At 37.9% G+C, this 144,179-nt stretch overlaps 1 protein-coding gene and 1 long non-coding RNA gene across 3 annotated transcripts; both read right to left on the bottom strand.

The window, feature by feature from the left end:
- Positions 1–16,521: 16,521 nt before the first annotated feature.
- On the bottom strand, positions 16,522–17,040 carry LOC131049163 (uncharacterized). Its single transcript, XM_057983199.2, has one exon. The coding sequence runs from the start codon at positions 17,038–17,040 to the stop codon at positions 16,522–16,524; it is 519 nt and encodes a 172-aa protein (XP_057839182.2).
- A 43,548-nt stretch (positions 17,041–60,588) lies between these two features.
- Positions 60,589–122,508, bottom strand: LOC131048479 (uncharacterized). 2 transcript variants are annotated; one of them, XR_009358601.1, is made up of 5 exons: positions 122,278–122,508; positions 121,904–122,011; positions 121,554–121,720; positions 60,943–61,012; positions 60,589–60,820 (listed from the first exon to the last, which is right to left on the bottom strand). It is a non-coding gene; the product is annotated as an uncharacterized LOC131048479 (long non-coding RNA). The 2 variants fall into 2 exon arrangements; XR_009358600.1 differs by having other exon boundaries at positions 121,904–122,505.
- Positions 122,509–144,179: the final 21,671 nt, after the last annotated feature.

Below are 144,179 nucleotides of genomic sequence, written 5' to 3'. Positions count from 1 at the left end.
GGTCTTTTTTGAGGTTGATGTCATGTATAAATATATGTAATATCTTTTGTAATTGAGTTTGGTATGGAAAGGTGATGTGTATGGATAAGAATAAAATGCATGAGAAAATAATGTATTAATCTTTCAAAGGTAGAGAAGATTGAAGAAGTTGTGCTTAGCCAGAACTGTAACCAAGCATTTGGAGATGTTATTCTATTAGTTCATGATCTTCCGGATGTAATTCGAATGTGTTTGTAAGATAGTGAGTCTTCCCTGGGTTGTAGCCCTTTCTTGTTTTTGAGCAGTGAGCTGTAGGCAATGTGTCTGAATGCATGTGCATTCCCCATTGTAATATCTCATATACTTTTAACAGTGTATCATCATATTGTGGGTAGGTTCCCACCATGGTTTTTCCCTTGACTAGTTTTTCCATGTCAAAAATCTTTGTGCTATGTGTGTTCAAATTGTGTTCTTAATTTATGCTATCATGCTTGATAATCAGATTTGAGGATAAGTTTAATTTGTGCAAGTTTGTGAGACATTTGATTCACCCCCCTCCCTCTAAGTTTTTTGTTTGTAATCAGTTCTATTCAATCGATTGGTATCAGAGCATGTTCCTTTGGAGAAGCTTAACCGCTTGAGGTGATCCGGGATGGCATCTTATAAGAAGAACAGTCCAAAATTTCATGGAACTAACTACTCTCTTTGGAAGAGCCACATGGAGTGTCATCTAAGATGCATTGGCAAACCTTACTAGACTATTAATAAGATCAAGTATACTATTCCTCCAAATGGAACTTCAACTCCAGATGAGATAAAGGAGGTTGAATACAATATTAGGGCTAAGCAAGCATTGTTGAGTGCCTTGACAGATTCTGAGATGACTAATGTTATGGAATTGCAAATTGGTCATGAGATCTAGAAGAAGTTGGAAACTTTGTATGAAGGTGAGAACTATGTGAATATTGCTAATTTGCAGAGCTTAAAAGGAAAATATGAGATGTTGAGGATGGGAGAAGATGAGAACATTACTTCTTTTATGCAGAAGGTGAATGAACTTCCGATGGAAAGTTGGAAGAATCAAAGATTGTTGTTGAAGTGCTTTGATCCTTGCCTACATCCTACAAACAAAAAGATATTGTTATTGAGGAGATCCAAACCATTGCAGATGTGACCAGAGACATGTTGATTGCTAAGTTATCAGCATTTGAATTAAGTGAGTTTGGTGACTCCCTTCCTAAGGTAGAATCTACATTCAAAGCCACTGTTTCTGGAAAGGATAAGTAGAGATATGATTCGGGATAAAGTTCTTCAAGAAGGATATCAAGATATGGGAAAGAGATGAAGAGATGGAAGAAGAAGAGCGAGATCTTGAGGAGATTGAAGTACTGACTGTCAGGAGATCACCTAAAGGAGCTCGTAAGTATGAAGGGAAGTTACCTCTTAAATATTTTTCATGTAATAAGATAGGTCATTTTGCCTCAATATGTCCTGAAAGAGTTCCTAAGAAAACCTACAAGCCTAAAGTTTAGAAAAAATGTTATTATATTTCTAATGAAGGTGTTTTAGATGATGAATCATACAAGAGAAATACAAGTGATAATGAAATGGTGTTTATTGCTATCAAGGAAAATGATCCAATACCTACTGATTCTACTAGTTGCATGATGTGGAAAGAGATTTGGTTTGACGGGTTGAAGAGAAATGTGAATGGGTGATAGACAATAGATTCTCTTATCATATGACAGGTGATAAGAGTAAGTTTGTGAGCTTGGAAAAGTATGAAGGTGGACTTGTGAAATTTGGAGATGATAAAGTTGGTATAATCTGTGGAAGAGGTTCTATTTCTCTTGATGGTAAGCACAATACTAATGATGTCTTGTATGTGGAAGGCCTAAAGCATAATCTTTTGAATGTCAGATAGATGGTGGACAAGGGTTATGATCTTCAATTCAAGAATGGAAAGTGTAGAATCTTGGGTAGCTCCGAAATAGAGATTGCATCAAGTACAAAGACTAAAGGTAATATCTTTCACTTGAATAGCTCTGGTAAAAGATGTTTGATTTCTCAAGTTGATGAAAGTTGGTTGTGGTATAGGAGGATGTGTTATGTGAATTTTTATAACATTGTTAAGATAAGATCTACTCAGGCTATGAGAGATCTTCTAAAGTTGTTGAAACATGGTAACCCTATGTGCAAACAATGTCAGTTGGGGAAACAAACTAGAATATCTTTCAAGAGTAAGAAGCATTTTTCTAACAGATTTTTAGATCTTGTGCATATCAATTTGTCTGGACCCTCTAGAGCTCAAATCATGCAAGGAGATACATATTTCATGTTGTTGATTGATGATTATTCAAGGATGATGTAGGTTATTTTCTTAAGAGAGAAATCTTAAGCTTTAGAGAAGTTCAAGGTTTTCAAAGTTGTGGTTGAGACAGAAACAGGTCTGAAGCTGAAGTGTTTGAGATCTGATAGAGGTGGAGAATTCATTTCCGATGAGTTTAATGCATACTATGAAGAGCATGGGATAAGAAGACGGTTGTCTACTCCAAGAACCCCTCAACAAAATGGTGTTGTGAAAAGGAAGAATAGAACTATTTAGGAAGCTGCTAGGACAATGATGTTGCAATGAAATGTTTTGCATGTTTATTGGAGAGAAGTTGTGAGTACTGCAGTGTATACTCTTAACCGGGTGCATATTAAAATTGATATCAGTAAGACTCCTTATGAACTATGGTTTGGTCATGCTCCTACTGTTAAATATTTTAGAATTTTTGGAAGTAAATTCTATATCTAAAGAGATGAAGATTTAGGTAAATTTGATGCTAGATGTGATGAAGGAATATTTCTTGGTTCTTCTACTAAAAGAAAGGCCTACCGATGTTATAACAAGAGACTAAGAAAGATAGTTGAGAGTGAAAATGTTAGATTTGATGAAAGCAATGAGAGATAGATCAGATCTTGCAAATATGATTCAGATGATCAGAGTGATAGTGCAAACAAAGGAAAGCAACCGTAGACCTAGAATTAAGTTCAGATTATTCTGATGAATCCAGTAAATCAAGATGAAGGAACTAGTGCAAGTGCAGAAGAGAGAACTCAAGAGCCTGAAAATCAAAAAAATCCTAAGACTCCCAAGTATGTAAGGTTGAATCATTTTGAAAATCAGATTATAGGAGATAGAAATAAAGGTGTTTAGACTAGGAGAAGAATTGCAAAAGATCAGTTTGAGTATTGTTTGATTTCTAAGATTGAACCTAAAAATGTGAATGAAGCTTGTAAAGATGAACATTGGGTAAAAGCAATGGAAGAAGAATTGAATCAGATTGAAAAGAACAATATATGGATTCTTGTTCCCCGACCTGAAGATAAAAATGTAATAGGAACTAAATGGGTCTTTCAAAATAAATTGAATGAGCAAGGTGAAGTTGTTAGGAAAAAACCTAGACTTGTTTGTAAAGGATATTCTCAAATGGAAGGTGTTGATTTTGAGGAGACTTTTGCTCCGGTGGCAAGGATTGAAGTTGTTAGACTATTTCTTATGTATGCTACTTACAAGGATTTTAAAGTATATCAGATGGATGTCAAGTCCATATTCCTAAATGGTGAATTGGAAGAAGAGGTATACGTAGAGAAACTAGATGGATTTCTATTGACTGATCAAAAGGATATGGTGTGCTAGTTGAAGAAAGCATTGCATGGATTGAAGAAAATGCCTAGAGCATGGTATGTTAGATTGCATAAGTATCTATTGAATCTTGGATTTAAAATAGGTACTGCTGATAGTAAATTGTATTTCATATTCTAATTGTTGAAGTTTTTGTCGATGACCGAAAGAGTACTAGTGGTGGTGCATTTTTCTTAGGTAAAAAGTTGGTTTCATAGATGAGTAAAAAACATAATTGAATTTCTCTATCTACTACAAAGGAAGAATATATTGTTGTTGCTAACAATTGTACTCAGCTAGTGTGGATGAAGCAGATGTTGAAGGATATCAGAGTAGTGTGCGATGAGCCTATTGCTATTTACTATGAAAATTCAAGTGCAAGTAACATTTCTAAGAATCTGGTGTTGCATTCCAAGACTAAGCATATATCAATCAAGTTTCACTTTCTGAGAGACAAGATAAATGAGAAGGAAGTTAGAGTTTAGTATGTGCCTACAAAGGAACAGATTGCAGATATTTTCATGAATCCTTTTCCTAAGGATACTTTTGAGTATCTCAGAGGGAAGCTAGGGGTGATTGTTCCTCTTGATCATAGTTGAGATGCATTGGTATGCATTAGTCCGGTGCATTTCACAATCATATCTTGTGATATGGATTGATGAGTGGAGGTTGCTACTCAGGGGGAGTAGTCAGTGAGTCAGTTTTGAGTTTTGTGGTGCAAATATGTGTTTTTTTCATTGATGTCAAAGGGGGAGAGATTCATGTGAAAAAATATGTAATAATCTAAGGGTGAGAGAATATGTGTAAGAGGGAGGGAGTTATTTTGAGAGAGTTGTTGATTTCTTTGTCACTGATTGTTTTTCACATCATATGTTGCCATCAATGCAAAAGAGGAGATTGTATGATGTTTGAGGAGATTGTTGAAAATATGTGCTTTGATCATATTTGAGAGATGTGTTGTCATTGATGTCAACATATTTCTTTGTATGTGACAGTGTTGTAGTGGAGGTCAGTGAGCTGATTTTTTCATCATGTTCATGATCAGAGTTTGTAGATTAAAGGGTTTGTAGAGGTTTGTGTATAGATGATTCACTATAATTTTCAATGGTTTGCATGAAGGTTTGAGTGAGTTATGGTTATCTATGTTTTTGTTGGTTTTCCAGTTGTTCAGTTGTGCCAGAGTGTCAGTAATTTGATCTGCATTGCTCCACATTGTAATATCTTGATTTGGAGATTTGGAGGAATGTTCAGGAGGTTGATGTGTGTCTTCAATTCAAGTGGTTTGTGGTTTAGTGCTCCGCAAGTGATTTTTCTAGGTTGACAACCGTTGTAGTTAGTGTTCTTGAAGTTCAGTATAATGATGATATGATTCTAGTAATTTCAGTTGTTGCGGATGTTGCAGTGGTAATTCATGATGCTTGTGGATGTTTCTAGATTGTGTTCCTTTTGTGTTGGTTCTCTGCATTGATCGTTGTGCATGTAATTGATGATTTTCTCTGATGTGTTTGTGTTCTTCATTGTTTTGGCTGACCAGATGCTTGTAGTTTGTTGCGGATGTTTGATGCATAATTCTTAGAGGTGTTTCACATTTGAGGTGTTTGATATGGGTTCGTGCTATTTCTTAGCCAACATTGCTTGGTCCACATATGATTTTGTAGCATGTATGGTTAAATTTTGTAATTAGGTGATGTGGGTTGAGCTAACCTTGTTGATCTTTTTCAAGGTTGATGTCATGTATAAATATATGTAATATCTTTTGTAATTGAGTGTGGTATTGAGAGGTGATGTGTAGGATGAGAATAAAATGCATGATAAAATAATGTATTAATCTTTCAGAGGCAAAGAAGAGTGAAGAAAAAGTTGTGGTTAACCGGAACTATAACCAAGAATTAGGAGATGTTATTCTATCAATTCATGATCTTCTAGATGTAATCTGAATGTATTTGTAAGATGGTGATTCTTCCCTAGGTTGTAGCCCTTTCTTATTTTTGAGTAATGAGCTCTAGGCAGTGTGCCTGAATGCATGTGCATTCCCCATTGTAATGTTTCATATACTTCTAACAGAGTATCATCATATTGTGGGTAGGTCCCCACCATGGTTTTTCCCTTGACCAAGTTTTCCACGTAAAAAATATTGGTGTTATGTGTGTTCATATTATAATTTTTATTTATATTATCATGTTTAATAATCAAATCTGAGAATAAGTTTAATTTGTGAAAGTTTGTGAGACAACTGATTCACCCCACCCCTCTCTCAGTTGTCTGCCTAGAATCGGACTTATTTAATCAAAAGCAATAAAGACTAATGAAGACAATGAAATCCTGAGAGAAAAGGTGAAGACACTAGAGGAACAATTATATGCAGGACCTACATATAGACCTCTCGGTATGCTTGAGTACTTGTGAACGGGAAAAATGATTCCCTAGGGTCATCCAAGGAATGAAGACTACAAGAGTTTTTTTCACTTGGGACCTTTACATTCAAAAGAGGATGGGGAATTCACTAGATCTTGTCATAAATTATATCAAGACTAAATGCTGAGGGAATTTGGATTGAAGGGGGTTTCGTCTTTTGTTAGTTGAAGTGCTAAAATAAGGTAAAATCTTAAAAAATGAAGGTAAAAGCATGAAAACGGTGAACTACAGTCACAAGATTTTCACATGCACCTCGGATTAAGTAATTTAAGTGGAATCAGACCTACACCCAAAAACTACTCAAAAATTATTGGGACCATGGCGCATCACAACGGTCCTCCAAACTTTTTGCATACCAAAGGGAGATGATTTGTCGCTATGAATGAAGCCTAATCTGAAGAGTTGATGCAGGAGCACCGGAGTAGTTCAACCAGTTGGAGCAATTCGAAGTGGAATTGCTTGGAGATTGTTGTGTTTCTTCCTATTGAGAATTTAGCATTGTGGATTTTGGTTTATCACCTAGAGATAATTGTCTTAATTATATTCGGGATTCATGGCATTTGGATTTGATTCCAGTGAGATATCAATTCTGATATTATCTCGGTGTTGGTGTGTTCTTACCGGTTGGTCTTGTAGTGTGTAAAGCGAAGCTAAATTGGGTTGCGGAAGGTTTCCATAACTTTTGGATCATTGGGAGATGTTGTCTTGGGCTTGAATGATGTTCTTGGAAGGCCACATGTAGTTCTAAGAATTATTAGAGGTGTTCTTGGTGATTTGGGCCAACATATTATTGTTTGCATGTTTCATCATGAACCGGTTGATCTTTAGCTGACTTGATCGAGTTGTTGTTGCTTGCGGATGGTATAAAGAGGAAGTTTGGAGATTCATTTAGGGACACAGAGGTCCGAAGAGGAAGATATTGAGAATAGATGTAGTTTCTAGAGAAATTCTGGTCTGATGGGATTGAAGTTCGGAGAGACTAAGGTCCGGATTAGTGCAGAACAGTGTCGATTGTTACCGGAGACTAGTTTGGTGAGCAGATGATCTGCAGATCATAGATTTGATTTCTAAGAATTTTTTTATAATCCTGAACTGCGGTCGAGCATGTGTAAAGCCTGAGGGCCTATGTAATTTTATTAAACTATTATAAGGAATGATCTTTTCTGTTTTCTCGGTTATATCTTGCGTTTTGTGAACCAGTTACCAGTATCTTTCATGTTGATTGTGTTATTAGCTGCAAGGTTGCGTTGTCCTTCATTGGATCTCCCTACCTTGTCTGTTCGAATCCAAGTTCAACTACCTGTGAGGCCAACTCCCGCAAGAAGGAACAAACACACCTGATGGAAAGTGGCACTACCACTCGACCATGTGGCTCAAAAAGAACCACCCCACCATGCTAGGAGATAGAAATAAGACCTGTATACGGTGAAAATGGAAACAACAATGATAATATTGAAAGACTAAATAGATTCAACCACAAAACCCTAGCCTAACAACAAAAAAGATCCACCATAACATATGAAGATTACCTAAGATAATGCAAATCAAATGAAATCACAAAGATTATACCATCACATGTCCAATAGGGTTTGGATCTCCATTCTTCCTATCTCCATTGATCTTGCTTGATATATTTACTCTCAGATTTTATATGTGCACAAGAGCTCAACAAAGAACGGAAATGTGGTTGCAAGTTCGAAAGTGTAGTCGAGGCTGAATGCATAGTGAGTTAGTCAAGGTTTGATAATGAAGGAAGCATCTCCTTATATAGAAGACACTATAAGAAATGGAGGGATAAGATTGAGAGGTGTAAAAGATAAATGGTCAGCTATGATTAGAGGGTAGGTAGAGGAAATAAGAAAATATTGAGAGGGGTAGGTAGTGTATGAATTAAGAGATGAATGACATGTTTCATGGGTAGAAAAGGCTAATAAATTAATTAAATAAATAAAGATTTATTTAATTAATAGAAGAAGTGGGATCAATTAAATAAATAAGATATTTATTTAATTTAGGAAAAGGATAATTTAAATAAATAAATGTATTTATTTAAATGAGAAATAAGGCTAGAAGAGGATAAATGAATTAATTAAATAAATAAAGATTTATTTAATTAATAGAAGAATTAGGCTTAGATAATTAATTAAATAAAAATATTTATTTAATTAGACATGACAATTTTAGGTGTCTACAAGACCCACTAGCAACCTACAAGGTATGCACACATATAGTCGAAACACGACATCATAAAAACTCACAAGAAGCATAAACTCATAGAACATGACTCCACAACAAAACTCAGGTGATACCAACAAGACTATACACTAGTGACCATAAAGGAAGAGTGTCATCACATAGTTTGGTATGGTTATCCTAGAAGGCCTCCATAGGTCCTAGTCCCCATCCTGGATTATCCTGGTAACCTCTCCCGAACCTCCAGACGCATTCAAGTCTCAAATAGACCCAAAAAATCCTTTCGTGAGGACAAGGTTGTTGGTTTTCGATTCCAGACCTTCTCACTGCATCTTGAGTCGGTCCTAGCACTCAACCATGAGTGAGTTATAATTATCTTACTTAATGTTTCATCTACCAAACCCCCTAATGTATTATTAGGTTATCACTTACTTATACAACTTTTGAGGGGTTATCCTTCTAACCTCTTTGGGTGTGGCCCCCACTCGAAAGTCACTCTCCCTTAAGACACTAAACAAAAATGTCCCAACGCACTCCAAAACAAAGGTACCAAATGAAGTTACACAACCGAGTTCAAGACACTAGAAAACACTTGGCCATACAATCCCTTGCACGTAGGTTAAAACAACTGACAAAACTCAACCAAGTGACACGATCGACCAATGAAAAAGACCACATGAAAACGTCTAATTTCATTAAACCAAGGACTTGCAGTTTCCAAATTGAATGCGAAAACAATAAGAATAATACAGACACCTTCGCTAATCTAGAATAACAATTCATTTTTCTCTTTCATACAAAACACAAAATTGACCAAGGTTTCTAATTTTTCTACATTTCCAAAATAATCCATTTAATAATAACCATTTTAATCACATTTTCCATAACTCAATTATATATATATATATATATATAACCTATATTCCTTTTTTCAAAATAAAATACCCATTTTTTTTCAAAAAAAATAGCCCTTTTTTTTTCCTCTTTTCCAAAACTATATTTTTTTTTTACCATATAAAAATATATACCTAAATACATATACATATACATATATATGTATACATATACATATACATATATATGTATACATATATATATGTACATATATATGTATACATATATATATATATATGTATATATATATATATATATAATTTAATTAAATTAAATAATATAAAAAAACAAAGGAAAATTTTCTTTTAAAAAAAATTGAACCTTAACATTGTTGTCACGCAGCCCTCAAAAGGAGGTGGTAGCTTGGGGGCCACGACGTGGTCCCCCACCCACAGCCAAGGTTGTGGTGGGCGGCCAAGTTGTGGCTACCCAGCCATGGTGCCCCCCATGGGTACATGCTGGCCCATGGCCCACCACAATACCCCAATTTAAAAAATAATAATATTTTTTTTTAATAATTTTTTTTTATAAAAACCCCAATTTAATAAAATATATGCACAAGTAGTTTATTTTACCAGTCACAACAAAATTCCCAAAACAATATTTTTCAAGCCACAATAAAAAAACCTAGACTATATTTAATTTTTTTTAAACAATAATTTTAAAAATCAAACCCCAACAAAATTTCATATCCAATTTTTTTTAAACAATAGGGTATATGGTTATTTTTGTTTCCAATTTCTTTCAACAAACAGAAATTTCCTATTTCCCCAATTTTCCCAGGTTTGCCCAAACTTAAAATATTTTGGAAAAGCATTAACAGCATATAAAACCCAGAGACATGTGGCTTTAAAGATCATACAAAAATCTACATGTGTAGAATCATTCGAGAGAGTAACTCAACAAAACTCTTTCAACATAAAATGATATTAACCATTCATCCAACAGATAACAAGTCTCAAAACATAGTTTAATCCGCGGAGTCTCACAGCAAATATCATAGAAGTTATTGAACTTGAAAACAACATAGAAGTTAATATATTAAGCTTCAAATAAAACAATCACAAAGGCCATAGGCACAATCTGACATGTCTATCATTCACCAAATTAAATCAACATAAAGGCTTCTTTAATGAGTCAGAGCCTAAAATCTCTGTAAAAGTTTGAACCCTTCAAAGCAAGCAAAAGAAAACATAAATAGAGCCCTCGACTCCTAACTGATAGCTCGTAGCATCAGCAACATCCTAGCAACTACTTCTGACAAGAAAACTTGATGTGGCAAACTACGAGATACTACGCAACAAAACAACCCTCGAAGTTGTTATCTCAACCACGTAATGGCGATTTCTGCACCCACCCAACAAGAAAATCGCAAGGCAAACTGCATCCTAGTTCATGAACTACCATGGATGACACACGGTGGATTGGGGGATATCTGAAGTCAAGCGTAGATTGAGAAACAAATAATGCAACGCGGGGACACCAAGTGTCTTCAACTTTACACAATGGATGGTGGGAACGAGAATCTTATATCGATATAAAAACCCGAGCCACGCAAAAACTCCACGTTCTCTCAACTTTGAGCGAGAAAAGCGAGCAACTTGAGGCAATGCCGAGACACCACTTGGCGTGCATGCTGACGAATGGGAAAATGGTTGAAAATCAAAAGAAATAGCTGCCACTTGATCAAAATACCACCTATGAGCAATCTCAAAATAATATTAACATTTTTTGGTGACTAAATAGGGAATTCTGCCTGCGGAATGCTAGAACTCAAAATTGTTGGTTCAAAGACCAGACTTCATGCTAGAACGGGGTGAAGCAGATCAAAGACATGTTGCAATGGGAACCATTCCTCTTCGAAGGGTAACACTTGCGCTTCTAGATTCTGGTAGTGTTGATCTAAAAAAATTACTTCATCAAATGGCAAGATCATTAATTCATCATGGACCAGTTTCAAGAGCACATAGAGTTGGACCAGGGGGTGCAGGAGATGCTCGACCTCTTCTGTCGAAATTAGATTGCTCAAGTGCTATAGGAAGGTCTTATCTTGCTATAATTTCTCTATCTCATTCAACACTTGTTCAATCCCTAACACAAAACCATTTGCGGGAAAAGGATAAGGCAGCCCCAGGGAAACAAACCTCTCTATGTGTTGCTTGATATCTGGAACCGAAATCTATAAAGGCTCAAGCACTGCTGATACATGCACGATTACCTTGTGCTGGTTAATAAAGACATTAGTCTTCCTGATTAATTGCTTGCGATTTGTAATTCCTTTTTCTCTCAACTCTTCATCTTGAGCAGCATATAGCATCTGAATTAAGCTATGGGCTAAAGGAGCTTAGGACCAATAAAAAGCATAGAGTTGTTAATGAGAGCGCCCGCTTTAGCATAGAGGGACTGCGCTTCTCCTAGAAATCTCAGCACGGGTTGTAGTGAAGGGCAATACTGCTTAATCCTTTCCAAGGGGGGAGGAAGGTTTGACAACCGTGAGACTTCCTCATCTTTTGCTCTTACCTCATATTGCAACTCCCTGCACTTATCTTGTTCATGGACCACCTAACTTTCTAGAGCGAGGATTTTGGCGTTTCCATATTGTATAGCTTGTTGAAGTTGTGACATGCGATCTCACTCTTGCTGCAACAAACCTTCCATATCTAGGAATTTCTTCTCAACTTGCTCCTTACTACTCCTTTTTTCATGCACATTTGTCTCAAAACCTTTCTCTTTCCTCTGAAAGCGTGACCTATGCATCACTCAGTTGTCGAGCATATTCTTCTTTTAGGGGGATCTCCTTAGGCAGTTGTGTATGAACTTGGGTAGCATCTCTAGAAGCTGCTTTTAGTTGTTGTATTTCTTTCTCCTTCTCAAGAAATTATTTCAAGGCCACATTCCTTGTTACCTCTTATCCTTTTAACTGAGAACTCACATTTTTCAAGGCAGACTACAACTTTCATTTTTTAGAGTTAGCCTGTGTCAACAATCCCTGCAAGCAATTGATTTCAGCATTCCTAGATTTGTCTTCTCTTCTCTATTGGTCCAAAGATTCTTAGAGACTTGCATTCTTTGCTCGCATTTTCTCTAGGCGACGACTCTTTTTGATGAAATTTGAAGACACGACCTTCGCAATTTCTTCCATCATTTCAACTTTGTCAGATGTTGTAGCATTCAGGAGATTGACTCTGACAGCATGCAAGGTGTGATTGGTGGGTCTCAGTTGGGCCTCTGTCCTGTCTACCTTGGGGAACATGGTCACAAAGAAAAGACTATCCTTTTCCTCACTGAAATGTGTTTGTATGTGCGGACAGGCTAGCCTAGCACCATCTTTCTCTTTTCTCTTACCGTTCCTACCAATACGTGCAGTCTTGGAATAGGTAACCTATTGTTGATAAGCATCTGGGTTTGCAATAGCTTGGCCTACAAATGTTGCACCAAAAGGGATTGCAAAGGGGAATTGGGAAATAGGGTCACCAAAAGAGGTCTGAATGGGGTGTGCAAGCGTGGTTGGAGAAAACAGCAGGACGAAAGGAGAGGCTCCTAAAGAAAATGGATCAGTGGATGCTGCCCCAAAATTTGGGGAAGGAGTGGACTCTCTAAAACCAAGTCTATGCGAGATAGTGGTTGTATCAAGCATCTGTGGGCAAAATGCTACAAGGATAAAATTGTGGGTAGGGAGCGAAATGGAAACCTGTGATGACACAGCTTGAGGGTTGACTAGAACCCCAATGGATGCTAATGTGAGAGCAGTGGGGATTTGAGTAGGCATAGGTGCGAGATGAGGAGCCAAAAAAGATACAGACTAAGTAGGAAGAAAGGGAAAAGAAGGGCATACCTGAACCATAGAAGTCACCGGCCAGTGAGGGACTGAGGGAACCTCTAGGACCCGAGAAGACGAACCTTTCTTTGCATAACCCAGATATTGCTTTTTACTGAAAGGGGAATCAGGCACGTTCTTCTCAACCAATCTCTTGGCAGTTTGGAAACAGGGTCTTTGAATTGAATCGGCGAGAGGAAGAGGAGTATTAGCCTCGGTCTCTTGCTCTTATATACTTATATCTTCTACCTCCTATTGTTGGGCCGCCTCAGGGGATGAGTCACCACATGGGGACTCATCGCCTGTCTCTTCATCTGACTTGTTGTGCTATCGCCATTCAATCTCAAAATGCTCATCAAAAGGAGTGTTCCCTATGTTAGTCCTAGGCTGATTCACTTCCTAACGGAAGATCTAGAAATCCTCCCTCTTTTTCTTAGGCCATGAATCCAATCTCATGGCTTCTAGCATACTCCGGGGAATGGGCTTCATTGGATTGTACTTTTGTGGGATAGAGTAAAAAGTCAACCACGAGGGTCATTTTAAAATGGGAAAATCATTGAGACCCACATAGAGACTTGGGTCATTCACTTGCAGGTTAGTGCATCCTTCCCACACACTCCATGGTTCATGCTTAATTGCACTTTTCCTCTTAGATAGGCACCCATCTAGGTCATAACTCCACATATCATCAATTACTAATAAGCCAAGTTGCACCAACTTGGATGTCAAGTCATTTTCAGCAATGCTTCTCCAAATGAGAGTAATGGGGCCAATAGCTTTGTGGTCCTTTGTTATGCATGTATCATGTTTTCTTGCCCCTGTAGATTTGTCAATCTTCACCAACTGTCATGAAATTTCAAGGGCGAGAGTTATTTTTGTGATGTAGGCAGGTAGGCGGAAAGGCTCTTCAAAGAAGCCATGCACCTGGATAAAGGAAAAGTCACTACCTAGGAACCAGTCACAAGGGGGGCACTCATTATATATCCAATTCATTTGTATCTAAGAAAAGTGGGCAAGAGGCTCCTTGGGGATCAAATCAAGATCTCAAAGGATGGGAGTTAGGAAATAGTCTGAGAACTGGTAGGCATCATAAGAAGCTAGCAAGATGGTTGTCCAGGCCGACACAGTCATTTTGTTTCATGTCTCATCATGGGTAGCCAGTTACATGAATTGGCTAAAGAAAGCCTCATTCTAGTGTAAGAAAAGGTGAGCTAGGACTGAGGCGAACTTGAACTGCCGAAAATGTTGGAATTCAAATAGTTGCTTTACCATCTCTCTGGTTATAAATACAGAGAAATCAAAATGAAATGGCCCTTTCTACTTTCGGCATTTGAACGAGAAGCGCATCATAGGAGCAGTGATCTCCTGGTCATTATCATGACCACATAGCCACGCAAGAGTCGAGGAAATATCCTTGAGGTCATCATGCCTCAAGTCATTGTAGGATAGAGGGAGTCTTGGAGGTCTAGCTGATGGACTTCGATTTAGCATGTCGTGATAGAAAGAGACAATATCTCTTCTAGTGCTCCAATATTCCTCCATGGAACTTTCAGTGAACACCTTTGTTCTGTCAAAAAGGGGACAACACATCATATCTCTCACAGCCTCTAGGATTATAACTACTTTCAAAAAAGAGCCCTGAATTGAAAAATAAATGGGGTCAAACCTGCTAGCACACGCAACCATGAACTTTGGACAGTGCGAGACCATGGGGACCATGAACTAAGGGGTGCCACTATTCCAGAAATTGGTTGTTGTAGATTGCAGCTCATTTATGTGATTTACCATTCTGTCGCAAGTGGCCTCTCTGAGGTTCTTAGGTTATTTGTGAAGTTCGAGCTCAATAAAATTCTCCAGAGAATCTACCACTACAGCTGGGTTGCGGGTGGTCATCTTTGATTTAGCTTTAGTTCTTTGATATTCTGACTTTGGGGGCATGGCGTGAGAGGAATATGAGAGCTCCCCGAATACATCTACCCACAATCTTCCTGAGGGATTTGCTTCCATCTCCATCTTCTGCAAGAGGGCTTTTCTTTTTGACACTTCTAAAGATTTTCGATGCTCGTGGTGTAGAATGAGCAATATGTTGGGCACTTTTGGAGTCCTTCTTCCTTAAATGTGTTGCATACCTATATCTTCATGAAAGAAGGTGTTTAATGACGAGCACTTGTTTGCATGTATGCTAGTTCATTTTCCAGTAGCAATTAATTCTAGAAAAGGATGAGCATCGCCATCTGTGATTCCCAAGAAAATGCCTATTCAGTCCTTCGTTACTTAGAGCCACTTGAGAAATCTCCCCATTAAGGAGAGTATTAGCAGCCAGTGGAGCTTACATGAGTTATAATAGACCTACAGGTGTTATGTCTTAAACACGATGTACCTATATATACGTGTGGCGTCTAAGGATACTGCTTCTCTTTTCGAGATACAGGGTAGGACATACGCAACCTTCAAACCAGACTCCGTCTACTTGCACAAGTTGATGAGGAAAGATAGCTATATCAAAAATCAAGAGCACTAGCTTTTTACTTCATTCATCATCTGGAGCTGAAAATCTACTATAAATATGTCTTTTCAGACATTCTTTTGCACAATTTTTCACTCAACGATGGAGTTTATTGAAGAAATGGATACTCCCGTCAGGCTCACCAGCAGTAAGGCTCAGGTTGCTTTCTTAGGTAATATCTTGGACCAGAGGCTACAAGGGATGACATGACGCAAAAATCCTCTAATTATTGCTGCTATCAAATGGGTTCTTAGGGAGGATTTCATCGACGATGTGAACAAATTCCGTGTAAACACATATATCTGCTCACATTTTGTAGCTTCATTATTAGATGTCAAGATGACTGGTTATCTAACCTCGAAGCTAGCTAAAGCATTTTCTCCCTGGAGTATCTAGCTGGGCTTGAAGACATGGTGGTGTATTACGTCCCTTTTAGAGGCTTGTCTTTGGCCTCAAATTTGCGGTGTTTCATCACCTTTTGTGAGGAAGTGGCCTGGCATCCACTTATAGGTGATCAGAAAACCATGTCACTGTCATCTCATTGCTTCCGAGCAGATCTTGCTATGGAGTTCCTCCTCCGAGTCCATTTGATATTTCCCAATACGGATAGTATTGAATGGTATACTAAGTTCATGGACTACATATTCCTGTGGATCTTGATGCCCCATGTCCAACCAAACTTGGTGCTTGTGTTAATAGCTCAAGAGCCTTGTGATGACTCTGTCTATAAGCGGCTGGAGGGAGATGATGTCGAAGATGAAGATGATGAGTCCAAGTTCCAGATGGATGAGGATGAAGATGAAGAAGATCCTTGAGATAATGTCACCATGTCTTCAGAAAGCTTTGTCTTTTTTCTTCTCAAAACTAGGTCATAGACCTCATGTATATATTGTAACAAGACACCTATAATATAATGATTTTCTTTTTGTTTGATCAAGGTGCATCTTGTGATTCATTTGTCACTTGGTAATACATGAATAAACATAACTAGATAAATAAGGCACACAGAAAAACACTATTTACATTATTGTACATAGGAAAAAGCCGCTAGTGAAAAAGTTTAAGATGGAACCCTTTGACCCGGATTCCGAGAGAATCTCCCTGCATATCCTCGAGATCAAAAGCATTGAAACCTTTGCAATTAATAATGTGGAAGGGTCCCTCCCATAAACCATCAAATTTAGCATGTCGATCGGGCTTGGTTGCCCTCTCATTGTATTTCAAAACAAGGTCACCTTGCTTGAATCCTGAGTCAGAACTTTTCTTATTATCAAACCACCACTTGACGGTTTGCTGACGGTTTTGAAGGGATAAAAAAGTCACCTCCCTTGCTTCCTCTAGTTCCCTGATTTTTGCCAATCTCGCCTCCATGGGACCATTTTCTGCCTCCTCGATAGATTTGAGTAATTGTAAGGCGGGGATCTCCAAAGACATGGGGAATAATGTGTCCTTGTCATAGACCGGCTTGTATGAAGAGTTCTTTAGGATCTGTTTGGGCGTTATCCGGTCTGCCCACAATGCGCTTCTCAAGTGGTGATGCCACTCCCTTTTGTTCTCAGAGCCCATCCTTTTAATGAGTCTTATGAGATTCTTGTTGGTAGACTCAGCTAGGCCATTTCCCTATGGATAGTACTTTTGAGGAGGTCTTTAGGTAGATACCTCTATTGAGAGAGAATTGGGTGACTCGTGAGCCTATTAATGCTCACGCATTGTCCGATATTATGGTCTTTGGCAGACCATATCGGTACACTAAATCTTTGAGAAATGCTAATATTTCGGCCTCTGATGAATTCCTCAGGGGGACAACCTCGAACCATCTAGTGAAGTAGTCAGTAGCAGTTAAGATCCTTGTATTGTCCATATGAGATTGGGGGGTTGATCATCCCTATGAAATCAAGACCCCACTAAGCAAAAGGTTCTTCCACCACTATGGGCCTAAGCGGCATTTCTGCCTTTTTGGCCCTACCACTATAGTAGTGGCATTCCTTGCAATCCCTTACCAAGGTGTGCACATCTTTAAACATAGAGAGCCAGAAGTACCCAACGTGAGTGATCTTAATGATGGTGGTTTATGCTGAAAAGTGACCTCCTGATGAATCATAATGAAATTCATGTAGAATCTTACTAGCTTGGCCCTGGTTCATGTAGCGGAGCACGATTTTGTCAAAATTTATCTTAAAAACTACTCCATCCACCAGGTGGAAGTCATCATTCTACATCCTGTAAAATCTCCTCTTTTTGGGAGGGAGGCCTTTAGGAAAAATCCTAGTCTTCATAAAATGTTTCTGAGTTTCCATCCAACACGCTTTTGTTGGTTTGGAGGTGACCATTACAACTTCCCCTGTAGCAACCTCGACTTCTTGGGGTTCAAGCTCTTGGGCTATGTACTCACACAAACCTTTTTTGCGGATTACCTTGGTGGGTCTGACATCAATGTCATATTCAAGGATTTTGGTAATCCAATTCGCCCTCTTCTCTGTAATATCGCCTCCCATGATATATTCTCTAACTGAAGGGTGGGTGACATACATAGTAGTCTTATTACAGGCGATAAAATGCCTAAACTTTTTTAGGCCTTTGACAATGGCCAAAGCTTTCTTTTCAACAAAATTGTACTTAGCCTAATATTCCTTCAGAGTTTTGGAATGGAAAGCTATGGGGTGTTTACCTCTTTTGTCTGCATCTTTCTGGGTTAGAACCACAACAATGCTATAATGGCTAGAGAAAACATACATTATAAAATCTTTAGACATATCAGGGTTGGATAGCACGGGGGCTGAAGAGATGGAATCTTTGATCTTCTCGAAAGCCTATTTAGCTTCAGGAGTCCATTTAAAATGTTTTTCCTTTTTAAGCATTAGAGTGATAGGCCTCACCATCCTAGCAAAGTCTGAGATAAAGTGGCTAACAAAGTTAACCTTATGTAGTACCCCTACTTGTTTGAACTCATTAGACTCATATTTTATTATTTGTTTTCAGTGGATACATTACCATGAAATGTTATTCAAATTAGTATGACATTATGCTTTATCTAGAGATGAGATGTATAATTTATTTGCAGTATTTTAGTATTTGTGATTTATGGTATTTTATGGATTATTGCTATGTACTGACATTTTACTTTATCTATGCAATGTGTAATTATATGTCGTGTGTTTGCGAGTGTATTGGATGCAAGGGGATGATTTTCCTTCACTCATTTCGGTGAGACAGAGAACATCGCGATTCTCCTTCATCAGTGTGTATGTCGTGTTTTCTATATTGTATATATGCATGTGTGGTTCAGTGATGCAGATTATTGGAGGTACAAGTATTGGGTAGGTATGGGGTATCGTCTCCACCTGGCTTCACAGGTCTAAGCGTACCTTATATTTTCTGATGGAAGTGGAGGAGATAGTAGTTGACCCTATTTTACTTAGTTACACTCATGTGAGTGTCGTCAGTTGGTCGTCTTGTTAGTTTGTTCGGCCTTCGTATTTTGTCGTTTGATCTTTGTATGGGTAATTGCTTGAGTTTTGTTTAATTTGAGTGTTTTAGTGGATTTAATTAATTAATTAATTAAGTTTATGGAATTATCTCATAGTTGTATTGTTTATTCATTGAGATTATAAATTTAGTTAATTAAAAGAAATTATTAAATTAAGTTGCAAGCTGCATGATATTAGAAATATATTTTTATTTAAATGGAAAAATAAATTAGATTAATTATATTTATTATTTCCTAGAATTATAATTAAATAAATGAATAAAAGAATTAATTAGAATTAAAATATTGTTTTAATTCTTTATTTACAAAATTAATTAATTTGCATGAGAAAAGAAAAGAAAGAATAATGATTTTTAATTATTGCATGTTAGCTTATCTTTGTTATAAAATTAGAAAAGAAAATAAAATTGTTTTTATTCTAAATTTAGGTTTTTTGAGAAAAAGCTATTGAACCTAGAATTTTAGTTTAAATAGGGAAATAGGTCTTTATTTTAGATACACGGGAAACAGGTCAGAAAATTTAGGTGGAGAAATTTATTGGAAGCTTTTTGGAAAGATTAGGGCTCTTATACAGATTTCTTCTAGGAAAGCTATACCAGGTTGGATGGCTTCTTTGATTTTTGGTTATTAGAAAATATTTCTATTTTTCTCTGAATGATGTGTGTGTAAATTATTGTCAATTCCAAAACCTCCTTTTGGTGAATTCGAAGTTTTGTTTTAAAATTCATGCTCGATGTGTATTTCTAGTTTATGGGAAGAACTTAATTTGGAGAAAATTAGGAAAAGTATTATGAAAAATTCATCAAGATTTTATGATGCATCGAGAATTGCAAGATTTGTGAGAAAGGGTATTTACCTGAGAAATTATCTTCTCTCATTTGATTTTGTTTTGGCTATGACAGTTTTGTCGATTAATGAAATCTCTGTGAAATAGTTTTATTACCTTAAGAAAATAAGTTTAATTATACAATAAACTTATTTGGGTTAATTAAATATATATATATATATATATATATATATATATATATATGATGATGATGAAGGATTAAATTCTGTGAAAATGAAATTATTGGAAAAATATTGTTTTTATTGAAATTACTGTTAAAAATTTTATTTAAAAAAATATATAAAAATAATAATAATAATAATTAAATTAAATTAAATATATATATATATATATAAAGGTAACTGAGCTACCTACGGTAGCATAAGCTACCGGCGGTAGCGCCTACTACCAACGGTAGCATCTGCTACCAGCGGTAGTAGGCAATACTACAGACGGTAGCAGTGCTACCGAACGGTAGTACTTGCTACCGTGCACAGTGGCAAGGGGCTGTTAGTTTGCTTTTTCATGCGGTACAGTCCGAAAATAGTGTTTTCGATATCTGTGCAGAGTTTTATAAATTGTGTTTTTTTTAATTGACTTTTTAAATATATATATATATATATATACACACACACACATATATATATATATGTATATATATATATATATATTTATGTATGTCTATATATATATATATATATATATATATATATATATATATATATATATATATATATATATATATATATGTATATATATATTTATGTATGTATGTATATATATATATATATACATATATGTATATATATATATATACATATATGTATATATATATACATATATATATATATATATATATATATATATATATATATATATATATATATATAAGTTAATTTTATTTTGATGTTATAATGTTTGGTATTATTTTTATAATACTGTGGAAATTAAATTTTGAATTGATAAACATATATTCTGTAATATAATTAAAAGTAAATTATATATTGGTGTACATAAAAATATATTATGTGAATATAATTTAATCTATAGTTACAATTATATTTTATGAATATAATTAAATTATAGTTTGCGTGTTTTCAGATAAGCTTGTAAAGTCTAAGATTTAGATTTATGCTTGAGAACATTAGGAGATTATTTCATATGTGTTTGATTTAAATCTTTTTGAACAAATGACAACATGGATTTATTTGTATTAATATAGTTGTATTTTCTTATTATCTGAAAAAATCTTTATTTGCAAGTAAATGTATGCTTTTGGCTGCTTTGAGAAAAGATTGCCTGTAATAGGATCTTGTGTAAATGGTGTTCTCAGTCAAGCTTAATTTCATTGCAATTTTGGTTGTGTTGTCATTATGTCATATGTTGTTATATCTCCTTGATCGGGTGATGTTGTATAACCTCATTGATGTGACCCATTGTGTGTTTTGTCAAAATGGTCGATCTTGGGTTAGTGATTTTGTATCCTTCACCTATACTTTTTCAGGATTGGTTATGGTTGTCTATTTCGCCATAGAGTTCTCGTAGAGAGACCCTTCCTGTTAGTGTCCTATGAGAGAGAGTGGCTTTCGAGCAGGGGCCATGCCCGAAGTGGATGACAGGATAACCCGTTGGAAGTCAGTTAAAAAGTGATAACCTAATAATTGATTAGGGGATGGGTAGATTAAATATTAATTAAGATAAATGTACCTCGTGCATAGGTGAGTGCTGGTACAGGGCTCATAATATTATGAGAAGGCTTGGAATGGCAAACTTACCACCTTGTCTTCACGAAAGGATTGGTAGGGTCTGCATGAGACTTAGTTGGAACCGGAGGCTCGGGAGACGTTACCAGGAGAAACCCAGGATGGGGGTCGGGACCTATGGAGGCTATACCATGGTATCCACCATAATACATGCGATGACACTCTTTCCTTAGAGTCACTATTGTTTTGTGAGTTGAGTCACATGGATGTTGAGGAGTCTTGTAGTCCTTTCGTACTTGTCTTACTTCGCTTGCTTGAAGGTTTTCTACTATCTCCTAGCACGATGGGGTGATTCCATTTCAGGATCACATGGTCGGGTGGTAGTGCCACTCCCATCGGATGTTCTAGATTGTATCTTCAGGCGAGGAAAGGCTTCATTGGTGTTTCTTGGTTCGTGGTTTATGTACCAGCTCTTGTTCGAGATCATTGTTCAGTTGAGACCTTGTGGTCATTGTATCAGACTTTTATGTAACCTTGATATTGTAACTTTGTAATCTATGGCATTTTTGGAAGACATGGATATTGTAATATTATGTCAGTGGAATGAGTGTTATTGCTTTGATCTTATGTTTAAATATTTTATGGAAATTGGATATATTGGAATACTTTTATTTCTTCATTATGGAATTTGGATGTATGTGTAGTTTTAAACTTAAGCATTTAATTTATCTAATTAAATGGACAATTGGATTCATTGTGGTGTTAATATAATCTATGAATTAATCTTCTTTGGTAACCCTTAGGAAATCATATGTTAGACTTCTGTTGTGTTATTAAACGTGCAATGGTTTTAGCTAGTGCACTTAGTCTTTAACAAAAAAAATTATTTCACCCTTTAGTTGCCTAGTTGTGTTGTTTTCCTTTAGGGTTCCTGGCGGGGCGTTGCACCTTACCTAGGAAGAATTGAACACCCTTTTTGTTGACAAGAAGAGGGGGCTCCTTTATTGCCTTCACTCAATCTGGATCGATGGAGACTCCTTCTTTTGACACTACGTGCCCTAGTAATTTTCCTTGCGGGACCCCAAAGATGCATTTCTTTGGGTTTAAGGAGACGCCAAACTCTACAAACTTCTAGAATACTAGCTAAAGATGATCGAAGTGATCTTCTTTGTGTTTTGAAAACATGGTCAAGTCATCCAAATATATGAGGATGATTTTGTTAATGAGCTCCTTGAAAGCTAGATCCATAGCTCTTTGAAAAGTTGTACCTGCATTTGAGAACCCAAATGGCTTTTTTTTATAAGCAAATGTTCCCCACTTGGTTGTGAAGGTTGTCTTATGTTGATCTTCTGGCTTCACCAATACTTGGTTGTAACCTAAGAAACCATCCAACATTGAGAACATCTCTAACCCTGCTACCATGCTTAACAACTATTCCATTGGTTGCAAAGGATGATGGTCTTTTAAAGATGCTTGGTTCAGGTCCCGAAAATCTACACAAAGTTGGATATCTCCATTATTTTTCCGAACTAGCACCAAATTAGATACCCATGTACTATGCTTGATGGGATAGATGATCTTTGATTCTATCAATTTCTTCAATTCCTAAGCCATAAGGAACTCAATTTTTAGATTGACAGGTCTCTACTTCTGCCAGACCGGCTTGGCCCCATCAACGAGCTCAATGGTGTGTTGAATGATGCTAGAATTGTACCCTTTCAAATCTTCATATGACCATGCTAGCACGCCCACATATTCATCACAATATTGAGCCATTCTCTCTCAGTCTTTCGAGGGAACTTCCTTTCCGACCTTGAGTATTCTCTCGTTCCCTACTGACATTTCGACGTAGTTTCCCTTATCAACCGTAAGTTTTCACCTATCATTTTTGGCATGATCATGGTCAAACAAATTTTCTAGGGTGATCAATCTGTTTGGGATCTTGTTGGATTTCACTTGAATGATCTGATCCCCGTAAGCTTCCTTTACCTTAGGTTGCAATTGATCAGCAAGCTCTCCTGAGTTTTCAATGAACAAATTGATTTGCTCGTCGCTTTCAAAAACTTGCCAGTGGGTGTCATTGTCAAGAATAGTTGGTCGAATGGTCACACAGACCAACTAGGGATTAGCGAGTAGGTCCACAGCATGATCAAATTGCAATCCAATAGTAGCCATCCAATCAGCGGATGCATTTGTCTTTCAAGGAATCCTCTGGATGTTGAAAGTATCAAATCTTTCAATCAGATCCCATGTCTTATGGCAGTAGGATCTCATACATATGTGTTTGGCACTAGAGATTCCTCGAACCTGGTGTATGATCATCTCAGAATTGCCCAGAACTTTCAACTGCTTTATACCCATCCTTTCTGCCAAGCTTAAGCCTTGGATCAATCCTTCATATTCTTCTTCATTATTGGAGCAAGCAAACTGCAGGCAAAAGACTTTAGAATTTGTTCACTCGAAGGTGAAGTAAGGCAAATCCCAGCCCCTGAACCTACTTTGCATCTTGCACCATCAAAGTGTAAGGTCCAGAGCGTAGAAGAAAACTCTTCTTTGGTCAACAGTTCTTTAGTTAGTTTTGGGATGACCTGATCTTCATCAAAAATACAGTAAGTACTAAGACATGTGGCATGATAGTTGGAGTATGGATCAAAATTTGTGAATTCATTGAGAAAAACCTCCTGCTCTAGTGGAATATCCCCAATCACCTCCTCATCCTCAAGAAGTTCCATCATTTTCCTCTCTTCATTGGAGATGGAGGTATGAGTTGGCTCAAAGTTGAGTATAGCCTGATCCACTATGTGCTCAGTTTGAAGGGGTTCTGAAGGATAAGGTGGGACCAGTCTGGTGATAGGTAACCTCCTATTTTGGCAATGAAGTCTTGAGAAAGGAAAAGGCCAAAAATAGGCGAGATGTCAATAACTACTACTTCTTGAGGCACGGTGACACTAGGACATGCAAACAACGTCAGAGGATGGCTTTTGACTAGACCCACAGTCTAGACCTTATTCTCATCTAGTTGCATAAAACCCCTATTTAAAGGCTCATATTTAATATTCAAAACCTCGGCAATTTACTTAGGCATGACGGTGGTGTTGGCACCAGAATCTATCATAGAATTGTGTAAAATCTTATCTCCTACTATGAGGGTCAAATAGAAAGGATTTGGTTTAGGCTTACCTTCTGCTTGGTATTTAGGGGGTATGGCCTCATTTGTCAACACGGTCGGTGAGCACGATCTTTCTGCGGGAGCCTGAAATCTTTCTTCACTGACTTGTGGAGGATTAGTAGCATTTTCGCCTGTAGTTTTCCCTACCTCAGATAGAGCTTATTTCAATCGACACTTCTTCTCTAGGATACTAAGGAGATCCCATTAGGAGATGTTGGTCGAGGCTTTCTTTAGCTGCTCCACCACGTCCAACATTGACGGCACCAACCTCTTTGTCTCTCTCGGCTTATAAGGGATAAATTCATTTCTCGGGTATGTGGTAGCGACTATGGATTGTTCAGGATCTTTATCTATGGTAAATATCCCCTATGTGCCTATATTCTCTCCCGTGAAGTGCCTTTTTGACCGGAGGTTGTAATTTGATTGCACTTGAGGAGCCCCCGAGCTTGATGTGGTTGTGCCATTTGTGAGCACGGAATCTTCGTCCTCCATCCAAGAGAATAGTGCATGGTCTGAAGCTATCTATGTTTCTTGTTCCATTGACATACCTTGCATCTGGGAAATGAGAGATGCATTGTCCATGCCAGGGGATACATAAACCGAATCATCTGAAGCCACGCCTAGGTTTTGTTGATCTGCAATTTTTGGTTTTAAATTACCTCTTGGATAATTTCTTGGAGTGTGGGTGTTGTTACATGGAAAACATCAAGAATTGGTATCATCTGCTAGATTATTATGTCCCACAGTCAACTCTTTGTTGGTGTTAGGATAGACAGACTGCAAAGGATTGGGTACCAAAACTATCTAGTCGTTTAGCTGACTTGGGGAAGTTTGGTTATTTGCATATTGGTTTTGCTGATATGCGGGTCTATTCCCTTGGAAATTTTGTTGGAAATGGGGTCTAACAGGTGGGAATTGGGACCTTTTCAGATTGACGATTTCATCCAAGAAAGATATCAACAAATTTTTCATATCGCTGAGCTCTGCAACTAGAGATGAGGATGGAGGCGGATTTGCTTGTTGGGGTCCAGGGTACACGTACATAGATTGGGGAGAAGATGTTCTTGGCACGGCTAGTTCAGGGACCTTATTTTATAGCTCAGGAAAGACCAGCATGAGTGGTCGAGGCGCAAGCCTCCCAGCATCGATTAGATTATTTTCTGCTTGGATTGCCAAATCAAACGCATCTGGGAGGGTATTGCCTCCTAGAGATTGAATCATCATGGATATATCAAAGTTTAAGACTTTCAGATAAAAAATGAACCCCATATTCGCAAGTGGATAGGGGGACAATGGTATTCTCTATCAGGTCCTCTAAAATCTCAAATTGAATTTTGTCACTGCTTCTTGAGGGGCTCTCTTTATGATAATCAATTGATGCATTAGGGATGACCTATCAAACTTGTCGAAGAATCTCTAAAAGAAGCAATCACCCAACCTATCCCAATCCGCTATAGAATTCGTACCAAGGGATCTGTACCAATCTAGAGCTTTCCCTTTGAATGAATCCATGAGCAATCTCAAAGCTATAATTTTCTCAGTGATGTTATGGATGGTGCAGACATTAGTCACATCTTGTAGTTGCTCCCCAGGGGTCTTGGGACATTCTCCAGTGAATTTAGGGACAAATTTTAGCGCGGAAAAGGGAATTGGCCCCCATACTGTAGGTAGAATGGGAGGAATGAGAGGGATTTCGTTGTTCCACATCATGAAGTTTCTAGGGGGAATCTGAGCCATTATTATGGGAACAAGCACAAGGAAGGTATGTGGGTTTCAGAAGGAAGTGGTTGCGGGTGAATGGATGCTTACCAGGGGTGGAAGGAGTAAACTGGGATTTAAAGTTGTCTGGCTCCTGGTTATGAGTCTGTGGCTCATAAACTAGCTTAAGTTTTTCCAAAATTACGGTCCCACTAGGCGTGCCCGAAAAAGAACTGTTGACTCTTAATTTTACCTTAAACGCTAACAGCCTTATGGTAAATTTAGTGATCAGGGACCTTTTGCGCAAAACTCACTAAATGACCTTCGGGTTTAAGAAGTCGGCTCTTCATATAATTGGGGAAGAAAAGGGGAAGATGAAAACTTAAAATAAATGATCTACACTACTTAGGCGGTACGCCAAAATATTTTGAAAAAGCATTAACAGCATATAAAACCCAGAGACATGCGGTTTTAAAGCTCATTCAACAATCTACATGCTCAAAATCATTCAAGAGAGTAACTCAAAAAAACTCTTTCAACATCAAATGATATTAACCATTCATCCAATAGATAACAAGTCTCAGAACATAGTTTAATCCGCGAAGTGTTGCAGCAAATATCATAGAAGTTATTGAACTTGAAAACAGCACAGAAGTCAATATATTAAGCTTCAAATAAAATAATCACAAAGGTCATAGGCACAATCTGACATGTCTATCATTCACCAAATTAAATCAACATAAAGGCTTCTTTAATGAGCCAGAGTCTAAAATCTTTCTAAAAGTCTGAACCCTTCAAAGAAAGCAAAAGAAAGCATAAATAGAGCCCTCAACTCCTAACTAATAGCTCGCAGCATCAGCAACATCCTACCAACTGCTTCTAACAAGAAAACCTGGCGTGGAAAACTACAAGATACTACCCAGCAAAACAACCCTCAAAGTTGTTATCTCAACCACATCATGGTGATTCCTACACCCGCCCAACAAAAAAACTACAAGGAAAACCACATCCCGGTTCATGAACTGCCATGGATGACACGCAGTGACTCGGGGGATATCCAAAGTTGAGCGTAGAAAAAGAAACAGATCGTGCAACGTGGGGACACCAAGTGTCTTCAACTTTACACAATGGATGGGGGGGCCAAGAAGCTTATATCAATATAAAAACCTGAGCCACCCGGCAGCTCCGCGCTCTCTCAACTTTGAGCGAGAAAAGTGAGCGACTCGAGGCAACGCCAAGACACCACTTGGTGTGCATGCTGACGAACGGGAAAATGGCCAAAAATCAAAAGAAATAGTTGCCACTTGATCAAAATGCCGCCTATGAGCAATCTTGAAATAATATTAACAACAACATAACCCCCTATAAATCAACAATGATAAATTTAAAAATAACAAACTAACGGGGAAATTAAAAATACACTAATTTAAATTTCTTGCAAACTCAACCCACATCTCAATAGAGAGCTGATTTAAAACCAAAATTTTACCCAGCTAAAAAAATTTAATACATCAACCTAGTAAGCTTTCCAAGAAGATAGAGTTGAAGAAGAGCAAGCCTCAAAACACCAACCAGATTCTTCAACCAATAATTTCTAGTCCAAAACCATACATAGAGGTTTCCAAAATGTTTTTTCCCAAATTACATAATGAAATGTTTTTGGAAAATATTTCGCATATAAAGAATTTTTTCCCCAAAAAATATTTTTTAGGTCACACTTTTAAACTTTTTAAAATAAAAATTGAAATATATCTTTTCTTTTCAAAAGAATGCATTTTTATTTAAATTTTCAAATTAAAAATCATTTCCCTTTTTCTCAAACATGAAAATCAATTAACCATTAAATATACATAAAAATAAAACAACTTTATTTCTTTTTTTTTAAATCAACTAAAAACACATAATATAACATTTCAATATTTAACTCAACAATTTAGTTTTTAACTATTCAAATAAAGCAATTGATTTATCTATTAAAATGTTAAAATACACTTAATCATTTATTTCAAAATTAATTTAGATAAACGTATAACACACAAACAAGAAAGCAAAATAGAAACACGACCCACATACCAACAAAAAGGGATGGTTGACCGACAACTAACACTGCTCAATGATGAGCAAAGCTAAGGGTAAAACTCAAGGCCTTAAGACTATCTCCTCCACTTCCATCGGATTATTTAGCTATGCTCAGGTCTGTGGGACCAAGTGAAGTCAATACCTCGTACTTGCAAATCCTGCATCACCAATTCATGCATACATATATATTCAAACATAGTAGACACACTGGTGAAGGAGAATCGTGACGTTCCATGTCTCACTGAAGTGAGTGAAGGAAAATCATCTCACCGCACCCCATACACTTACAAACATGATAACATATATATAATGCATCTCACGCATAAAATAAATGTGTTAGTCCATGGTCAGTAATCCAATAAAATAACATTTAACCATCAACGAGGAAATAATGTGTAAACAACATACACTGAAACTCAAATAAAAGTATAAAATGTCATAACATAATATCTGAGTAAATTATCACCATATATTGTATCCACTAATATCCATTGAAAAATTCAACTATGGACAAAAAAAGTATCTAAAAAGTCTGATCGAGGGAGGGGTACTACATCTTCCCCCAAAAAACTAGTCTTACTCCTGGAAACCTAAAACAGATAAGGGTATAGCTCTCTCATCTTTGTTGCATCCTCCCATGTAGTTGAGCTCTCATAATTTGGGTCCCATTGGACCCTTACCTGATCGATGGTACGACCCTTGAGGGTCAAACCCTAACACTACAGAATGTGCACGAGCTCCATGGAAAGTTGTATGTCATCGACCTGCAATGCATTCCAATCAAGAACATGGGTCACATGAGGATGATAAATTCTAAGAATAGAAACATGAAAAACATCATGTATATGAGACAGGCTCGGTGGAAAGGCAAGACGATAGGCAACACGTCCTATCCTCTCAAGGATCTCAAAAGGGCCAACAAAATGAGGTGCCACCTTAGAACCATTTACATAATAGATCAGACTCTTTCGCGTACGCACTATCAAGAATACAGGGTCGCCAATAGAAAACTGATGATCCACTCTGTGAGCATTGGCATACTTCTTCTTCCTATCATGTGTTGCTACCAAATGCCCACGAATATGCTCTACCTGCTACTCCATCTCTCAAAGCATATCTGGTCCTATATGCACCCTATCCTCTAACCGATCCCAACTCAAAGGAGTACGGAAAGGACGACCATACAATGCCTAGAAGGGAGACATGCCTTGTGAAGCTATGATATCCATTAGTATAAGAAAACTCCACAAGATAAAGATATTCCTCCCAACGCGACTGCTGGTCCATAACATACATGCAAAAAATGTCCTCCAAAACCTTATTCACACACTCAGTCTGACCATCGATCTCTAGCTGATAAGCTGAACTAAAGTTCAACTGGGTGGCTAAAACATGCAGAAGTGAGGTCCACAATGATATAGTAAAGACAGGATCTCTATCTAGGTGATAAGTTGAACTAAAGTTCAACTGGGTCCCTAAAACATGCAGAAGTGAGGTCCACAATGATGAAGTAAAGACAGGATCTCTATCTGAAATGATTTGCCTAGGAATCCCATGAAGCCTCACCACATCTTCCAAAAAAACTCATGTCACCACTGTTGTTGTATAAGAAGATCGAATAGGATCAAAATGAGCAACTTTGGTCAATTTGTCAACAATGACCATGATGGCATCATGACGATGCAAAGAAACAAGCAAACCAACTATGAAATCCATGGAAATGATGTCCCATTTCCAATCCGATACCAAATTAGGTTGTAAAATCCCTATAAGGTGTTGATGCTCCACCTTTACGCATTGACATTATAAACACTTTGACACAAAATTAGCAATGTCACATTTCATTCCATCCCAATGATATATCTGTCTAAGATCTGCATGCATCTTCTTTACACTAGGATGTGCTGAATAAGGTGCATGATGGGCCTCAGTTATGATCAAAGTATGAAGTCCATCCAATGGAGGTATATAGATCCACCCAAGATGTTGAAGAAGACCATCTTTCTCAAGAATATATCCAGAATATCTACCCTCTAATGGCCTTCCAGTCTTAGTCATGGCTCTAACCTCCTGATACTAGTTATCCTAAGGAAGCATCCCAAGAATTCTCTCTGTCAAATCCACCCCAAGGGACAATGCTGCAACCTCATGTTGTCTACGACTCAAAGCAGTTGCCATTGCATTATCTTTCCCCTGAATATATCGAACCTCAAAATTATACTCGTAGAGGAATTCTTGTTGGCAATTGACACTCAATTGGTTGGTTTCACTATGTTGACATTGATGGCAACATGGTATTGTGTTTTGGCTTCATGTTTTGGTTCTATAGTGTACCGACAGGAACTTCATAGATAATTCACTAGCACGAGCATCAGCAGGACAAAAGAATCTCTTTGGTCACTAGCAATGCAGGTCGACATGGTTTAGTAAAGGTTATCGGTATTGGAGGCCGACATATCCTGGATCCGGCATTGGCAATTGATTTTAATGTTTATGCATTTATGTTATCTGGCCGACATGTAATTTGATATTGTATGTATCTTTTTAAGTCGACATAAGGCATGTAAATTTGTATAGGGTATATAAGTCAGTTTGATAGATCATTTTGAGATAGAGATATGAGATAGGAGATTATAGATATGTGAATGTAATATGATGTGAAATAGTTCAGAGAGATTATGTATGTGAGGAAATTGTTGTAAGGGTTATTCTAGTAAAGGGTTTAGGGATTCAGACCGGAACAGATAGAGCTTAAACTGGAACTGTATTCTGGCATAGAAGATGCTATCTTAGCAGTTCACACTTCTCTGGATTGTAGTCTGGAATTTTATGTAGTCAGTGAGGCTCCTTTTGTGATTGAGCAATGTGCTCTAGGCTGTAAGACCTTCTACAAGTGCAAGCCCCTCATATTTTTTAATATCTCTTCATATGGTCAATGGATTGATATTGTGGGTCACAAATCCCACTGTCTTTTTTCCTCTTTGAGGTTTTCCATGTATAAATCTGTGTGTTATGGTTCTCATTTATGTGATTGGCTTATTGGTTGCTTTACTTTTTTCAATTATTTATGTATCGATATATCAATTGGTGTATGCATATTTTAATATGGATCAAACTTAAGGATAAAATTTAAAGTCAGGATGATGAAGAGAAAGATGCACTTAAGGAACAATGTCAAAAATTGAGTCAAGAGAACATGGTTATGAAGAATGAAATGCAAGTTATAACTATGAGGATGTCTAAGGAAATTGAGGACATAAAGAAAAAGGAAGAAAATCTTGTTGTATCCCTGAAGAACAAATTTGAAGAATGTGGTAGGTTGGTTCATGAAAATGATATGTTGAGAACTAATTTGGTACAATCGTAGATTAATGAGAAAGATCTTGAGAGACAAATGATAATACTAAGAGAAGATTTAACTACTACAAGTGAGTATAAAGAAAAATCCAAGATAAGCTCAGCATAGCTAGATGAGTTATTGAAGAGACAAAGGCAGATTGGAGATTCCAGTGAACTTGGATTTGAGCAAGGATGGAGTTCTAGTACTGCTAATGAACATCAAAACCATAAGGCACCGGTAAGGCAATTTAATTCTTATAAATTCAATGGTAGATGTTTTGTTTGTAATAGATTTGGTCACATGGCTAGGCAATGTAGAAACAGAGCAAATCAGAACCCTGATTTTGCTCCCGATAAATGTTCCAAATGCAATAAGTTTGGTCATAAAATAGAAGATTGCAAAATGAATGTTAAATGTTATGCATGTGGAAAAATTGGACATATGGCTAATCAATGTAGGTCAAGCAATTTCACCAGTTTTAGAAAAACAATTCAAAAGAACAATGTTACATGTTATGCATGTAATGAGGTTGGACATATTGCTAAGTTCTCTAGAAACAGAAATCCACCGGCTAGTAATGGAGGATCAAATGAGAAAGGGAAAGAGAAGGTTAGTTAAATCTAGCAAGATCATACTCAAAGATGGGTTAGGAAGACTTAAGAACAATCATCAGATGGGAATGCACCGATTACTTATCCGGCAGAGGAGGTTTTTCCTGCACCGAAAGGGAGCTCATCCAGTAACTGAGGCAAATGCCTTAGGGGTAGGCAAAATTCATGAAGATGTTGCATATGCCCCCGGAAGAGGTTTTGGAAGATGTTCCAGATATTGGAGATTATTATACGGCATGGATATGTTCTGAGCGAGATCTGATATCTTTCATCGGTAGTCATTTATGTCAATGGAAGATTAGGGTTTTTATCGAAGGTTAAAAGGTCGAATACACTTCATTGTTAATCACCTTGCATTCAGAGTGACTAAGTGCGATCAAAGGCAATTCAGAGCAATCAGATTTATTCTTGAGCGATCTCATCAAGAGCGGTCAAAAGGTATTTATCTTTAAACATGGAAGCGGGATCATCATCTATTCCTATTTTTGTTGCAAACCCGACTGTAGTAGAGGTCAAGGACCGCCCCAAACCAATTTTCAAGTGGTATCCACATGTGGCTTCCCTGGAAGATCAGTTGGAGCATTTTCTCGCATTCCGGAGGGAGTTGACTATGTAGAGGATGTTAGGGCATATATTCACAAAAATTGATGGAGTGATCCACAGATAAAGGGATTATTGATCAATCAATCACAGTTTTACACCGACTAGTCCCAGAGTGTAAGATTGAAAATGAAGTGAGCCCATCCGGCAAGCTTAAGGTAATCACTGATCATATTTCAAAGGATTTTCAATCCTTACAACAAATCTCAAACCAGCAAGCACTAGAAAGATTTACTCAGGCTAAGAGAGTTGCATTTGATCAGGCAATTGAAACTGAGAAGAAAAATATTGAGGAGAAGTTGATCCTAATAGAAAACTCTTTGAAGAAATGTACAAATATATATAGGGTATGTTGTAACACTGAAATACTTACAGCTAATGTGGATAAAAAGATAAAGGAGATTTAGGAGAAAATTACAAATATAGCTAATTCTTTTGACAGATTGATTTCATTGACTACATCAATTGATGGTCAAATTTTGATTTTGGAGAACCAAATTTCTATTTTTGAGAAGGAAAGAGATAAAATAATTAGAAGAGCCAGAAGCCTGAGAGGCTTGGTGAGTCCCCGGTTGGATTCACTCAGTGTACACAAGAAATAATGCATGGATATGGTGGGAAAGCACACACTAGCAGAGGTAAATGAAAAAGAGTCTTTTGCACATTTATTGAGTGGACTTGTATCTATTTTCGACACATTCAAAATGGGTAGGGATACTTATCTGGAGTTATTGGAGAAGGCTTATCCAGAAATTTTGAAGTTGGTTAAGCTTTGGTAAGACATTTTGGGATATTCATTGTACAGTTCTTTTTCATTGACATTCCTTTTAGATTTTTTGATGGCATTGATGTCAAAGGGGGACTAGTAGAGATGTGAAAAAGAATAAAATGAGTTGTATACATTAGGGGGAGTTATGGAATTATGGAGATGTGGAGTATTTTGCATGTTCAACTCAGGGGGAGTAGGGCAGGATGAAACCAGCAAATGAAACCTTGACCATTTTTCACATGAGTGTTGCCATCAATGCCAAAGGGGGAGATTGTTGGAAATTGATACTCAATTGGTTGGTTTCACTATGTTGTCATTGATGGAAACATGGTATTGTGTTTTGGCTTCATTTTTTGGTTCTATAGTGTATCGGCTTCATCGACACCAGCACCAGCAGGACAAAAGAATCTCTTTGGTCACCGGCAATGCAGGCCGACATGGTTTAGTAAAGGTTATCGGTATTGGAGGCTGACATTTCTTGGATCCGGCATCAGAAATTGATTTTAATGTTTATGCATTTAAGTTATCTGGCCGACATGTAATTTGATATTGTATATATCTTTGTAGGCCAACATAAGGCATGTAAATTTGTATAGGGTATATAAGTCAGTTTGATAGATCCTTTTAAGATAGAGACATGAGATAGGATATTATGGATATGTGAATGTAATATGATGTGAAATAGTTTAGAGAGATTATGTATGTGAGGAAATTATTGTAAGGGTTATTCCGGTAAAGGGTTTAGGGATTCAGACCGGAACAAATAGAGATTAAACTGAAACTGTATTCTTCCATTGAAGATGCTATCTTAGCAGTTCACACTTCTCTGGATTGTACTCTAGAATTTTAAGTAGGCAGTGAGGCTCCTTTTGTGATTGAGCAGTGTGCTCTAGGATATAAGCCTTCCTGCAAGTGCAAGCCCCTCATATTTTGTAATATCTCTTCATATGGCCAATGGATTGATATTGTGGGTCACAAATCCCATCGTGGTTTTTCCTCTTTGAGGTTTTCCACGTATAAATCTGTATTATGGTTCTCATTTATGTGATTGGCTTATAAGTTGCTTTTCTTCTTTCAATTCTATATGTACCAGTATACCGGTTGGTGTATGCATTTTTTAATAAGGCTAAAACTTATCATTTTGGTATAACACTAATTCACCCCCCCCGCCTCTCAATGTTATTGGTTTCCAACAATTTCATCCATCTTTGTTGTTGAGCATTCAAGTTCGGCTACGTGCAAATATACTGCAAACTATGGTGATCACTGTGCAACTCAAACTAGTGCCCTAACAAAAAATGTCGCCACCTAACTAAATTATGAACTACAGCTACCAACTCTATGTCATGAACTGGATAATTTAGCTCATGGTTCTTGATTTTGCGAGACTCGTAGGCTACCACATGACCATCCTGCATAAGCACTACTCCTATACCTTCTAAAGAGGCATATGTACAAACCATAAAATCTCTAGATGGATCAGGAACTGCCAAAATCGGTGCACTTACAAGGAGTTCCATCAAAGTATGAAAAGCTACATTGCATTGTTCTGACCAAACAAACTTCTTCCCTTTCCTCTGAAGAGAAGTGATCGGATGACCTATCCGGGAAAAACTCTAAACAAAGCGACAGTAATATCCGGCCAAACCCATAAAACTCTGAACCTTAGAAACATTACTCGGTGCTAGCCAATCTACAATGACTTGGATGTTAGAAGGATCCACGGATACACCTTCTATTGAAACTACATGACCAAGATAGTTCACCTCATATTGGAATAAATCACACTTTGCAAAGTTGTCATAAAGTTGATTCTCCCTCAAGCGTTGCAATACCTGTCACAAGTGACCCAAAATATCATCCAAGAACACAAGGACAAAACGATCAAGGTAGGTGTGGAAAACCCCATTCATGAGGCTCATGAAAATTGAAGGCACATTCATGAACCCAAATGCGGCCACTGTGAACTCATAGTGACCATAACGGGTATGAAAAGTTCCCCTATGAATGTCTGCATCATGAATACACAGGTAATGATACCCACATTTCATATCAATCTTAGAGAACAACTTGGCTCCCTTTACCTAATCAAAGAGATCATCTATACGAGGCAATGGATATTGATTCATGATGGTTATCTTATTCAACTGTCGATATTCAATGCATAACCAAAGAGAACCATCCTTCTTCTTCACGAAGATAACAGGTGCACCCCGAGGAGAAACACCAGGACGAATGAACCCCTTGGCCAACAATTCCTCAATCTACAACTTCAACTCACTCAACTCCTGAGTGGCCATTTGATATGGTGCTCTTGAAATAGGTTATGCTCCAGGAACTAAATCAATGTGAAATTCTATGTCTCACTTCAGAGGCATACCAAGAATGTCAATAGGCAACACATCGACATACTCCCGAAGAAGAGGGTGACTATCAAGAGCAACTTCCCTACTTCTCTTCTCATCCATGTCCTCAAGAGAAACTGCAAAAAGTTGGCACCCCTAACGCATACACTACTTAAGTTGCATAGCGGAGATCATACGAAGTGATATAGGTCTAGGAATACCAACTATCTCAACTTTCTTGCCATGGTCATCTAAACACTCCACTGCCTTCTAACAATGGTCTACAATAGGATTGTGATGCTAACCAATCCATCTCCAACACAACTCCATAAGACCCCAAAGGAATGACTCGAAGATCAACTATGGTAGTAAAGTGTCCTAGGTCCAACTCACATCTAGGAATGAAGGAATCTACGGCCACACGAAAACCAGTAGCCAACTCTACTTTCCACCTATCCGCCTGTCTAGCAGACGCAAGCCCACACCGCTCCATAATGGAAGAAGATATAAAGGAATTAGAAGCACCCGAATCAAACAGTACTAAGATAGATATACCACCCAACACACATGTAGTCTCGATCACGGTGCTCTGGTGCTCTGCTTGGCGGTTATGGGTGAACTCACAACAATGGTTCCCACTTTTGCCACTTTTGACACTGAGATGAACATTTTTAAAATAATCTTGAACTTCTGACAACTATAACTTTTAAAATATTAATAATTTGAAGATGATGTAAATTAGTGATTTGTAGCATTTTGTTTTTAGATTCTCAATATATTTTTTTCAAATTTTTTTGAAGATTTTTTTTAAAAATTTCCATCTCCCTCAAAAAGTAGTTTTTTTACAGCAAACTACATTTTTTAAGAGTGATGTGCCTCCCGAAACACATAACTTTTTTTTTCTATAAATGATAAAAACTCAATTCTTTCAAATTTTGGTTTGTAACATCAATATCCAAGGCTTGTAGTTGGTTTGATAGTGATATGTTGAATATTTTTCATTTTATTAAGTTTTGAAGTCCAACTAGTTATATTTTGGACATAGAGGTATGTTTGAACGCATAACTTGTTTTGTATATATTGAAATTCAATTTTTTTTTTTGTTAGAAAGAAGACATGAATACCAAGGGTATAGATATTTTTCACAATTTCTTTGAATTAGTTTACTATTTTTCCCAATGCACTGAATAGAGAAGTTCATCTTCGGTGAAAAACCTATATTTAGTCAAATTTAAAAAACAAGATCATAATAAACTCGCAATGTAATAAAATTATAGTTTTTGAAAAGCTTTCTTCTAGCACTACCATCCTATATTTTTGGGTTGTCAAAATTATTTCATTTGAGCCTTGGACCAGATGTTTCAAGGCCAAAATTATGCAAAAAGTTGAAGAGTTTGGAGTGGAGAAGCATAGAAAGGGGGTTCGAATGAACCCCCCTACATTCATTTTATAATGGTTAAAAACTAGTTAAAAAGGGGGTTCACTCGAAGGGGGGTTCGAGTGAACCCCAGTGATGTCACAAGTATGATTGAATTGGGGGGTTCGCTCAAACCCCAAAGGGTAGTTCGCTCGAACACCCCTAGTTCATTCAAATCCAAAAAAAAAAAAAATCCCACTCACGAATTTCATTCATGGAAAAAAGTGGGAACCATTATTATGAGTTCACCATTATCGATCACCGCAAAAACTCTGTGGGATCAACCTGCATCCCCAACTATAGGCTCTGATGTTGTCGGTCTCTAACTACCAGTTTGTTATAAATGTTGTGGATAATGTGCAGTTATATGGCCATACTGACCATAGGAGAAACAAGCTCCCCTATCGGGTCCTCTACCTCTAGTCGGCCCACTGGAATGGTGGAAACTTCCCCTACTAGGGGCCTGAGAAGCACTTTGTGAGGACTATCCCGAGAAACTCTATCTAGCCCTCTGCCAGTTTCTGTCCTTTCTAAACTAAGGTTTGCCCCCACACTGACCCTAAAACTGTTTTGGCCTAGACTAAAATTTTTGTTGCTGATGTTGCTGACCACCCTTAGCAGGTGTCTGAAAACTCCTGTATGGTGCAACACCCTGAGACTGATTACCCCTAGTCCCAGATCAACTAAAAGGTGCACTGCCAATCTGTACCCCTCGCTAACCACCATGTGCATGTGAAATATTCTGCTCTACTAGCCTGGCTTTCACCACGAGTAACTCAACTAATGAAGGCTCAAATACTTGTACTCCCCCACTAATGCAGTCAATGAGACCTCACATGAAATGTTATACCAACATCGCCTCATCATTACCAATACTGACATATTATTTGAGCTCATAGAATTTGTGCTCATACTAGTCAGCAGTCATGCCCAACTATCGTAGCTCATGAAACTCATTTGTGTGACATTCTCTCCATTGCACTGAGAGAAATTGAGCTTTGAACCTCTCTAGGAACAACTCCCATGATAGTGTACTAATGTCCACACTGATCCTTTGCTCCTCCAACCTCTACCAAGTAGAAGTGAAATCCCTGAGATGCATAATAGTGCACCTTGCCTTGGTGTTACTACCATACAGATGCATGACGAAACACCTATTCAAGTAAATGAGCCAAGTCTCATCCTCGACTCCAGTACCTGAACCATCAAAAGTGGGAGGACGGGATCTCAACAATCCTTCATAAGACCCATGACAACTGCCTCCTTGTCCATAGCAACCTCTCTCCTCCTTGGAGACCTCTCTCTCTCCACATGATCCTGAAGGTCAGACTCTCCAAACTGAACATTATCCTGCTGCTCGACCTCAGGTCTAGGACCAAGTCGAGCAAATACCTCCTGAAACTTCTATTGCATCTCCTCCCTTTCGAGGACCTGATGTACAATAAGTTGCTCACTATGTTGGCTAGCCTCTATGTGCTCACTCCAATGAACAAACTAAACCTACTCAACACTCTCATGAGTAGGTTGCAGTGAAGGACTCTGACGATCTTCTCTATGGCCATGACCCTTACCTCTACCATGATCATGACCGCGACCACGGCCTTTACCTTTCCCAACCATAATCCTAACAATAACACGAGAAAAAGTTTAAATCTACAGCAAGGATACTAACAAGGGAAACACAAACACTAAGACTTAGCAATAGGTCTAGTTGAATGGGCTTAATTTAAAACCAGAGTACCTAATGTTGAAACTTGGGCTCTAATACCAATTGTAATTGTTGGAATCCAAGAACACTGAAAGGAGGGGTGAATCAGTGTTCTACTGGTAATGTTAATTTTGAACTTATTGCATATTAACCGGTTAACAGTAAATAGAATTAAAGTGCATACACCAAATAACACATAGAAAGGCAACACCATAACACTAATATTTATATGTGGAATACCCTGCAAAGGGAAAAACCTTGGTGGGGCTGATACCCAATATCTATATACTTGATCAAGGTATACAAAAATTACATGAGGAGGTCTGCACATGCAGAAAGGCCAATTGCCTAGAGCTCACTGCTCAAACACAAAATAGGAAGTCTCACTGACTTACAAAGTGTTACAAAGTAATTACAAACTGAAATGAACTTATCAAATGCATCTGACCATGTTGGATAAGTTTCGGTGAATGCTCTAATATCCTTCTTTGTATATCGGTTGTCTGATATTATGTTATGCCCTGTTTAGTTATCGGTTATGGTGTGCAGGTGAAACTACACACAAACGCTTCTAATCATTGACCAAAATGTATACTGATACTCACTGAAACATTTGCAACCAAAAATTTGCATTCCATTCCATATCTGATCTATCGCTGAAATGATCTTCTTATATATCCTTCCAACTTTACCATTTCATCTTCAATGAGAAATATAAACATGTTGGTTGTCGAAACATAATGAAATCCAAACATAAATCTAATGATCATGTCGGCCATCACATGTTACCAAAAAATCCATTAAAGAAATAACCGAGACCAAAATATTTCCTATCTGGGTCCTATCCATTACCGGGTTCCATATACATGTTACCAGGATTAGGACATGTTACCGGGATCAAGACTTAGCCGGGTATGAAGTGAATGTTGGTGTTGGTGCAAAGCAATGTGAATGCCAATTAAGTGCAATGAATGTCAGTTAACCAAACAATGAAACCATTTACCTTGAGATGATGAGTTGCCATCAATAACAGCCCAAAATGCCATTAACTCTTACCGGATGAGTGTCAATTGAGAACAATCTCCCCCTTTGGCATTCATGGCAACACTCATGTGAAAAATTGTCCCATGAGAACAATCTCAGTAAACAGAGAACATCAGGGCAAGTTTGAATCAAACTGGTTGGGCCCATATGTTGTCACTGTTGCATTCGGGTCCGGGGCATATCAGTTGGCTACATCAGAAGGAGAACCGCTTGCAGATCCAATCAACAGCATGCACCTCAAATAGTTTTATACCTAAGCTGTCTAGAGCATCAGGCTCCCCTACATATCAGAAAATACCAAAAACATTCAGAAAATGTCCTGAAGAAATACAAAAACATTCAAAAAAGTAAAGAAAAATCATGCATCCAAACGGTGAACAACCACTCCGATGGCACCTTGGGTAAGTGCGATGGTGAAAACCTGGCAAATAGGCACCACTCGTAAAGACAATGGCTCCAATATCTTTCAGGCTCATTGCGATCACATTCATACATACGCACATCCATCCCAAACCATGGCTTGTTATTTGATCTACAATAAAGAGATAGTACTTCATGCGTCTTGCATCCCGCTTTTTTATAGTCATGTCTAAAACCTGGGGGCAATACCCTTAAAATCTAGTTGATGGAAGTGGATTCTACATTACTTATGATTCATTGGCAAAAACATTCAAAAATGTCTCACAAAATCCAAAAACATTCAAAACTATTCCACAAAATCCAAAAACAACGAAAAACCATCAAAAAACACACAAAAACATGGCAACACTTTGTACATATTCATCCAAGCAGATACAAAACAAACATTGACACAATACTCACATGATGACCATTTGTCAATCAAACCACACAATCAACATCAATAATCAAACTGTCTTCAACAAGGATGCATCCTTCCTTACCAAAACAAAGACAAAAGTGACGTTTTCTTTGAGAAGAAAATTATGTTAAGCTATCAAATACTTGGTTGATTTGTGAGTACAATTGTTCATTTATTTGTATCGGGATCTTTCAGCATTGTTTTGTATCGTCTGGGCATCATTCCCGATGAAGTTCTGGGGCATGTCCTAATGGTGTCTATGTGGGAAGTTCACCAAGCTACGTGATCTTATGCCAAATGCAGTCATAGATCATTACAGCTTGCTGACTACAGCGTATACCTCGACCATATGAGCATGAACCATTACCAAGGATCCTTATTCTTTATTCTTTATGTATATATTGTTTGTTTGCAGGTGCAATGCTCATTCTTTGGTTCCTCCTCATCCAAATTGGATAAAGGTTTTATTTCTTAGTACGGTATGCACTTGTCTCAAGATATGATCAGCCTAAGATCAAGGAGGACGATCCAAGTCATGCATGAAAAGAGATACTCCTTGTCTGTTCCGCAAGCAATACTCTAGTCGACTTGACCCTTATATCAAGTCGTTTGTATTAACTTGCTATATAAAATCCATGTAAGGAATACTCAGGTCATCTTGAATCATTATGTCAAGATGCTTGTATTCTCTTCCAACATTTTAAATCTCAATGATGAAAATAGAGCACTATGGATCATCATTTTATCTCATCTGTTTATATCTTGCATTCCGTTGCATATCACCCATCCACTCATTCATTCATATGTAGGATTTTATATGCAAAAGTGACCATAAAAGCTGGTCTTGGATACAATCACGACTGAGTACTCTGATACATCATCAATGCATCATGCAAAGTCTTAAAAACCTTGCATTCCTCATGATCATATCATCATCACATTTAGGTGCATCTTGCATTAAGTCCATTCATGTCATTTTTAACTTAATATTGCATATAGTTCATTTTTGGACATTAGTTTTCATTAATCATTTACATCATTGATCAATCATAAATAATTAGATTCATTCGTGGGATCAAATTGTCTTTCATTGTTTTTAAATCATTTACTATGCATTCATTTAGTGTCAATTATCCATCATCATTTCATCATCCTTTATCATTTACCATGGCATCCATTCATTTATCTATTCATTAGTGAGAAGGTGCATTCATTCATCCATTATTAACGTATCTTATTAGGCTCATTTTAGGATTCATTTCACATTACATTCATTATCCTCTTTTTTAATTGCATTAAGGTGCAGTTATTAAAACCATAAGTTATAGTATCATCACATTATCATTTTACTTAAAATATATTTAAGCATTTAGAATCATCAACCCATTTGTTTCCAAAACATTGGTTCATACCATTATATATATCCATTATACATATGCATTCATTTAGGCATTATCATATAAACATTTGTACTTTACATTTTGTTTATCCATATTACATTCATCTAAAAACATCTAGATGCATATCCATACATAAATTCATTCATTCAAACATTGCATTAACATCATCTCATAAATTATCATTGCATAGGAAACACCAAAATCCTGTTCATAAATCATCATAAGCATACATCATCATCATGGCATTACATACATAAGACATTATATCAAACAAAACATGCACACATATATAAACCTGCATTCATATGTCAGTCTCCCACAGCATACATCATCATACAAACATGCATATAAGAAACATCTCATCAAATGCATACATATACACAAATCCATCTAAAGCAATAAATCATCATCCTGCATAAACATCCATACATATCAACTGCATATCATCAAAATATGGGATCTCCTCATATATATCATCTCATATATCAGAGTACAATGAAGTCTACAAAATCGGCTACCAAGAGCCATCCAAGATACAGTCCAACAAATAAACAATGATACAATACATATATGCAAAATGCTCTCTCAAATGCCACTATGGCCAGATGTTGTACCACCACCACCATCGCCACCTGCTCTCCCATTGGTGCCTGCACCACATGATCCATCTCTCCATGGAGGCCATCGAACCCCCACTCCCTCCTGCATCCCTTGATCTCTCCCTCCTCAGAGGACACATCACACCACCACTGCTCTGCGCCCTCTGCGATCGCTCTGATTTGGCCTACCGCATCTGAGAATAGCTGAGAGCTCGCTGACTAACTGGCACAACCTGCTCATATAAACCCCACCAGTAGTCTATCTCTGTCTGTGCTCGTCGCATCTCCCTCATCACCTCCCCTGTAGGCCCTTGTGCTCCTACTCCCCTCCGGACTCTCTCCTGTAGCTCAGCCAATCTCTCCACTGCACTATCCCTCTCCCGCAAAACCACCGCCAGCTCTGCCTCCCATGCAAATAGTTGCACATCCCTAACTGCCACCTCCTCCTCCAAATCCTCTATCCGGGTCTGCAAGCGTACTATCATATGATCCCACAGATCTTCAGTGGCTCCCTCCCCGGTATCCATCGCTGCCTCACCTATACCACCCTCTACAGTAGTCCCCTCCCCTCTGTCCATCGGGATCTCCCTCTCCATCCCCCTCCCACTCAGCTGAACTCCTCCCAGTATCAAAGGTCCTTGTGATATCTGTAGCGGCAGTCCACCTCTCCCTCTCCGCTACTCCGCATCCCCAACCCACCACCTCCTCCACCTCCACTACCTCCTCCTCCTCCACCTCCTCCTCCACCCCCTCCTCCATCTCCTCCACCTCCCCTAGGTCCTCGACCTCCTGCTCTCCTCTGTCTCCATCCCCTCTCATCCTCAAAATCTGGTATTGGCTCAGCTGGATCCGATATTCGTAGGATCGGGTGCGCTGCCCGATACTGCGTGTACTCATCTATAACACCTGCATCCACGACCCTCGATCGTATGTCCCATGGTCTCGCCTACAGTGTCCGGAACTTTGCCAGTGCCTGATCATATGGTAGCACTGGACCTCATGCATACCTCTCCCTAATAACCCGAGCATACTCTCCTGATCCGCTGGGCAGTCCCTGCTACCGTCCAAACTGTCTCAGCACTCTCCTGGGCACCTGTCTCTCTACATGGTATGAGGTCCTCACAATGAGGAATCGAGTCATAAAAACATATGGCAGTGCCTCTGCGTCATCATCCCATGGCTCACACTCCAAGAATGGCCGCCATATAACTGCATCTAGATCGTCTAGTGCCCGTCGCCACCACTCTAACTTCCCCAGGTGGGGCTGACTCATCATGCCACTATACATGAACGTGTATGGCTGCTCTACCGCACGGAATCTCAGACTCACCGGTCGAGTCACTTGTAGGTGCTCCCAGGCCCAAATATGCAGCAACGTCATACCTACTGCTAAGGAACCCCTCTCCCGCTAAACCACCTCATAGAGCTCCTGGTACAGGTGCGCCAGCACACATGGCCCCCACGCAAATCGAGTCCCCTCGGTAACCATCATCTCGATCACCTGTCCCCACCCCATGGCCAACCCATGTGATCGTCTATCTGGACAGAGCAGTCCTCCCACGATACCTGATAAGACTGCTGGAAGAGGCTCATATAATGCCGCTATCTCCTCCCAAGCAATCGAGCCATCATCAATGAAAACATCCTCATCAAAAATCATATGCACTGTAAGAGTCCCCCATGATCTGTCATATGTGACCAGCTCCCCTCGAATCGAAATCTGTAGGACGCGCCACACATCCTCTAGGGTCACTGTCATCTCCCCTGTGCCAAATGGAAGGTGCACGTCTCGTTGTGCCACCGCTCTGCTAGTGCTGTGATCAATCCGTGATTCATACAAATCACGGGCATGTGCATCACCTCATATAGTCCAGTCATGGCAATGCAATCAATCTCTGCCTCGGTCAATCAATCCCGCAACCCCTGTGTTGCAGGATGGCGCTCGCGTAACTGCAACACGTCTAGCTTCTCCTGCACATGGACATTCATCAATCACCATCAGTTGTTTTATTTTCAAACTTTCTTAAGTTTAAATCTAGACTATCATCAGATACTTTGATCAAGTATCTTCGGGTCTCAACAGGTAAGCAATCATGGCCACCTAGACTTCAACGGGCATTTATCCTAAACAAATTACCTAAGTCTCATCAGGCAGCTATGGTTCAAAACAACTCCCACTTCACCTCACCATCCACCCATCATTGGCATCAGGAGATTCTCTTCATCCAAACTGGGGCATATCTTTATCCTAAAGAAAAAGCATTATTTTACCATCAAAAGCGCTAGTTCCCCAACAAAAGCACTACAACCCTAACACAAGCGCTCAATCAGCTATCCCATAGCACTCAAACTACAAATGCGCTAGAAAAACTACATGGTAGCGCTAATCAAGCTCAATAGCGCTCAAACAAGCCCTCAATAGCGCTTATTAATCAGTAGTGCCCAAACTTGCATACAATAGCGCTAAAGAAAATCAAAAGCGCTCAAACAAAGGGACAATAGCGCCATTGCGGCACAATAGCGCTAGTTCATGAAGCAAAAGCGCCAAAACCGTAGTTCCAGCGCTCTTGCTCCGACCCGACTTGGACTCAACTAAAAACGTATCAAAAGTGCATAAAAATTAAAATTTCCAATTTGTGTACCGCTGGTCCGTAGTCATCTGGGCGCTGGAACCGTCGAACTCGCTCAAATCTATGCTCTGCAATCGGTATCGGCATCCTAACTGCTTCTCGCTCCTCCAAATGTCCCTATCACAGCTCTGGTTTCACACTGGTCGCGGTCACAAATGATCCTGTTTTCACCCCTTTCACCCTATTTATACCCTTCGTTGTCACCGTAACTTCCCCCCGCTCATCGTCGTGGTCCCCGTGAACTTCCTGAGCCACCCATTTCTCCATTTTTCCCCCATTTTCTTCTATTTTTCACCTGTATAGCTAACTTCTTCTCTTCTAACACCCTGCCAATTTTCATTCTTTTTCGAGAGATCGCCCAATTTTTCAAAAAAAATTCGGCCCATCTCTCAAGGGGGCATACCACCCATTAAATTTACATTTTATGGGGCATTTCTTCACACCAGTTTTTCTTTCTTTGAAACGACGCGATAAACCGCACCATCTCAAAGAGGGGCAAATGTAGTCACACAAATCTGTCCAGCTTAATTAAATAAATATTTGCTATTTATTTGATTAAAAATCCACTAGCCATCAGTTAATTAAATTAATATTTAATTAATTCATCTCCAAACATTCTCCTATTAATTAAATAAATTATTCAATTTATTTTAATTAATTCATTAAATCAAATTCTAATCAATTAAATGAATAAAATCTATTTATTTAATTAAATCCCCCTATTCCTCTTTTAAATAAATTAAATAAAACATTTATTTAAATCATTATCCCTCCCCACTTACACTTTCCTACAAATGCAACTTGCACACATTTATTGAAATAAATGAATTTTTATTTTAATAAAATCTTATTTTCTCTCACCCACCAAATCCACTTGCAAAATCTAATCCCCTTCTAGATTCTTCTAACCCCTTCCTAATTAGCCTAATCCATCCCCTAATTATTGTCACATTCCTAAGCAAAATGGAGTCACTTCTCAAAGACTCCAAAGTCTTTGAAAAGCATTTAATACTTTGTGTGTTCAACAAATTAACCTCCAAAGTCTTCCAAGACCACTAATGGCTCTTACATGACCATTTATGGCTCTTACATAACCATTTATGGTTATTTCAAACTTGTCTCCCCAAACATTTATTGTTTTGACCATATTCATCCATTTCACATTTGCACAAGAGTTTATCCATTGGATAAAAGCTTTATTCTTTGAATAAAGAGTTTATTCATTCAACCAACCTTGACTTTAAACTCCCAAGGTCATGTCAAGCATTAAATGTTTATTCCCTCTCCTCTCAACCTATCTCACATTGACACTTGTCATCCTGGGATTGGGTTGAAAGCCCTCACATGGATTTAAAATCATTCAATCCTGACCCTTGTTGAGATTATTCAATCTCAACCATCCATTGCTCCATTTTTCCTATAAATAGAGCCCATTTCTTCATAATCCAGATCCTAAAAACTTATATGCATTTAACCTATAGGCATTTTAGAGAGCATTCAGCATAGCAAACTCATGTATTGTCATTTTGGTTAAAATAAATCATTTTAGCATCAATAGCTTAATATTAGCTTCTTTATGCCCATTTAGAGCAATATTACAATCTCAATCCTCCATAAGCATCCATAGTGCAAAAAGCTGCTGAGAGCTACACTATTTTGGAACTTGGAGAGGAGAGGAACAAAGGAGAAGGAGCTAAGAACATGTTAAGAGGCATTTGGAGATGCCTCATTATCTTTGTTTCATTAGTTAGATATATTAGCATGATTTTAGTGTCTCTCTTGATATGCCTTTTTAGATTAGTTTTTGATTGACTAACACTAACGATTTTCTGGTTTCTTGTGTTGTTTATCATTGACTAACCTTGTCCATTTTGCAGGGCATCAGCCTAAAATCAAAAGAATTCTGACCCATATCTCAATAGTTTCCTTTCTAATTTCTTCAAATCTTTCCAACATAAGACTGTTTATTTTGTACTTAAGGTTAAATTCTTATGACCCTATTTTATTGATCAAGTCATCCATCTTCAGAGGAGTTATTGTGGGACAAATATTGACCAATTTCGTCTCCTTAATCTGTCGGTCCAAAGACTGAGCGTGTAGCTTTCAGACCTCCCACTTATCATATAACTCCTTAGGCAAATTTTTCTCCAATTCAATCAATGTCTTACTAAAAGAATCAAGATACAAAAGAATAGCTTCTTCAATCTTCTTCTTATCCATCTCATTAAAATTATTAAAGAATGAACAAAGGTTATCTAAATTACCATCATTTATAATCTGATCAATCAAATCTTGAGCGTTCATCTTCTTCTTACCGATTCTTCTTTTTGCTTCTGATTTGGGCTGCTCCTCTGATTTAGGTTTTCTCTTATGTACAATTGTAATCTTTGGCTTCTGGGGAGTCTTCTTTACTGGTTCTTTCTTTTGTTCCTCTTTCTTCTCCCTCACAACTCTAGCAAAAACGCCTTTCTTTTTGGGAACCTCCTCAATTTCTACATCAGACTTTGTTTCTTCAGAAGAAACTGTCATATACTGTCAGGTAACCTTTTGCTTCTTCTTGGGTGGCTTTGTCGGTTTCTCACTACCAGGCTCAGCTGTGGATTCTTCTGATTGTTTGGAAGTTTCTGTAGTAACCAGGACCACATTGGGTGTGGCCTGAGTTGTTTTCGAGCTTCCCTTTCCTCTCTTCTCTTCTGGTTCATTTATTCCTTCCTTTGTTTCCAAAATTTTGACTTTCTGCTCAACCTTAGCCCTTTCATGACCTTCACTTATCAATGTTTATGTTGCTACCTTGGTCATCTTCTTCCGGATTGTCGAAGCTACCTATTCCCAATGAACTTTCAGACCTTTCTCCTAGGCAGTTCCAAACTTTTCTTCCTTCTCATCTACCGGTGCCTACAATAGATGTTGTGCATAGGCATCCAATGTGGCCTCGTCTACCTCGTATCCCATTGGCATTATCCAGATTATTCTAGGATGTACAGCCTCCATCATACATTCATCTTTATTGACCATAAAACAAATTGTATCCTTATACTTCTCTATTATTGATTTGGGGATCTGGGACCTATTCTTCATTTCTTCCTAAAATGTATTGAAAAAGGCCCATAAATTTTCTTTACTTGACTTGTCCCCTTGCCTATCCAAAATTTGTGCAGTTTGTGTTGCTACCGAGCGGTCATAAGCCCACTACATCTTGCCAATACCAGGTATAGTACCCAAAAAGTAAAATACCGAACAGATAAATGAAGGAGCCATATAGGAAGGTATTCTTCTTGTCTTTCTTGATCTTTTGTAGGTTAGTCATGAGTTCTTTCAACATTACACTGCATAGATCATAATGGGCGTCCTCCTTAACCATCTAATGTGCCATCAAAATTATGTTACCGGAGACGGAGTTTAACCAGTTTGACTGATAAACCTTATATCTAATAATCGTCGCTACAAACTTCACATCTATATTCCTAACATCATCTACTCATAAAGAACATCCATCAAAAGTTGTGCCAGTAAGTTTATTGAGCTCTTTGTTAGATAATTAACACCTTGTGTCGGGAATGCCTCCGATTTTGTGTAAATAGGTAACATTTTTTATGACATCCTTTGTGATCTTGTACGGCCAGTCCAACCATATGAACTCTATGTGAATGTGGCTCAAAACATATCGCACCCATTCTTCCTCATCAAAAGTTGGAAAATCCATGAACTATGTAAAACCCTTCCTCTGCATGTGTGCAAATTCTGGTTTGATTTGGTTGTCAGTAATTAGGTTTTGGGTGAAAATGTAGGACAACTCATATCCTCCAAGTTCCTCAATATCGCACTGGATATAAGCCCTAATATCCTCATTATGAAGAGCTCCATGGTAAACCTTTGAAAATGCACCCAATGGCTCATCCAAAAGAGATTTGTACAGATGTTTCTTGAAAATGGGACGAGGGCGATTCTTAATCTCAACCACCAAAACTGTATCGATGTTGGATGAAGATGAAGCCATTATAACCAAACACGAAAACTAGGGTTTTTGCAAACGAAAATACCTTGAAAAGTTGTCGGGAGATCAGATTGCCTTGAAAGAAAGTGCTCGTTCAAATTGCCTTGAACTCTAAAATGCTCTTGAAATTCACTCATCTGAATGCTTGATCGTTGTGTGAAGAAAATAACTTTACTTTTCCCTTTTATCGTCGTTAACCCTAATTTTGTTTTCTCATAAATATTGTCGGTTAGGCTTGATTGGTTCTCATAGTCTATGAGAAGGTTTTGGTAAACAACTGAAATATCCTGAGTACCCATCCGCAATCAAAATTTTCTGACTTTAGACCTAATCCAAGGTATTTACATGATCTTCAATAATTTGCCTACCCCTAAGGTCAAGTGCCTTATTTACTGGTTGTATCTGCTACTGGTGTAGGACCTGATGACTCTACCAGTTGTTATGCCTATGGTGTATCTATTATTCTTACCCATCTCATCTCATGTTTCTTCCTAATGTCTTCCACTTTTGTTTTTCCCTTCTCATGAACATTTTCATTAGTTGTCGGTGGGTTCTTACTTCTACAATATTTAGAAATATGCCCAATCTTGTTGCATGTATAACAGACAATATTGTTCTTCTGAATTTCCTTGTTAACCCCTTGATTTCCTTGATTTCCTTTTGATCTACATTGGTTAGTCATATGTCAAAATCTACTACATGCATGACATCTTACGTTTTCAAGACCGGTGAATGATGCATTATTCTGATTATTCCCATTTTTGCACTGACTAGCCATATGACCATATTTATTGCAAATAAAGCATGTACCATTGAATTTGTAAGCATTAGGTTGTCTTACCGGTGATTTCTGGTTTCATTTGTCATGATTCTACTTATGTCCACATGATTGATCTTGTTGTGCAGTATCGGAGCTTTCTCCTTTTTCATAACCAAGACCTCTTTTGTCATTAGCATCTCTCTGATTCTTCAGCATTTCATCAAGTTTGGTAGAGTTGGCTTGAAATTTGTCCTTGTACTCATTTGCAGTGACCAAATCATCCTTCATGATTATAATTTGTCTTTCAAGTTCTTGTTTATTATTTCAGGACTGGGTCAGCTCAAGTTTCAGCATATCATTCTCATGAGTCAATCTGTTGCATTCCTCAAATCTATCTTTCAACGCTTGAGCTAGGTTTTCTTCATTTTTCTTTCTGTCCTCAATCTCCTTGCACATTCTCATAATTAGGGTTTGCATCTCATTCTTCAAGATAGTTTTCTACTAAGTAAGTTTCTGACAATGATCCTTCATAGTATCTTCCTCATCATTGTTCTGATTTTGCAATTGATCACAAAGTTCCTTTCTCTTAGCCTTGACAATTGAAAGCTTTCCTTGCAATGAAATGATGTGTTCTCTAGCTTGCTTCAGTTCATTTTTTCAGTTTACTATTCTCCGTCTACTCATTATCAAGATCCTCAAGAGCTAGTCGAAGTTCTTGTTGCAGACCGGTTTCCATTGATTCCAAATTCTGAATCTTCCTCATGTAGTTAAACTTCTTCCTGGGAACCAAGCTCTGATACCAATTGTTGGAATCCAAGAATACTAAGAGGGGGGGTGAATCAGTGTTCTACTAGTAATGTTAGTTTTGAACTTATTTCTTATTAACCGGTTAACAGTAAATAAAATTAAAGTGCATACACCAAATAACAAATAGAAAGACAACACCATAACACCAAGATTTATACGTGGAAAACCCTGCAAAGGAAAAAACCATGGTGGAGATGATACCCACGTTATCTATATACTTGATTAGGGTATAAAAATATTATATGAGGAGGTGTGCACATGCAAAAAGGCCAACTTCCTAGAGCTCACTGCTCAAACACAAAATAGGAAGTCTCACTGACTTACAAAGTATTACAAAGTAATTACAAACTTAAATGAACTTATGAAATGCATCTGACCATGCTGGATAAGTTCTGAGGAATGCTTTAATATCCTTCTCTATATACTAGTTGTCTGATATTATATTTTGCCATGTTTTGTTACCGGTTATGTTGTGCACATGAAACTACACACAAATGCTTCTAATCACTGACCAAAATGTATACCAATACTCACTAAACACTCACAACAAAAAATTTGCATTCCATTCCATATTTGATCTATCTCTGAAATGATCTTAAATATCCTTCCAATTTTACCATGATGGCTTCAATAAGAAATATAAACATGTCGGTTGCCGGAACATAATGAAATCAAGAGAGGGTGTGACATGGATCAGTCCGCCCAAGGGATAGATGAAAATCAATTTTGATGGGGCCTCAAAGGGTAACCCGGGTGTCGCAAGATGTGGAGTGATCCTAAGGGATGAATGGGGAATATGCAAAATAATTAAAAGCATTCCCATAGGAAATCAGACTAATCATGTTGCTGAAGCCATGGTGGCTTACCATGGGATGATCCTTGCCAAGGAAGCTAAATGCACTAAAGTGTGGTGTGAAGGAGATTCTTTAAACATAATCAATTGTTTAAACATGAAATTCTCGCCTTCTTGGTCTAATAGTAATGCTATTAAAGCGACTAGGAAAATCAACGATGAATTTGATATGTGTGTTTTTACACATGTGTATAGGGAGGTCAACTCCTGTGCTGATTGGGCAGCCAACCTGGCCTGCCAATCAGGAGACAACGGAGAGTGAAGCTAGTAGATTTAACTTCGAATCGGAGACTGAGGGAGAATCAGAAGATACTAGCAAAAAAGGGAGGAATAGGGCCAAGAAGAGAAGGATTATTGTGGATTCAAAAATGTCAGAATCTGAAACTAAATCTTTTGAGAAAAAATTTGTTAAAAAAAAGAAAGGGAAAGCTGCTGGAAAGCAAATTCAGAGGAAGATCACTAAAAAGGGTAGCAACCCAGATATCAACCACATTCTAGTTGACTCTGAGGAGGAGGCTGAAGAAAACAAGAAGGTTGAGGGTCAGGATAAAGAAGGGGAGGGTAACCCGATGATGGGCAATATCGAGGTTGTGAATACCACAGGTCTACAAAAGGAGGACAAAGGGGATAAAGGTGGCAGAGATGACAATGATATTGTTAAAGCCTTCTGTGAAACCATTGCTACCATGGTAAAGGATATCAACAGTTTGAAAACTGATACGCAAGCTATTGCAAGAGTTACGGTTGGTGACAAGCCCCTGGCTGAACATGTTAAAGAATTGGTTGTCGTTCTACATAATGCAGAAGCTATTGAATTTATGGTTGGAAAAATCATAGCAATGAAAAAAAAGGTCAACAAGATGGGAGATAGAAAGGAAATGGAAAATAAAATGAATGACTTTGGCAGCAGAATTGACAAGTTGGAACTCAACGTTAAGAAGATCGCAGACCAAAATTTCCAAATCCTCAAATCGTCTGTGGACAACATGAACATCCTCATAAATAGGTTTGAAAACAACGCTGAGAAGGATGGTGATAAAGAGAAACCGGACAAGAAGGGTCACGAAAGGAGACCAGAGCTAACACAAAGACCAAGGGCGACATCAAAGGTCGTGAGCTGGAGGAACTGAAGACTTCAGCAAGCAACATGAAACAAATGGTTGTTCATGTTGAAGAAATTATGAATAGTATTTAGGTCTTTGTTGGTGTCCTAGGTTCTGTCTTTTTGTTGTCTCTGTGCTTTCCTTTTGTTGTCTGCTTCGAGTTTTTATGTTATGTTATATTAGCTGATTCCTCTCGGTAGGATCATTTTGTCTTTTTGAAGTGATTAGGCACTTTATCTAGCAGTTCTATTCTCCTGGCTTGTACAAGGTTCGAGTACCTTTCAAATACCTACTTTTACTTAATCAAAACATAATGAAATCCAAACATAAATCTAATTACCATGTCGACCATCACACGTTACCACAAAATCTATGAGAGAAATAATCGGGACCAAACGATTTCCTATCTGGGTCCTATCCATTACCGGGTTCCATATACATGTTACCGAGATTGGTACATGTTACTGGGATCAGGACTTAGCCGGGTATGAAGTGAAGGTTAGTGTTGGTGTAATGCAATGTGAATACCGCTTAAGTGCAATGAATGTCAGTTAACCAAACAATGAAACCGTTTACCCTAAGATGATGAGTTGTCATCAATGACAACCCAAAATACCATTAACTCTTATCGGATGAGTGTCAATTGCCAACATTAATGCCCCTTCAGGAAACCCCGAAGACTTAACAGAACACCTAAAGGATTTCCCAACTTGGTTAACATGATTCAAACTAAACATTGCTTAGCATTAATTAATCCAATTAAGTTGATTAAACATAAAAATATAATTGCATTTAACCAGTAGTATACAATATTATTAACAAGTCTAGGTTTCATTCATGAGGATTTTTCCCATTACATTACATCTGATAATCTAATAGAACATATGCATTTAACATTTAATTTCCATTCATACATTTGTTTTGCATCATAAGATAGTAATGCATTACATTCCACTAAATCACTAAGCCTCAAAAGATCAGATAATGTTTACATTACAATTTACATCTTGCCATGAAGGCATACATATAAAATAATTACAACTGACCATATAAGGTTCACGATACACAAAGATTGACCCAAAATAACAAATAGGATCCAACTGAATAAAAAGATGCTCGAATCCAAGTGCAACTGGAACACCTATGAAGCCAACTCCTGCAAGAAGGAACAAACACACCCGATTGAAAGTAGCACTACCACCCAACCATGTGGCTTAAAAAAACCACCCCACCGTACTAAGAGATACAAATAAGACCCACTAGCAACCTACAAGGTATGCACACATGTGGTCGAAACACAACATCAAAAAAACTCACAAGAAGCATAAAGTCGCAAATCATGACTCCACAACAAAACTCTAATAATACCAACAAGGCTACACATTAGTGACCATAAGGGAAGAGTGTCATCACATAGCTTGGTATGGTTATCCTGGTAGGCCTCCATAGGTTCCGGCCCCCATCTTGGGTTATCCTGGTAAACTCTCCCGAACCCCCAGCCCCATCCAAGTCTCATGTGGACCCAAACAATCCTTTCGTGAGGACAAGGTTGTTGGTTTGCCATTCCAAACCTTCTCATTGCATCTTGAGTTTGTACTAGCACTCAACCATGAGCAAGGTATAATTATCTTAATGTTTCATCTACCCAACCCCCTAACGTATTATTAGGTTATCACTTTCTTATACAATTTTTGAGGGGTTATCCTACTAACCACTTTCGGCGCGGCCCCCACTCGAAAGTCACTCTCCCTTATGACACTAAACAAAAATGTCCCAATGAACTCCAAAACCAAGGTACCAAACGAAGTTACACAACGGAGTTCAAGACACTAGAAAACACTTGGCCATACAAGCCCTTGCACGTAGGTTAAACCAACTGACAAAACTCAATGAAGTGACAAGACCGACCAACGAAAAAGACCACATGAAAATGTCTAATTCCATTAAACCAAGGACTTGCAGTTTCCAAAATGAATGCAAAAACAGTAAGAATAATACAAACCTTCGCTGATCTAGAATAACATTTTATTTTTCTCTTTCATACAAAACACAAAATTGACTAAGGTTTCTAATTTTTCTACGTTTCTGGAATAATCCATAAATAATAATAATCATTTTAATCACATTTGCCATAACTCAAATATATATATATATAAACAAAAATCTATATTTCTTTTTTCAAAATAAAATACCCATTTTTTTCAAACTAAACAGCCCTTTTTATTTTTTTTATTTTTTTTCATTTTTCCAAAACTATAAATTTTTTTACCATATAAAAACACACACACACACACACACACACACAATTTAAATTAATTAAATAAAATAAAAATAATTATTTTTTTTTTTTAAATCGAACCTTAGCATTTTTGCCACACAGCCCTCAAAGGGAGGCGGTGGCTTGGGGGTCACGATGTGGTCCCCCACCCACAGCCAAGGTTGTGATGGGTGGCCACGTCATGTCTACCTAGCCACGGTGCCCCCCCATGACTCCCCACCCATGGGTATGTGGTGACCCATGGCCCACCACGATACCCCAATTAAATTTTCTTTTATATTTTTTTTTTTCAATTTTTTTTTTAATAATAATTTTTTTATAAAAATCCCAATTTAATAAAATATATGCACAGGTAGTTTATTTTACGAGTCACAGCAAAAGTCCCAAAACAATATTTTTCCAACCATAATTAAGAAACCCAGAATTTTAAATTTTTTTTAAACAGTAATTTAAAAATCAAACACTAGCAAAATTTCATATCCAATTTTTTTAAACAACAAGGTATATGGTTATTTTTGTTTCCAATTTCTTTCAACAAACAACAATTTCCTATTTCCCCAATTTTCCCAGGTTTGTCCAAAATTAAAAAATTTGGCAGCATAACCCCCTATAAATCAACAATGGGAAATTTAAAAATAACAAACTAACAGGGAAATTAAAAAATACACTAATTTAAATTTCTTGCAAACTCAACCCACATCTCAACACAGAGCTGATTTAAAACTAAAATTTTACCCAACTAAAAAAAATCAATACACCCACCTAGTAAGCTTTCCAGAAGATAGAGTTGAAGAAGAGCAAGCCTCAAAACACCAACCAAATTCTTCAACCAATCATTTCTACTCCAAAACCATACACAGGTTTCCATAATGTTTTTCCCAAATTGCATAATGAAATGCTTTTGGAAAATATTTCACATATAAAGAATTTTCTCCCCCAAAAATATCTTTTAGGTCGCACTTATAAAGTTTTTAAAATAAAAATTGAAATATGTCTTTTCTTTTCAAAAGAATGCATTTTTATTTAAATTTTCAAATTAAAAATCATTTCTCTTTTTCTCAAACATGAAAATCAATTAACCATTAAATATAAATATAAATAAAACAACTTTATTTATTTTTTTAATCAACTAAAAACACATAATATAACATTTCACTATTTAACTCAACAATTCAATTTTTAACTATTCAAATAAAGCAATTGATTTATCTATTAAAATGTTAAAATACACTTAATCATTTATTTCAAAATTAATTTAGATAAACGCATAACACGTAAACAACAAAGAAAAATAGAAACACGACCCGCATACCAACAAAAAGGGACGGTTGACCAATGACTGACACTGCTTAGTGATGAGCAAGGCTAAGGGTAAAACTCAAGGCCTTAAGACTATCTCCTCCACTTGCATCGGATTATTTAGGAACGCTCAGACTTGTGGGACCAGGTGAAGTCAGTACCTTGTACTTGCAAATCCTGCATCACCAATTCACACATACATATATATATATTCAAACACAGTAGACACACTGGTGAAGGAGAATCATGACGCTCCATGTCTCACTGAAGTGAGTGAAGGAAAATCATCTCGTCACATCCCATACACTTACAAACATGATAACATATACATAACGCATCTCATGCATAAAATAAATGTGTTAGTTCATGGTCAGTAATCTAATAAAATAACATCTAACCATCAATGAAGAAATAATGTGTAAACAACATACACTGAAACTCAAATCAAAGTATAACACATCATAGCATAATATCTGAGTAAAATATCACAATATAATGTATCCACTAATATCCACTGAAAAAGTTAACTATAGACATAATAAATATCTAAAAAGTCTGATTGAGAGAGGCGTACTACATGTGAATGGGTTGGTTGAAAAGAAATTGAGGCAGCTTGAAGACTTGTTCAGATCACTGAGCATTGAGGCAGTACAAGGCTTGCAAGAAGACCATCGAACCTAGGAGCTTAAGCTTGAGGCAGTTGGTAGGTGGAGACTTGCGTAGATCGTTGAATTGAGGCAGGCTGCAAGGTGGTCTGATTGATTCGTCGAAGAGAGGCAATCGAAACCTGTAGTCAGACCATCGAACCCTTGAGGTAGTTGCAAGTACATACTAGCAGATTGTCAAACTAGATCAAGTGATGGGACTCACTTTTCAATTAAGCCCAAGAGTCTAATGTAGGAGCATTAGAGTAGTTCAACCAGTTGGAGCAGTTACCAGTGGAATTGCTTCGAGATTGTTGTGTTTCTTCCTGTTTGAGAATTTAGCGTTGTGGATTTGGGTTTATCACCTAGAGATCATTATCTTAATCATATTTGGGATTCATGGCATTTGGATATCATTCCGGTGAGATATTGATTCTGGTATTGTCTCGGTGTTGGTGTGTTCTTACCGATTGGTCTTGCAGTGTGTAAAACAAAGTTGAATTAGGTTGCGGAAGGTTTCTGTAACTTGTGGATCATTGGGAGATGTTGTTTTGGGCTTGACCAATGTTCTTGGAAGGCCGCACGTAGTTATAAGTGTTATTAGAGGTGTTATTGGTGATTTAGGTCGACATATTATTGTTTGCACATTTCATCATGAACCGGTTGATCTTTACCCGACTTGATCGAGTTGTTATTGCTTGTGGATGGTATAAAGAGGAAGTTTGGAGATTAATTTAGGGAGATAGAGGTCCGCAGAGGAAGAGATTGAAAACAGGTCTGAGGGGGACTAAAGTCTGGAGGGGGACTAAAGTCTAGAGGGACTAAGGTCCGGATCAGTGCAAAGCAATATCGACTGTTACCGGAGGCTGATTTGTTGAGCAGATGATTTGTGGATCATAGTTTTGAGTTATAAGAATTGTTTTGTAATCCTGAGTTGCAGTCCAACATGTGTAATTCCTGAGGGCCTATGCAATATCATTAAACTATTATAAGAAATGATCTTTTCTGTTTTCCCGGTTATATCTTGTGTTTTGTGAACTGGTTACCGATATCTTTCATGTTGATTGTGTTATTGGTTGCAAGGCAGGGTTGTCCTTCATTGGATCTCCCTACCTTGTCTACATCAAGAGTACAGCTATGTACCTATTTTTTGCACACATAAAGAAAGGGAAATCTATTGGAAATAGGGGTTTGCATTAGGTCAAAACCCGTTTTTGGAATTAACCATGAAATTGAAATATATGTAATTGAAATGATTGAAAAGAAAGGATGTCCTTTTGAGGGAGATGTTGAATTATGACTAAAAATTGAATTATGATACCTCCTTGTGAAGTTTTTATTGCCTCCACATGGAATTAAGGTTTAGAAGTCTTCAACAAAATAGGATGAATAATGTATCCTTCAATACTAGAAACTTGACTTGTTGCTCCTAGGTTGAAAGAAGACTAGTGATTCTCAATTGCTTAAATGCTTGAATGTTTGATCTCATGTATGCGTGATATCTTGTGTGTGTGTCAAATGAGAGGGGAAATCATCTTTATATAATTGCCCGTTGGTGAAATTGGCTATTTTTCTTACATGAGCCAACACAGAGAAGGAAATCTCATTCAATTTTGAAATAGGACCGAGGGGTCAAATTGGGCTCAATTTAGGGAGGACTATGGCGTGGTGCCATGGTCCTACCCTATTTTGGAGCAGGAATAAGGTGCCAAATGTGGTGCAATTTGAGTTAGGATGTCATTTGTGATGTGCAAGAGCATAATCAAGTCTTCAATCGAGCCATGGGACGCAAACACTAAGGTGAAGACCCAAATCTTCTGAGGAGATTATAGGATTGAGAAGCGAGTTGGCTTAGGCAAGAATAGAAGCAACCAGATTAAGAAAGGAGGTTGATGTATTGAAATTGCACACTTCAAGGGTAGAAAAGAGGATTAAAATAGAGATAGTGCATTCATTGCTTGAGTTAAGGATCATCGAAATTTTGGATCATGTGGATACAACTTGGGATGAGCATGTAGAATTACTAGCAATTTATCAAGAGCATTTGAAGTGGCAATGATTCTTAGCCCGCTCATTATCTCATATGAGAAAATTGCTTGCAATACTGTAGATCATGTTGATTAAGCCCCTTCCTGAGTATCTAAATAGCATGATAATGAATTTCAAAGCAAATTTGAACTGGTTAAGAAATTTTTCATTATCCACTGGATGTAGACAAGAGGATAGGCGATGAGCTTAGAAGTTTCCAATGCCTAGTTACAAGTCATATGCCAAGTGTGTTTGATAGATAAAAGAGTAAAGTGGGAGGAAAAAAGGTCCTCGGATGTGCACTACCTGAAGAACTGGGAAGCTTACATGGATGCACTATCAAGGATTGTTAATGGAATGGTAAAGGGAGAGATGACAAAGACAGAGATTGAAGATGAAGACTACAAGGGACGCATCAAGAGGCTTCAAGAGTTCAAGCAACATGTATTTAATCACTTCTGATCTTTTATTCCCTCTTTTCTTATACTTACAAGTTTTAAAATTTTAAATTTTCAAATTCTAAGTTTCCTGCCTTTTATTTAGAGCATGTTTCTTCGTTTTCCTCTTCTCGAAAATTATGAGTTGAAAGAGGTGCATTTGTTGATTTCAAAATGGGAAAGTCGTCAATTTTCAACTATTACTCTTTGTTAATGCATATATTCTTGTACAAAGGTCTTCAAGTTTTGAATTTTTGTTTCCCGCCTTTTTTGAAAAGTTGCTTCCATTTTCTTCCTCTCAATGCAATAAGTCAAAAGAAATATATTTCTTGGTTAGATGATAGATCTATGACTAACACATGTACAATTGAGTTAAATAAAATGACTACAAAAAAATTCGAATTGTCTCTTATTTTATTTGTTTACTTATATGAATGGACGTGTCTACAATGGATTAATTTGTCTTCACGATCAATTATGAATTTGTAGTATGAATTGCAGGTTTATTTCAAGGGGAAAAAATTAAATTTTGTAGTTATATTGCAGAAAAGTAGACATAACTTATAGTGATTTTTAAGTAAAGACAACAAATCCATGAGGAAGCTTTTACAACTTGTCAATTTATTTATTATTAAGCAAAGTTGAAATAGGATACAAATTAGGGCTAGACAATTAACATCAACAATCAACTTGTAATGGGACAACCTAATTGGTCTCTTTCAATGTCATAGAAGGCATTGCCTTGATTTTAAATAATGCCAATATAATGTATATCGAGTTGTATAGAGCATGCACCATGCCAAGATATTTGATTGATGACCTTCTAGCACCTTTACATTTAATTTGAAAACCCCATTGACATCATGAATGACATGTGAATTCTCATCAACCCATGTACCTGCACATTTGGATCACCAAGTAAAACCCAAATTTGTATTGAACTTTCATTTAGAAAATATTTTACGTTTTCTCCAATTTCATTTCACTACAAAATATGAATGGCTGGTGAAAGAAACTTACACCAAGAAGTAGGTAGCAACAAATTGGTTGAGTTATCCCAAACATTCGCCATCGAGAATATGTGTTGCACCTGAAGCCAAAAAGTATAAAACCAATATTAGATTTAATAAAGAAAATATTTTTAAACAATCTAACATATCAGATTACATAGTCAACAATAAAGTAGAATGTTTTGAAAATATACCTTGTTCATATTTTTAACAAAATCTGAAAAAAAAATTGTGATCTCTTGGTGCAGGGGCACCTAGCACAAGATGGCCACCATGAGACCAAATTTGTGATAAGTTCATGTTTTTGAGTTTTTGTCATAAATAAGGTCTTGAAAGACCATATTTGATGTAATAAAGGTCATTGAGACCATCAAGAGTTGTGTTGAGTCTTATTAGAGTCACATTGCCAAAAATTGTCACTATAATGCAAATGTCTCAATAGGTCAAATATGATGTTTAATGATACGTAAGGTTCTTTTAGATATATTTGGACCTATTTAAATGAGTTTTGAGTCATGGAGTTTACAAGTTGATTCTAGGATCAAATTTTGACAAAGTTGTTAAATGTCGTCAAAGTTGTCAAGCAACTTTTGCATTTATATGGGTAATTAGGTGTTAGTTGGTAATGCAAGATCAAAATTTGCTTATAACAGTTGGAGAGGGCTCAAAGAACATTTAAATAAGCCTATCCTCGATCAATGTGAAGTTTGATATACTTTTGAAAACAAAACCAATAAAAATCTTGAAGTTCCCTGCACATTTCTTGTAATTCTTAGACGTGACAGTCTGTACTTTGGTGTTTTTCTCTATGATATCTCATTCGTCTGCTTTGCAAACTCATTAGGAATGAAGATTAATTGAAACTACTTTAATTTGATCTTTGTTTCATTCATTTTTATTACGTTTTGACTGAGATATCAAAGTTTTGGTGTAAACTGTCAAAACCCTCACTAGGGTTAACAATGAGCATGTAATAATGTAAATCTCAATTTCTAGTCATTGGAAACCCACAAAATGGGTGGGAACTTATATAATGTCATCTCTTCCATATTTTTGTGTTTTCAAAGTCTCATGAGCATTTTGGAACATGCTAATGTATTGGAAAGTACTTATTTCTGTGTCTCAGTCTGAGAACAACATGGTTTCATGAAGTTTTGGGTTGGAAAGTACTTATTTCTGTGTCTCAGTTTGAGAACATGGTTTCATGAAGTTTTGGGTGGTGAAGGTGCAATATTGGTCCTTGGGAGATCTTGTGAAGGGAGAGAGGGATGTGTGAGGGACCCCTTGGTGTGATCCAAAGGTTATCAAGTTGTAGAACCACAGCAAACAAACAATCTTTTGACCGTCCACACAAAAGCCTTAAGACTATCACAATTTGACAGTGAGTTGTATCGCTGCTCTTTGCAAACTTAGAAGTGAGTTTGATGATTGGGTTAGATGTCAGGGGTGAAGTGGAAGTGTTCTCCAACATAATTACTTGTGTTTGAAGTTCCATGGGTAAGGAATGGTCCAAGTTCATTGACTGTCCAAAATAAATTAAGACTATTACAGTAGGACAGTGCTACAAAAGTGGGTTTCTTTATGTCTATTAGGGCAGAAGGGGGGGTGTAGGTTGGCTTTTGGACGAAGAAGAGAAGAGTCCTCAAGGGTTTTATGAAGGTCTTAGTGATGGTGAGTATTTACTTGGCATTGGGAGTTGCATCCAAGACAACTAGAAGTCCTAATTGAAGATGGTATTAAGTGAGGGTTGGAAAGTTTGGATTGGGGTCTATTTATGTTGTTTTGCCCTACTTGAGTGTATGTCAATGTGTCAAGATAGTATCATGGAGTGGTTGAGAGAGAACAAGAGAGTCCAAACCAAAAGAATATGCATCTCGATCTGAGCTGACATTGGAGAGATGGCTTGCGTCCTTAATGTTGTCATCATGACAAGGAGAGATTCAACAAACAAATGATAAATGTCTAATAGGATGATATCTCGCTCATCAAGACGACACGAATGAACCTACTAAAGAGAATCTAAGGTAGCATTTGGAGAAGCCAAAATCTCTGTCAAACTAGTAGTTGGAGGTGACTGAATAGCTACAAGAACAGCATAAAACTTTTGCATGGGAATATGGGGACATGCAAGGAATAGATCCTCAAGTTTGTACTCATAGGATATATATCAAATAAGATTGTTCACCAATTAGACATCCTCAAAGAAGAGTAAATCTAGCACTTAGAGAAATAGTTAAAAGTGAGCTTCAAAAGTTGCTTGATGCTGGTTTTATTTATCCAATCTCTGACAGTCAATGGGTTTCTCCATTAGTCATTGTCCCCAAGAAAGGTGGAAAATGGAGAGTATGTTGTAGATTACAGAGAATTGAACAGTGCCACTAAAAAAAATCACTTTCCACTACCTTTTGTAGATCAAGTACTAGACTCACTATCTGGCAAAAGATATTTTTCCTTTTTGGATGGTTACAGTGGGTACAATCAGATAAAAATTGCCCCTGAAGATCACGATAAGACCAATTTTACCTGTCCATGGGGAACATTTTCTTATTCGGACTTGCCTTTTGGCCTATGCAATGCGCCAGCAACATTTCAGAGAGCAGTAATTAGTATCTTTGCTAATATATCTCATGAATGTATGGAGATTTACATGGATGATTTCACTACCTATGGAGTCACATTCGAAGAAGCACTGGTGAATTTAGAAAAAGTATTGAAATGGTGTAGAGAGCAAAATTTGTCTCTAAACAGTGAGAAGTGTTTTCTAATGACGAAAGAAGGTATTGTTCTAGGTCATCATGTTTCAAAGAACGGAATTCAAGTCGACCCTGCTAAAATTGAAGTAATTCAGAATTTACAAACTCCTGCAAAACAGAAAGATGTCAGAAGTTTTCTTGGTCATGCAGGGTATTATAGAAAGTTTATAAAAGACTTCAGTAAAATTGTCAGTCCACTTTATGCTTTGTTAACAAAAGATTCCCAATTTGAGTGGACAAAGGCCTGTGAAAAATCCTTCCTACAACTAAAGGACTTGCTTACTAAAGCCCCTGTTCTTCAAGGTCCAAAATGGAATTTGTCTTTTCACATACACGCTGATGCTTCTGACTTTGGCATAGGAGCAGTTCTGAGTCAAAAAGAAAATTCAGTTGAACATGTTATTTACTTTATCAGCAAGAACCTTCAAGGTCCTCAACTCAACTATACTATCACAGAAAAGGAGTTGCTTGCAGTAGTGTATGTTTTAAATAAATTTAGGCATTATGTCACAAGTTATCAAATATTCGTCCATACTGACCATGCAGCAATCAAGTATCTGATGAACAAACCTGCCATCTCTGGTAAGTTGGCACGTTGGCTCCTGTTGTTACAAGAGTTTGACATTACCATAATTGACAAACCAGGGAGAGCTAATGTTGTAGCTGACTTTTTATCAACACTTCAATCAACTGCACCTGTTGAACATAAGATCATTGATGATAGGTTCCCAGATGAACACTTGTTTTCCATCGTTGCACATACACCCTGGTATGCAGACATTGTCAATTATCTAGCAGCAAACAGAATACCAGCCCACTTTTTTCCAAAAGAAAAGAAATTGTTAATAGAGAAAAGTTTTAACTTTTCCTAGATTGCAAATAGTTTGTTTTATACTAGACCTGATCAAGTAATGCGAAGATGTGTAAGAGAAGATGAAACTTATAACATATTGCATTCTTGCCATGATGAACCATGTGGAGGACATTTTGCCGCAAAAAGAACATCAATGAAAGTTCTTACAACAGGGTACTACTGGCCAACATTACATAAGGATGTTGTGGCCTATACAAGAAAATGTGACAAATGCCAGCGTATGGGAAGACCAACTAAATCCGATGAAATGTCACTATATCCGCAGATAATAGTCACCCCTTTTGATAAATGGGGGATGGATTTTGTAGGGCCAATTGATCCACCATCAAATGGAAAGTCACACATTCTAGTTTGCACGAACTATGTAACAAAATGGGTCGAGGTAAAAGCTATGACTCATGCCCGAGATAACAAAGTTGTTGAATTTCTGTATGAACAAATTTTCACAAGATTTGGAGTTCTCAAAGAGCTTGTAACTGATCAAGGAGCTCAATTTACGTCGAATCTGATCACTGCACTAATTAATGACTATAAAATCAAACATAGGAAGTCCAGCCCCTATCACCCTCAAGCCAATGGTCAGGCGGAGGTAACAAGCAGAGAAATTGAGGCGATCCTCACAAAGTGCAGATCCATAGAAAAGATTGGAGCAATAGACTTCCTAAAGCAGTTTGGGCTTACAGAACTACATGGAAAACAACAACTGGGTTTACACCTTTTGAGCTGCTTTATGGGAAAACACCCATGTTACCCATAGAATTTGAACACAAAACTTTGAGGACAGCTCTTAAACTCAATATAGACATATCTGAAGCACAGAAGGACCGTCTCCTGCAGTTAAATGCTTTGGACGAAATGAGAAAAGCCGCCCTGCAACATACAGAAGCAATCCAACAGCAAAGGAAGAAATGGCATGATCAGCACATCAAAACCAAGAAATTTTCTGCTGGAGATTGGGCTCTGTTATATGATTCCAGATATCAAGAAAACCAAGATAAGCTCACAACATGCTGGCTTGGCCCCTATGAAGTTGAAAATGTGTTCGACAATAGAGCTGTACAGCTGGTAACAATAGACCCAGTCCGCTTCAAATTGCTAGTGAATGGCCACCGACTCCGGTTGTACCACAAACCAGTCTCCAAGGAAGAATTCATGCAGCAGTTCGTTCAGGTTCCTCTTGCTACTCTTCCTGCAGCCGAAGGTTTTAGCCTTTCTCCTACAGCGTTACCGTAATTTTCAAAAAAGCATGCCCATAATAAAGGTTTTGTTTTTAAAAAGGAAACCCCTTTTTCTCCATTTTCATTTATCGCCCCCATTTCACTTCTTTATCTTCCATCCATCCATCCCGTCCATCCATTCCATCCGTTCATTTCATCCGCCCATGTCACCCATCCACTTCATCCGTCCGCATCAACCTTAATCAAGATATCTTTCCCACTTGTCAATTCATGCAGACGCCGTCATCTTTCTTCACACGTACGTGCAATTATCAAAGGTACGCCATATATTTTTTTATGATATATTTGATTTATTTCATTCTATTCATTTACTGCTATGCATGTACCGATCATTATTACCCGAATTTCTACCTGTTCTTTACGACATGTGAGGACACATGTCATACTTTAAGTAGGGGGCAGGGTAATCCATCTTTTAAAACTTGTCTTTTCGTCGCTGCCATAACTGCAAAATAATCTTTCTTTAATACTTTTCTGGTACTTTCCAAATATGATCGCATGTCCTTCTTTATTGCATGTTTTTCTTGTAAATTACGATTAAGACTGCTTGTTCAAAAAGTTCATTTTTGGAAAAAAGAAAGAAATGTGACGGTACAAAAGAAGAAAAACCAGAGCAGAAAGGGAAACCGAGAATTTGAATCTTTAGCAAGAAATTGAGTTCAGCTAAAGGAAAACTTCAAACATGGGTGGTCAGTTGGTGCGACATGAGCCTGTAGCTCATGAATTGTTATTGCAAAATCCGCAAACAGTCCACGCATTCAACCTCTGTAGATGGTTAAATTATTTCTTGAGCTTAAATGATTTTGATGAGGAGGCTGCTGGAGAATTTTTGAGAATTTTTTTTGAAGAGGAAGCCACCGTATGTGGTCTAACGGTTGTTGCAACCGAAAACAGAATTGTTGAAGTAATCGGGCTTCCAGCCGTTCGAGAAAACTTTTCTTCAGACGCTGCAACTGCAAGGGGTGAGTTTTCAATGCATACTGATGGACCTCTGGAAGTCTTCAAGCAAGGATGCAAGCGCGTATCGTTGCCTCCTTATTCAAAGTATGCTACTTACATAATCAGGTATTTGACCTCTGAAGGTCGTTTTTCCTATCTGCATTCTCATCATTTTAAATTATTGAGCCATATGAGGCATAGGTTAGTTATAAATGTTCCGAATTTCTTGTTAAAATTTTTAGAACAAAGTGCCCACGGAACTCAACAGGGGAAAGATAATTCTCTCGCTCATCATGACCTTATTAAATTACTGATTGAGTGGTCTTTGAGGGATGCCTCGCCTCTCTCCTGACAACAATTTGTTGCCCAAAAGAGTTTGCAAATTCCACAACCCCCTAGGGTACTTACCCCACGGCCTCAAAAAAAGAAGAAAGAAATTGCATCTACCAGTAGAATAGGGCAAGGGTCATCTACTCCTGTAGCACATGGTCCTGCAGCTTTTGCACCTGAATCCTCTGCTAGGGTACAAACCAAGTCTGCCACTCGGAGAGAGAAAGGAAAAACAAAGGCAGAAGGGTCCCCAAAATCTGACCCTCGTTCTCAAAAAAGGCAATGCCCTTCTCCTGCAGCACCTTCCCCTACAGTTGTTTCTCCTACAGCAACACCTGTTGCTATTACTAGTTCACCGTCATCCTTTGGTAGGGCAGAGCCCTCTGAACAAACAAGGAAGAGAAAAGCTACCGGAACACCTCCTGCAACCGCATCAGTGCCAAGAAGGGTTTCCACAAGGAAACAATCTAAGACCTCCCCTACTTCACCGCAACCAGAGGTGATTGTAATTTCAGAAGGGTCTGTTGAATCCGAATTTAATGTTTCTCAGAATGTGTCCAAGAATGTTGCTCAGAGTTCGTTCGTTCCTGAAGAGGAACAAGTTGAGACAAAAGAAACAGGGCATAATGAGCAAGAGTTACCAAATCTTGATGATTTGGCTACTACTGCTATGCAATTTTCAGAGGAAGCACAGACTTCTCCACCGCAGCAACAAGAAGAATTTATCTTGCAGCAAGAGCAAGAACAGATTGAACAATTGAATGTGCCTAGTGAAGTTGTATTTCACCCTGCAATTTGGAAAGCCATTGTTGTGTATAAGAGAACGTTTTTAATTGAGTTTCTAGAATATGTTAAAGCTAATTGGGAAACAGTTACATTGCAAACCCTGACTTTCCGACACATAGCCTAGACTGACATGCAACAAAGTCTATGGGAAGTAGAAAAGAGAAAATTGAAAAAGAAAATTGAAAGTCAGAAGCAGGAAATTGTTGAGTTGAAAGCAAAAATGGACGAAATGTTAAAAGTAACTGGTCAAATTATGGAATGTAGACCACCACCTAGAGTTTATGCTCTGTGCCTTAAATAACAGTTTTTATGGTTTCAATTGATGAGAATTTCCAGAAACCAAGATCCTATAATTCATACTGTCAAGGAATTTTATGAAGCATACCAGGCAGCCCCTAACTGGTTAAGGAATTCTCTGTGTGAACTCTATTTGCATGGCTTTTTAATACCATTTGAAACATAATGAAATCCTCTTTTATATATTGGTGATATTCATTTGAGAGCATTTATGTCATGGGCAGCAAATGAGGCAAATTATGGCAGGCAGTGGGAAACATATGAGGAAGCTGAGAAAACAGAGTCTGTTCCATTACGTTCTCAAAGTTCAAACCCCCATGCAATGTTGAAAGATTGGTTTGCTCTGACATATGGTATTAATAATGTTTCAGCAAGAGAGAAAATATTTGATATCAGAAAACAAGTATATGATGAATTCCAGGCACAACAATATTCATTTTCGAAACTGGCATAAACCAGAAGTGAGAAAAGATGGGAGAGATTAACTGTTGGGTTAAGAAAGTCAGAACCACATAGTCCCCTAAATTTCACAGCAGCTCTCAAACGAACCAGCAGATATATTCAATTGGGACTTCAAACAAGATTTGAACTGTGGCTGCCGCTGACATTCAGACCCCCTGTGCTAATGTAGCCACTTTATCCTCACTAGGCTACAAATCTTAACAATGAATTAGAAGACCGAAGGTATGAAAGATGCCGAAATTTCAGAGGATTTTATTACAAGTTTGGAAATCCATTTCAGAGTCATGCAGCAACCACCGACTTCAAAGAAACCACCAGAAAAGTTAATGCTAGAGGACCAGCATTGGGCTAAGTAAGGGGCAGTGATGAGCTTAAAATATGCTCATAATTTGGATGTTATGATAAACTTTTAAATGCCTTTACTTTTGCTATTTCATGGCTGTTCAAACTTTGTTGAAACCTTTTATTGGGATATCCTGTAACAAGATACTTTTATATTCCTGCAGCTCATTGTGTTGACTTGATTGCATTTATTGCTCCGTTGACTCCCTAAAATGACTAGTATATCATATACAGTTTTTGAATGATGAAGTAGATTTAAAATGTGTGATTAATGAATAGATATCGTGTATGTGCCATACGCCTTTTCTGTTGCCTGTTACCTTTTGTTTTGCAGGTTGTTGAAGAATGTTTGAGTCAAACGCAGCCGATTTCGGCCTTGCAGTAAAGTCCATTTCCTGCACGACTTCGAGGGAGCTCCGGCGAAGACTCTTTGACCGAAACCATGAGAAAGAATTTTAATGACAGTCAATCTGGAAAGAGTGGAGCGTTAGATTCTCTCTGGATCGGATTGAACGCATAAATTCATTTATGAAGTTTGTTCCTTGATTCGGGGATATATTTTACTTCCACGTCTTTCTTTGATAGGGTTAGTTAGTTGCTCTCCTGTTTTTAAATAAAGTTTTCCTCCTGCACGAGAGAGAAGGAAAAAAAAAAAAAGAGATGATAGTTAGAGTAAGATAGAATCAGAGTAGTAGATATCATGTAAGAATCAATATGATAATGAAAGACAGAATCTGTTTAACCAGAGACAGAGTTTGTTGTTAGTTTCCATATCAACAAAACAATGTATATCATTCTGTTTTTATGAATAAAGTTCAATGAAGTTCTGAGTTTGACATCTGCGTAATCAGTAGATGCTTGCTAAGGGGGCCCACTTAGTAAGTATCTGTAGCTAGTTAGTTAGTTGTTCTTTCCTGTTAAACTTCAGTTTGCTTTCATCTTTAAAATTTTTCTATAAACTCAGACTTATATTGTTCCTGCAGGATAAGGAATCCATCACTGTGTCTGTTCCTGCAGCATAAGGCCACTTCATAGTTTGTGTTTCAGTTGTAGTTATCATGATTGCTAAGGGGGCCCACTTAGTAAGTATCTGTAGCTAGTTAGTTAGTTGTTCTTTCCTGTTAAACTTCAGTTTGCTTTCATCTTTAAAATTTTTATATAAACTCAGACTTATATTGTTCCTACAGGATAAGGAATCCATCACTGTGTCTGTTCCTGCAGCATAAGGCCACTTCATAGTTTGTGTTTCAGTTTTAATCATGATAACTACAACTGAAACACAAACTATGAAGTGGCCTTATGCTGCAGGAACAGACACAGTGATGGATTCCTTATCCTGCAGGAACAATATAAGTCTGAGTTTATATAAAAAAATTAAAGATGAAAGCAAACTGAAGCTTAACAGGAAAGAACAACTAACTAACTAGCTATAGATAATTACTAAGTAGGCCTCCTTAGCAAGCATCTACTGATTACGCAGATGCCAAACTCAGAACTTCATTGAACTTTATTCATAAAAACATAATGATATACATTGTTTTGTTGATATGGAAACTAACAACAAACTCTGTCTCTGGTTAAACAGATTCTGTCTTTCATTATCATATTGATTCTTACATGATATCTACTACTCTGATTCTATCTTACTCTAACTATCATCTCTTTTTTTTTTTTTTCTTCTTTATCGCGCAGGAGAACTTTATTTAAAAACAGGAGAGCAACTAACTAACTAACCCTATCAAAAAAAGACGTGGAAGTAAAATATATCCCCGAATCAAGGAACAAACTTCATAAATGAATTTATGCGTTCAACCCAATCCAGAGAGAATCTAGCGCTCCACTCTTTCCAGATTGACTGTCATTAAAAAAAATTTCCATGGTTTCGGTCAAAGAGTCTTCACCGGAGCTCCCTCGAAGTCGTGCAGGAGATCGACTTTACTGCAAGGCCGAAATCGGTTGCGCTTGACTCGATCATTCTTCAACAACTTGCGAAAAAAAAGGTAACAGGCAACAGAAAAGACGTATGGCACATACACGATATCTATTCATTAATCACACATTTTAAATCTACTTCATCATTCAAAAACTGTATACGATATACCAGTCATTTTACGGAGTCAACGGGGCAATAAATGCAATCAAGTCAACACAATGAGCTGCAGGAATATAAAAATATCTTGTTACAGGATATCCCAATAAAAGGTTTCAACAAAGTTTGAACAGCCATGAAATAACAAAAGTAAAGGCATTTAAAAATTTATCATAACATCCAAATTATGAGCATATTTTAAGCTCATCACTGCCCCCTACTTAGCCCAATGCTGGTCCTCCAGCATTAACTTTCCTGGTGGTTTCTCTGAAGTCGGTGGTTGCTACATGACTCTGAAACGGATTTCCAAATTTGTAATAAAATCCTCTGAAATCCCGGCATCTTTCATACCTTCGGTCTTCTAATTCATTGTTAAGATTTGTAGCCTGGTGAGGATAAAGTGGCCACATTAGCACAAGGGGTCTGAATGTCAACGGCAACCACAGTTCAAATCTTGTTTGAAGTCCCAATTGAATATATCTACTGGTTCGTTTGAGAGCTGCTGTGAAATTTAGGGGACCATGTGGTTCTGACTTTCTTAACCCAACAGTTAATCTCTCCCATCTTTTCTCACTTCTGGTGTATGCCAGTTTCGAAAATGAATATTGTTGTGCCTGGAATTCATCATATACTTGTTTTCTGATATCAAATATTTTCGCTCTTGCTGAAACATTATTAATACCATATGTCAGAGCAAACCAATCTTTCAACATTCCATGGGGGTTTGAACTTTGAAAACGTAATGGAACAGGCTCTGTTTTCTCAGCTTCCTCATATGTTTCTCACTACCTGCCATAATTCGCCTCATTTGTTGCCCATGACATAAATGCTCTCAAATGAATATCACAAATATATAAAAGAGGATTCCATTCTGTTTCAAATGGTATTAAAAAACCATGCAAATAAAATTCACACAGAGAATTCCTTAACCAGTTAGGGGCTGCCTGGTATGCTTCATAGAATTCCTTGGTAGTATGAATTATAGGATCTTGGTTTCTGGAAATTGTCATCAATGGAAAGCATAAAAACAGTTCTTTAAGGCACAGAGCATAAACTCTGGGTGGTGGTCTACAATCCATAATCTGACCAGTTACTTTTAACATTTCGTCCATTTTTGCTTTCAACTCAACAATTTCCTGCTTCTGACTTTCAATTTTCTTTTTCAATTTCCTCTTTTCTACTTCCCATAGACTTTGTTGCATGGCAGTCTAGGCTATGTGTCGAAAAGTCAGGGTTTGCAATGTAACTGTTTCCCAATTAGCTTTAACATATTCCAGAAACTCAATTAAAAACGTTCTCTTATACACAACAATGGCTTTACAAATTGCAGAGTGAAATACAACTTCACTAGGCACATTCAATTGTTCAGTCTGTTCTTGCTCTTGCTGCAAGATAAATTCTTCTTGTTGCTGCGGTGGAGAAGTTCGTGCTTCTTCTGAAAATTGCATAGAAGCAGTAGCCAAATCATCAAGATTTGGTAACTCTTGCTCATTATGCCCTGTTTCTTTTGTCTCAACTTGTTCCTCTTCAGGAACGAACGAACTCTGAGCAACATTCCCGGACACATTCTGAGAAACATTAAATTCGGACTCAACAGACCCTTCTGAAATTACAATCACCTCTGGTTGCGGTGAAGCAGGGGAGGTCTTAGATAGTTTCCTTGTGGAAACCGTTCTTGGCACTGATGCGGCTGTAGGAGGTGTTCTGGTAGCTTTTCTCTTCCTTGTTTGTTCAGAGGGCTCTGCCCTACCACAGGGTTGTGGAATTTGCAAACTCTTTTGGGTAACAAATTGTTGCCAGGAGAGAGGTGAGACATCCCTCAAAGACCACTCAATCAGTAATTTAATAAGGCCATGATGAGCGACAGAATTATCTTTCCCCTGTTGAGTTCCGTGGGCACTTTGTTCTAAAAAATTTAACAAGAAATTTGGAACATTTATAACTAACCCATGCCTCATATGGCTCAATAATTTAAAATGATGAGAATGTAGATAGGAAAAACGACATTCACAGGTCAAATACCTGATTATGTAAGTAGCATATTCTGAATAAAGAGGAGGCAACGATACGCGCTTGCATCCCTGCTTGGAGACTTCTAGAGGTCCATCAGTAGGCATTGAAAACTCACCCCTTGCAGCTGCAACGTCTGAAGAAAAGTTTTCTCCAACGGCTGGAAGCCCGGTTACTTCAACAATTCTGTTTTCGGTTGCAACAACCGTTAGACCATATACGGTGGCTTCCTCTTCAAAAAAAATTCTCAAAAATTCTCCAACAGCCTCCTCATCAAAATCATTTAAGCTCAAGAAATAATTTAACCATCTACAGAGGTTGAATGCGTGGACTGTTTGCGGATTTTGCAATAACAATTCATGAGCTACAGGCTCAATTCGCACCAACTGACCACCCATGTTTGTAGTTTTCCTTTAGCTGAACTCAATTCCTTGCTAAAGATTCAAATTCTCGGTTTCCTTTTCTGCTCTGGTTTTTCTTCTTTTGTACCGTCACATTTCTTTCTTTTTTCTAAAAATGAAATTTTTGAACAAGCAGTCTTAATCGTAATTTACAAGAAAAACATGCAATAAAGAAGGACATGCGATCATATTTGGAAAGTACCAGAAAAGTATTAAAGAAAGATTATTTTGCAGTTATGGCAGCGACAAAAAGACAATTTTTAAAAGATGGATTACCCTGCCCCCTACTTAAAGTATGACATGTGTCCTCACATGTCGTAAAGAACAGGTAGAAATTCGGGTAATAATGACCGGTACATGCATAGCAGTAAATGAATAGAATGAAATAAATCAAATATGTCATAAAAAAATATATGGCGTACCTTTGATAATTGCACGTACGTGTGAAGAAAGATGACGGCGTCTGCATGAATTGACAAGTGGAAAAGATATCTTGATTAAGGTTGATGCGGACGGATGAAGTGGATGGGTGACATGGGCGGATGAAATGAACGGATGGAATGGATGGACGGGATGGATGGATGGAAGATAAAGAAGTGAAATGGGGGCGATAAATGAAAATGGAGAAAAAGGGGTTTCCTTTTTAAAAACAAAACCTTTATTATGGGCATGCTTTTTTGAAAATTACGGTAATGCTGCAGGAGAAAGGCTAAAACCTTCGGCTGCAGGAAGAGTAGCAAGAGGAACCTGAACGAACTGCTGCATGAATTCTTCCTTGGAGACTGGTTTGTGGTACAACCGGAGTCGGTGGCCATTCACTAGCAATTTGAAGCGGACTGGGTCTATTGTTACCAGCTGTACAGCTCCATTGTCGAACACATTTTCAATTTCATAGGGGCCAAGCCAGCGTGTTGTGAGCTTACCTTGGTTTTTTTGATATCTGGAATCATATAACAGAGCCCAATCTCCAGCTAGCAAATTTTCTGGTTTTGATGTGCTAATCATGTCATTTCTTCCTTTGTTGTTGGATTGCTTCTGTATGCTGCAGGGCGGCCTTTCTCATTTCGTCCAAAGCATTTAACTGCAGGAGACGGTCCTTCTGTGCTTCAGATATCTCTATATTGAGTTCAAGAGTTGTCCTCAAAGTTTTGTGTTCAAATTCTATGGGTAACATCGTTGTTTTTCGATAAAGCAGCTCTAAAGGTGTAAACCCAGTTGTTGTTTTCCATGTAGTTCTGTAAGCCCAAACTGCTTTAGGAAGTCTATTGCTCCAATCTTTTCTATGGATCTGCACTGTCTTTGTGAGGATCACCTCAATTTCTCTGTTTGTTACCTCTGCCTGACCATTGGCTTGAGGGTGATAGGGGTTGGACTTCCTATGTTTGATTTTATAGTCATTCATTAGTGCAGTGATCAGATTCGACGTAAACTGAACTCCTTGATCAGTTACAAGCTCTCTGGGAACTCCAAATCTTGTGAAAATTTGTTCATACAGAAATTCAACAACTTTGTTATCTCGGGCATGAGTCATAGCTTTTACCTCAACCCATTTTGTTACATAATCCGTGCAAACTAGAATGTATGACTTTTCATTCGATGGTGAATCAATTGGCCCTACAAAATCCATCCCCCATTTATCAAAAGGGGTGACTATTATCTGCGGATATAGTGGCATTTCATCGAACTTAGTTGGTCTTCTCATACGCTGGCATCTGTCACATTTTCTTGTATAGGCCACAACATCTTTATGTAATGTTGGTCAGTAGTACCCTGTTGTAAGAACTTTCATTGATGTTCTTTTTGCTGCAAAATGTCCTCCACATGGTTCATCATGGCAAGCATGCAATATGTCATAAGTTTCATCTTCTCTTACACATTCGCATTACTTGATCAGGTCCAGTATAAAACAAACTATTTGCAATCCAGGAAAAGTTAAAACTTTTTTCTATTAACAATTTCTTTTTTTTTGGAGAAAAGTGGGCTGGTATTCTATTTGTTGCTAGATAATTGGCAATGTCTGCATACCAGGGTGTATGTGCAGCGATGGAAAACCAGTGTTCATCTGGGAACCTATCATCAATGATCTCATGTTCAACAGATGCAGCTGATTGAAGTCTTGATAAAAAGTCAGCTACAACATTAGCTCTCCCTGGTTTGTCAATTATGGTAATGTCAAACTCTTGTAACAACAGGAGCCAATGTGCCAACCTACCAGAGATGGCAGGTTTGTTCATCAGATATTTGATTGTTGCATGGTCAGTATGGACGAATATCTGATAACCTGTGACATAATGCCTAAATTTATTTAAAGCATACACTACTGCAAGCAACTCCTTTTCTGTGACAGTATAGTTGAGCTCATGACCTTGAAGGTTCTTGCTGATAAAGTAAATAGCATGTTCAACTGAATTTTCTTTTTGACTCAGAACTGCTTCTATGTCAAAGTCAGAAGCATCAGCATGTATGTGAAAAGGCAAATTCCATTTTGGACCTTGAAGAACAAGGGCTTTAGTAAGCAAGTCCTTTAGTTGTAGGAAGGATTTTTCACAGGCCTCTGTCCACTCAAATTGGGAATCCTTTGTTAACAAAGCATAAAATGGACTGACAATTTTACTGAAGTCTTTTATAAACCTTCTATAATACCCTGCATGACCAAGAAAACTTCTGACATCTTTCTGTTTTGCAGGAGTTTGCAAATTCTGAATTACTTCAATTTTAGCAGGGTCGACCTGAATTCCATTCTTTGAAACATGATGACCTAGAACAATACCTTCTTCCATCATTAGAAAACACTTCTCACTGTTTAGAGACAAATTTTGCTCTCTACACCTTTTCAATACTTTTTCTAAATTCATCAGTGCTTCTTCAAATGTGACTTCATAGGTAGTGAAAACATCCATGTAAATCTCCATACATTCATGAGATATATCAGCAAAGATACTAATTACTGCTCTCTGAAATGTTGTTGGCGCATTGCATAGGCCAAAAAGCAAGACCGAATAAGCAAATGTTCCCCATGGACAGGTAAAAGTGGTTTTATCTTGATCTTCAGGAGCAATTTTTATCTGATTGTACCCATTGTAACCATCCAAAAAGGAAAAATATCTTTTGCCAGACAGTGAGTCTAGTACTTGATCTACAAAAGGTAGTGGAAAGTGATCTTTTTTAGTGGCACTGTTCAATTCTTTGTAATCTACACATACTCTCCATTTTCCACCTTTCTTGGGGACAATGACTAATGGAGAAACCCATTGACTGTCAGAGATTGGATAAATAAAACTAACATCAAGCAACTTTTGAAGCTCACTTTTAACTATTTCTCTAAGTGCTGGATTTACTCTTCTTTGAGGTTGTCTAATTGGTGAACAATCTTCTTTGATATATATCCTATGAGTACAAACTCGAGGATCTATTCCTTGCATGTCCCCATATTCCCATGCAAAAGCTTTATGTTGTTCTTTCTATATGCTCCGTGAGATTACTCATAGAGTCTACAGGTAATGTTTTTACCTCTTGTGGAAGCAAATTATGAAAAATCGTTGAAAGTTTAGGCAGTAAACTTTCAGAATCTGGTTGTTGCAGGAAACATTGAAAATGAGTACCATTTGGATCAGATGAACTACCCGTATCAGAGTTGTACTATAGAATTTGAAACAGCAAAGCATCCTCACTCTGATGTTGTGAGAATGAGTCATTTTGAATCATCATTAATTGACCCAAAGAATTGGCTTCTTCAATTTCCTCCCCCACATCTGGCCAAACAGGTTGGGACAAATCTGGCTGAGGTCTTGCAGGCGGATACAGAGCCAATTTCTTTGTGGACTGTCCATCAGAAATAGTCATATCTCCATAACGGCATCCTGTAAAAGCATCAGCAGTTGCTAACCATGGTCTACCAAGAATAACTGGATACCCTCCTAAAGTTGTCTTAACTAATAATATTGTGAAATCAACAGGATACTCCCAAGATTCAAGAGTGACAATTACATCTTCTACTATCCCATCAGGTTTAACTGTGGAGCTGTCTGCAAGCTGCAGAACTGTGGGTGTAGACCTAATGTTTGAAATGTTCAGGGAGTCCATAATATGCTGTGTCATGACATTAATGGTAGCACCTAAATCAATCAAAACATTTTTTACAACTTGGCCATTTACATTTATCTGCACTACAAGACTTCTAGGGTCAATATACTTTGGAATAACTACATTTCCCAACATTATATCAGCCAATTTCCCTAATACATGAATTGTTTGAGGATCCTTTTTCTTTAGTCCAAGCTTCTTCAAACATTCTTCTTTAATAGCTTTTCCAAAAATAGGAATATCTTTAATAGCCTGAAATAAAGGAATTTAAATCTGCACATTCTTGAGCTGATCCAGAATTGCAAAAGTGGGTTCTTCCATGGGTTTATATGCAGTACTTTGCAACCTCTGAGGAAAAGGTGGGTTGTCTTGATTTTGCAAAACAGGCTCTTTAGGAACTGTATCAGTTATGGGCATGTGCTCAGTAGGAACAACAGATGCAATAGATTCTTCATGGAGACAATCTGATATTTCAGTAATCAGAGGCGGTTTTGGAGCAGGTAAAATAGTTCCAGACCTCAAATGGATGTCATTAACATTTAAGGCATAAGCTTGATATTGGTTGGCTTCAGCAAGATATGCACGCTGCTGAGGCTGCTGCTGTTGCTTATTATTGGGATTGGGTAATGGCTGGGCAGGCATAGGCGTTTGTTTTGGAGGTCCAGGATTTGTGGCAGTTACTGCAGGAGGCGGCATAAGGGCCTGTGGTTATGGTATGGAAGCTACAGGAATCTAGAGGACTGGTTTTGCCATTGTTGAGGGCCTTGCCATTGCCGAGGGCCTCGCCATTGAGGATTTTGCTGCCAATTTCCTGAAGGTGGGGTCCATTGCCCTTGTGATTGCTGTCATCCTCCTTGAAGGGATTGCCATTGCTGGTTCTGATAATTAGGCCAATTTGGTTGAGGTGGATTCCAGGGTGGTGGTGGTCCATATGCATGTTGCCATTGGTTATTATAGCCAAAATAGGAATTACCAAAAGTTAAAGGATCTTGAGACATACCTTGTCTTTGGGCCCATGGTCTCCTTTGTGCAACAAAGAACACTTGATCATCATCTCCTTCTACTGGCTTGAAGTCAGTAGGTAGTTGTTTGGCTTCCAAATTAGCCACCATCTTGCATCTGCAGTCACGCTTCTTTTGTCTGCAATATGGACGGAACTCGACCAAAACTGCTTCAACCTCCTCATGTTTCTTCCGAGCTTACATAGTGTCCAATTGCGTAGCCATATTATTAATGATGTCCTACTTGAAGTCAAATAGCAAATTTGTTATCTCCATTCGAGAAACTCCACCAAAAGAAGACTTCCCTATTGTAGCATGATGACCTCGACCTTTCTTAACTATTGCTCGAGAGTAGTTAAGACATATTTTCTTTATATCATCCCAAGACAGCTGGGTTATATCACCTCCTCCCATCAGGTCCAGGGCGTCTATACAGGCATCACTGATTCCCCTTAGAAACAGTAGTTTCTGACAGTCCTCGTTAAGAGTATGGTTTGAGTTCCTCTTCAGTGAAAACAAGAATCTGGAAATATAATCTTCCAGACTTTCATCGTCCTTCTGCTGAATTTGGAATATGTCATCACCTTTGTTGGCGCTCTTACAATATTCCTTATACTTTTCAAGGAATTTCGTCTGCATGGCCGCCCAACTATCGACAACACCTCTTCCTAGACTCATGAACCATCTGAGAGCTCCTTCCTTCAAGGTGGAAGGAAATAACTTCAGTTTATGAGCGTTTGTGTTGTAGTCATAACTGCGACAGAGGACATCAAATTCAAACAGAAAGGTTTCTGGGTCCTCTGTGACCAGGCCATAAAACTTTGGAAGCAAAGAAGAGGGAATGTTTTTAAGATTGTCAGTATCTCTTTGGGGAACAATGGGAAACTCAAATGCAGGAGGTGGATTATTAGGTGGATTATTTGTCATGTTTGATTGCTGGAATAACAGAGCGAATGGATTTTCCTCAGGTTCGTTGTCAGCTAGATCAAATGGTAGTTCAATAAACAGACTTTCAGGGAGGAACCTTCCCAAAGCGTCTCTTCTTCTTCTATGCATGCAATATGATGAATAGTGGCTTGAAAGATCTAGAAAATTTTACTAACAAGCTAAACTAATGCAAAAAATGACTTCTGATAAACTCCTAGCTAGACGCCATCCCCGGCAGCGGCGCCAAAAATGGTCGCGCCCACAAAAGGATATGAAAATCACAGTAAAACCTTTCCTGAGAATTGGGCATTCCAACAGGTGACCAATATCTCTCTCTGTAGACGTTCATTTATTTGTCAAACCAGGGGACGTATACTTTAAATGGCGCAACAAAATATATGCACTAAGAACTCATTTTGGTCAAATCTTAACAGAAATACATACTGGAAAGAAATTCTATCTACGCTACAGGAAGGTAATGCAAAGTTCTTTAACTCAACTATGATTTGATTAAAATAGAAACCATGATAACTACAACTGAAACACAAACTATGAACTAGCCTTATGCTGCAGGAACAGGCACAGTGATGGATTCCTTATGCTGCAGGAGCAATATAAGGTTGAGTTTATATAAAAACTTTAAAGATGAAAGCAAACTGAAGCTTAACAGGAAAGAAGAACTAACTAACTAGCTACAAATACTTACTAAGTGGGCCCCCTTAGCAAGCATCTACTGATTACGCAGATGCCAAACTCAGAACTTCATTGAACTTTATTCATAAAAACAGAATGATATACATTGTTTTGTTGATATGGAAACTAACAACAAACTCTGTCTCTGGTTAAAAAGATTCTGTCTTTCATTATCATATTGATTCTTACATGATATCTACTACTCTGATTCTATCTTACTCTAACTATCATCTCTCTTTTTTTTTTCTTCTCTCTCGCGCAGGAGAAATTTATTTAAAAACAGGAGAGCAACTAACTAACTAACCCTATCAAAGAAAGACATGGAAGTAAAATATATCCCCGAATCAAGGAACAAACTTCATAAATGAGTTTATGCGTTCAACCCGATCCAGAGAGAATCTAGCGCTCCACTCTTTCCAGATTGACTGTCATTAAAATTCTTTCAGAGCTTTTCAGAGCTTTCAACAACATTATCAGCAAATACGAGAATCTCTACTTTAATTGTATCAAAAGCATCGTGAGAACATGATTTTCCATTTTGACAACCATGCTACTATCTCCCTTCATGAAATGATCTTTTCTTTATGTTAGCCGGTGATGTTAACTACTAAGCTACATCGATAGTTGCATCATCTCTAGGCTTTGGGAATTTTGAATCGTATCAATATTGTTGGATATTTTGAGAATTAATAAATTTCATGGAAATAGTTTTGTAGACATATCCATCTTTGCATATCACACCTCAATGAACCCAAACACATCTCCAGCAGTGCACAGTTGAGTTTAACAGGAATGCACATCTTTGGAGGGATAGAAACTTCTTCTGAATAGTATTATCACCATGAATAGTCTATTTTTCCAAATTGATCTAGGCTTATTTTCCTTACATAAAGCATTAGTGGAATTCTTGATATGCCTATTTTCCCAAATAAGGAATTCTAGATCAAACACTCTTGTTGAATTGTCACCCTACCTATAATTTTATTTTGAACTCATGTTGACATTATCAATTTGCATATGTGAATATGCACGTGTGATCAAAATATGTTCCTTCCCCTTAAAATATTTTCATATATGATGTATGAATATTTTGAGGTGGTGTAAAGGGGAAGAACAAAGAAATGGACCCTTAGTTAAGGATGTGTACTCAAAATAAGAAAGAATAAGAAAGAATAAGAGGTACTTGCTCCCATAGAATATAATTAAGGATAAGATTTAAAAAAAAGAAAGAAAGAAGATACCATAGATAAAAAGAGGCCTAATGGCACATAAGAAAGCATGAAGAAGCATAAGGAGAACAAGATAGAGGTAATATCAACATCATGCATTAGCAAAGAAAATAAAAAGGCAATATATGATAGAGGTAAGATCATTGTTGCAATGATCTCAATGTCATAATGGAGGCAGTGTAGAAAGGAATAAAAAGAGTACACACGATGTAGAATAAGGTAGATAGAGGTGATTTTGAATGTTTTAAATATCATGTGAAGAAGAGAAGGGTATAGAAGTAGAAGGAGAAAGTGTGAAAACTATATCAATAAGTTTTTGGATATTATCATCAAAACTTGGAATTGGTCGGTGGAATGGCCTAGAAATCAATTATATGCATAGAGAGAATGTTAGTTGCCTATATTTTAGAAATTTCTTACATATATAAAGATGAAGAGTGATCAAAAGGGATTTACGTGGATGGGAAGTAATTATTTAGGAGGATGAATTAAATATGTATAGGAGCTATCATATAATTTAGATGGAAGAAGAGAAGTAGATGGAGTAGGAATTAACCATTCCTATTGGGGTGAAAGGTTTAATCGATGAAAGGAAGAAATAATAGAGATATCAACTAATGGAGAAAGAGAAGAAATGGATTGGTGATCTAAACATTGTATAAATGTGAAGTTTAGGTTCCACAAGGACCTTGATCATTTCCTTGTGTTCTTAATACCACTTCCATTGTGTCCATGTTTATGAAATATTTTGAATCTAGGCTTGTAATTGTTATCTAAATTAAAAAGAGGGAGATCCACATCATTGACTTATTAAAAAAAGATGTTTATACATATGTGGGAAAATAAGTAGTAAAAATAGTAGAAGATAATAGAACAATTCCTCCATAAGAGATTAAATGCATGTTTCATATAAAAAATGTTAAGTTAATTGGGCTCAAAATTTATGTTCACCTATGTAAGAAGGTGTGAGTTCTAAGGAACATTAATTATCACTAAGATATGAATTGAAAAAAGATTTATCTTTGCATGGTCTAAAGTTAGCAATACAAGATATAAGTGTTGTCTCTACTATGACTAATGTAAAAGGTATTGTTGATGTGTCTTTTACGCACATGCGAACACAGAATAAAATACCTTAAGTATCTTATCCTCTCTTGAATAAAATCTCTTGGATGTTGAAGATTAGCTTAAGGATCCCCCAAAAAGACTCCAAGGTTCATATATATAGGATCACTACGTGTGGACAAGCTTAGTTGGTCGTTGTGATTGTTGTTTCATCAAGGGGCATTTATGGTTCGAAAAGATTTCATGAAGTAATTGGTAGATGGTATGCAATGGGATTTTTTCCTAAGATTACTAAATAATTATCAAAAAAATGGCAAAAGATGAGGGTTTAGAGAAATTCTAAGCTATTCCAAAATGAACGGATGAATAAATGACACAATTGAAACTCAACCAGTTATAGCTTTGCCATACACAAACAGCTCCACTAAAACTAGTGCAGTCTTCTACGAATGTTTGGAGATTTTCAAATTACTACTAATCATAGACACCATCAATTGAATGCATATCAATGATTTAGCAATAATCGAACTTAAACACCTTCAAATGTTCCAATTGACCACATAAGGCTCGCTTACAATCAGCAAGAAGCTAGTGGTATGGATAACGAGTTTCACAATATATCAAATGCAACATTCCATCATTTAATCTAAACACTAAAACTAACATCAAAGATTGACTTGAGATGACAAAAGAACCATGCAGTAAGCTTCATGGATTGAGCAAAAACACCTTAGCTTCAATGTTTTATTGATCCAATAGGCAAACAACAACAATCCTTCAAGTCTTTCTCTTGTCAATATTCTAGCACTATTACTCTCTCTTCTACTCTATTGCTATTACTAACATCATCAACATTGCTATTAACCATTACAAATAAAATAAGCAGAGCTTATATAAGACTCCCAAATACAATGAAAGGCTGAGATCAAGGACCAAGATCTTGCCACCTAAACCCTAATTAGGGTTTGATACAAATGAAATCCCTATCTAGATAATCATCATCATGAATCAGCCAATAGGAAAATAGCATGTGCCAACACAAAAACCGAGGAAGCATCCTCCAATAGGAACGTGAAATGCCACATGGGATCATAACAAACTATCTTCTAGAATCTGGTTCCCTTTCCCATGTTCCTTTCGAGAATATTCGATGAATCTAGTCACCATCCCCTCTATTTCAGTTGGGCACAAAAAGACAGCATAAAAACCAAACCCAAACTCAGACAAATCCAGCAACCAGAAAACAGAAAACGACCCAATTACATTAGGCTTTTGAGGGTCTCAGCGACCTTAGCCTCAAGGGCATTCATGGTATCAGCAGTAGCCTTCATAGCTTTGTCATCCACATTCTGAATAGCCACCTTTTTCTTCATGTTCCCACGGGTCCTTTTGCAGGGTCCTTCACCACCTTCAGCCGCCTCAGCATCATCCCCAATAAAAGCAACCCTATCCGGTTGTTCCAAACTATTCACCATGGTATTCATAACCATTGCAGACTGTTTGACAATTTTGTGACTGCTTACCATAATCGTCTTGAGGGTGTCCTGGATCTTGTTATAGCCTTCCTCAATGAGGGTAATGCCTTCCTCCAGCCTTTTCTTCAGTTGATCAACCCCTTCCCCCGACTTCTTGATACAGTCCATGACCAACTTCTTGTCAGCCTCAGTCCAATTCCCTTCATTATTTGGATTACCATGAGTAGAACCAGCAGGGAAAGCTTCCATTTTGCTTCACAAGGCTCTTTGGTTGATCCTTATCTCCTTGAGTTCATGAAACAACCACTTGAACAAGCTGAAAGTATCAATAGCATGTTCACGAGCCATACCTAGCACATTTTCATAATCCTCCCTCTTATCATTAAGCTCATCACTTTTGGCATGAAGGTCTACAATACCAAGTTCTACTGGTAATGTTAGTTTTGAACTTATTGCTTATTAACCAATTAATAGTAAATAAAATTAAAGTGCATACACCAAATAACATATAAAGAGGCAACACCATATCACCAATATTTATACGTGAAAAACCTTGTAAAGGGAAAACCCACGGTGGAGCTGATACCCACAATATCTATATACTTGATCAAGGTATACAAATATTACATGAAGGGGATTGCACATGCAATCAGGCCAGCCGCCTAGAGCTCACTACTCAATACAAAATGAGAAGTCTCACTGACTTACAAAGCATTACAAAGTAATTACAAGAAGTATGAACTTATAAGATGCATCTAACCATGTTGGATAAGTTCCGGTTCATGCTCTGATATCCGTCACTATGTATCGGTTTGTTGATGCTATGTTTTGCTACCGATTAAGCTGTGCACGTGAAACTGCACACAAACGCTTCTAATCGCTGACCAAAATGCATACCAATAATCACTAAATAATTCGCAATCAAATTTCGCATCACAAAACTTCATCAATCCATCGGTGAAAGGATCTCCTTAAATATCCTCCTATCTTCCACCATTCGGCTTCAATGTAAAGTATAAACCTATCGGTTGCCGGATCAAAATGAATTTCAAACATAATCCCAAAGATCATGTTGGCCTTCACACATTACCATAAATTCCATGAAAAAAATAATCAGGGCCATAAGATGCCCTAGTCGAGTCCTACCCATTACCAGGTTCCAAATGCACGTTATCAGGATCAGTTACTGAGATCAGGACTTAGTCGGTTGTGAAGCAAAGTGAATGTCGGATAAGTGAAATGAATGTCAGTAAACCTAAACAAAACAAAGTAATGAATCTCGATAGAATATTTACACCCGGAGATGAGTTGCCATCAACAACAACCCAGAATGCCATTAACTCTTATCAGATAAGTGTCAATTGCCAACACTCTCTTGGTGTCTTCCTTATTACTTGAAGCACTAGGATGATAACATCTCTAGCATGAGTAAATGCTTCAGAGGCCTCTATGAGAATGTGATTTCTCCCAAGGACCCTTATGATTGTATCAAGTGTTTGCATGATACCCTTCATGAGCTTAAGGAGATTTTTATATCAGATCGTGGTAGTGCTTCAGACTTGCAGATTTTGTGAGAACGCCTAGTGTTGGAGAAGGCATCCCTTGGGCTTTATTAGACAGCGATTTCATTTGGGCATCTAGGCGATACCTCTTGTTATTTTGTGGAGGCAAATCGAAGATATAAGGTGTTGCCATTATCACAGTTGCAGAGCTTGGTCGCCACGTTTTTGTTCATGCCACCTTCTACATGCAATGATTTGATTGTAATGATTCCAAAAATTATAGAAGGGGGAGGCGATACCATTGGGACTGTTTGTAAGGTATTTTGGTGCCCATTTCAATTTATTTTGTGAATCAAATCTGAGGCAAGTCGTGGGCCTTCAGACCTTCGATTTGAGCTATTAATGCATATGATAGCTTGAAGACCTCTTGAGGAGAAGGGCGCTTTCATCTAGAGGAGGATCCGATCAGTTTGGAGGAGCATTAAGACTGCAGATCTCATGTAGTTCTCAGACCTTCTTGGCAGCAGCAAGGACAGCACATGGTAGGGTTCGGTCTTCCACATTGGAGCTATCATAAATGAAGATTTTGTTTGCATCTTCATCGCTATCATTGGGTGACAACAAATCAGATTCCTAGCTTCTTATTCCATTGTTTTCAGTTATGGATGTGTGAATCTATATAAGTCCATAGTCCTCAGAAAGTCTGAGATTAGTCTTGTAAATCAGTCCATACTTGGTCTTTTGACAGCATATTGTAATGGTTCTTAATAAGGATTGAGCTAGTTTGGGTTTACATCTTATTTTGACAGTACTCTGAAGTTGTATGTCAAGTATTTGATTAAATAACAGCAAGTAGTTGTGTGTCTGATAATGAACCCTGTTTATCCCCAATTCATTGTGGTTGTTGTTCCTAGTTATTTCTATGATATTCTTTCATTGTTGTGGCCCAACTTACATGTAAAATTTTCCTTGGAATATCCTTAAAGTCAAATTGAAACTGAGATCAGCAGATTAAACTATGACAGCCAAGTGTTTGATGAAATGTCCAAGCGAAAAATATTAGGATTTCATATCAGAAATTAGCAGGGACATTACAATGGAGCAAGGTGATGAATTCTCTATAATCATCATTGAAGTGTACCCTATGCAGTCTATCGGGCCATCTGCTTCTTCCTCCTCTACTATTCTTTAACCAAACTTTGTCAATGATCTTTGCACAAGCATCTGGATCATCATCGTAGGTTGATTTAGCTCCTTCCAAGGTTATGTAGACCATTTCCTTCGGCTCAGGTAGATGGAATGTCTCGCTCATTGTTGTCTCCAAGAGATATGCAAGCACTTTCCCATCCTTCACCATAATTCTCCAAGAGTCAGAGTCATACTGTTGAGGACACTCTATAATGAGCTCGTAGCATTGCACTGCAAGAGGAAAGCCAGCCAGTTGCGTTTATGAGTCCACTTTCAATCATCTTCTTGGCTATCATTGTAGGTTCATTGATGTATGATGGGTGGCAAAACTTCTTGGTATCGAACTTGCCAAGATTTGTGTCTCCAACTTTGCTCCAATTCAGCGTGATCCTGCTCTCGAATGCACTCCCCTTCATATCTTCCTTGATGAGCGCCTGGTGGGAGAAAGTCTTGTTTTGTTTGGGAGATGCTATCTTTCACCTATGAGAGATGTGCAAGTTAGAATAATGGTGATACAATGAAGCTTGCTTAGTTAACTACAAAATGAGTTTGCTAAAGACTAATTTATTCATTAAATGCATTAGGACGGTCTAATTTACTTCAATGAACTGATTATCAATCCTAAATCAAACCTGCTCTTGCCCTTACATCAGCCTACATAAAGTACTTACTTCTGACTTCAGTCCTAAAATCTAATTAATGAAGCAATTGTTGATGTTAAAGGTTCGCTTTCTTCTTGATCTTCGGGTGCTGGAGGATTAAATTCGCCCTTCAATCTGCCTAAATTCACCTTTGTGAAGATATTGCTGAGCTTTTGAAACAGATTCGCCTATATGATGTTGTTGTTGCTGATCTTTTGGGAGAAATTCGCCTTTATGATGTTAGAGTCTCCAATCTTCACTTGAAGTTCGCTGACTACTGCTCAAGAGAGAAGGAATATTTGTTTGATTTGATGTCAAACTGATTGTTTCATTCTTACCTTTATAGGCGATCAAGTGAAATGTTGTGCCCTTTCCTATGTAGGCCAACCTTGTCAAGTTAAAACAAAACAAAAACTACCCTTTGTCGACCTGCCCCATGATTAATTTCAATTTTTTTAAATTTACTTTAGGCGCCTAAGTAAATTGATTAAATCATGAAGTTTATTGCTGAGTGGAATTCACTCCAAGTCTCTTGATCCTGAAGTTCGCTCCAATTCCTTGACTCCTGAAGTAGGAATTTCGCTCCAATTACTCAATTCATGAAGTATGAACTTCGCTTTAAGTTGTGCGTACTTGAAGTCTTATTCCAATCGCCTTTTTTGCTAGGTTCGCTTCTCTAATCCAAAGATGAAATTCGCTCCAAAACTCTCAAACCTGAATTTCGCTCCAATACTTCAACTCATGAAGTTGCGAAATTCGCTCCAAAATGTGAGATAATGAAGTAGAAATTTCGCTTGGGTTCAACTCATGAAGTATGTTTTTTCGCTCCACTTGTTAAGTCCATGAAGTAGAGAATTTGTAAGGAAGCAAAGGTGTGCAGAAACGCTTCCTACGCTAATCTTGAGAGGACGATTATGCAAATTTCAACTTAAATATTGCAAAGATCTCAAGAAATGCACAATAAAGCATAAACAGAATAACAATGAACACATAACACAATGATTACCGTGGGGAAACCCTTCCGGGAGAAAAACCCCACCCTCCAAAACTCGCACAATGTATTATAAACTCAAGATGATTACAATACACTTGCAATGCAAGTTCTTATAGGAGCGCATCACCACAACTCAAACTCAGAGAGACTCCTTCTAGCATCCAATCTTGCAAAAACTCAATTGTACAAACACCTCCCCAAGCCCTCCTTTTATAGTGATTTTACAACCTGGAAACCACTTGTGGTTTTACAAAACCATGGGCTTAACCACCATGCCACATGGTGCCCATTTTTGACATTTACATTTCCAAGATAGAAAAACAACCAGGTTAAAATAGTAATCCCGTCCATGATTTTGTCCCCTGGTTAAGACCCTCATAAAAGTCCCAAAATGAGTCATTAAGGCTCTAAAAATGGCCCAGCTATATTCTACTATGGACAAGACTCATTTTAACAACTTACTAACCATTTTCCAATGCATAAACATGTGGAAAACTATCTCAAACAAATTCTGGAATTTACTAGAAAAAGACTGCAAGGTTGAGACACATGTTCTCAACATTCTCCCACTTGTCGAACACCTTGCAAGAGTCAGGGGATCCAAAATATCACGGACTTAATTGCTAGGGGCCGAGAGGCCCATAGACTCTGAACACCATCTGAACTTCTCTGTGCTCACGGGCTTAGTTAATGCATCAGCAACATTCACCAAAGTCTCTACCTTTTCCAGCTTCACCTTGCCATCCTCAACCATATCTCTCACAAAATGATATTGTACATCAATGTGCTTGGTCCTGGCATGAAAAGTCGGGTTCTTCGCTAGGCAGATTGCACTCTGACTGTCACTGTAAATTGTCACTGCACCCTGTTTGAACTCTATATCTGAACACAATCTCTTTAACCAGATGGCTTCCTTACAGGCATGAGTAGCTGCCATATACTCTGCCTCAGTAGTGGACAAAGCGACCACAGCCTATCGCTTACTCATCCAACTAATTGCACCACCAAATAATGTAAACACATATGCACTGGTGGATCTTCTTTTATCAACATCACCGGCCCAGTCTGAATCCTGCATATTGAATCTTTTCAAAATAGTACCGACATACTTGCTCTGGCCTAACCAAAGCTTTCTGTTTTGTCTATCTCTTACAATCTCCATTCCCAGAATGTGCCTAGCTGCACCAAGATCTTTCATTTCAAACTTTATTGAGAGCTGAGATTTTAACTCTGCAATCAAACCTTTTCCTTTGCCAATAAACAACATGTCATCGACATACAAGGCAATAACTAGGAAACGATCACCATCAGATTTAAAATATATACAGTGATCAGATTTAGATCGCACAAATCCCAAACTCAACACATATGTATCAAACTTCTGGTACCACATCCTAGGACTCTGTTTTAAGCCATACAAGGATTTCTTCAACTTACAGACCAAATGACTTTTACCTTTCACCACATAGTGCTCTGGCTGTGTCATGTAAATTTCTTCCTCCAAATCTCCATGAAGGAAAGCAGTTTTCACATCCATTTGCTCAATCTCTAGATCATAGGCTGCTGCAATAGAAAGCAAAAATCTAATGGATGTCATTTTGGCTACTGGAGAAAAAATCTCACCATAATCTACTCCCTCAACCTGGGAGTAACCTTTTGCAACCAAACGTGCTTTATACTTCTCAATGCTTCCATCTGAACCTATCTTCTTCTTGAACACCCATTTACAACCAACAGGCTTTCGTCCTTCAGGCAATGGTACAAGGTCCCATGTTTCATTCCTCTTAAGAGCTGCCATTTCTTCATCCATGGCTATTTTCCAGGACTCTGAATCATTCATACCAAGAGCCTCTTCTACAGATCTCGGTTCATCAATGTTAGCATTCAATGCAAATATGCATCTCCAATCATCAGGAGAATACCCATACCTTTCAGGTGGTTTTCTTTGTCTAGTAGACCTTCGAGCAGGTTCAGCTTCAGGTTCAGCTTCAGGTACCTCTTCTTCCTCTGATGATTCAGAACTCATAGAGCTCTCCTCGACTTCTTGTCTTTCTAAGGGCCTCGATTCAACTTTCTCCGGTGTAGCGGGTAGTTGAATCACATCTTTCTTTTGTTCTGTTTGTTTTGGCTGCATTGTAACAGAAGAAGGCTTAGTTTCTCTAAAAATAACACTTCTTGAATAAAATACCTTTTGTTCAACAGGATTCCAAAGCTTGTATCCTTTCACACCATAACTGTATCCGATGAAAATACATTTAACAGCTTTGTTGTCCAATTTTGTCCGCTTCTCCTTTGGCACATGTGCATATGCTTCGCAACCGAACACTCGCAGATGTCTAAGTGAAGGCTTGTGGCCCGACCACGCTTCCATTGGCGTCTTATCAACAAGAGCTGATGTAGGAGACCTGTTTACCAGGTAGCAGGCAGTGGCTACAGCTTCAGCCCAGAACTTTTGTTCTAGTCCAGCTCCACCCAGCATACTCCTAGCCTTCTCCATCAAGGTCCTGTTCATTCTTTCTGCAACTCCATTCTGCTGTGGAGAATACGGAGTTGTCTTCTCTCTTTTAATACCACAATCTTTACAAAATGTGTCAAAATCATTGGAGCAAAATTCACCACCATTATCAGTTCTCAAACATTTTATTTTCTTTCCAGTCTGCAATTCAACCATTGCTTTAAATTCTTTGAAACGACTGAAAACTTCAGCTTTACTCCTAAGAAAATAAACCCATGTTCTTCTACTGAAATCATCAATGAAAGAAACATAATAAACTGATCTACCAATAGAAGGAACATCAACTGGACCAAATACATCCGAATGGATTAGATCCAATATACACGAGGACTTATGAGAACTCGAGTAAAACTGAATATGGTTTTGTTTACCATAGATACAATGCTCACAAAAATCAAATTCAAGATTGCAATCATTCAACCCATCAACAAGGTTCTTATTTTTCAAGGTTCGTAGACCCTTCTCACCTATGTGGCCGAGTCTCTGGTGCCATAACATGGTCTTCTCTGCAGGCAATTTTGATTCGGTAGACAGAGCACCCTTGGGTACCCAAAAACCACGACCATCTGTTGAAAGAGAAACCCTCTCTTTTTTCAACTGAGTAGTCTTTTTCACACTCTTATCAGAAGTACTATTGCACTCAACTGTGCATGCATCAAGCTGGTACAGTGTACCCAATCTGCTTCCTCTTGCTATCACCATAGCACCTCTTACCATTTTCACACCTGCTTCAGAAAACTGTACATGCACACCCGCATCTATTAGCTTGCTAATAGATAACAAATTCCTTGCTAGTCCCGGGATATGCAAGACACCATCAAATCTTCTAATCCTACCATCAGAAAATTTCACATGAATACTTCCACGACCAACAATATCAAGTACTAAGTTATCACCCAAATACACCTTACCACCATCAAAATTTTCATACTTACTAAACCAGTTTCTATTAGGAGTCATGTGGAAAGATGCACCTGAGTCTATTAACCATGCATTGTCACCTGCACGAGTGGCCAAGGCTGCGATGAAAGCATCTCCATCTTCCTTCTCGGACTCAGAATCAGAATCTTGCTTCTTCTTCTTCTTCTTTTTCTTCTCCTCTTTGCAGTCCTTTTGGAAGTGTCCGGGTTTGCCACAGTTCCAGCAGATTGCCTTGGACTTCGTAGGAGATTTTGATCTCCCCTTATTCTTGGACTTAGAACGGCCATGCTGCTTTTCGTTCTTGCCTCTTTCTTTTGGTCTTCCTCGAACACTCAAAGCCTCTTTGGCATTCAGAGAGACCTTCCTTCTCATCTCTTCAGAAAGTAGAGAACCAATCACATCCTCCATCTTCAAGACAACTGAAGTGCTCCCTATGGCCATAACAAGGTTGTCCCATGAGTCTGGCAACGAACATAGCAAGATTTGGCATCTTTCTTCTTCATCCATTGGTAGCCCAACAGAGGTCAACTGAGTCACCAACATGTTAAAGCTTTCCAGATGCTCAGAAATTCATCCACCTTCTTCCATTCTCAAAGAATACAATTTCTTCCTTAAGAAAATCTTGTTCACAAGTGATTTCGCTTGATAGATCTCACTCAGCTTCTTCCAAAGCTTCTTTGCAGTAGATTCTTCATGGACATTTATTAGAATAGAGTCTGCAAGACACAATCTGATGAGACCTTTAGCTTTTCTATCAGTCACATCATACTGTGCAGCTAAAGTCGGATCTGTGGGCCTATGCTTATTCTCATCAATCGCATCCCATAGATCCTGATCAATCAACAGATCTTCCATCTTCAGCTTCCACATCTCAAAGTTTGTGCCAGAAAACTTCTCTACATCAATCCTCCCTGAAATGCTTGCCATCTTTTCAATCCTGCAACACAGAAATGAAATACTCTGCACAAGCTCCCACTCAAACTTTGATTAGCTCAAAAAACCCTGTACCCAACAAATAGAACCAAAACTGGCCAGGCTCTGATACCACTTGTAAGGAAGCAAAGGTGTGGGGAAACGCTTCCTACGCTAATCTTGAAAGGATGATTATGCAAATTTCAACTTAAATATTGCAAAGATCTCAATAAATGCACAATAAAGCATAAACAGAATAACAATGAACACATAACACAATGATTACCGTGGGGAAACCCTTCCGGGAGAAAAACCCCACCCTCCAAAACTCGCACAATGTATTATCAACTCAAGATGATTACAATACACTTGCAATGCAAGTTCTTATAGGAGCGCATCACCACAACTCAAACTCAGAGAGACTCCTTCTAGCATCCAATCTTGCAAAAACTCAATTGTACAAACACCTCCCCAAGCCCTCCTTTTATAGTGATTTTACAACCTGGAAACCACTTGTGGTTTTACAAAACCATGGGCTTAACCACCATGCCACATGGTGCCCATTTTTGACATTTACATTTCCAAGATAGAAAAACAACCAGGTTAAAATAGTAATCCCGTCCATAATTTTGTCCCCTAGTTAAGACCCTCATAAAAGTCCCAAAATGAGTCATTAAGGCTCTAAAAATGGCCCAGCTATATTCTACTATGGACAAGACTCATTTTAACAACTTACTAACCATTTTCCAATGCATAAACATGTGGAAAACTATCTCAAACAAATTCTGGAATTTACTAGAAAAAGACTGCAAGGTTGAGACACATGTTCTCAACAGAATTCGCTCCAACCTAGCAACTCAAGAAGTTGTGAATTTCGCTCCAACTTAGCAACTCATGAAGTTCATGTTTTCTAATTCACTTCATTCATTTAAATCCAACTTCACTTATGAAGGCTTGAAGACGTAAATCGCTCCAACTTGGGAGATAATGAATTTCGCTCCAAAAGGTGAACTCATGAAGTTCGCTCCAAACTACAAAGTCGTGAAGTTCTCTCCAAAACACAAAGTCATGAAGTTTGCTCCAAAACACAAAGTCGTGAAGTTCGCTCCAAAACACAAAGTTGTGAAGTTTGCTCCAAGAAGACAACTCATGAAGTTCGCTCCAAGATGACAACTCTTGAAGTTCGCTTGTGAATGCTTGAACATGAAGTGAGTGATTCCAAATTTATTTCATCTACTTATCTTCCATTTCACTTGTGAAGCCTAGGTGAAATTTGCTCCAATACCTCAACTCATGAAATTCGCTTTAGATCATCTACTCATGAAGTTAGGAATTCGCACCAAAAGTTGAACTCATGAAGTAGGAATTTCGCTCCACTTGCTCAAGTCATGAAGTATGAATTTTGCTCCTCTACATGAAGTCATGAAGTAAGAATTTCGCTCCAATGAGGCAAGTCACGAAGTAGGAATTTTGATTCAAATGGTGAACTCATGAAGCTTGCTCTTGAGTGTTTGATCATGAAGTAGGCAATTTCCTTCATTCTTCCACTTCCAACATGAAGAAGCTCACTCTAAATCTCCCAAACATGAAGTTCGCTCCATATCCTTCAAACATGAAGTTCGCTTCGAAAGTGTGAGTCATGAAGTTAAAACCTAGAGAAGACTTAGAGATTAGGCTGATTACAAATGAGCTTATTAATTACTTCATTGCACAAGATTTCAATCTTTGGAATAATTCATTCAATTGCTCAAACTCATACTTACATCAATTTTCAAGCAAAACACTCAAAGAAAAATCACTCATCTATCACTCAACATGAAGTGGGCAACTTCAATGAACTCCTTAACTAGAATTTTAATCAACTGACATGGTATGCAAACCTTATCAACTCACACATTTCATCGTGAAGAGGAGAGAGAGGCTAGACAAAGCAACCAGAACTCAAAAAAAAGGGGGGTCCCCATTTTGATGGGGCGATGTGCGAAATGGTCACAACAGGTACCATTATAGAAGATGGCATAGAAAGAGTAATGCCAATAATTTGACAATGGTAATATGGATTAGTATAGGCATAATCTTTCCCTTCATAGATGAAATTCATGAATTGATGAAGAGAAAGGGCACTACTACCATTGTTTGAATCCATTATCTATCAAGAAGAAGACTATAAAAAATATTCCTTGCAATGACATGTACTAACATAGGGAGGTGATAGTGCAACAATTTTCAAAGGATCTATGGGAAAACTTCCAGATGAATGAGATTATATATGTATCAACATGTTTTTATTTTGAGAAAGTCAAAACTAAAAATATTAAGCTAGAACCTATAGTACACTAAATTGTACCCCTTAAAAGTTTCACACTTTGTTTGGGACCTACATTGTTGTGCTTCTTCCTAGATCAATTATACCTATTTGGGCCCTATTCGATATTAAATCTTCATTGTTAAATCCTACAATTTAACTATCATAAAATACTTAAATTAGGACCAAATCTAACATCACAAACCCCAATAGTCATGAATCTCTTTTTGAGGCCATATTTTCACGAGACTAGGACACCCAACTCTTAAGTCCCACTAAAATTTCTTGAAATTGTAACCAGTTCAAATGTCGACCATCACGTTTTCAAAATTGATCTCAATTTTGGTACTTGACCATTTTATGTAGGACTAAACTTCAAAATAACCTTGTGATCCCTATGTAAAGCACATCTTCTATCATTCATAAGGGTTAATAGATTCCAAGAGAATCCAAGAATTCTGAATATGAGTATTGAACACATTGAATACTAGAGAATTGCATCATCACCTTTAAGTGAGACTCCATGAGAAGATTTCATACCTAAGGTATAATCATTTTATTACAATTTTTCCTTTATTGTTTAGCCTCAATCCTTTTGAGGATGAGCTCTCTTTTGCATCATCATAGTTATTGTGGAGAAGGAACACCAACACAAGGTTTGAATTAGGTAAGACCCTATACAACACGACCATTCTTCCCCACTTTTGTGTGCAGGTTCATATCCAACAATAAAGAGTATAGATCATATTGTGACAAACATTCTCAAATTTTGAATAAGTAAAAATCTCTAGACTAGGGCACTCAACACACGGGTCCAACACCTTTTGATCATATAACAGGATTATTGAAATGATAAAGAAGTTATAACATGGGAAGCTCATAATTAGGGTGGCAACACAATGTGTTATTGTTAAATAAGTATGGTGGCATGTGATTTGTGCATTGTCATCTAAAGAACTACAAAACTCTAGTTCTATGATTAATTTCAAGAATAAATATTCTGAAGCTTATTGTTCATGTCAATTATTGTCAATTTTACATCAATAGACCTCGTTCTTGCATTTTTCCATTCTATCTTATCCAATCATATCAAAATCACAAAAAGGGGCAATCAACCATTGAGCCCATCTCTCCCAAGGTATTGAAGTTAGTTCTATTGATTATCCTTGAATGTAGTGTTGGTGTGAAAGGATTTTATTTCTAGTTCACATGATTAGACTAGTGAATCCCATTTACCATTTTACAACAACATAATCAAGTTTGAAGTGAATTAGTTGTGATTTGGATTCGTGTTAGGAGGTTATTTCATATTTCCTTGATGCATATTTGGTCCCTTGAATATGGTACTTGGATGCTGACACATTTAGCGAATCAGATTTTTGGTGTTTGAGTCATGTGGTCCATTGGATTATTCTCTTTGATATCTCAAATTGCAAGTTACTAGTGTGATGATGAATTTTCATGTTTCGGTGTTAGATCTATGAGTTATGTAATTTTTAGGTATGTGCAACCTATTGATTATAGTGTGAACTCACACATGGATTTTCTATCTATAGCAGATTGATTCTATGTTGATGCAAACTTCAATAGTTGGCTTTGTTTGTGGCCATTTTTATATTGGTATATGTACTTTAAGATGAGAGGATGGTTATCGCATATAGTACCTAGATATTTAGTTTTGGGAACCATACCATGATGTTATGATAGCTTGGTTAAAAAAATTCAATCGGAGCTTTTGATAGTGATGAATTGGTAGTGTTGGATAGATTCCTAATGGTTTTTTGGAAATTGTATCTTCTTGTCTTGGAGATCTTTGTTTCACTTGATGTTATTGACATTTTATTTATACTTGTGTGGACCTGAATGATCTTCATTCAAGAGATGGTTATCATGATGTCATGGAGAGCTCGGTATCACAATTCAATGGGAGCTTATGATAGTGATGTTATATTCACCATTTTATGGTGGATAATTTTATTTAGTGTTTGGATAATTCTTTCACATTTGTAGCTTCACTATTCAAAGATGATATACCTTCATGTGATTAGATATTTTGGCGTCTTAGAGTCTTTGGTTAAGGTGTCATTTACACTTTGTCATTTGGCATGTTACCCTTGTTTGACAAGATGTTTGCTACTATGATGTGGCATACTCTTTTTTGTGCGCATTAGAGTTTTAGCATAATAGAAGTGCACGATATGTGCATATAGAGCATGTGATCTCCAAGGAGGAGACGGTTATATCATGTTGTCATGTTTATGTTTCTAAATTCATGGTTGGACTTTGAAATTTACCTTCTTTGGTTCTCTTTGTATTGACTACATGATCATTTTCTTGACTACTTCATGATGATGTTATATTGCATTTGGAGTTTGGCATGGATTGATCGTTGTAAATTATAACCAATCCAATTTACACCTCATGTTTGTGCTCCTACTTTAACATGTCCTATCTACATCCCCTCTCTAAGTCCAATTTGACCCTATTTTCCAACTTTGATGTCATAGATAGCACTTGATGGGTCCCATCTTGGAAATCCTTCCCCATTTTCTCTTTGTATTGGTCATGTTTGCTAGAGGACTAGGGCGTGGACCACCTTGGTCTAGACCAAGGCACCCCAAAACACCTTGGTCCCCCTCAAACATGCCCAAATTTGAAATGGGGTTGGTCCTTTACCTCTCTAATGGATTTCGGGCTCCAAGGCTACACATGACCATTAAAGGTCAGCCTAATTAATAATTTAACTAGGTAATCCCATATAAAGACATCCTATCAAATCATTTTGACATCCATGAGCTACCTAAAGTATTCATACTGAAGCATTCATCATCAAGCATTTTTAGAGATTCAAGGTTGTGTATTCATCATTCAAGCCTTATGGAACAAATTTACATCAATCTTTATGCAAGCATATGTGTGTGGTTAGGGTTTTTCACGTTCATGTGTTTGTCATGCCATTACATTCAACTTTTCTGATTATATTCAAAGAGCATTGCATCATCATCAACAATTGCAGATCTGAGGTATATCTCCTTAACAATGACAAACAAGTTCAGCTTTCGATGACAAAAAATTTGAAAAACCATGGCAGATATCTGTGCTACCTGGTCCTGAAAAATCAGGCTAGACTTTTGGGAACAGGTTGTAAATCTATTGTTTTCCCCATATCTAAGTCTATGGCTCGGTGGGACATCTGTAACATTTCATATTCGTCAAGTTACTTCAAATATCTCTCATTTTTCCTTAATTTCATTACATTCCAAATTCAACTAAGAAAGAGGATAATCAACTCTAAGTAGGTGAATCCAATCAGAATCTCAAAACTTTCCACATTAAGGATTGAGCCTAGATCTATTGGGTTCACTCCTCTTTCAATTTTGTGGTTTTGTGGTGTTAATTAGGTTATTTAGTGGATTTACTCAATGAAACCCTAATTCCTAATTTTGACCACATTACATTTTGGTGAACCTGACATCTTGAATGCTAATTTCTTATTTGTGTTCTTAGATCTGATTTGTATGCATTTTAGCTTTCAAATTTGCACTCGTAGATCATATTTTCAATTAAAAACATAAATTTAGCGGTTAAATTCATAAAAACCCTTATTTATTTTGCTAAATTTGACTTGTGGGTTGCATAATTTTTCGCTTATATTTTAAAATTTGATTTTAGGCACTCATAATGGAATTTACTAAATCTGATTTGTTTTCTATTTCAACTATGATTACATTGCTTTTTATTTACATTTATTACAATCATGCGTTGGATAATGGCTTCTTTCACTTTACATTACTTCTTTTCATTCATAGTATTCTTTCATATTGCATTTTTAGGGTTTCAAAGATATTTTCTAGTTGTAAATTATATCTCAAAGCTTTAATCCATGTTATATGGGGTTTCATAATAACATTTTTAAGAGCATTGATTATGTTGAATGTGTAGATCACATAAAAGCTTTTGTAGACAATGATAATACTAGAAATGACATTGAAAAAACTAACACTTGTACCTCTCCTAGGGCATCTCATGTGAATGAAGAAAGATTCAATACTCCTATCAATGATCTCTCTAATAGAGAGCAAACATTGAAGAGCAATATGGCACCATCGTCTTCTCATAGGCATACTCTAGTGCAAGGGGGGTATGAACGAAAGGTAGGTTTATCAATCTCTCTAGAGCCCCTTATTATCCTAGAGCTTATCTTAATCATCAACATATTTGTAAAGAAGATGATTGTTGGGACCTCCAAATTTTGGCTAAATTTTGAGGGCCCATGCAAAATTTTGTTCAAATGCACTCAATTTTGCCCTTGCAGAATAACCCTGAGTTACTCTTTTTAACAGCTCATAATTTTGCATCCATTAAGTTTCATGATAAATCCCTTTGGGGAAGTGTTATGCACCTTGTAGAGATGCTATGATTCCATTTTCAGCTTCCCTGCACCAGATTTAATGATTTTCTTAAGTCTCCTTGGAGGTACAGAAGTTGGCTTGCTGATTTACAACACTTTACCTTTTTTGAGGAGCCCACTTTGAGCAATTGTATCTTTGTACCACTTGAAAATTATGCCAAACAGAGAGTTGCCCGTTATTTTCCACTATTTTTTGAAGCCCCATGCAAAGTGGCATAGCCCCATAAATCCGTTTGACAAGTTTTCAAAGTTGATTCCATTTGCAAAATGTTCAGTTTTGCAAGTTGGACTGTGTCAAACAGTAGTCAGTAGCCCTCTTTGTGAAATTTTATTTCACACCTACATGACCTACAATTTAAAGAAAGTGTACCCCATGATTCTATATAAAGTTATCTACCACTTTCCCGATTTGTAGCCCCCAAGCTTGTCATTTGTTCATTTTTCAAGGCCCATTCCAAACGAACTATTTTAGGGTTCAGAAGCAGCACTTTCTAGATTTTCTGAGTAAACAACTTTCAAGGTTAATATCTTTTGTCTCGGAGGTCATAATGACGTTTCGTCTGGATTCTCAGTATTACATTTTATCAATGTGTCAGTCTGTAGGCCTTGATCAGGTGTTTGAGTCAGTTTTTAAAGCTGATTCTGGGAGCTACTTAGGTGTTTTTGACTAAAAATCAGGGTTGCAAAATGTCAAGGTTGATGATCGCGGATTCAATTTCTCACATCCGAAACATCTCCAGTCAATGCACCAAAGCGTTTTCAATTATCGAAAACGAAATTTTTTTAGTCAGGCCCACCTTGGGACACGAGTGAAGTTATGACCCAACCAGACAAACTTGTACTCAACTAAAGAAACATTTAAATCACTATTGATTTAAATAATAATAGGGTGGATCCCTGCAACAAGATGGAAAGATCATATGGGTGAGTTAATTTTGGAAGTTGTTTGCCAAAATGCCAAGGATCAAGCAAATAGTCAATGCTCACAAAACCAGTTGATGCCCAAAATGTGGAATTAATATGATTTAAATTGAGTTGATTTAAATAATATTATTCTTGAGCTATTTGTATCATTAGAACGAAATAGATGATTTGGATCATCTTAATGTTTGGTGATGTAGAGGAGGGGGTTGTTAAATATATTCTAGTAATTGAACCCTACCGAGAATGAAAAGTTTTTCTCTTGATTAATCAATTAAGTGAATGATGCAAGCTTTGGGAAAAAGTGGTGGGCCCATGTGTTTAAAGAAACAAAATAAAAGTTTGAAATATCCCATGGAGGGAATGAAGTTTTTCACTTTCAAAATTTTGAAAGATTTTCATCTGTCTTCACCCGTGTGTGTGTTGTAATGTGATGCGGGATATTCCCGAAGGAAAAGATTTGTCTTCTAAAATCTTAAAGACTTTATAAGCCTTTGTTCTTACCCCGTGAAGGGCTACCAAGATGCACAAATGACGCGCGGGATAAGAGATAGGAAGCAGGTGCCCTGCCACCCCGCAAGCATTAAGAAGCATAGTGAAAACCTATGCAGGCTGGCGGGAATGGGGGAGACCTAGTCTCCTCCCTCCATCCCGCAAGGAGCAGACTATCACGGGGCTAGACCGGCCTGCTGCCCAAACAAGCTTTTTCCTTCCAAAGGAGGTCAAACCTCATGCGGCACTGGCAAACCTTACTCACGACTTCCATTGTGGACAAGTCCTTTCTTGTTTCCAGACTATGCCATACCTTTTCAAGTGTCCACCACCTGACCACATTAACACACACCCATGCGGAATAGAAGTGCATGCCAACCCTCTCACGGGTTTCCTTCATCCTGATGCTCCTAGCACTCCCTTCAAGTCCCTGACTCTACTCTAGCACTGTCGCACCATCCTTGCACCCCTGGTACAAGCTTACAGGTCTCCTCGATCCCTTCGTCTTCTTGAGTCCCCCATAAGACCCCGACTACTAACACTGACCCATCCGGAACTCCTTAAGTCCTCCGGCTCTAACTCTGCACACTCCATGAGCATGCTTCCTATTTGTCCATCTCCTCACAATGAACACAACACCCAACTGACTTCCCAAGTCGCACATTCAACCTTCAACTCTCAACTTCCTTTCTGTAGTGCCATCTTGATTGCCTATTGACTGACCCCGCTGCGCCCCGCGTCTTATCCTGTCCCCAACAACTCAACCAAAGAACAACAACCAACATACTCCCGTTGATCCACCTCTAGCTGCACATGATCCTCCTGGTACTTGTCAATCACTTCCACCTCCTTGGTGTACTCTCGCAAACCCACACCTCATGAGTCCGCCTTGGTGTGCTTCCCTGAAGACACCCATCTTGCATTGCATCCCACACTTTTCGTCTTGTCTACTTCAATCTGTTGTACTACTTTGTCTGACTGATGCACTGTCCACGGAACGCCTTGCGCCCTCGGTGCTGCAACCCAAAGAAACTACCAACATCATTCAACCGACCAACCTCTTGTGCATAATGCCTCTACAATCCACATCCAATGTGGGCAAGGTACTCACTCCTTCCCTTGACTTTCTCTGTGACGGTCCCATCTTTGGTTCCCAACCTTCAAACCTAACTCGCCACAAATTCATACCTCAGATCATATCCCAGACACAATCCTACATCTTAGGTGCACTTCCCTGAAGACACCCAACTCTTGCATTACATCCTACACATTCAGTGAACTCACTTCCATCCATTGTGCCACTTTGTCTGACTGACGCACTGTCCACGGAACGCCCTGCGCCCTCGGTGCTGCAACCCAAAGAAGCCACCAACATTTGTAAGCTAGCCAACCTCTTGTGCCCGATGCCTTTGCAAACCACATCCAATGTGGGCAAGGTACTGCCTCTTTCCCTTGACTTCCTTTGTGACTTGGCCCCTCACTGGCTTTCCACCATTGGACCTACTTCGCCACCCCATTTACGCCTCAGATCATGTCCCAGACACAATCCTACACCACACTGGGAACGACCTGATGCCATCCCATAGCCCAAATTGTTACACCTCAGGTCCATCCTAGATAAGACCTTACACCACACTGTACCGTACAACTCCATCTCGATTTCACCTCGGATCTGTCCTTGACAAGACCCTACACCACACTGCTCCTCGCAGCTCCTAAATCCTTTGACTGGTCTTATATGCCACTGCCCTTGGACACTGCCATATCAAATCTTGCGGCCTTGCCGACTACTTCCAGCACTGAACCCAGTTCAATACCGACTCACACCTTGCCTACTTCGCTCCACCCGAACTACTAAGGCAATTCTCGTGCAAGATTTTCCCCACCAAGAGATCCACTCCTGATCCCTTGTCGCTCCACTAGCATAGTCCCTTCCCGATGGAACTCGGCCCCAGGCACAAACTCCAACCAGCTGACTACCACTCATGGAACTTGGCCATGGACTTCACCATCCTTATCCATACCTGGATTGGCCTCACATTTTTAGTGACCACGCCCTGCTAGCCACCCTGGTCTACCTATCCTTGACATTGTAAACCACCATCCGCCTTCGCAGTCTTCCTCTGACCACTTGATAGCCCAGCTACCTCAGCTCATCTAACTGGCCCTGCCAATTTTTATGCTCTGATACCAACTGTCACAGGGCTAGACCGACCTGCTGCCCAAACAAGCTTTTTCCTTCCAAAGGAGGTCAAACCTCATGCGGCACTGGCAAACCTTACTCACGACTTCCATTGCGGACAAGTCCTTTCTTGTTTCCAGACTACGCCATACCTTTTCAAGTGTCCACCACCTGACCACATTAACACACACCCATGCGGAATAGAAGTGCATGCCAACCCTCTCACGGGTTTCCTTCATCCTGATGCTCCTAGCACTCCCTTCAAGTCCCTGACTCTACTCTAGCACTGTCGCACCATCCTTGCACCCCTGGTACAAGCTTACAGGTCTCCTCGATGCCTTCGTCTTCTTCAGTCCCCCATAAGACCCCGACTACTAACACTGACCCATCCGAAACTCCTTATGTCCTCCGGCTCTAACTCTACACACTCCCTGAGCATGCTTCCTGTTTGTCCATCTCCTCACAATGAACACAACACTGGGGCAATAAGGTAGCTTTATTGTTATGAAGAGACGGCCCGTGGCCTGATCTACAAACAATTCCAACTCTGTCACTGGTCACTACCCCGAATACTTCCCAAGCATCCAATTACAAGTTCCTGCCCCTAGATCAACGTCCACTCTTGAAACACCAGTACAGATACCACTGCACCTCGCCCCTGGCGATAGCTTCTCATATAGACTCCTGATCCATGAAGACCCTGTCTCCTTCGGAACTCAACCTGGCGCACCACTGACTCTCTCATGAGCCCGCGACGGCTTACCCAATACACAACTCAGAACCCCTTCCTGAATCAGAACCCCTTCCTGAATGAGGCCTCCAAGTCACACTGCTTTGGGCTCCTGGCCTATGCCTACATGGCTTCACTAGTGAACACGGCTCTCTGTACATCCTATGCACAATAACCAGCTCCATGCAAACACCCAGTCTAAGTCTCTCAGACTGACAAAACACCTTGCACTCCTACTTGGGCCCCAAGCTCTTCACTCCATGATCCAATCCAATATCCTTGGTCGCTGAACTCTCCTTCAACTCGGCTATGCTCCCGAAACAACTCGCCTATGGATCATGTCCTCTTTTCGGTCATGCAAGTCATCCATCTTCGTCACCCTCTTGGACTCGCCTCATGGCTTGGCTCAACATGAGCACACTTTCGGAACCCGGTCCCTACTGCCACATTCAACCCCCACTCTAGGGCCTTGAGATCTCGGATCTCAATGCAAATCCCACTTCAGGTAACCTAGGTGTGTGCCCAGCACATCACCCCACTTGTTCCACAAGACACATGGACTTCTGGCTCTGCAACTCAACCCACATAGCTTGCCCAACTCTCAAGCTCCAACATTCTGACATAGATGGCCCATTGCGTGGCCATCCCCCTTACAAGATCTTGGGTACTCCATTTCCCCAACTGGGACAATCCATTGCACGATCATCCTTCTTGCAAGAGCCTAGGTACTCTGCTTCCCTAGTCCTCAGGTCATAGACAACTCCCCGGGAGTCATCCCCAACATTGGCTCAGTTACTCCGCTTCACTGAGATAGGGACCATGAGAATGCATCCACCAGTAAACCTCACCATCCAATGATAAGGCAAGGTTACTCTACTTCACCCCTAATGTCCATGTAGGACCTCTATCTCCCTGAGATTAGAGGGCAGGGTTACTCTTCTTCACCCCTAGGAGGAGGTGTCTACCGCAGACCACCTTGGTGCACTCCTAGCACTCGGCTATTCTTTCAACCAACCCCCATATATAAGTTTTTCGTCCAATTCTCACACAACTGTAGCTTGGCCTTAACCATTTGTCAATCACCACAACTTCCACCTACTGAGAATAACAAGGGAATTACAACCCCAGAAGCCTACTGATCTCCCCGAGACAGCAGCCCCTTACACAGACTGATGGGAGTAAGGAGCTGCAGGATGAGAGAAGCACGGGGAGGAAACTTTCACCTTGCCATCCTGCAAGACGCATAGGGTGGCCAAGAAGACACGACGAGATAAGCAAAATGAAGAAGCAAGCCCGCGAAGCAAACAAGATGAGATGAAATTAGGGCGAACAAAGTGGTAAGCGTAAAAAACACCAAAATTGCTAGGGTTTCCATCGAGTTGATCTTGGTCTCTCTGCACAAGAACTCTATCTATTCGGCACCATGGAGGTAAATAGTTAGAGTGGTTGTTCCACCACTAATCAATGGTGATTGGAATTGTCCCAAATTGCATTGTGGATGAATTGATGGAAATCAATGGGAATGGTGACCGCAGTGAATGCACGCTGATTAGGTGCGAGATCAAAGACAAGTTTCAAATATGATTCAATGATTCAGTGGATATCTATCACCGCGTAAGGAGTATTTATCCCAAATTGTGCCGACATCTTCATGCAATGATTGTAAACTGAATGCAGGCTGGAAGGAAACATGGTGGAGGCGTTGTCGTTGCACATCACAAAGAAAGTATGTCTTGGTATTAGTCAAGAGCCACGATGAGAGTGGCATGATCCTCCAAGTCAGTCGTTGAAGCAAATCTCTGCTAAGTCTCTATGGAGGCGTGAGAGCAGGGCCATCTTCAAAGAATGAACCCACCACGATGTGTTTGTGGCATTATAAACACTGCGGGAGAGCAAATAGTGTTATTGCCATTTTCAGGAAGCTGTTGCAGATGGTATTGAGGTTGCATACACAAAGGTGGCAGACCGATGCTTCAGAGATGAGTGACATCATAGAATGTGATTGCGGTGAATGCACAAAATAGATTTGATGAAATGCTTTATAAATATGTCAGTCAAATGTATTTGGGCGGTATAAGGCCACACCCCACAACCTTTTGCTAACACCTTAGTAGGCCTGTACTCCAAACGTAGGATCTGTTTTAGATCGATGAAACATTTACACGCCACTTTCCTAGCTCTCTCTGTCAATGCCAGAATGGGAGATTTGTGGCAACATATTGGCATCTATAATGTATTAAGGAGTTCTGGCAAATATTGTGACTGTACAGAATATGCAGGGAACGTATTTGTTGCAGAAGTTATATAAACTTCCAAGCAAATGCAATGGCACATATGGTGCCAAAAACTGCTATGACTCTTAGCATCATTCCTCTTTGTGCCAGTGTGGGAGCTCTGAGATAGAGTATGCATATCTATCGAAGCATGAAAGAATTATGTTAGATGGTATAGCTACAATACCATGGGAGACATATACACTGGCATGGCACATGATTTGTTAAAACGCCAAAGAGAAATGTGCCTCTTAAAAAACCAAAATTGCAAAGCATCTGTAAAGGGATTTTGAAAGGCTTCGAAACTTTAAAGTCGTGTAATTGGCATAAAAGCTCATGTATGCCAAGTTGTGGATGGTTGTTGCTTGCTGCTTCATCTGCGAAATACAAGAAAGGGGGTGTGTTAGGGGGTTTTCACACCAATGACACCCAGATATCAATCAAACATTCATTCAATTGTCGTAGTGCTCATCCAGAGAGCCTCAGTTATTGTACAATTTTTGGGAAACAATAGCGAGCAAGAAGTTGTAGATATTTGTGTTCACACAAAATATAAAATGAAAATGATTTCAAGGGCATTTTCAATGTATTGGAAAACTTTACACAAAGGGGCAGAGATAAAACAAAGAGTATGCATTACTACCAGATGAGTTATTTCACCTATAGGGAAAATGCATAAAGGTGTTTTGTTTCCATCTAAGTAACATATGTCAGTATAGATTTAATTGAGGTAAGGGGTAAGCATTTCAGCAATGGATGCTGATGATTAAAGAGCTATTTGAGGAATAATATGCAGATGTACAGGGTGAAAAGAAATGAAATATTTCAAGCATGCAAATATTTTTGGATGGCATCACTTTTCATTCAAAATAGTTTTCACCTAGCGAGCGTATTTTTTTACTCGGGTGCAAATTGTAGCAAAGGGACGCATGTGAATGTAACTTTTAAGGCTACAGTAAGATGTTCCTTTGTGCAAAGGGGGCATATTTGCTAAGTTTGAAAAATGTGCTTTTTCAAAAGGCAAATGCATAGAAAATAATATGCAGATGTACAAAGTGAAAAGAAATGAAATATTTCAGGCATGCAAATATTTTTGGATGGCATCACTTTTCATTCAAAAATAGTTTTCACCTAGCGGGGGTATTTTTTTACTCGGGTGCAAATTGTAGCAAAGGGACGCATGTGAATGTAAATTTTAAGGCTACAGTAAGATGTTCCTTTGTGCAAAGTGGGCATATTTGCTAAATTTGAAAAATGTGCTTTTTCAAAAGGCAAATGCATAGAAAATAACACGACGGATCGCTTCCAGCCAAGGGGGTGATTTCAGATTGTGACAAGGCAGCTGCAAAAAGGAGTTTCTTGCCAATTTTGGGCCTGAACTAAAAAGGTGTGTTATTGACAGAGCTGTCAGCTACCCAAAGGGGTAATTTTCTATTTTCTGATTAAATAGAAAAGTGGGCTGTTTGCAGAAGGTCAAGGCATTCAAAAGGGGTGATTTTCCATTTTCAAAATGAATTGAAAGGTGAGTTTGCAAGCAGTGACAGTCAGGCCCCAAATGGAGAAATTTTCAGAGTAGAAGCAAAAGGTGAATGTGATAAGCTTTTCCAAATTTTTGAAGTGTCACATTTGAGGGCAGATTGAAAACCCATTTTGGAGGAAGAAAATGGAGATTTAAATTGAAGACAATAGGGACAAGGACATGTCATTCTATAATGCATTCTAGGGTTTTCTTTAGATCTTTTCTTTTGTCTATTTATTTCTTTTCTTCCTCATTTTGAAGGGTTCCAACCCTGATTTTTGGTAAGGCAGACAGACATTTTGAAAAAAAATTGTAAAGTGTTCTTAGTTAGGTTCAGATATAATGGAAGTTAGTCTTAGTTGTGAATTTTTTTGTGTTTTGAAATATGTTTAATAGCTTTATTTTATCAGATAATTGTCTCCACCTGGAAATGTAAACTTCTTTGAATGAACTAATCAAGTATTATTGTCATTCTTCAGGCACATTTGCTGCTCTGAGTTGTGTTTTTTGATTGCTTTCTATCCAAGGGATAGAGTAACTGCTTTCTTGAGTACAGTGGGATTTTATGTTTTTAGATGGTTTTATGTTTATAGATGGATTTATAAGCATGGTTACGTGATAATGTTTCAGTGATCTTGTTATTGCAAGTTGATAACATTTAGAAGATCTTCAAAGCATGTTTGAATGTAACAGCATAGGTGGTTTTTCATGTGACTCTATTGCCCTCTCTTTGGCACTGGTCAATGCTTTGCATGTTCTAGTTCAGTTGGTCCCATTTATTCTTAAAATATCATTTTATTTCTATTTTTCATTCTTGTTTTAGGAGTAGGAGTAGTGTAGAAAAACTAGTCCCAATGGTTATATAGATGTTGATAAACTAAGGTTGTAGCTAAAACTAGGAGTTTATTTATCTTTCCTTCGTATATTCTCATTGGGATAATCTGTTGTAGCATGCAATGTCTGAGCATAAAGTTGTTGTATGTCATTAAGACATTGCAAGGGAGACCCACCTTGGTTTTGCAGAGCCTAAAGTGTAGGAGATCTCAATCTTGTGACTGAATCTCGTTCATTGGCCAAATCTTTTTCTAAGTCTATTGATAAGTTAGTGGCTATTCCTTTAGGACTTAGAATCTGTTGATTTGGGAACCAACAATGATGTTATGCATTTTATTCATGATCTATCTCCTCACATAACATTAAGCAAAAATGAAGCCTTAGATGATACGTACCCTCCTTCCCAACCCATCAAAGAGGATATGAATAATTATGTAAAGGAGAAATTTCCTACAAAGGATATTCCTTGTTCATCTAATTCTCCTTTTGATCCTTCCATGTGTCCTTACACTATCAATTTTAAAGAAATTTATGATAATAGTCCTTCAAAATTGAAACATTCTTATAGGAGTGGTTATAATATAATCTCAAAACAAGGCTATAGTGGACAAGGACTTGGAAAATATGAACAAGGAATCAAAGTCCCTACAAACCCTCTTTTGCATGCAAGTATAGAAGGTCTAGGACATCCTCATCATTCACCTATGGATGATCTCCTTAAGGTGCAAAAGCTTAAGGAGCATTTTGCAAGACATGAACTCTATCGTCCCCCTAAAGGTGCTTCTTCCTCAAATAATCCTTTTTGCTCAAATCATCAAACCCATGATCACCATGCCAATTATTATCTTGATTCTCAAAAGAGAATACAAGAACTCATTGATAATGGAACTATCAAAGTCATAGAAGACAATTTCCCTCCCTCTAGCGATCCTTGCCCTACATCTCAAGAGACAAGACCTACTCCTATTGACGATCAAGAGAAATTGGCTACAAGGATCTTTTGGAGATTGAAATATGATAAGAAAGTTGTCTTTCCTTTCATTAAAATTAATTACAATTATAAGAATAAGGAAGGCAAAGAGCATTGTCTTTTTCATCGTGTTATTCTCATTCTCTTGGAAATTGTAAGGCCGTTAAAGCATTTGTTCAAGACCAATATGATCGAGCTCGCATAGCTCTTATAACTGATATTGCACTCTTCTTGGTAAAGAGGTAGTGCCTTAGCAGTCCATTCACCCTATCATGTTGCTCCTAACCTTAAGACACTAGTAATTAACTTCATTGGGGGCTCTTTGTCATAAGTGGTGATGCTTTTTCAATAACAATGATCTTGAGGCAGCAACATAGCTTTTCCTTATCTCCTCACTTGGGGAGCAAGGACAATATATATTCAATTCTCTCTCTCCTTTTCGAAGATTATCTCTTCTTTTGAGTTGCATTGTGCATATCTTGATATCGTTTCTTACATTGAATATTCCTTCGTGCAAGTACATGTGTGTTACTTGTTAGGACCTTTCTTTGCTTCAAGTGGTGCATCCTCTTATGTATAATTTCTCTTTGAAGGTTGTGTAATCCTTCTCATTGTCCCTATGCTTGGGGAAGATTGATCTTTCCTATCCTTTCTAAGCATCCACTTTTCCTTTGTTGAGTGATGTTTGCTTACAATACGATGTCATTCCTTGTGTGTATTTGTTTTTTTTCTCAAGGATTCTCTCTTATGCAAGAGGTGTGTATCTTTGACTACAACCTCTTCTATACTTGGTAATGTATATCTATTATAAACAAAACCCTCACTTAGGGTTAAAAATATTAGAATATTTAATTATATTTTAGTCACCTATATTTAGTTCCTTGTTTAATGGTCATTTAGTTTTTTCTTTTTAGTTAATTAGATTTTAAGCTTTATTTAGCGTTTAGCTTTTTAGTAGTTCACTTTAAACAACTTGTTCTTAATTTAGAACGTCGTCTTGTAATCTCTATATAAACGTTTGTATATTGTTGAATAGATTATCCAATTATTTGAGCAATCAATTTTTCATGGTATCAAAGCGGGATTTAAAAAGTTTTGGAAAATTTATAATTCTAAAATTATTTCTTATTGAAATTTTTTTTTGAAAATTTTCGAAAGTTTTTTCCTAGGCGAATTGGATTAAAAGTTTTTGCAGGTCCCACCTGCTAGGGTTTGCTAGAAGTTTTTTTTTGGAAGTCGTCTTTTTCCTTTCCAGAAATCACGTTTGTTTTTTGGTGGAGTTTTTGCGATCTTCACGGCCTTGATTTTCTAAGTTTTCTGCACAATTTTTTTTCGCGTCGTTTTTTAGGATGACCGCAATTTTTGTGTCCGACCCACGTCGGAAGTTTGTGAGGCGGACACAACTAGGGTTTCCTCCCCGCACGAAAGGATTTTCGCGTTTTTTTTTGCTTGGGGGATATTATTTTGGTGAGTCATTTTTTTCTGACCCAAGGAAATTTTCGCATCTGGGTGTTTTGGTGGCGACGATGGTGGTAGTCTTTCTGCCCGCATATATTTGCACAATTTTTGGCAGTCTAAGTTCAAGCGACGGATTTTGCTAGATTTTTTGCAATTTTATGGGCGCGGAAAGTGGGTTTTCTGATTTTTCGCCAAAAATCATGGGAGGGTTTTGCTTGATTTTTTCCTCAAAAATCAAGGTTTTACCACGTGATGTTTAGTGTCTTACCAAGTGATATTTTGGGTCTTGCCATGCAATGTTTTAGGGTTTTGTTCAATTTTTTCCTCAAAAATCGTGTCAGGGTTTTTGTTCCTATTTAGGGTTTTTACCATTTTTTTCCACAAAAAATGATTTGTATCTTCAGTTTTGAAGGGTTTGTCGATTTTTCCTCAAAATCGTGGTTTCAAGTTTTAGTTTGGTTACCCAACATCAGGTTGGATGGATTCTAGTATTCTTGGTCATTAACACGTTGCAGATCCAGGGAGGGTCTCCGCAACAGAGTGTTCTTTCCGTTTGTGATCAAAAGACCTGCAGTGTCTTTTGTGGGGTAGTTAGCAGATAGAATAACCATTAAGGGAGGGTATTAGAATATTTAATTTTATTTTAGTCACCTATATTTAGTTCCTAATTTAGAACATCGTCTTTTAATCTCTATATATACGCTTGTATATTGTTGAATAGATTATCTAATTATTTGAGCAATCATTTCAAGGTTTTTGTTCCTATTTAGGGTTTTTACCATTTTTTTCCACAAAAAATGATTTGTATCTTCTGTTTTGAAGGGTTTGTCGATTTTTCCTCAAAATGTGATTTCAAGTTTCAGTTTGGTTACCCAACATCAAGTTGGATGGATTCTAGTATTCTTGGTCATTAACACATTGCAGATCCGGGGAGGGTCTTCGCAGCAGAGTGTTCTTTCCGTTTGTGATCAAAAGACCTGCAATGTCTTCTGTAGGGTAGTTAGTAGATAGAATGACCATTAAGGGAGGGTATTAGAATATTTAATTTTATTTTATTCACCTATATTTAGTTCCTAATTTAGAACGTCGTCTTGTAATCTCTATATATACGCTTGTATATTGTTGAATAGATTATCTAATTATTTGAGCAATCAATTTTTCAAAAAGTGTCATCCTTCATCAAGAATCTCTTTCACTTAAGAATAGGGGGAATGTATGCATTATTGTTCTCCTTCCTCTCTTTTGGTTGATGATGTTATATTTGTTCAAAAATCTCCTCTTGGAGGTAGATGTCTTTGAGAAAATATCTCTTCTCCTCCAAGAATTCCATGTACACTTGTTGCAAGATATCTCTTTTCCAAATATCTTGTCCTTGCTTGTAAGAGTAATGCCTCTTTAGCTTAAATTTATGTAAATTATTGCATAAAAAGATAATTCCTTGATTGAAGGTGCGTATCCTTGTTTCTAGCTTCCTTAAGACATCAAAATAGGACTATGTTGACATCTCAAGGGGCGGCATTGCATATCACCCTCTTTGTACTCTATTTTGCATCTCTTATATACAAGGTGTTCAGACTCTAAATCAAACAAAACAAAGTCTTATACAAGATGTGTAATGCCTGAAACCAAACACAACATTTTTATGTCTTATATGGGGTACACATTCTCAAAACCAGACAAAACAAAGTCTTATATGAGATGTTTCTGAAACCAGGCATATATTTGTCTTATACGAGGTACACATTCTCGAAACCAAAGCAAACAAAGTCTTATACGAGATGTTCCCGAAACTAGACACATTTTGATTTTCATTTCATGTCTTATACAAGTTGTTGCATGCTTGAAAACAGATAAAACAAAGTCTTATACAAGATGCTTAATTCCTGAAACCAGAAAACAACATATGCAATAAGATGAGTGGAACTAGCAAAACACAACTAGACTATTCTAACTCTCCTCTCCAACATGGATCACCTAGCATAACACAACTTGCTAGCCTGTGGCATCCATGTCCTCTCTTTTCTCTTCCCCATGAGCTCATAGATTTGCTATTTGTGGATCATGGTTCATCATTTGATACAAGCTCTTGCTCTTTTTATGTGATTGCTTGTGTTCTTGTGATAGCATTCCGAGAATGATATTAGCAGGTGAGACATTTTGATTATTGGGGTCTCTTCTAGTAGTTGACTTGGAGCCTTTTTGTCTTTGTGTGTCTTTTGTCTTTGTTTGTCCTTTTGTCTTTGTCTTATTTTGTGTGTCCTTGCATATGATTGTATGAGTTAAGATCCTAAGATTGGGGGCTTGGTTCCTCGAAATTAGTGATGTCTAATCTCCTTGTGATCTTGCTCCTAATTGCTCCTCTCATATTTTCTACTTTACCGCTAGTATTTGTGTAGGCTCATACTTTCGTTAAAGTGGGGGCTAAATGTAGCATTGTAAATTGTAACCGGTCTAATTTACACCTCATGTTTGTGCTCCTACTTTAGTGTGCCATATCCCATCCCCTCTCTATGTCTGGTTTGACCCTATTCTCCAACTTTGATGTCATGAACAACACTTGGTGGGTCCCATCTTGGAGATCCTTCCCCCATTTCTCTTTGTATTGGTCTTGTTTGCTGGAGAACCAAGGCATGGAGCACCTTGGTCTGAATCAAGGCACCCCAAAATGCCTCAGTCCCCCTCAAATAGGCCCTAATTTGAAATGGCATCGATCATTTACCTCTCTAATGGATTTCAGCCCCCAAGGCTACAAATGACGGTTGGAGGTAAGCCTAATCAGTAATTTACCTAGGGAACCATATATAAAGACATCCTATCAATCCATTTTGACATCCATGATCTAGCTAAAGTATTTGTGCATCCATGAAGCAATCATCATCAAGCATTTTCAAAGATTCAAGATTGCGTATTCATCATTCAAGCATTGTGGAGCAAAGTTAAATCAATATTCATTCAAGCATGTGTGTGTGATAGGTTTTTCATGTTCATGTGTTTGTCATGGCATTACATTCAACATTTGTGATTACATTCAAAGAGAACTGCATCATCATTAACAATTGCATATATGAGGTATATCTCCTTAAGATTTATTTCAGTATTTGCATCATTTCATTCAAAGTTAATTCCTAAACCGGGTTTTGATTTAAGCAAACTCCTATCCACGACATCTTTCCCTTTCTTTCTATGTGCAAGAAACAAGTGCAAGAGTTATACTCTGAGAATTTCGGCAATGTTGACAATGACGAACAGATTCAGCTTTTGATAGCAAAAAATTCGGAGGACCAAGACAGATCTATGCTACCTGGTCCAAAAAAATAGGCCAAACTTCTAGGAATAGGTTTTGAATCTATTATTTTTCCTAATCTTAGTTTGTGGCTCCATGGGACATCTGTAGCATTCCATATTTGTCAAGTTACTTCAAATATCTCTTATTTTGCCCTAATTTCATAAATACATTTCAAATTAAACTAGGAAAGAGGATAATCAACTCCAACCAGTGAATCCAATCAAAATCTCAGCCCTTTACCCATTGGGGATTCAACCTAGATCTATTGGGTTCACTCCTCTTTCAATGTTGTGGTGTTGATTGGGTTATTTAGTGGATATACTTGGTGAAACCCTAACTCCTAATTTTCACCACATCACAATTGGTTACAAGTTCTCATGGATACTTGGAGACTTAAGTGAGGCTTCTTTTTTCTTGTGATTAGAGACATGTGTTGATATAGATACTCTTGGTGAGATTTTAGTAGGAAGTAAGAGAATCATACACCTTGAAATGGACCTATGAGGAGATTGTCTTTGGATGATTATGATGACTTGGATATCTTGGAGGACCATTCCCATTCCCCACTCTTGGTCCACTCAATAGTTTATTACTTGGGAGGTATTTCCCATTGTTCCTTCCATGTGCATTATTTTTATGCTTTATCTTTCATAGATAAAGATTTTGATCTATGGATAGATGGTTAGTTCTAGAATATTCATTTTGAGGGATGGATAGCATGGTTGTCTATTTTGATATTATTGGTTACAAAGGCTTACATCCATGTTGGTGACATGATACATGTGTTTGATCTTTGTGATTGAATAGTTGGGTGTTTTTATAGTTTTTCTTTTGGGGTATTGTGAAGGACATCATATTTAAACAATTAGCATTTAGAGGTGTATGTAGAAAGACATGCTACAAGTTTTGATTTGTAGTTTCTCTCTTTGGTCTTGGTAATCTTCCTATATGTTTGGTTTCACATGACATTAAAGTTGAGGTCTTGTATGGAGCTATGGTGATTACTAGTTTGTGCTCATGTGTTCTCACTTGGTTTTTGGGTGATGACATGGAGCTTTCTTTATTTATTTCCTTTATTGAATGTGGAGGACATGGGAGAGCTATGGAGAATTATGATGAGAGTTGTACTTGCAAGTTATTGGTTTGCAGGTTTTGCATATCATTGTGGATGTTCCTTGGTACTACATGATGTTGTTTGCACTTCTATGTGATGCTATAAGTAGGATTGATATGCCTTGATCATTTTCAAATTTGTATTACCCACGTAGTGGTAGTTCCTATATGTGTATGTTTTACTTTGACAAGTTTGCACATTGAGTTTGTGATTGCGATTTATGGGTTGATGGAATGACTTTACTATGCTTTGTATGTCTTTGAGGTATGGACATTTGGATGTGTTAGCACTAGTTGTGAGTACTATTTCAGATATGGCTATTGTATCTTGATAGCTACTAATGCATAGTGATACATTTGGATGAGTGTTTTTGTTGAGATATCAATTGAGACAAGACTTGTGCTTTGTTTTGTGACAAAGTGTGGCTTCTCTTTAGATGGATCTTTTATGATTTGTGTGTTGGCATGATGGATGATGAGAGAAATATGCTTGAGATTGTAGTCACCTTGTTTATTGGTACAGGCATCTTGATGGAGCAGTGATAACTTCAAGAAACCCCCCCTTAAAGAAAAATATAAAATCTTCACAAATATTTATATATTTTGGATAAACATTAAAAAACATTAAATATTAAACATTAATTTATTATTGATTCCAAATTAATATTAAATATTAAACATTGTTTATAAATTAATATTTAGATATTGATTATATAAGAATATAAAATAGAAATTGGTTATATAAGAAATAAATTAATAAAATGAGAAATAAGATAATTGATTATATATTAATATTTATGTAGGGATATTACATTCACAAGCTTTGAAAATGGTCATGAAATGAGTGCAATGCAAGTGGCAAGGTGTTATTATTTACCTCTGTTTATGCATGCCTATGATGTTACTGTTGAGAGTTTTATCAAGCTTATCATGTATATGCTCAAAACCTATTCTAATTGCACTTCTACTGAATGCATGAGATGATTTTCCTAAGAGAAATTTTCTTTTACTGGTCTCACCAGTGTTTCCCCTCTATTGTGGCAACTAGCTAGTGCCATATCCATGACTAATGAAACAAACGCTGCATGCAGCTAGACTCCCTAGACTCCCTGATTAAGGAATTTGATAAAGAGCTAGCTTTAGCGTATTGAAATTTTGTGTATTCATAAAGGGCTAGAATATCTTATTAAATCATTTGCACTAATGCTTATTTGATTTAATATTGACCGACTACATAGGATCATAAACAAATGAGCAGGTGAATTTGGGTCTTAGATGAGGCAATGCCAAAGTTTCAATTATTGAGGCATAGACATCATAGGACATGATGTGAGAACTATACATATCTTAAAACAAGGGATACATGGTGCATACAAAATAATCTAGAAAATGCCTCAAAGCTCATAAAGCGCTAAATACAAGTTGCTAATGCAAATGCATATAGGATTTAAGAGAAGTGGTTCCACGATCTTTGGTTCAATGATCATGAGATGGTTGAGTGATTATTGGTATTTTACATAGCAATTAGATAGTTTGATGATTAGTCATGAAGAAGGCAATTTCTATTTTTTCATATGAATGTGCCAAGGTTGGATAGTGTGGAATTGGTCTAATTTGTTGTATCTTGAAGGTATGAAGTTCTAGTTGGAGATTGTATACAATTGGTCTATAGATTGAGATTATGTGGAAGAAACCTATTGTATTGGATATATTTTTCCTAAATAGTATAATCCTAAGTTACCAATTTGGGTACGGATACGGTACATGTATGGGTAGGTACAGATTCGTGGGTACGACAAAAAAAATTCATTGGGTACATCCATACATACATACATATACGTGTGTGTGTGTGTGTGTGTTCAAACATTATAGACAGCGTCATTGTAAAACTACAAGAAGAGTGATACTCAAATCCAAAATTGTCAATAAATATCAAAAAGTAGAATATTTTTATACCTCATTCATAATTTGCAAAAATGAAAATACTCAAGTGTCAAAATGTCATTACACAATGAAAATTCAAATTATAATTGATTTTAATATTCATGTTCTTAATCAGAAGAGTCAAAGTCATTATCAACTTTTGGTTCAATTTCATTTGAATCACAATCAATTGGATTGCCACTACCACTCGCTGTGTCAAATGCAGAAGTTGGCTCAATTTCATTTTTTCAAACATTTGATAAACTGTCAAACCATTAACAACACAAGGAAAGTGATTTCACAAAACATAAGCAAACACCTGCTACGTATGCATAATGTAAATCAATTGAAATCAAGCTCACTATTGCTGATATAAAGTTTAACAACCCTGTTTTCATATGTATAGTTCACAAATGCAACTGAAATGATATTTAATTGCTTGCTTGCTAGCATATTCTAATAAAAAATGCTGTCACAAAGTTGTGGGAGTGAAACTGAGATTTTAGTTTATGAAACTATGCTTAGGTACAGCCCTTGGTACTTTCCGGATGCTTGGGTTCTCTGTGGGTTCTTCATAGAAAGACCCATAGAGAACCAAGGTACCCAAGAAGAACCCAAGCTATAGCTAGAAAGAACCTGAACTGTACCAGTACCCGAATTATACCAATACCAGGACCTGAGCTAAAGTAGAAGAACCTGGTAACTTAGGTTTACAATAATAATGTCTATATGCTAAGTTATGTTGTTCGAAGGCAGGTGATGTTTCTTAAAAGTCAATTTTTTATATGTGTTGTATCCATACGAGAATTTTCAGATTATGTCAGACTTGCAACTAAAATCTGTTTTCCTAATTAGCCAATGTGTTTTGGACTTTGCCCCGTCGTTCATTTCTTACCATGAGCAAGTATGGACTTTCAAGTGCATTTGCTAGGAAGCTTAAACCATGCAGAGACAATAGGTATTCTTCAAGGCATTAAAATTGTCATTCAATAACAGTGATTTGAGATTTCAGCATAGAATAAAGAACGAGATAAAAGGTTTTGGGCAGAAGTCTGCATTTCAGAGTGCACCAAATATAAAGAAGTTTCAGGTTTTGAAAATCAGCTAAGAACTTGCATAGTGCATGCCATGAGTGGAAATCAAGTCTCAATGTTTAAAAACCTACAATACTGCCATTAAGAGTTTATGGGTCATGCCCTGTTATGTAGGAGAATGTTTTGTCAAACTTCAAAAGTTCACATTAGGATAGCAAATGCCCTGTTATAGAATATAGAGGTAAGTGTTGAACTGGTAATCCTCAAGGCATGATAATACCGGTTATGTTGTTTTATGGCTACATTAAGATTCTTGTGAGGATCGCAACCTGGTTCCGTATAGATAGAAAAGTCCTATTTAATGCAATGTTCTTTACTTGGTCATCGGACTGATGGGGTTAGAAATGTTTAAGAAATGGTGTTGATTGTATTGATAGAATAAAGTTTAAACTAAAAAGTATAAACCTCTCTTAAACCAAAAAAGTTCAACTTACGGTCCGAAATGTTTGCATGACTGTAACAGTATACAAGTAAGATTTAGATAGGGTCCGGAATATTTCCATGACTGTAATAGTATACAACTAAGATTTAGATATATGAAGCAGATCGCAATTCCTGAGTCATAACAATGAATTTGGGAATATTGTAAACCAATGAAGGTGTGGTGAAGGGCTTGACATTATTAATGGATATGGGTGCGATGGGAAGAACGTTGATTGTCATTCATTTATGAGGTATGGAATCCCTTTTCAAGCCATAATAAATCTTAAGAGGACTAATAAAGAGGGGTTTACCTAGGAGAGAAAGGCTTTTTATTTAGGAGCATTTCCTTTGACGATGGGTATCCCTGTATCTTCAGCAACAGATACAAGATTAGACTCAATGAGAGCCTGCAAAAGAGAAAAAATAGGGTAAGCCAATCTGTTGAGGATCTCCTTCACATTGTGGTCCCTTCTAAGGTGAGCATTTCTCGACACTATAATAATTCTCCCATACTGATTTTATATATATAAAAAAATAGGAGACTCCTTTTTGTGATGACAGCAAGAAGAATGAAAACGCTATCTCCATGTCCAAAGAAATCAAGTTTAGACTAAGAAAGACTAGTAATGTGAGATATTTGTTCTAGACTTATTAGTGTAAGAGAATAATGTGTCAATTGGGGAGTACAATTACCATATGTCAAGACATATATTTCATATATAGGAAGAGAAGAGAGTGGAGAGAAACATGGACAAAAGTGGAAGAAGAGGTAAGGCAGTACAAGGAGAAAGATGCAGGGCATGTAAAATGGTGCACCCTATTAGAGAGTGGAGGAGACCACATGAAGCTAGTTTCACATAGATCAATAATAGCCTCCTACTCCTTATGGTGGAATAATGAGTTGTGTGCAGTCAGGAAGGAGATGAGAATGAAGGTCATTTTAGTTGCAAATTTAAGGGAGGCCAAAGAGTATAGCAAGACATTGTTAGAAGAAACATATAACTTCTAAATGTCCTTATGCATCCTTGTATTCACCATTCCATAGTTGACTATGGTACATTTAGGTAAAATATATATACACAAAATTACTTATAATTCCATCTGGTAGTTCAACTTCAACTAATAAGATAAAAAAATCTCCCTTCCCACACATTTATGAGATACAAAAGAATTTACATAGAAACTCTCTTGAACGATTTTAATTGTGGTTAACTCTTTGCGTAGCTTATATTGTGTGGAACCTTTACTATATGATAAAATTATAGTTAGGTTGGGTTTTGGAAACAACACTTCTCGTCTACTTGATATGAGAACTCCTATGCTTTTGAATTCATTTACTAGTAGTTGAAGTGGGTCCTATTTTGTTATTAAATTTATAGAATATCTTGTAGCTGTAGGAATTCAAGAAATCTTATGATGGATTTTTAACTGATTATAAATCTCTTATCAAATTGAACCCTAATTCCCTTATGATCTACCTCCCTCTAAAATTCTCAAATTAAGATTTTTTCATAACGTTGGTAGGCACTAAATTGTGACGCCTATTCTCTAAGTTTAAAGACCTTACATCTAGCATTGATTGTGAAATGTGACTCTAGAGACCTTACATCAAACAAGAATTGTGAAATGTGATTCTGCACCTATGACTGATTTTGTGATTCTGAAATGTATAGTTTTGGTTCATGTCTTCCTTGTCCCTATCGTTTGTTTTACATGCATCGTGTGTTAGTGCTTAGTGTGAAAACCTGACCCTCATTCCAATTAGATCCAGTATTAAGGAGAGAAGAGAAAGAATATTATAGCACAAAAAATTATGTAATGTCCCTTGCTAGGACTGCCTGTTTAGCATGCAGCATTATACATTATTATGCACTATCATGCCTTAATTCCGATTATTATGCTAGAGACAATTAATTGTTCATAATACAATCAATAATTATTATATTTATACATCATCCTTACTTCTTTCCTAACCCTAATGAAGGATGGGGATTTACTGCCATAGGACGCTTGAAACCACCTCCACAAGTAGGCCCAAGGGTTACATGAACGCCCATCAATACCACCACTTGGCCCAAGGGTTTCATGAACACCCATTAATACCACCACTTATGCGTCACCCAATTTGGGATGGAATTACTCTGCCTCTCCCTAAACAAACCAACCTATCCTTCCAAAGGCATTAGCGAAAGGTTTAAGGCGAGATCATTATAATAGTCTTTCATGTATCATAAATGTATGTGTTTTGACATACATATATATAAGTACATTCCTATATATATATATATATAATTACTCCATATAATAGATAATTATATTTATTTATTATTCATCTATTTTTATCACTTAAGTTAGTAATTTATATTTATGAACTATAATGCATAACCCAATTAATGCAAATGCAGATTGCAATTTATAATAATTCTGGTCCTTGATCGATCTGCTCTTCCAGCTCTAATCGATCTCTTCCTTTTTAACAGTTTATTTTCTTAATACCTTTTTATTTCTTTTTTCCCCCTCCAGTTCCAGACTTTATAGTCTTCCACAATCAATGTAAAGACATGATCCCTCCAAAGGTCACACATATTTAGGGAGACGTGTCTGTTGTTAGCAGTGATTGGTAAAGGAACAGTCAGCAGAGACAGAAATTTGTCTTTATTAATGACTAAGGTCAAACGAACCCCTTCCCTTATCACATTTGTACACATTTGTACAAATGTGATAACCACTTCTAGTTTCTAACCGGTCAGATTAAAAAAAAAAATTAATCAAATAAATAACAAGTGTCATTCATCAAATGTAATTAAATGTTATTAACATCTTGATTAAATAGGTAGCAATCATCATTGATCAAATAATCAACACATTATTATTATAAAAACATATCAAACTGAAATAGAGACATGACAAATTCTTAGGAAAGTCATTCTCAATCTCAGTTTCAATAAGATAAAAAACAGTTTCTAATGTGAAGAATGACTAGTGGCTGGAAGGAAAAAAATAGCAGATAGAAGACATACCTGAATGTAGACTACGCATAGAGCCTTCAATTTCAAGCAGATGAGAATGTCCCCTTTAATATCTCTTACTCCCTCCATCCCTCCTCGGTGGTTTTATCATTCAATTCAAAATAGCAAAATCAGCTTGTAGCACAACTCCTCCATCCTTCCTCACTTGCCAAATATTCCTGCACAAATCCATTCTCTAGTCAGCAAAATTTTTAAAAAGAGATTATTAATGGAAGCTCCCCAGTTGCAATTCAAAGTAGCGGCGTAATAAACAAGGACAGGTAGTCACCGAAAATAGACATCAAAAAAATCTAAAACAAGAAGAATTTCTTATAATAAGGATAACCTGTAAGAAGAATTACCTAGCACAAGGATTTTGCCTCTATCAGTTGTCACTTTATTTTGCCCTGCCTCTTCCTTTTGCCCTGCCTCTTCCTTTTGCTCTGCCCCTTCCTCTGCTCGGCTTGTTCCTATGTAAAACAGAGAAACCAACCAAAAAAAAAGGAAAAATCACAGAGAAACCAACCCAAAAAAAAAAAGGGAAACAGTAGAAATACAGACCTGCGTGCACGCTGTACAAAACCCTTACCAGAAAGATGAAAAATCCCAACCAAAAAAATAAAACAAACAAAAAGATGAATAAACCTAGAAAGCTCCAACTAAAAACATTGAAAAAAATATAACAAAGAGAAACAAAAGGAAACAAAAGGAAACGTTAACTGAAGAGGAAGAATACTCTGTAAAGAATAATGAAAGATAGAATGGTTTTATCTTAGCCCGGTATGCTTTTTCTTGCTTTTTCCGCCCTCCATAACAACGTTCTAAAAAAGATTTCACGTTACATTCTAGTTTCAGATATTTTTGAACATTTCTATTAACGGCTACAATGGATTTCATTTGGATTCAGTTGCATCGTGCTTCGACAAGTGATAGCGGAAACCTAATCAATGACTTAGTTAATGTGAAATTCTGGTTCTAATAAAAAAACAGTTATGGAAGTATGGAGGAGGTACAACATTTTTTTAGAATGAAATATTTCAATAAATGTGTATTCATGCAATAATAGGAGTTTAAGTCGAGCAAAAAAATCAATTTGTTGAAAAGGATTGAGAAGCTAAGGTAGTTGATAGGTCTAAAATTCATTATTTAAGTTATGGTACCACTTGAATTAAGAATAATGATAACTAAATGGCTACAATTTAGTTTTAAGCATACAAATCTTGTAAGGAATTTTCTTGGACTCTTGGAATCACCTAGGTTTTGAGCATTCCCTTTGTGTTTTTTTGGGTGACTACTTAATGCTTTCATAAAATGCATTGCATATGCTTGCCTACCTTTCTTTAGTTTTCTCTAGATTGTCATAAATGTGTTATGGTTTGTGGTGTGTGAGGTCAATGAAAATCGCAAGGAGTCATTTAGCGTTGCCCTAAAGAATTCTATATTTCTATTTATATATGCAATAATAAATAGCATATAGAATTAGCAATTAGAGATATGCATATTGTTTATGAAATTCTTAGAAGAAATACATAATTGTTTATGGTTTTTCATGGATTGAATATTTGGATATTATTGTACTCGGTGCCCATCATAGTGTTCCTTTGAAGAAGTGCAAATCATTTTTTTGTTGCTAGGACAATGTATTTATGAATTTAAGGACATGTAGGAGGAATCACACCTCCATGCCATATTATAGATCTTTCAACAAGGAGAGAATTACCATAAATTTTATTGGGAAAAAGATATTACTTTATTTATCCTTTTGTGGTTCTACCATGCCTAGGATTTGATTTTGAGGCCCTTGATTTTCTCCTTTAGTTTCACTTTCTTGTGTTCCAACTTTAGTACTGTTGCAATCTAGCACACGATGTCTTGGGAATGCTCTTTGTTCCCTTCCTTTAGGCTCTTGGAGGAAATTCCAATTGTCCCTAAAGGGAGGCATATGTGTTCCCTTGTTATTAAACATTTTTATTATGGAAGGATGATACCTTGATCCTAATGGAATCGTTGGAGGCATACCTAGCAAGGCCTTGGTTTACATTTTAGCTATAGAATTTTGTTCCTTAATCATTTAGTGAAAATGTTGTACTTGGAATATTAAAAGTCTCGCCATGCTCTCTTTTCTCTCGTGTATGAGCCTTGACTTGATGTATAATATAGATAATGTTTGTAATAAATCAATGCATGTTATTAAACTAGATAGTAAGTTGATGTATATGTGTGTGAGACATACCAATATCCTACCATGGTAGGAATGTGGGTGAATTTTATCATTGTGTGCATGGATATAGGTCAGTCTATCATAATGTTTGGTAACATAAAAATAGCTTAAACTATAGAAGTTAAAATATATATGATATCACTATTACGAAACCTCAATTTGTTTTTAATGGCGTTGAAGTAGTAATGACATGGAATTGATTTGTAAGCACAACATTTATCCAACCATAAATAAAATTATATGATAGAAATAATACAATATACCTATTTTTTTATTAAATAGTAATGTCAAACATGTACAGATAGGGTAAAATTTAGAATATAGTAAAGGTAGATATTTATGAGAACTATAATAACACTATAGAATTCTTTTGGAAAACGAAACCGTGTGCATTATATTCCTATGGGGAGCATGTTTAAAATTTAAGTGAAAAGTAAATTATTTTAATATTATAGTTCTTCATGGAAACATGATAAGAATTCTCTTGTATAGCACAATGACAAGAAATGTATTATTGCTTCCATTGTTGTAAATAATTGTGATGGAATCAAGGATATATTTTCATGTAATATTGTTTTGTTATGATGAATTGACTAGTAATAAAAAATATAATTCAGAGAAACATAATATTGGATTACTATAGGAATTGTTCATGATATCACAATGCATGTGAATGGTAAATGCAAATCGACTCATATGTCAACCATAAATTTTATTACATCGGGCAAAATAATTGTATAGCTTGTTTCTCCTTAAACAATTTGTAAGCAAATGTGACTCTAGTATAATTAAATATTCTTCACATTGGAACACATGTAGTGATTAATAATGGGCATTCCACTACAACTAAACTAATTGATCCATATAAATATGTCGGTATTAGCATTCTTAATTAGAGTTAGTATAGGACCCTTGTTGTTATTAATGTACTATCTTAACCTATTGCATAGATTCATGTCAATAAAATCAATTAAAGTTGTGCTTTGTATCACCATCTTGATATTTCATGGTTAAATTATTCCTTAGCTTTCTAGCAATACTATCTGTAGTCACACAAATCTGTCCAGCTTAATTAAATAAATATTCGCTATTTATTTGATTAAAAATCCACTAGCTATCAGTTAATTAAATTAATATTTAATTAATTCGTCCCCAAACATTCTTCTATTAATTAAATAAATTATTCAATTTATTTTAATTAATTCATTAAATCAAATTCCAATCAATTAAATAAATAAAATCTATTTATTTAATAAAATCCCCTTTTCTTCTTTTAAATAAATTAAATAAAACATTTATTTAATTCATTATCCCCCCCACTTGCATTTTCCTACAAATGCAACTTGCACACATTTATTGAAATAAATGAATTTTTATTTCAATAAAATCCTATTTTCCCTCACCCACCAAATCCACTTGCAAAATCTAATCCCCTTCTAGATTCTTCTAACCCCTTCCTAATTAGCCTAATCCATCCCCTAATTATTGTCACATTCCTAAGCAAAATGGAGTCACTTCTCAAAGACTCCAAAGTCTTTGAAAATCATTTAATGCTTTGTGTGTTCAACAAAATAACCCCCAAAGTCTTCCAAGACCACTAATGGCTCTTACATGACCATTTATGGCTCTTACATAACCATTTATGGTTATTTCAAACTTGTCTCCCCAAACACTTATTGTTTTGACCATATTCATCCATTTCACATTTGCACAAGAATTTATCCATTGGATAAAAGCTTTATTCTTTGAATAAAGAGTTTATTCATTCAACCAACCTTGACTTTAACTCCCAAGGTCATGTCAAGCATTAAATGCTTATTCCCTCTCCTCTCAACCTATCTCACATTAACACTTGTCATCCTGGGATTGGGTTGAAAGCCCTCACATGGATTTGAAATCATTCAATCCTGACCCTTGTTGAGATTACTCAATCTCAACCATCCATTGCTCCATTTTTCCTATAAATAGAGCCCATTTCTTCATAATCCAGATCCTGAAAACTTATATGCATTTAAGCTATAGGCATTTTAAGAGAGCATTTTAGCATAGCAATCTAATATCTTGTCATTTTGGTTAAAATATATCATTTTAGCATCAATAGCATAGTATTAGCTTTTCATTTCATGTTTGAAGCACAATACTACAATCTCAATCCTCCATAAGCATCCATAGTGCAAAAAGCTGCTGAGAGCTACACTATTTTGGAACTTGGAGAGGAGAGGAACAAAGGAGAAGGAGCTAAGACCATGCTAAGAGGCATTTGGAGATGTCTCATTATCATTGTCTCTTTAGTTAGATATATTAGCATGTTTTTAGTGTCTCTCTTGGTATGTCTTTTTAGATTAGTTTTTGATTGACTAACACTAACGGTTTCGTGTCTTTTGTGTTATTTATCATTTGCTAACCTTGTCCATATAGGAGGGCATCATTTGGTGAACCCGACGTGAATCGCAACACCAAAAATATCATTGTTTTTAGCAAACTAACATGTCTGACTATTGAAAATGTCACACAGGTTGCGCTTTGGCGCTATTGAACACGTTCTAGCGCTACCGACATCTATGATTTTAGCGCTATTGTTCTTACAATAGCGCTATTGTCCTCATTCCAGCGCTTTTGGACTTGTTTTGGTGCGTTTGTAGTTATTTTAGCGCTATTGAAAATCTTCTAGCGCTTTTGCCTCTCTGTCTCTCCCCTTCTTTAAGCGCTTTTGTGTTAAGTAGCACCTTTGCTTAAACACAGACTAGCGCTATTGTAACAAAGTGTCGTCCAAATCACCTTGTAACCAAAAAACCAAAAAATTTAGGCTTGTAGAAGCCCACCAAGACATGCAGATTTTTCTAACTAATTATCTTTTGTGCAGGTTCTAATCTTTTTTTTGTGCAGGATAAGGAGTTAGTTTAGATGCTTTAAAGTTTCTTTTTTTACTTTCTTTCAAAAGTTGGTTAAAAAGAATCCATTCTTCCTTCTTGTACAAGTTAAAATAAACCTCACATCTTATTTTGGAGTGCATAAAATGAACCTCAAACTTGTTTTTGGTGCTTAAAAGAAAATTCATCTTTCTTTATTGCAAGGTAAAAAGAACAACAACTTCAAATTTTGCTTTCATTGCAAGTTAGGGATACATTTTATTTCGGTGCTTAAAATCGACAAGACAAATTTCCTTTCTTGCATCAAACTTAAAAATCACAATCCACACTTCAATTTTTGGGCAAGTAAAAAGAACAATCCACTTGTTTTGATTTTTGCAAAAACAAATTTTACTTCAAGCAAACGTGTTTTCATTAAGTTGACCAGGATTTTCGAATTCTAGATTACAAAACACATTGCTTTTGAAGTTAAAAAGAACACCATGGCTGTTGGAGCAACATCTCCAAATAGTTAGATCACATTTGCGATGATGGATTAAAAAGAACAAGTGAATTTTGTGTTTGGCACATTTGTGCAAAAAGGTCAGTCGAGTGGTCCTACCTCTAACACACACTATCCTCTCCCTTGGCTCTCGTGGTCCTAGGTGCAAGAGAAAAGTGTTAGTAACACTCAAATTTTATCTTTTTAAGAGAGGCCTGCCAAGGGATCAATACTCTTGGGAACGACCTTGAGCGGTAAATCCTTCGAGCCGCTATAGAAATCAGGCGAGAGCGAAAGTTGTAGCCTTGGGTATAGTTGTTCCTACAGTGTAACTGGCCGAAAGGACTAATGGGCCCCACCACCAGTTACAAGGCTCTTAAGTGAGTCACTGCAGAATGAACTTATGTCCAAAAACATCGAACATGACTAAACACCTTTAAGTAGTAGCCCACCCGTTCTATTGATTGAGGATATTTGTGATATAATTTAGTGCAAGAGCATAGATGGTTTTGCTCCCAAGATACTCACCATACATATTTCCTTGAGTAGAAACATAGCTTTTTGAAAAGTCACTTGTGGCTTGATAAAAGTGGTGACTCCCCCATCATAGGGATCATCTATTTGTTATGCTCGTGCAAGACTTAGTATATCACATCCTTACCTACCACGGTGGGATTCATAAGGTATGTAGTACCAAAGTCGAAGAAATATCAAGATGTGGGCTAAATTTATCACAACAGGCCATTTGACCTTAGGGAAAAAAAGTGTTTGAAGTGTGTTCGTTTTAAAGACCTAGTGCAAATTGAGCCGACTTCAGGGTTTGGAAATACACCTTAAAATACATCTAAAGGAAGGGTCATAAGAAGTCCAAGGATTGGGTTGATCTAGACCCATACTCATTTGTGCCTTTTTAGGCAACATTCTTGTGTTTGTGTGCTTGCTTTGTTTTCTTGTCAAAGAAAAATCAGAAAATCACTTCCAAAAACAAAGTATTCATCCAACCAAACACATCAAAAACAAAGTGCAAACAACAAAAAGTCAAATTTTATGACCATTCTTCACATCTTGCGAAAGAAGAAGCATCATCAGAATATCAACTTGAAAAGAAGACCATTAAGCTCAAAGGCTTTGATCAAAAGAAGGAAGTTCTTCTATATAAATAGACAAATCTTTGTCTCACAAAGTCTTTTTGCATCGCATGCGTCTCTACCTTCAAGGCAAAACAAACGAATTTGATTCAAAATCATTGAACCGCAGAGCTTTTATGCAATATAGAGCTCTGAGTTATCACAAAAACCAAGGAGGTAAGATTAATCCCAACTTCTTCCCAAACATCTGTATCACATACAACACAGCTCGAGAAATACCACCAACACCCGAAAGAGAAGAGGTAGAATTTGTCCCATTTGTAACACAAAGTTTTTACTGAAGTTGAAAACATTTTCATCCATCATCTTACTCATACATCATCACTTCATCATCATCAATCCGTTCCAACTCTCAAAACATTAAGAGGTTCTTGTCCCAAAGTTCTCTTTTAGATATTGCTTGAATCAAACACATCACATCACTTTTTAGATTGTTTCTATATCTAGGATAAGCTCATCCTAAGAGACACATCTACGCAGGTTAAAACTAGTTCATGAGTGAATCCTCTCATTACTAGGTAGTTAAATCTGTAACACATCTCAGATTTCTCTACACCTTATCACATCAAAACTTATCAAACAAGCAAGCAATTCAAAAAAGGAATTTCGGTTACATCCACCTTAAAAGTGCTAGAGATCCACGTGCAACACAATTCACCAACCATCAACCTTTCATCATCATTTTCACACAACTTCAACAACAGCTTGCAAGCAAAATGGCTCAAACCCCATCACAGTCAAGGCAACGAGAAATAGAAATGGAAGAAGAAGAAGAGGAAAATCTCAATGAATTTCAAGAAGCACTTGGAGGAAATGCGAATGACGAAAACCCAAGTACTCCTACTCCTGCAACAATAGAAAGGGCCCAGCATAACCCTCTCTTTAACAGACTGTTTGACGAAATACTCAGGAGCAATGTGGACGCTCACTTCTTAAGACTCGCTCAAGAAGGAGCAAAACTCCCCTCTGACTTTGATCTTGCCCAATTAAGACAAGCATCAGAAAGACAAATTCGCCATGAAGAGGAAAGAGGTAGAGATCCCCTCAGATATAATATTCCCCGAGGTAACCCACCACCTCCTCCTCCAACTGAAATGGAGATGTTACGGCAACAAGTCGAGAATCTCGCCCAACAACTTCATAGTGGAGTCAAGACTAATCAATTCTCACTCAATGACATTTGTCCCTATCCTTTTGATAGGAATCTTTATATGCCACCCTTTCCACGCGGGTTCGAAACACCCAAATTTGAAAAATATAGAGGAAAAGGGGATCCCTGCGATCATGTCAGAGAATTTCATTCCGCTTGTCTTGAAGTAGCATATGAAGACACATAACTAATGTGCCTTTTTCCCCAAAGCTTGGGAGTAACAACCACATCATGGTTTTCCCGACTACCAGGTGGCATTAGAACATTTGAGGAACTCATTCAGAAATTCCTCGCTCATTATTCTCATAACATTGAACGCGACATCACCATGGCTGATCTATGCAACACCAAACAAAAACTAGGTGAACTATTCTCAGTGTTCCTGCAACGATGGCGCCAAATGTCTAGCAGACGTTCTCTTCAGTTACCTGAACGAGAACTAGTGGAAATATTCATTTCCAACTTAAACGAAGAAATGGAATTTCACCTGGATGTCAAAGACACAGACTCTTTTAATGATATCATCACCAAGGGTTTGAAGTGTGAACAGGCACTCATCAAAATCTTCAATGAACCAAAAGATGGTCCTCGCCCGCGCTTCAATAGTGATAAACCAAACTTCTGGAACAAAAACAAGAATATCGTCAACGATGGGGTTGTGGATGCCCGGACTATCCAAAACGCACAACCTGTGGTTCGGTTTGCAGGACAAAATCCTCCACCTCAGAACAACACAAATGTTCCTTCTAATCAAGGTCGCATCACATCTCACGATGAACCTAGACCTCGTCAGCAAAAACAGAAACACACATACACTCCCTTAGGGGAACCCATTGAAACAGTATTGCGACAACTCATTTCTCAAAATTTGGTCACTCTCCCTAAACTATCAAACTATGAGCCTCAGGTCAAACCGGCATGGTGGAGAGATACTGAACACTGTGAATTCCATCAAGGAAGAGGACACAAGATGGGTAATTGTCACCGATTGAAAGATCTCATTCAGGATCTTATTGATCGAGGAGAAATTGAAATAGAAGGACATGACCCAAAAACAACAAATAATGATCATCTGATGTTCAAAAATCCACTTCCATCACAAGATCAAAGGGGTCCTTCCACTTCTAGGTGAGGCACTGATACCACTGATTATACACAGGCTGCATATAATTATACTATAAATCATCTGTATGATGCCAATGAACAAGTTGCAACTATAACCTTCAAAAATCCCAACTCAAATTGTAATGTTGTTACGTGTCGTGGCAAGGTTACCATAAAGGCAGCTCCACAAGGCACCACCTCCACCCCAAAGCAGTACAATCTTGTGGAACAATTAGACAAAACGCCTGCGCTTATATCCATTTTAGAGCTATTACGCCTATCGCCATCTCATAAAACTATCTTGGATCAAGCACTCCAAGAGGCGTCAATCCCTACAAATCTGAATACAGACCAATTTCAAGCCATGGTTGGAAGTCTAAAGTCATCACCTTGTCTCACTTTTTCCGAAAGTGACAACTCTTCCTTCTAGCAACCTCATAACGCTTCGCTACACATTGAAGGCTTTATCAACCAACACAGGATCAAGCGAGTCTTGATCGATAATGGAGCAGGCTTGAACATTTGTACACTACAGTTGGTCACAGCATTGGGATATGCGGTAGAATCAATGGATCCTTGTAAGAAGATCACCATCAAAGCCTATGACGATGTAGAGTGTTCATCCAAAGGAGCTGTGGTACTACCAATCCGAGTAGGCCCTGTGGTAAAGCACATCATCTGTCAGGTTCTGGACCTTCCTCTGCCATATAATCTATTGTTAGGAAGACCTTGGATACATGCCATGCAAGCCGTTCCATCTACCTACCATCAATGTATCAAGTTCCCACATAACGGTGTCGAGATCACAATCCTGGGCGATGCAAATCCCATTGCATTTTGCCATAATATCAGCCATCAACCAGAGATTATCATTCCTAATAATAGAGAAACCATTTCCTCCACATCATACATAAGTCCAACCTCTCTTGCCAGTTCAAACACCACTATACCAAAGCAAGAAAAGCTTAAAATGAAAGTAGCAGAGGAAGGTCCTGGGGAATACAACTTGAGTCAACTCTTTTGTGTGGGGCAGATGCCCACTTCTCCTAGAACACATGGTAAACCACAGCAGTTACTCCAACAACCACTAACCACACCAGCATGTTCTTTAACGCCTTTCATCCTTGGAAAGAGTCAAGAGGAAGAAACCCAAGATGAGGACCTAGCAGAATGGATCTACAAAGATCCCATCACCACTGATCTCCCACCAGTTAAACTTCCTACGGATCAGTATGGCAAAGGTCTCCTCATTATGCAATGAATGGGATATGATGGTCAGAGTGCTTTGGGATATTGCAAACAAGGACGACATGAACCTCTGCTACCAGAATTAAAACCCAAAGGTAATACAGGCCTAGGCTTTGAGAAAGAGATATTTCCTAAACTCAGATTCAAAGGAAAACCCAGCAAACCATTATGTCAACCTACTGCAAAAAGGACACCCTTCATTATCAAAGCCGCATCAAGCACCATCCCAACTGCCCCATCAAGGCTCACAACCCCAATACAACCATCACCAATACCATTCATCCCACCAAACAAACCAGTAATCCCATCCATAGCAACAATCCCATCAGCAGCACGATTAGCAGCAGCAACTGTATCAGAACCCGCAGCAGTATTTATGGCACCAGTAGTTCCAGCAAAAACCACTGAGTCAACACTGCCGATACTTCCTGTATCAGATTCCGTGATCCCCATCAAAATCCCTGCAGCACCAATCACTACAAAGATACATAAACCAATCACACCTGTCGTGTTTAACTCCAAGGACATCCCAGTATGGTATAGTAATCGGATGCTAGAAAGTGACTCCGAGACTGACTCACATGAATGGGAATTTGATTATGTGCAGCTTAATACTTCAGATGAGGAAGACACATCACCACCCCCGCCACGCAAAGACATCCCTATTTATGGAGAAGCACAGATAAAGACCACTTGGGTTCCTGAACTGGAAACATCTTCCACAAACCCTACGTCTCATCCTACGCCTGATTTTGACAGGGAGAGTACCATCAATGACCTTCACCATAACGTCTTAACCCTCTCTGATACATCTAACGCGCTTAACCTAATTGATGGAGTAATGCCCATTATTCACCCTAAACTCATTGAATGGAACCAACCAAATCCCCCATGTCTTGACTTCTTCCAAAACGATGAGGCTATCATTGACTTTTTGGAATTAAGGGATAATCTACCAAGCAGGGATCACAAAGTTGGATTCGCCATTGAACTTAATAGTGCAGCATACTTTGAGGCGGATGCCAAACCTTTCAACTGCAAAAATATAACAATAAAACATGGATCTTCCAGTGAAAACCACACTGTGGCACTGTTTGATCTGACAAAAGTAAAAAGAAAGAGCGTATCCAATGGTGAAAACCTCTCTGAGGCGCCTAAGGATGAAGGGTTTGACATTCTCCCTGCTAATGCACAATAGGAACGATCAACTATTCTCATCGAGGAAACCAAAGAATACAATGTGGGGACTCCTAAAAATCCTCATATCATAATTCTGGCATCTCTTCTCACTCCAAAGGAACAACCTAAGTTTATAGAGTTCTTTCAAAAGCGTCAGATCAACTTTGCATGGTCATATGCAGACATGCCCGGGCTTGATCCTGATTTAGTCATGCATCACCTCACAGTAACATAAGGAGCCAAACCTGTCAAGCAGAAGCTTCGTAAGATGCATCCTCAGATTGCAGTGCTAGTCAAAACAGAACTTAAGAAACTCTTAGATGTTGGTTTCATTAGGCCAATTGATTATGCAGAATGGATCTCCAACATTTTGCCTATTGGCAAACCAAAAGGGGGCATCCGCATTTGTACCGACTTGAGAGATCTAAATAAGGCCTGTCCCAAGGATGACTTCCCCCTTCCAAATATCGACATCATAGTAGATCTGACAGCAGGACATGCCATGCTTTCACTCATGGATGGCTTTTCAGGATACAATCAGATAAAGATCGCACCGGAAGATCAACATAAGACAGCCTTCACCTATCCATGGGGCACATATTGCTGGAATGTAATGCCCTTCGGTCTAAAGAATGCAGGAGCAACCTATCAAAGAGCAATGACCACCATCTTCCATGACATGATGCATACTATGATGGAAGATTATGTAGATGACTTACTAGCAAAATCACTTACTAGAGAAGGACATCTCCACATCTTAGATAAAATCTTTGATAGACTGGAACAATACCATGTTCGACTCAACCCAAAGAAATGTGTCTTTGGAGTGACCTCCGAGAAGCTTCTAGGATACATTGTCTCAAGCAAAGGTATTGAGGTCGATCCAGCAAAGGTAAAAGCAATCATGGACATGCCACCTCCAAAGAATATCAGTCAGCTAAGGACGTTACAAGGGCGGCTTCAATCCATCCGAAGATTCATCGCACAATTGGCTGATAAGTGTCACCCATTCACACAACTGCTACACAAGAACATCCGCTTTCAGTGGGATGCTCGATGCCAACAAGCATTTCAGACGCTTAAAGACTATCTCATGAATCCACCATTGTTGATGCCACTAGATCCAAGTAGACCATTGTTACTATATATCTTAGCAACAAGTACAACATTGGGTGTACTACTAGCACAACATAATGCAGAAGGAAAAGAGTGTGTTGTTTACTACATCTCTCGCACACTGGTGGGCTATGAACTCAATTACACATCTATTGAGCGGGCTTGTCTAGCAGTAATCCTGGCAGCTACTAAGCTGAGGCACTATCTGTTAACACACAAGATACAGCTCATTGCAAAGATCGATCCACTCAAGTATTTACTCAGCAAAGCAGCATTGACAGGTCGCTTGGCCAAATGGGTGATGATTCTAAGTGAATTTGACATTGAGTACGTAGATCGTAAAGCTATCAAAGGTCGGGTCATTGCAGATCAGTTGGCTGATGCACCTCTCATAGGCGATCATCCTCTCATTTCCAATTTTCCAGATGAAGAGATATTCATGCTCACAAAATTACCACCATGGAAACTCTACTTTGATGGTTCATACACTAGGCATGGCTCGGGGGCAGGCATTCTGTTTATCACACCTCAAGGTGACAGCTTCCCAAAGTCTTACAAGCTCACATTTCCATGCACCAACAACATCGCAGAGTATGAGGCCTTGATCACAGGACTCAGGCTAGCCGTACAATGGAAATTACAAGAACTGCAAGTATATGGCGACTCACAACTGGTCATTCGACAAGCAACAGATGAATATCAGACCAAGGATGATAAACTCATGCCCTACAAGCAAATGGCGGACAACCTAAAAACCTCATTTATTACTATCACTTTTGAGCAAATACCAAGAGATCAGAATCCATCTGCTGACGCTATGGCTACCATCGCATCTCTCTTAGATCTTCCACAGAATTCAACACGCTACGAGTTCTTGGTAGAACAGCTTTGGATTCCCGCTTATGATATCCTCGAATCCGAAATGATATGTCGCCTTGTCGGTTCTGAATCCCCATGGTATGGTGAGTTCTACACCTATCTCTGCGATCACACTCTTCCTCCCAACCAATCGAATAACCAACGTAAAACCTTCATTCGCCAAACTGCTCGATATACCATTATTACTGAAACCCTATACCGACGTAGTCTTGATGGTACTCTCCTTCGATGTTTGGAATAGGATGAGATAACAAAGGCCTTGGAAGAGGTACATGAAGGAATATGTGGAACTCATGCAAGTGGTCCTTCACTAGCCAAGAAACTCCTGCGCAATGGATACTATTGGCCATCTATGGAAAAAGACTCCTACTACTTTGTCAGGAAGTGTAAGAAATGTCAAGTTCATGGCGACCTGATACATGCACCAGCCCAAGAACTACAACCAATCACAACACCATGGCCTTTTTGTCAATGGGGCCTTGACCTTGTGGGTAAGATTCATCCATCTTCATCCAACGGCCATAAATTCATTATTACCGCCACCGAATATTTCACCAAGTGGATCGAAGTTGTTCCACTTACCCAAGTCACCGGCAAGCAGATCGCCTCATTCATCCTCAACTACATCATCTGCCGGTATGGTGTACCCATGTCCATCATCACCAATAACGGTCTTCCTTTCAAAAATTAGGATGTCCGTGAACTCTATGAGAAATTTCATATCCAACACCGCTTTTCCACTCCCTATTACCCACAAGGCAATGGTCAGGCTGAAGCATCAAATAAAAACATAGTGAGAATCCTAAAGAAGACAGTCAATGATGTCGGTCGTGATTAGCACGTTCAATTGAATCCAGCACTATGGGCATATCGAACTAGCATTCGAACCCCTACAGGTGCAACTCCTTAGTCATTAGTCTATGATGCAGAAGCTATCTTGCCTATTGAGATCGAGATCCCATCACTACGAGTTTCCTTGCACAATCTCATCGATGATGATGCATATAGAGTCTCACGCCTTCAGGATTTAGGGTTACTTGACGAGAAGTGACAAGCTGCATACAATCACCTCAAAGCCTATCAGCAGCGCATGAGTAGAAGCTACAATCACCGAGTTAGATCTCGTACATTTGAGGTAGGTGATCTTGTTCTACGAGAAAATCCTCGCAACCAACCAAACAAGGAACATCAGGGCAAGTTTGAATCAAATTGGTTGGGCCCATATGTTGTCACTGCTATATTCGGGTCCGGGGCATATCAGTTGGCTACATCAGAAGGAGAACCGCTTGTAGATCCAATCAACAGCATGCACCTCAAACAGTTTTATACCTAAGCTATACAGAGCATCAGGCTCCCCTGCATATCAGAAAATACCAAAAACATTCAGAAAATGTCCTGAAGAAATACAAAAACATTCAAAAAAGTAAAGAAAAATCATACATCCAAACGGTGAACAATCACTCTGGTGGCACCTTGGGTAAGGACGATGGTGAAAACCTGGCAAACAGGCGCCACTCGTAAAGACAATGGCTCTAGTATCTTTCAGGCTCGTTGCGATCATATTCATGCATCCACACATCCATTCAAACCATGGTTTGTTATTTGATCTGTAATCAGAGACAGTACTTCATGCGTCTGGCATCCCGCTTTTTCATAAATCATGTTCAACTTGGGGGCAATACCCTCTCACTCTAGATGATGGAAGTGGATTCTACATTATTGGTGATTCATTGGCAAAAAAAAAAAAAACATTCAAAAATGTCTCACAAAATACCAAAAACATTGAAAACAAATACAAAATCCAAAAACATCGAAAAAACCATCGAAAATCAATCAAAAACATGGTAACACCTTGTACATATTCATCCGAACAGATACAAAGCAAGCATTGACATGATACTCACATGATGACCATTTATCAATCAAACCACACAATCAACATCAACACTCAAAACTGTCTTCAACAGGGATGCATCCTTCCTTATCAAAACAAAGACAAAAGTGACGTTTTCTTTGACAAGAAAATTATGTTAAGCTATCAAATACTTGGTTGATTTGTGAGTACAATCCTTTGTTTATCTGTATTGGGATCTTTCAGCATTGTTTGTATCGTTTGCGCATTATTTCCGATGAAGTTCTAGGGCATGTACTAATGGTGTCTTCATGGAAAGTTCACTAAGCTATGTGATCATATGCAAAATATCATAGATCATTACGGCTTGCTGACTACAGCGTATATCTCAACCATATGAACATGAACCATTACCAAGGATCCTTATTCTTTATTCTTTATATATATACTATTTGTTTGCAAGTACAATGCTCATTCTTTGGTTCCTCCTCATCCAAATTGGATAAAGGTTTTTATCTCTTAGTACGGTATGCACTTGTCTCAGGATATGATCAGCCTAAGATCAAGGAGGACGATCCAAGTCATGCATGAACAGAGATAATCCTTGTTTGTTCCACAAGCAATACTCTGGTCGACTTGACACTTATATCAAGTCGTTTGTATTAACTTGCTATATAAAATCCATGTAAGGAATACTCAGGTCATCTTGAATCATTATGTCAAGATGCTTGTATTCTCTTCCAACATTTTAAAGCTCAATGATGAAAATAGAGCACTATGGATCGTCATTCCATCTCATCTATTTATATATTGCATTTTGTTGCATATCACCCATACATTCATTCATTCATATATAGGCTTTTATATGCAAATGTGAAACATAAAACTGGTCTTGGATACACTCACGACCGAGTACTCTGATACATCATCAATGCATCATGCAAAGTCTCAAAAACCTTGCATTCCTCATGATCATATCATCATTGCATTTAGGTGCATCTTGCATTAAGTCCATTCATGTCATTTTAAACTTAATATTGCATATAGTTCATGTTTGACATTAGTTTTCATTAATCATGTGCATCATTGCATCAAATAATTAGATTCATTCGGGATCAAATTGTCTTTGATTGTTTTAACATCATTTACTATGCATTCATTTATTATCAATTATCCATCATCATTTCATTATCCTTTATCATTTATTATTGCATCCATTCCTTAGTGAAAAAGTGCATTCATTCATCCATTTATTACAGTATCTTATTAGGCTCATTTTAGGATTCATTTCACATTACATTTCATTGTTCGTTTTTAATTGCATTAAGGTGCAGTTATTAAAAACCACCAGTTGTATTATCATCATATATCGTATTTAAGCATTTAGAATCATAAAAACCATTTGTTTCCACAAACACATTGGTTCATGTTATATATCCATTATACATATGCATTTATTTAGGCATTATCATATACACATTTATACTTTACATTTTGTTTATCCATATTACATTCATCTAAACACATCTAGATGCATATCCATACATAAATTCATTCATTCACACATTGCATTAACCTTATCTCATCATTATCATTGCAAAGGAAACACCAAAATCCTGTCCATAAATCATCATAAGCATACATCATCATCATGGCATTACATACATAAAGCATTCCATCAAATATCAAAAACAAATCATACATATATAAAACCTACATTCATATGTCAGTATCCAACATCATAAATCATCGTAAAAACATGCATATAAGAAACATCTCATCAAATGCATACATATACACATATCTATCTATGCAATAACTCATCATCCTGCATAAACATCCATCAACATCAACTGCATATCATCACAAAAATGGGATCTCCTCATATATATATCATCTCATATATCAGAGTACAATGAAGTCTACAAAATCGGCTACCAAGAGCCATCCAAGATACAATCCAAAAAAAATAAACAATGATACAATACATATATGCAAAAATGCTCTCTCAAATGCCACTCTGGCCAGATGTTGTACCACCACCACCATCGCCACCTGCTCTCCCACTGGTACCTGCACCACCTGATCCATCTCTTCGTGGAGGCCTCATCGAACCCCCACTCGCTCCTATATCCCCTGATCTCTCCCTCCATAGAGGACCCATCACACCCCCACTGCTCTGCACCCTCTGCGATTGCTCTAATCTGGCCTGCTGCATCTGAGAATAGCTAAGAGCTCACTGACTAACTGGCACCACCTGCTCATATAAACCTCGCCAGTAGTCTATCTCTGTCTGTGCTCGCCGCATCTCCCTCATCACCTCTCCTGTAGGACCCTGTGCTCCTACTCCCATCCGCACTCTCTCTTGTAGCTCAGCCAATCTCTCCACTGCACTATCCCTCTCCCACAGCACCACCATCAGCTCTGCCTCCTATGCAAATAGCTGCACATCCCTAGCTGCCACCTCCTCCTCTAAATCCTCTATCCGAGTCTGCAAATGAGCTATCATGTGATCCTGCGGATCTCCAGTGGCTCCCTCCCCAGTGTCCATCGCCGCCTCACCTATACCACCCTCTCCAGTAGTCCCCTCCCCTCTGTCTATCAGGATCTCTCTCTCCATCCCCCTCCCACTCAGCTGAACTCCTCCCTACATCAAAGGTCCCTGTGATATCTGTAGAGGCAATCCACCTCTCCCTCTCCGCTGACTTCGCAACCCCAACCCACCTCCTCCTCCACCTCCACTACCTCCTCCTCCTCCTCCTACTCCTCCTACTCCTCCTCCTCTCCTCCATCTCTGTCCCCTCTCATCCTCAAAATCTGGGATCGGCTCAGCTGGATCTGATATCCGTAGGATCGGGTGCGCTGCTCGATACTGTGTGTACTCATCTGTCACACCTGCATCCACGACCCTCGGTCGTATATCCCATGGTCTTGCCTGCAAGGTCCGAAACTCTGCCAGTGCCTGATCATATGGTAGCACTAGACCCCATGCATACCTCTCCCTAATCACCCGTGCATACTCTCCTGATCTGCTGGGCAGTCCCTACTGCCGTCCAAATTACCTCATCACTCTCCCAGGCACCCGTCTGTCTACATGGTATGACGTCTTCCCAATGAAGAATCGGGTCATAAACACGTACGGCAGTGCCTCTACATCATCATCCCATGGCTCACACTCCAAGTATGGCCACCATATCACTGTATCCAAATCATCCAATGCCCGCCGCCACCACTTTAACTTCCCCAGGTGGGGTTGACCCATCATGCCGCTATACATGAACATGTACGGTTGATCTACCACCCGGAATCTCAGACTCACCGGTCGAGTCACTGGTAGGTGCTCCCAAGCCCAAATATGTAGCAATGTCATGCCCACTGCTAAGGAACCCCTCCCCCGATAAACCACCTCATGGAGCTCCTGGTACATGTGCGTCAGCACGCATGGCCCCCACGCAAATTGGATCCCCTCAGTCATCATCATCTCGATCACCTGTCCCCATCCGACGACCAAACCATGTGATCGTCTGTCTGGACAAAGAAGTCCTCCCACAATACCTGATAACACTGTTGGTAGAGGCTCATATACAGTAGCTATATCCTCCCAAGCAACAGAGCCATCATCAATGAACACATCCTCATCAAAAATCCTTTGCACTGCAAGAGTCCCCCAAGATCTGTCGTATGTGACTAACTCCCCCCGAATCGGAATCCGTAGGATGCGCCACACATCCTCTAACGTCACTGTCATCTCCCCCTATGCCAAATGGAAGGTGCACGTCTCGCTGTGCCACCGCTCTACTAGTGTTGTGATCAATCCGTGATTCATACGAATCACGAGCATGTGCATCACCTCATATAGACCAGTCGTGGCAATGCATTCTATCTTTGCCTGTGTCAATCGGTCCCACAACCCTTGTGTCGTAGGATGTCGCTCACGTAACTGCAACACGTGTAGCTCCTTCTGCACATGGACATTCATCAAATCACCATCAGTTGTTTCGTTTTCAAACTTTCTTAAGTTTAAACCTAGACTATCATTAGATACTTTGATCAAGTATCTTCGGGTCTCAACAGGTAAGCAATCATGGCCACCTAGACTTTAATAGGCATTTATCCTAACAAATGACTTAAGTCTCATCAGGCTGCTATGGTTCAAAACAACTCCCACTTCACCTCGCCATCCATCAATCATTGGCATCGAGAGATTTTCTTCATCCAAACTGGGGATCTCTTTTATCCTAAGGCAAAAGCGCTATTTTACCATCAAAAGCGCTAGTTTCCCAACAATAGCGCTACAACCCTAACACAAGCACTCAATAAGCTATGCAAAAGTGCTCAAACTACAACAACGTTAAAACAACTATACAGTAGTGCTACTTTAAATCAATAGCGCTCAATTAAGCCCTCAATAGCGCTTCTTAATCACTAGCACCCAAACTTGCCTACAATAGCGTTACAACAAAGCAAAAGTGCTCAAATAATGGGGCAATAGCGCCATTGCGACGCAGTAGTGCTAGTTCATGGAGCAAAAGCGCCAAAACCGTAGTTCTAGCACTCTTGCTCCAACTTGACTTGGACTCAGCTAAAAACCTATCCAAAATGCATAAAAATTAAATTTTTGAATTTGCGTACCGCTGGTCCGTAGTCGTCTGGATGCTGGAACCGTCGAACTCACTCAAATCTGTGCTCGGTGATTAGAATCGGCATCCTGACTGCTACTCGCTCCTCCAAAATGTCCCTATCAGAGTTCTGATTTCCAAATGGTCGTTGTCACAAATGATCATGTTTTCACCCCTTTCACCCCATTTATACCCTTCGTCGTCACCGTAACTTCCCCCCGCTCCCCACCGTGGTCCCCGTGAACTTCCCGAGACCCCCATTTCTCCATTTTCCCCCCGTTTTCTTCTATTTTTCCCCTGTGTGACTAACTTCTTCTCTTCTATCACCCTGCCAATTTTCATTCTTTTTCAAGACATCGCCCGATTTTTTGAAATTTTTCGTCCCATCTCTCGAGGGGGCATCCCACCCATTAAATTTACATTTTATGGGGCATTTTTTCACACCAGTTTTTCTTTCTTTGAAACAACGCGATAAACCGCACCATCTCAAAGAGGGGCAAATGTAGTCACACAAATCTGTCCAGCTTAATTAAATAAATATTCGCTATTTATTTGATTAAAAATCCACTAGCCATTAGTTAATTAAATTAATATTTAATTAATTCATCCCCAAACATTCTTCTATTAATTAAATAAATTATTCAATTTATTTTAATTCATTCATTAAATCAAATTCCAATCAATTAAATAAATAAAATCTATTTATTTAATAAAATCTCCTTTTCTTCTTTTAAATAAATTAAATAAAACATTTATTTAATTCATTATCCCCCCCCCCACTTGCATTTTCCTACAAATGCAACTTGCACACATTTATTGAAATAAATGAATTTTTATTTCAATAAAATCCTATTTTCCCTCACCCACCAAATCCACTTGCAAAATCTAATCCCCTTCTAGATTCTTCTAACCCCTTCCTAATTAGCCTAATCCATCCCCTAATTATTGTCACATTCCTAAGCAAAATGGAGTCACTTCTCAAAGACTCCAAAGTCTTTGAAAATCATTTAATGATTTGTGTGTTCAACAAAATAACCCCCAAAGTCTTCCAAGACCACTAATGGCTCTTACATGACCATTTATGGCTCTTACATAACCATTTATGGTTATTTCAAACTTGTCTCCCCAAACACTTATTGTTTTGACCATATTCATCCATTTCACATTTGCACAAGAATTTATCCATTGGATAAAAGCTTTATTCTTTGAATAAAGAGTTTATTCATTCAACCAACCTTGACTTTAACTCCCAAGGTCATGTCAAGCATTAAATGCTTATTCCCTCTCCTCTCAACCTATCTCACATTGACACTTGTCATCCTGGGATTGGGTTGAAAGCCCTCACATGGATTTGAAATCATTCAATCCTGACCCTTGTTGAGATTACTCAATCTCAACCATCCATTGCTCCATTTTTCCTATAAATAGAGCCCATTTCTTCATAATCCAGATCCTGAAAACTTATATGCATTTAAGCTATAGGCATTTTAAGAGAGCATTTTAGCATAGCAATCTAATATCTTGTCATTTTGGTTAAAATATATCATTTTAGCATCAATAGCATAGTATTAGCTTTTCATTTCATGTTTGAAGCACAATACTACAATCTCAATCTTCCATAAGCATCCATAGTGCAAAAAGCTGCTGAGAGCTACACTATTTTGGAACTTGGAGAGGAGAGGAACAAGGGAGAAGGAGCTAAGACCATGCTAAGAGGCATTTGGAGATGTCTCATTATCATTGTCTCTTTAGTTAGATATATTAGCATGTTTTTAGTGTCTCTCTTGATATGTCTTTTTAGATTAGTTTTTGATTGACTAACACTAACGGTTTCGTGTCTTTTGTGTTATTTATCATTTGCTAACCTTGTCCATATAGGAGGGCATCACTATCTACCAAGAGTAGGAATCCTCAAGGATTATACATTAAAGATGTATACAAAAAATGGTTGTATATAGTACCTATATAAGTTAAATCCTTAAATATGGATAGTTGCTTGGATAATTGAATAATCAAATTATCTTTCCTTATAATAATTTGCATAAGAAAAATGCACTTAGCTAGGTTTTATTATGTATCTTTCTTCTAGCAAGATTCATGAGGTCTTCTTGATCTAGGTGCAAATTTGATAAATATGTGTATGGTGTTACCAACAAGGAATTAAAGGTTACATGATATCCTTTTATATAGGAAAATGTTATTACTAGTATGGTTCAAGTATCTTGATCATGGTATATTTGCATGTCTTATAGATAATAGTTTAGGTTATGGTTAATTATTGATAGAACTTGTTCGCCCTAGTTGTATAAACAAAAATGTAGGAGTTCTAGTGGGGTTTTGAGTAAATAATAGTTATGATGGTATTTTTTTAAAGTTATGTTTATTTTATGTCGTTATTGATCTTGATGATTAAAAATTGAATGAAGGGATGAATTTAGAATGTAGACACCAAAATCTATCCATATTCAACCATACTTGACTTTACCCTAAGAAACAATGTGCTTTATGTGATGTAGAAAAACCTCAAAAATAGTAAGACATATTAGTACATAGACTATGTCATTATTGGTAAACCATGCATTTCTTCCATTCATGGTCACTTGGCTTGGGAACAAGTCCAAAGAGATAGGGTAATCGATCTTGTTCAAGATAATGATTATTTGTCTCTTGTTTCTAGGTCCAATAGTTCTTTGAAGTTATCTTGATAATAGAAGGATAAAAAAAATACAAAGACATCATGAACTCACAAAAATAAACTTTATATCAGTTTA

The sequence above is a fragment of the Cryptomeria japonica genome, chromosome 7, assembly GCF_030272615.1.
Source record: "Cryptomeria japonica chromosome 7, Sugi_1.0, whole genome shotgun sequence".
Lineage (NCBI taxonomy): Eukaryota > Viridiplantae > Streptophyta > Pinopsida > Cupressales > Cupressaceae > Cryptomeria > Cryptomeria japonica.
This window is presented reverse-complemented; position numbering and strand designations above follow the sequence as displayed.

Bases quoted from the DNA above. Each gene is read 5' to 3' on its own strand.
- LOC131049163 (XM_057983199.2), bottom strand. From the start codon at position 17,040: ATGGGCTCTGAGAACAAAAGGGAGTGGCATCACCACTTGAGAAGCGCA.